At 42.4% G+C, this 143,021-nt stretch overlaps 4 protein-coding genes across 6 annotated transcripts; 2 read left to right on the top strand and 2 right to left on the bottom strand.

The window, feature by feature from the left end:
- The first annotated feature begins 6,290 nt into the window (after positions 1–6,290).
- Positions 6,291–16,033, top strand: zfyve21 (zinc finger, FYVE domain containing 21). Of its 2 annotated transcripts, XM_080413770.1 has the most exons (8): positions 6,291–6,459; positions 8,563–8,613; positions 9,636–9,804; positions 12,006–12,081; positions 12,248–12,339; positions 12,538–12,591; positions 13,715–13,845; positions 15,335–16,033. In XM_080413770.1, exons 1-8 carry the CDS (start codon positions 6,334–6,336, stop codon positions 15,368–15,370), a joined length of 735 nt encoding a protein of 244 aa, XP_080269896.1. In that variant the 5' UTR covers positions 6,291–6,333; the 3' UTR covers positions 15,371–16,033. The 2 variants fall into 2 exon arrangements, with proteins under 2 accessions (XP_080269896.1, XP_080269897.1); XM_080413771.1 differs by lacking the exon at positions 12,538–12,591.
- Positions 16,034–23,356: 7,323 nt separating this feature from the next.
- On the top strand, positions 23,357–133,374 carry brf1a (BRF1 general transcription factor IIIB subunit a). Of its 2 annotated transcripts, none has more exons than XM_080413767.1 (19): positions 23,357–23,486; positions 25,783–26,014; positions 35,032–35,112; positions 43,118–43,291; positions 46,769–46,800; positions 52,178–52,250; positions 64,247–64,396; positions 67,868–67,961; positions 68,805–68,931; positions 71,802–71,841; positions 72,692–72,784; positions 74,292–74,573; positions 102,650–102,711; positions 102,903–102,984; positions 103,240–103,295; positions 104,397–104,668; positions 125,740–125,791; positions 131,443–131,614; positions 132,082–133,374. In XM_080413767.1, exons 2-19 carry the CDS (start codon positions 25,828–25,830, stop codon positions 132,114–132,116), a joined length of 2,064 nt encoding a protein of 687 aa, XP_080269893.1. In that variant the 5' UTR covers positions 23,357–23,486; positions 25,783–25,827; the 3' UTR covers positions 132,117–133,374. The 2 variants fall into 2 exon arrangements, with proteins under 2 accessions (XP_080269893.1, XP_080269894.1); XM_080413768.1 differs by lacking the exon at positions 23,357–23,486 and adding an exon at positions 23,978–24,015.
- Positions 30,463–30,816, bottom strand: LOC308074354 (DNA-directed RNA polymerases I, II, and III subunit RPABC1-like; the record flags this gene model as incomplete). The annotated part of the gene is made up of 1 exon (XM_080413772.1): positions 30,463–30,816. One exon carries the CDS (start codon positions 30,814–30,816, stop codon positions 30,463–30,465), a length of 354 nt encoding a protein of 117 aa, XP_080269898.1.
- LOC308074352 (BTB/POZ domain-containing protein 6-B-like) lies at positions 53,196–58,385 on the bottom strand. Its single transcript, XM_080413769.1, has 4 exons — positions 57,433–58,385; positions 56,144–56,234; positions 55,745–55,863; positions 53,196–55,114 (listed from the first exon to the last, which is right to left on the bottom strand). Exons 1-4 carry the CDS (start codon positions 57,867–57,869, stop codon positions 54,082–54,084), a joined length of 1,680 nt encoding a protein of 559 aa, XP_080269895.1. The 5' UTR covers positions 57,870–58,385; the 3' UTR covers positions 53,196–54,081.
- Positions 133,375–143,021: the final 9,647 nt, after the last annotated feature.

Here is a 143,021-nt window from a genome sequence, read left to right as displayed (position 1 = left end):
TTTACAATATAATGATATTATATAAACATAAGATATATTAACGTATGTCTAGATATATAAATGTTAAAACATCGTTTTTGTTAATATAATGTATTTAGCCTACTCTTATAGACCTATCAGAAAAAAACGTATAGAAATATGTCATTTGGTATTTATTTATTATGATACTGACCGATTGTGTAACAACTTAAATGACTTACAGACCCACCAGGGTATAACAGGATAGGTGGGCACAAGGGACATCTGGGCACCTCGACGAAAATTGGCTCCGCGGGGAGGGGACAGGGAGGTACGACGCGGAGATCCAGGAGAAGGGGGCCCGCGCCGCCACCCGAGACGGAGCCTCGCGCTGGGCATCGCGACGGCCAAGCTCCATAGGTACGTTCTGGAGCGAGTCGGCGCCTCGCCCGGGAGACTTTTTCACAGGAGGGAGGCAGGGACGAGCCAGACGCCTCCTGGGCCGCGGGGAGGGGACAGGGAGGTACGACGCGGAGATCCAGGAGAAGGGGGCCCGCGCCGCCACCCGAGACGGAGCCTCGCGCTGGGCATCGCGACGGCCAAGCTCCATAGGTACGTTCTGGAGCGAGTCGGCGTCTCGCCCGGGAGACTTTTTCAAAGGAGGGAGGCAGGCACGAGCCAGACGCCTCCTGGGCTACGGGCAGGTGACAGGGAGGTACAACGCGGAGATCCAGGACAAGGGGGCCCCTCGCGGCGCCGACACTGCCCCGGGACCATGCCCCGGTCCCGGGCATGGTCCATAGCTATCCTCTGGCACAAGTGGCCACCTCTCCCCCCAGGCGACATTTCACGCAGGGGAGAGGACGGGAGCCCAGGGCCTCGTGGGAGCTCTGGACTTTGAAGAAATCCCGGCTTTTTCCGAAACCTCCAGGATTTGGGGCCTCTCGCCGCCCCGCCGCCACCCCAGGAAGCTGCCTCTTCCTGGGCATGGTCCCTAGCTATCCTATGGCACAAGTGGCCACTTTCCCCCCATGCGAAACTTCACGCAGGGGAGAGGCGAGTAGCCCAGGGCTTCTTGGGAGCTCTGGACTTTGAAGAAATCCCGGCTTTTTCCGAAACCTCCAGGGGCGACCCACGGACTGGGAGGTACCGCCCGTTTTAGCCCGAAAAAGAGCAGATCGACAAGCCGAAAAAAGTTGAGATTTTCGGCTGGGGGTCCTCCAGGGGGTCCACGCGGACCTCTGGAGCCCATGCAAACACATAGCGCGATTTTTGAAAATTTTCAAAGAACCATGATTTTGGGCCTCGCTGAACCCATCGCTACCCCAGGAAGAGGCCTCTGTCCTGGGCATTACTATCCGATGGCACAGGTCGGCCTTCCAGGCACCTGCAAGAAAATCCCCGGAGGCAGGAAGGCAGGGGCCCACCTCCTCGAGGGCCCTGGACACTTAGAAAATGTTTTATTTTTTTTGAGAACCAGGATTTTGGGCCTCGCTGAACCCATCGCTAACCCAGGAAGAGGCCTCTTCCTGGGCATGGTCCCTACCTATCCGATGGCACCAGTCGGCCTTTCTCCCTGGCTTCCCCCTTCACACAGGGGAAGGGCCAGGGAGCACAGTGCCGGGTTCACACTCGCCCGCTCTACACGCCCCGGGAGACACCGTCCCGGGCACTGAGGTGGACCATGGACCGTGGTATACCGGTCCATGTATTGCGCCCCACGACAACAGGCTTTTACAGGCTTTTACAGGCTTGTGGATCGGCTCTTTTTCCACCCTTTTTGAGCCCGGATTTCGGCTGTCGGAGCCGCGCCGCGTAACCCTTTATCACGGCATGTGTTGTGTCCCATGTTGGGCTTCAATGTAATGTTTGTATTAGTATATAGGTATGCTATTCACACTGGTAATGTGAATCAATCAGTTCAGATGCCAGGGGTGGGGACAAAATCAAACGCCTCAAATTAAGAGAGGCATACTGTCAACACACAGATTGTTACGGTGGAACGTGTACCCACTTGCCCACTGACACATACTTCCCACAGATTACAATCACCCAAGGAGAGTTTGAAAACTAATGCATACAAAAACGTTTCAGTTATCGGCTACTGTGTGTCTGTGTCTGTGTCTGTGTGTGTGTGTGTGTGTGTGTGTGTGTGTGTGTGTGTGTGTGTGTGTGTGTGTGTGTGTGTCTGTGTCTGTGTGTGTGTGTGTGTGTGTGTGTGTATTGTGAAGACTGAACCAGACCAACACTCGGAGACAGTATTTGCGAAGGCCGCACAGGGCGTTTTATTCAGTAATGGAAACCCCTGCTGCCGTGAAGACATTTCAAATAATAATTACAACTTCTAGCCTCTCGGGCTCTGTCATTATTGTCCATATGTTTCCATACATACACACGCACGCACAGCCATAATTACAAATTTGTTATTTCTAATTATTATTCAAATAAAAGTTACTCATAAAAATAATACAAAACACTAATCCTATATTAAAATTGGCTTAAGGGAGGACAGGCGGGCGGTTGGACCACGCCATGCATCACACTCATGTCACCATGACTCAGCCATAACCATATACTAAGGAATTCCCAAAGCAGCTATGTCCAACTATGGAGTGTGTTGTCTAACATCAATGTGTCATCATGGAATCAAGCACAAAAAAATCACTCAGCTCAATATATGTCCACAAAGGGGGCTATGTCCATTTATGGCCATATACAAATTACATCAGGGATCTCGATTTATGCCCATGAAAGGGACATGGACTGACAGATACAGAGATCTCCATATATGCCCATGAATAGGACAAGGAATTACAGATTAGAGATCTCCATATCTGGCCATATCAGTTGGATCCCTCTGGTGCAACGTAGCTGTGAGGTGGATGTGTGATGCCAGCCGGTGCGTCACGTTAGATGTGAGGGCCTCGAAGCGGCCCGAACTTCTAGTTATGATGATGACAGGACCACTGGACCAGGCAACACAACGACCAGGCAAGTGTTTCCAATTGGACTGCATCGAACCCTATCCATCAGATGCAAAGTAAACTGTAATTTTGTTTGCGACCAAAAGATTATTATGCAAGTACATAATGAATGTGACCAAAGTTATTGTTTCTGTACCATTTCTCTTAGTCTGAAAACTTATTGAGTAGTTCTCCTCTTTTGTTCATTTGAGATCTGACAGATTTGAAAAACAAATCCTTGTCCTCAAAATTATCTCCAACTTTTACATAGCCATCCTTTTCCAGGTATACTTTTTGTGTAAAAAGCCCATTGAGATTGGGCTGTTTTTAGCCCAAGGAGTGGTTTTGGTGCAAAACAAATGCTTGCAATGGATTCAGAATCATAAAAACACCCTAGTTTGCCCCCTCACATGCTACTTAAAACAGATTTTTTTTTCTTTTCCCCCCTGCATAAGGTTATGGTGGGTACCCCAACTTTTAGTAGCTGTCAAAAATTCCCCTAGGGAAACTGCATTTCAGTCTTTGTGAGATGTGTTACTAGACACCTTTACAAACACATTGGTGAAGATTTTTTTTGGTAAGGAATTTATTCCAAGATTGGAAAATGTTCTGCTAATATCCCCTGACTACTGGCGTCGAGAAGAGCTGGCCTTTTATCCTTCTCCCCACACCAGCCTGGGACCAATCACCTCCTGTTCACCGCCTAGTTTCACAATTGATCACTCACTCACTCACTCACTCCTCTGCCACTCCCTCAGCTCACACACCTGCCACATATCACTCTCAGCTGTTCACCTCACACACGTACTACCAACAGTAAATTGCAACTCACCACTAGATTACTCAACACCTTCTACATGGAAAACTTTAATTTAATTTAAAGTTGAGATGAAATGAAAAATGGGGTTTAAATTTGTTTTAGATTATATCCCGTTATACTATGCACTTATTTTACAAATGTAGTATACTTTAAAGACAAAATAAATCACTTTTTTCTTGTACATTAATGTATTATTATATTATCAATACATTTTTGGTGTTTTGCAAATAATTTGGGGGCCCCCTTGCAAGCTCACGGCCCAGCAGTGGGTCCCGGCCCACAGGTTAGGCCTCTATGCTGTCTCAAACAAATTAATTCTCTCTCTGTCTCTCTGAGAAATGGGTCCATGTGTTATGAAACATTGGCCTGAGGAGAAATGATGAAAAGAAAAAAGTCTATATATAGATATGGATATAGAAACAATCAGTTACCCAGTCATTTATACAATCAGTCACCCAGTCATTCAGTCATGGGGGCGGCAGTGGCTCAGGGGTAGAGTGCCGGTAGAGCGGCCTAATGGCAACCGCAAGGTTCCCCCAGAGTCGAAGTGTCCTTGAGCAAGGCGTTGAACCCTTAATTGCACCTGATGAGCAGGTTGGGGCCTCCGCCATCTGTGACTAGTGCCGATGTCATGCAACTATTGCAAGTTGCAACTATTATCCCCAATGGCTGTTGCAAGGAGTTGCATTGGTGTGGATCGGCCTTCAAACAGTTTTGTTACAAGGAGTTGCGACTAGTTGCATTGGTGCGGTCTGGCCCACTTCTGTTTGCAGAATCAGGGGGGTCAAATAGTGCTGACAATGGCATTATGTCTTTGGGGCTGTTTAGAGTTGCCATAGAATGTTGGTCATCAGGATCGCCAGAAAGGCCGGGAAAATTAGAGAAAATACAATCATGAAAAAATAAATGTCCCCCCCCCCCTTTTCTTCAATTACGATTAACTTCATATGATTATTGTGCCAGTTTAACCACTTTTAAATATTTTTGAATTGCGAAAATAGCAGATCTACAGCACAAAGGGGGCTGCAGCCAGAGGCCATGGCTGTGTCTGTGCAATGCCCACCACTACACCCCTGCATATACTATATTTGATATTTTGTGTGTGTGTATATACATAAATATGTATATAATTTTGTTATATTTAATTCATTTGTCAATAAATTAATACATTGATTAAAAAAAAAATGGTCTTTTATTTACCATGTTCACACCACTATAGAGCGTCGCAGTTCCCGCCCACTTCCTGTTTTTTTTGGTGCCGGAAGAAAAAACTCAATGCATTTTTCCATTGACATTTCCAAAAATATTTATATCTATTAATTTAAGCCTCGAATCAAGCCATCACGAGATGACATGAATCATGACCATAAAACGTTTTTTTCTGTGATTTTTTTTTATTTTATATTTAATTATATGATATACTATATTTAATAAATACCCTTTGTTTTGCCGTTTTCAACAAAAAAAAAATCACAGAATCAAACGTTTATGGTCATGATTCATGTCATGTCATGATGGCTTGATTCGAGGCTTAAATTAATAGATATAAATATTTTTGGAAATGTCAATGGAAAAATGCATTGAGTTTTTTCTTCCGGCACCAAAAAAAACAGGAAGTGGGCGGGAACTGCGACGCTCTATAGATGGGTTTCCCGTTGGTAAACATGAGAGGATGATGCGCGCGCAGTGGAGGGAAGAGCCTGTAGAGGGCGCTATTACCCGCAGCAGCTCTGGCCAATGTACATTGATAAAATAAATGGTCTTCACCGGGTTTAATGAAAGTAGATTAAATGATGCAGTTTGTAATATCTTCTTTACTCAATAAAAATGATTTGTCGGAAGTTGGATCTGTCTGTATATAATAGCAGCATTATGCCTATTATGCCTATAATAGCAGCATTATGCCTATCTAAATCCCGAAAATAACAATAGAGTGAATGGCACTTCCGGGTCGTTCTACCTCCCGCATGCGCAGATCGCGCACTCTGCTCTGTGATGACGTCGCGCGGAAACCCATCTATGGACCTCTGGCCCAATCCGGACGCCATCGCTTTGCCAGTGTGTCACGTGTTACCAATCAGTTCCCACCCAGCCATTTGACGAGAGTCCTGTCAATCAACTGTTTGTGGGTGTGTCTGGGAGTTTGTGTCGGAAACGACGTTGCCACGTCTGCTTATTATAAGCGACCTTGGGCTTCTTTTTCTGTAAAGTTGCTTGTAAACATTGGTAGTTACACGGGTTGCGTTTTTGTTGTTGCTTGTTTCTAAAGTGTACTTGCTTATTTAGGCTTGCTTCCAACATCTTTTTAATTATAATTTAATCCGTGGTTCTCAAATATTTTCATGAAAATGTTTTGTGACCAGGCAGGGGAGCATTTGTGTTGTTCGAATGTTCAAAAAATATTCCAAATATTCCACAGATCTACAAGCTCCTGTGAGCTTGTAGATGCAGTAGGTTTAAAAGTGCTCATGTGGCTTCTTTTGGGCTTCTTTTCCTAGACCGCGTTGCTTATTTCTCTCACCTAACCTGGCAACAATGGTCGGAAAGGAGCCCTAACTGACTGATTGTACAGAAATCTGTTGTTGCTCGAAAATGTCTGCGGTGCCTGATGGCAAAAAACTAGTCCGAAGCCCGAGTGGCCTTCGCATGGTGCCGGAGAACGGTGCTTTCAACAGTCCGTTCTCACTGGACGAGCCCCAGTGGGTTCCGGATAAAGAGGTACGTTAGTGGTAGCGGTTGGACGATGGAATCCTGCCACATTAGGTCCCCCGGACCTGGGCGTTGTAATGTAGGCACTGCTCGGTGTTACAGCAGAAGTGGTGACTTATTTGATTCTGTGACCATGCTCTTATGATGGAAATCATGGAATGTATTATCTGTGGTGGAAGAAGTACTCAGATATTTTACTTAAGTAGCATCACCGCAATAAATAAATAAAAACTGTTACAAGTATAAAGTCCCGTGTTGAAAATGTTACTGAGTAAAAGTACAAAAGTATTGGCATGTACTTAAAGTACCAAAAGTAATAGTGCTAAAATGTTTGAAAATAGCAGATCTACAAGCTCGTGAGCTGGTAGATCTGCTATTTTCAAACTATAACTATAACTATAGTTATGTGATTTGGAACATTTTGACATTTCGTTTCAAAATGTCACAAAAGAGAATGTGTCATGTCATAATAAGATGTAACATCGCAAACGCCTTTTATTGCAAGTGGTACCCTGGAAGTCACATACTACGATATGTCACAAAGCTGAGTGTAACAGCCTGTCAAGAGAACTCATTTCAAGCTAGCAAGCTACAGCTAACAGCTACTATGTCCTGCAACTGCTATATAAGCTGTCTGGCAAGTGGATTTAACATGTTCACTGACGCCTCAAACATCTCAATGTGTTTTCGTATAATTACTATGTTATGCCTGTGGCATGTATTGATAAGCAACAATGTATATGTAGAGACTGTTGACTGGCTGAGTGGAGGCAAGGAAAGCTTGTGGATTGCCAAACATGTTGGACTGATATCTACAATTCAGTAACAACAGTGGTGGAGAAAGTATTACTTTATTTTTTTGTAAAAGTATCAATAGTGCAATGTAGAAATACTCTGTTACAAGTAGAAGTCCGGAATTCAAAATTGACACAAGTAAAAATACAAAATATTTGTATCAAAATGTACTTAAAGTACCAAAAGTAGAAAGTAAAAGTACTCATTATGCAGAAGGTTCCATTTCACAAGTTTTCAAATGTATAAAAAAATCTTTTGAAAATAGCAGATCTGCAACGCATTGTGAGCTGGTAGATCGGCTATTTTCAAATGGCCGAAATGTATATAGGGATAGGGCTGAAGTGGTTAATGTATGTTTTGTAATAATAATTTATAAAGTAACTAGAAACTAAAGTTTTCAAATAATTGTAGTGGAGTAAAAGTAAATTGGAAATACTCCGGTAAAGTAAAAAAATACCTCAAAATTGTACAGCATTTGAGTAAATGTACTTAGTTACTTTACACCACTGATATCTACTATCCAGTAACAATAGCCCTCCTCTGTCCCTCTGGTTTGTCTTGGCTGACCGAGGTTATGGCATCATGCAAGCAGAAAGATACATTATGTGGTTTGTGGAGGAGAAATGCGAGCTGCCTACTGAACTGTCAGTATAGCTGGAGTGCTTGCACTGGCTGCTTAGAGAAGCATTTGGCACAGAAGTGAGCTCAGTCAAGTTAATGATTATTTACCTGCTTGTTTTCCATACACAGGATGTTTTTTTTTCCTGTAATGCTAGCTGCAAAACAGGGATTGGCTGGACATAATAGTTGAAATGTGTGCTGTTAACATTTTTCAGTTACACCAGCCACTTGCTGTGCTTCGGAAGTCTGTGCAGTTAATATTGTTTGAGTTTCTAACTCCAGCTGACTGACAGTGACAGTAACTAGCGAATGTCGTGGTTTTGACCTAAAAATTTATAAATATTCGCTTCCAATGTAATGATGCAGGCTTGTGTGTCACAAATGCAATTTTAGCATTCAATACAAATGCTTTAAGCACAAAGAAAGAAACAAGACAAAGTTTTATGTCTGGACTACATATTGGAACCGTAATAATATATCTGTAATTAAAGTATCTGTGCTGGCGGACAGACTTCTTGTATTTCAGTTTCATGGGTCTATGTCAGTATGTGAGGAAATATCTTCCGCTAAAACATTTTGTGTGATTCAGCACCTTTTTGCCCTGTTGATCTCCTGCCTGTTCTAGCTCCTGCTGAACTTGAATCCAGCCAGCAGCACCATGGCTTGCATAACATCCTGTTTTCAATTCTCTTCCAGTGTCCCAGATGTATGCAGTGTGATACCAAGTTTGACTTCATCACAAGAAAGGTCTGTTTTGTTTTGTAACACTACTGTGGGGTGCAAGTCACTGTTGTATGAGTTTATATGAAAAAGCAATGAAGTTAGACAATACTTACACTTGCATCACTAGAGCCTTTCTTTTTGTTGTGAAACTGGAAGGATGGGCTTCCATCCACATTGTCGGTGACAGACACCTAGGGCTGTGTGGTGACTTCTCTGAAACTATGAGCAGCATAAATTAAACAGGTTGGAGAACACTGACTGATAGATATTCGTGTTTCAATTTCCTGTGTGACTCACTTTCGACAGCACATTATGTTGCAAAGCCCAATTAGACAATTAATTGGGCAGTGAGATGTCTGTGTGTGTATAAGTATATCACTCTACAGAGGTGTCCACCAGAGGGTGCTGAAAACACCAAAACAAACATTGTATGCTTTGGCTTCATTCTAAGTGTCTTCCCAGATGTTTCCTCTATCCTCACTTGAACCAAGTTTAATTTGGTCTGCAATTTTGACAATCATGCCAATCCTGCTCCATGCAGGCATCTCTGAGCACCTATGAGCGAGGAAACATGAGTGTATCCTTCCAGGAATATTTTCCAAGATAAACGGCATGATATTAATGACTGCCCCTACAGCTGGCAATGTTACATTTTACATTTATATTTAGGAACACTCATGAATTAAATACGTACAATGTGAAATGTAAAAATGAATTCCAAAGGATACTATTTTCATAGAACATCCCACCCCCACTTACCTATGCATGTACTGTATGCCTCATGAAATGTCAGCAACAGTCAATACAAGTATGTGATTGGTTGATGATCTTAATGATGTGCAGACAAAGGTTCTTCGATTGGCCAGGTTTTCTGATGTTTGTTATGATATTGTTTTTTTGCTTGGCGGTGTCACGCACTGAAAATAGCCGATCTACAACCTCACAACAGATTGGCAATTTCTGGTGCATGACACCTGCGTGCAACTGAAGTATATCTCAGGCTTAATAGTACTAATTGTAGTGCCTGTCTCTTGCTTGTCTCCCAGCACCACTGTCGTCGGTGTGGCCGGTGTTTCTGTGACAAATGCTGCAGCAGGAAGGTGGCCCTGCCCAGGATGTGCTTTGTGGATCCTGTCAGGCAGTGTGCAGAGTGCAGCCTCGTCTCCCACAAAGAGATGGAGTTTTATGACAAACAGCTCAAAGTGCTCATGGGAGGTGAGCGCTTGCTGTAAATCACAATCGCAGAATTTTTAATTGATCAGAAATGTAAAATTTGATTTATACTTAGTTGCATGTTGGTGTCACACAGAAAATAGCACTCTAATAATTATTCCGAAATGCCTTAAAAATAATTACAACTCTTTTTACCTCATAGCCACCTCACAGTGTGAGAGAGACCATTTTGTAAAAGTAGGCCAAAGTCGCTTATAATTTGCGGGCATGGCAACACCGTGCTGAATGTCGCTCTGAAAAGTAGGTCAAAGTCACTTATAATTAGAGGACATGGCAACGCTGAGCGTGGCGGTGGCGTGCACGCTCGTTTCTCTCTCTCTCTCTCTCTCTCTCTCTCTCCCCCCCCCCCCCCTCCCTCCCCTGTCTCTCTCTCCCTACGAGCACACACACCAAATCCTCATGCGGCCAGAGCCGTCGCCCGTCGCGAACACACACACACGACCGTCGTACGAACACAAATACATACACAGGCACAACAGGTTGAAGTAATGTGTTAGGAACTAAAGAGAATTAAAGAATTACCTGTTGTAATTATGGGGGGGGGGGGTATTTGTTACGTGTGTGTGTCTGTCTCTCCGTCTGTGTCTTTCTCTCTCTCTCTCCCCCCCTCCCGGTTCAGTCTTTTTTTCCCCGTTACTGCCGTATCGGTGTCAGATGTCGATTTAGGCAGAGCCATGTTCTGTGGATGTAGGGAACAACACGACTCTCTCATCGCGGTGAGATGTGTGTGTGTGTCCATGACGGTCCAACGCCAGAGCTTGCTTGTTTCTCACACATGATTGGCTTGCGAAATCGTGACGATTTTGACGTTGCAGCACATCCCGGAAGTAAACTGTGAGCTGAAATATTGCAAACACTTTGTGATTATTAGAAGACACATGTGAAGGTGGAAAAGAAAGTAGATGATGTTGTCAGCTTAGCCATACGTGATTTTTGTAGCAAGTTGGGAGAGAATTGGACCACTGCTTTGGCCATGAGCTACCTAAGGTTTTGGTACGTACAGAGGCACAGACTTGAATTGTGTGGCAGGATGGGGCATTGGGGGATCTGTTTTGTGTGTATCCAATTATTATTAATAATTTCTAGGCTTGGGTACTTGCCATCTTCGGATAAAGTTCATTTGAGTATGTACACAGACAAAAAAGACGGAAGCCTAAAGTAAACAGTTTGAGTTAGATAGCAAGTGTTTATAGCGAGCACATTATTCTATGTGGTAATACCCATACAGTTGATGCTAGCCAGTAGTTGACATTAACTTCAGTTTCTAAGCCATATTGTGAAGGCAGTGTGCCGCATTTGTGGAAAAATAATATTCACCGCACAAGTTAATCTAATCTAAGATTGCATTAAAGGATTTTTAAATGGTAAGGTAAACCACTGCATACCTTTTTCATACCATTATAGCCCTATGTACACCCATCCTCATGCTTGCACGGGCTGGTCTGGTTTAGTTCAGTTTGTGGTTATAAATAAGGCCCTTCACCACCACGCTGTGTCACTCAGCCAGGCTCTTAATGATAAATCCATTAGCAGCCAACATGGTGCTCCATGGGGAAGACTGGGTTGGCCTCATATGCTTTATTCATAGTGACATTATCAATAGCTCAGTGGAACAAGGCCCTGGTAGATTTCATTGTGCTGGACTGCAGTGTACATTTTACATGGAACTCTCTATTTATTTCTATTAAATAAAAGATTGTAAAGGAGCACTTCACCCATTTTCAACCGTACTTTCATATTGTTGGTCCTTACTAATACTCATTATAAGATGGTACTATTTCTGTCTACTCGCTCTGCATCTCAGAGCGTAGCTTTTTATAGAAGCAAGAACAATGGCTTCTATTTCAGCATGCTAACTTTCTGGGAAAAGAAAGGCTGTAGTTTCCATTAGCTTAGAATCCCCACCTCTGAGCCACGGAGTGAGTAGACAGAAATGGTACCATCTTATAATGAGCATTAGTGACGACCAAGGGGGTATTGGGACCCCCTCTAAAACGAGATGGTACATCTCAAGGGGTTTATCCTAATAAAGAAACTTGAACACACACACACACACACACACACACACACACACACACCAATTATATGAAGATACTATTGAAACTGGGTGAAGTGCTTTTTTGTGTTCTGTTTTATTCTAGTTTTCAGCTTTTTTCAGTGAATGGTTTTGTTTTCGTTCTTAGGTGGGACATTTGTGGTCACTCTGGGCACATCAGACGCGTCTGAGACCATGATGTGTCGTCTCTCCAATAACCACAGGTACTGTACTGTCAGTGTTTCTTTAGACACCATCCAGAATTGACCCCTTGACCCGTGGAGGTCTGTAAATCTCAACTAACCAATGAAGCCTGATTTATACAAGCTTATACCTGATTTATACAAGCTCACAGTACCCCCCCCTCTCTCCCCCCCCCCCCCCCCAAAGGTATCTGTTCCTAGATGGAGAGAGTCATTTTGAGGTGGAGTTGTCTCGTATTTCCAGCATGCAGGTGTTGACAGACGGTACCAGTCCAGGAGGTAAGGCACAGGGTGTCTTCACTGCTCCAACAGTACAACCTGATGCTACTATAGTGACCAAGCAAAAATACTACAGCTAACATGAATTATGTTTCTAACAATAATGTGTTCTGTTTTATATTAACAACCTTCTTTCTTCTTCTTGTACTGCTTTGACTCACGGTGGCCTGGGGTCTTTTCTTCTCCTACTGGGCTTAGAGAATGACATTCACACTTACACCAGTCTACTGGACAGTCAGTATATCTCTGAAGGTTAGACCTGGCCGGCTTCATAAAGTGTCTCAATCTTCTCAGTGTCACTCCAAATCACTCTATTATTCCCATGCAGCTTGTGTGCGTCTCATTTCATAGCCGGTGTGTCCTGGGAGTGGTGGACATTAACATTAATTCCATAGTGGCATACTCTTTCCAAAAGAGTCTTTATTCTCAGTCAAGTCTTTCTTCTGAGCTAAAATATGGATTATTTTCCCTGGAAGAAATTGCCCTGGATGTCTGACCTCCCAGTCACCTTTTTACCAATTCTAAATAGAGTAACGTGAGTTGGGATCAAGTCCTTTTCCCTTGGTTCCTGGCTTTGAAGACTATGTGTGTTTGTGTTCTTTTCTGTTTGGTACTGGACAGAAATTCAGATGAATTAGATTATTTTATTTATTTATGTTGCACATCCATTTGTCTCTGCATCTTTTTGTTTGTGAGGAACCTGCATGTTCCATGTGTTGGTTTGGTTAATAATAATTATTGAACTGTCTGTCTTGTCTAGTACATTAGTGATTATTATACAGTAAAAATGCTGAATGCACATTCTCACAGGAATATAAGCTGATACAGGAAGCAGATATTGGTAAATGGATACCTTGGCATTTTGTGTGCTGTTTGTTGTCCTTTCCTGGACATTTGTCATTCTCATATTTGGAGTATAAGACACTTGATCCATTGTCCTCTGAGGTACCTTAAAGTGGCCTCTTTAAGTCATTAGCATTACTTAAGTGTCATTAAATATCTAGCTTGTGGAACCAGTTAGTTGCAGTGAGTGATTCTAATGCGTTGTTGATTTCTTTCAGTGAACTGAAGTTTCAGCTTATTTCTTATTCCAACTATTTTTGGATCGTGCCAGAAAAGATACCAGGCTAACATGGAAATTGTCACATATTCCGCAAAATGTCATGGTAGCCCTTGATGGTAGATATCTGAAGTGAAGCCAGTTTGCGGTCTTCTTTTATGGCTAAAGAGACAGACGAATGATTTATTGTATAGCCTCTTTGACAATTGAATCCTATTTAGTTGACAGGTAATTTAGTCATTCATTATTATCAGGCATTCTTAATCTCTGTCATACCAGTTCATCTCTCTCTTTATGTGTGTACTGTACGTCCAGGAGGAACCTCGCGGGCCAGTGGTATGTTGCTCCATTATAAGCCAATGGGCTCCCAGGATGCCCAGCAGCTTCGTATGGAAGCTGCTGAGGACAAAAAGGTGGCGTCAATGTGGCTGGCCGCCATGCACAAGGTACACAAATCAAGAAGATAATGGTGATAATACTGGATGTAATGAAAGTAATAATAGTAATAATTCTGGATTGCTAGGATCCCTTTGATGGTGTTTGAGTGGTTGATTGATTGTATACGTTATTGGACAGAAATGTAAACCGCATAAAGTACAGTCAGACATTTGGGCTAAAAGGATAACACAAAAAAGTCCTTGGGGCTTGTTTCCATTGTGGCCCTATATGTGTCAATACACATTGTCAAGACACATTAATAGATTCAATATTTTCACAGTACAGTTGGTGCAGGGACTGGATACACTTAATAATGGAAATGAATATGCCTAATGCAGGATATACAGTATAAGACGCATTATACTATATCTGTTTACATGTACATTCAGCAGTTTATGACTATTCAAATTGTGTATCTGCAGCTGTAGTGAGAGACCAACAGTTGATTCGACACTGTCTGACAACCAGTTATTATGAACTCTCATTTAGCCTCTTGTCTTTCACTCCTAGAGGAAGCAAGACAAGCTGTTATGTATAAAGGTTTATGCCTTTGTGTCATTCAGTCCAGGCCCCCAGGGATTATTATTTGTGGCAGTGGGAAGTGTGGTGATCAGAGAGAGGCTGTCCTTACGGTCACATGTTCAATCCCCACAACAGCCAGTGTACCAATTAACAGCCTGATGTTTATTTCTCTTCCTACACTATTATACAGTCTATAATGTACATTTTATATTTCTTTAGTGTATATTGTGTATATTTTATAGCTATTTATGCTTACCTTTATTATAACATATCATTGCTCATCTTAAAAACAAAAATACAAAGTAATTAGAAAAAAATCACACCCTGTGTGAAGTGGGCGGTGTCTTGCTAGCTAATCACAATACTGAATGGAGTCAACCAATCATGTACAAAAGATAAATACATTTATTGAAACACTCTTTATGATGGACGAAACCATAACTTGAAAAAAACAATTTTTGGTTTTTTTCAAGTTATGGTTTCTTATATAGGGCTATGCACATGTGTCATGTGACACTGGCCAATCACAGTCCTGAATAGACTGTGATTGGCCAATCACAGCACAGGATAATTGTACAAATTTCCTGGGCCCAGATCACAGCGCAGGAAAATGTACATTTTTCCAAATCTCACTTATAGGGGCGGTTTCACCGCCCAAAAATCAACGGTAAACAAAACTTTTTTGGCAACATAAATAATACAACAATGGATACACAGTATGAATGAAAAATAAATATTAGTAGAAAAGGGTGTATGTGCAAGTGAATGTTGGTGTAAGCGTGGAAGACTATGATCTCAGAATCAATATCTGCCTCTCTTCCTCTCCCCCATCTTTCTGTTGTTTGTCTGTCTGTCTGTCTGTTTGTCTCTCTCTCTCACGTCCCCACACTCTTTCCCCCCTCTTTCTTTTTCCCTTGCTCTCTTTCCAAACCCTGCCCCCCTGTCTCTCCAACTCTCTTTATTTCCCACACACAGGCAGCCAAGTTGTTGTATGAAGCCAGGGACCAGTGATCTGTCCAACCAGACAGATGAACTCGACACCCGACAGCACACATCCAAGTCTCTCGTACCCTCAGCCAGGCTGGGTATGGTTTCAATCCTAGCTGTTCCAGTTCTGCGTATTAATTCTTTGTCAGTTCTCAATGCCTATGATGATGATGATTATTATCACCCTCGTGGGAATATTTTGAAACTGGTTTATACTAGAACAAACATCTTAATTATGACCTTTTTAAAACTCTCTTTCAAAGAGTGTTCATTCTTCAGATTTGTTTAATACTTAAAATTCAGGGCTTGGAGCAAAATTGCAACTAATTGAAGAGTGAGACAGCTGGAATAGAGAGTTTTCTGATGCCTTTTGATGCCGAATTATGTTTATCAGTTCTAATCCCATTCTTCTCAATGCGGAACTGGAATTGGTTTGTGAGACTCAAACCCTGTGCCTCACACGATATCTCTTAATGCCTACAATCTGTTCTCTCACACTTAACTTGAACTCTTAATGGTGGTCCATGCAATGTCATCACTGATGTCATCAAGTACAAGTCCTAACTGTCCGTCTACATTCAAAAACATATCTTAGAATACACAAATCTCCTGGGTTACTCTGAGGATTGTTTGTGTGTCCACTAGAATGTTTTGGTTATTAAATTGCTGTCTGGGTGCTGGAGAGAACTGCTTTGTGTGTGTGTGTGTGTGTGTGTGTGTGTCAGTCACAGGTCAGTATTTAGTTTTGAGAGGGCAGCCCACTAACCATTGTATTTTTCTATAAGTAAACAACGTAGAAATCTGAGAGGAACACAGTTAAGAGGAGAAGTACACAGTAAAATGTGTGTACTACAAATGTAACCAAATTGTTACATTTGTATACTCGCAGAGTTACAAATGTATAAATGAACAGGATTTTACAGTGTAGGACTCAACCCTAGGCCTAGTCTCGGGTAGCCAGATGATTGGATATCTCCACCTGCCAATCAGTCGGTAGAGATCTCTGAAAGTCTGACTGATTTCAGACAGAGCTGAAGGTATTCATATTTTTTTCCCCCTAAACAACTGGTCCAGTAGTCTCAGCCATGTGAACCATCGATGGACCTGTAGGTGTCATTCTAAAAGAAAATATGCAGCATTTTCCTTGGAGAGTTTAAATTAGTCTGTCAAACAATAAATGACAACAAATGAATCTCATGAATTGCTGTGATTAATACAAAATGTTCAATCGCATACTACTACCATATTAAACTACTATAAAGCATATTAATGAGGAATCCACGCAAAAGTTATATCAAATGAAATACTATTGTTTAATAGAAAGTATTTAATTCATAAATTCGAGTCGAAGACCACAGACTTAGGTTTCTTCTCCAAACTATCTTGTTTTTCCTTTGGACTCTGATCCACCACCCCATTCGGATGCTATCAGTGCATTGAATGGGACATTATCACCTTTTATCAGACCATTGAATGGGCGAAGTAGGCGACATACTGACCTAACCGCGATTTATCAGACCATTCATTGGGTGTTATCAAGACATACTGACCTACCGACGGAGATGACTTAAAAAGTCCTTTTTCGGTTTTGGTTTTAGTTTCGGACCATGACGGAGGCGCAGTCTCCGTCATGACGTCTCCGTCATCTCCGTCATGACGCTCAGAACGGCAACTCGCTCGCTTTAGCTCGCTCGGTGGTCCTTCGAGTGGTTCTCGTTCGCCTGAGCCTACTCAGCGCCGTTGGAGTTATGTACCAATAGGCACAGAATCATAAATCATGTTGTGGGGACTGCTCCGCCTCCGAGTAGGTAGTAAATCGTGGCTAGGTCAGTATATCGCCTACTCGTCGCCTACTCGCCCATTCAATGGTCTGATAAAACGTGATAATATCCCATTCAACGCATTGATAACACGGATGTGTGGATCAATTCCATAAATGTTTTCATTAACTTGTTAAACATTTCAAATTAATGGCATTCGTTAACATGTTAATTGAGACAGCCCTAGTTTAATAGTTTCACGTTTGAAATGCTTGGGAGAGCCGGTTCTCTGAAAGGGAAGCTAGGTGCAGTGCTAAGTTCAGTGAAGTGGTTCTTTCTTACTATACTGGTTTCACACTGGGACCTTGAATTTAATTGGGAAAAAATTGCAGATCTACAAGCGGTTGTACAGTAGACTGGCTATTTTCGGCAAAGAGATTTGGTGTAGAGGGAAAGATTAAGGGGCCAAGGATAGAGCTCTCGGGGACCCCGGTCAATGAAGTATATAGGGTTTAGGTGGTTTGTTCTTCTTCCAAGACCTTGTCAGAATGTGTATGCTTTTGGGTCTCAGCCCACAGGTTGAGAAACACTGCTCTGGAGGCAGTTGCATATGCTTTCACCCTAAAAACCAATGAAAAAAGGTGCAAGAGCTTTGACAAAACTTCTAGTGGACACTATGATACAGGCTGTTAATTAAAATGGAACACCTATTGGGAGTTTTACGATAAAGGAGCCTATGACTAACATAGGTTCAAGTGAAGTGTGTTTTTTCTTTTATACATTCTGTTTATAACTTGGCTTTCTGCTTAAGTGTTTGCAGATTATTACAGTCCTTAGGCTTCTGTGCCAAAGGAAACGACAAACATTTCACTGATTCTAGTGAAGCTTACAAACATACACACACTTTGATAAATGCTTTAAATGTAGTCTCATGTATCGAATTTTTGTATAAACTATTTTGTTAAATATTCCTATTTTAACACAGAAATGCTCTGTATGTACTCGCATACTTTTTACGGCTGAAGTATTACTATAGTTTTTGTAGCACTTGTATACAGTTTACCCTTACTTTCCTATTCAGAAGGCCTACACGTTTTGTTTTAACTTTGTGTAATCACTTTCCTTTATTTTTTATATATATATAAGTGCTTTGCAGAGCCACAGCCATGTCCAACTGCCTTGAAGTTCAATATTACTTCATAAAGTTGAGTGTAACACTAACATTGGGTCTATTATCTCTGTAGCCGTTTCACAACTCTGTTAGGTTAACAATAGGGATGTAACGAATCAAAAATATATAGAGAAAATTGCATATCTACAAGCTCACGATGCGTTGTGAGCTTGTAGATCGCCAGTATTTGCTTGACACTATTGTAGGACAAAGTATAAAATAGGGCTTAAGTGTTTAATCTGAATATTGGTTTAGTCTATTAGATTTTTTTTGCATCGATTCGTTGATATATTTAAAATCTTAAAACAAAAACACGTTTATCGATTCAATGAATGGAAAAAAAATTGATAGAATAATTGCTAAGAAAAGAATCAATCGTTGCAACCCTTGTTAACTTTAATATTCTGATATGACAGTTGGTCCCCATCCTCAGGGTCCCCTGGTACTGCTGGTTTTCCATCCACCAGCGAGATCATTGCATTTATATGGTGTCCATGTCGTTCCAGCTGTTTAATCAGGGCTTACATTGATATGAGACACCAGGTGAGTGCAATTAAAGCTACAATCTTGAGTTTGATGTCCCTTGACTCCCTCTCTGGACAGAGAGGTAATTGCAACGATGTATGAGCTACAATACAAATGGCGGCGTATCTAGAGTCCAATCCTGTCAACTTTATTGACATTGTATGTGTCCTACCCAAGACCTGGGTTGAAATTCTTCAGTGGAAGAGTAGAGAGACTCCTCCAACCACCACAGATGTGGTAGTTATACTCCATACACTGTCCTGTGTGTTTGTAATTCTAGAAAACTGGAAGGGTGTCTTTTTTTCACTGTTAATCCTACTCTGTAAACTGTGTCAATCCTTCAATACAAGTATGTTAAAATAGAACATACTCCATACACATTGGTTACATAACATTTTATTAATTGATATAAGTCCTGGATTGTAGCTTTAATGTTAATAAGAGTACTAGGGGTCCAGGGGCTGGGAACCACTTTGACCTATAACATAAAGTGTTTCCCTTTTTTTGTCTTGTGTTGCTCACCCAGGAATCATTTTTTGATTGATGGTTTGATTGGGACACTGTACACAGAGTGTGACAGTGAGGATTTGTGTAACAAAAAAAGACGTCTGTGTGGTTAATGTTAGTGTCATCTCTGGTGTGTGTAGAATTATGAATTTATGCAATTTTTTGTGTTTTCTTGGTTATCTTTTTGAGCTGGTGGGTTTATACTGCCGTACGAAGCCAAAGAGCTTGGAACCGCTTGAGTAGCGACACAGGGGAACTTCCTGTCTCCTCCACAAGTGTTACTTGTATGACAATTGGGAGTGTCATTTAACCATTCATGATCCTAACTTGTGCTGAAACGTACAAAACCTGCACAGAATCTTGGACGTTTTAATGCACAAAAAACCCACAAACACGTGTTCATGTGACATTGAAAACACACAGCAGTAGTTTCTGCTGTTTGCCTCTGTAGGGCAGTATATACACACCAGTATTCAACGGTTATGTGGCTATCTGTGTGTGAGAACGGTACCCTCCGTTCTCAGTGATGTTAATTCATAAGTGAATTCATAGAGAACCTATGAATTCAAATGGGAAGTTTGCACTACGTTGAGCATTGCCAATTCCCCTCCTCAACCAGTGTTGGTACCTGCACTTTATGGTCACCCTGATTACTGTCCTCCATGTCCCTCTGCTTCCATTTACTATGATGCTGAAAATAATGTTCACCCTTTTGGTTGATTATCCTGTTGAGAATAAAGGATGTGTTTATAATGGTGTGGTCTTGTTTGTGTCATTCAAACCAGGATTGTTTTGGGCTGTAGCTGGAAGATTCTAGCCTGGTAAACCCTCCCTCCGGAAATCGTAATTTATTTCAGGAGTGGAAATTAGATTTTCCGGAGGGAGGGGCTTTACCAGGCTAGGAAGATTCACAGCAGGTTCATTCTTCAAAACGGCTGTTGAAGTTTTCATCAATAATTGAAGTGTCCTTGAGCAAGATTGAATCTTTAGTGTGTGCTACAGCTAAAAGTATTATATATTTTTTTCTGTCACTGGGATTCAAAATAAAATAACCTTGTCAAGTGGAGAACATCTATTCTACACAGACGGCTGACACTCGAGAAGCAGAATCATATTGCGTTCACAGGAGGAAATTTCCGTTGGCACATTATTGCAGTATTGGTGCAGCTCACAATAAAAACTGTTATAGATATAGTGTATATAGCCTACAGTACTTTGAAGCAGGAACACTGGCCTTCTGGCTCAAACAGTTTACTGCAGGTTCCAAACGGGGCTAGTCACATATTTGAGATATGTTGGGTTCTAATCTTGCTCAAGATATGTTATTTCCCATTTCTTCTTGTGTCTTTCCACTTTTCTATCAAATATATGCTATATAGATTGAAATTGGGGTCTACGCGCATAGGGTGGATTTTCCGCCACCTGTTTTTTGTTCATCCTTTGGAAGTGTGTATTTAAAGATTCTGGTGATAACAGGCTGAAATAATGTCCAATCGGGTTCATTTTTAACCCTTTACTACACATATCCTGAACCCAAACCTGAAAATGGAAGAAATAGAAAAGACCACAACTTTTGAAGGACACAACCAGAGACAAAAACTAAATAAATTCCCATACAGTTTGGACCCAAGGAATTAAAGTAGTTATTAAGATTCAAGCACATCTTGACTCTATTAGGCTACAGCAGTGTTAATTTTATCGACAAAGACTGGACTAACTGGACTAAAACTAAATGGTGTGTTTTCCAAAAGACTAAATCAGAATTAGCTGTAAAAATTTACACTGGGCTACAGGACAAAACGAAAATGTTCATATGTTCACATATATTTCAGTTTTTACTAATACTTTCCCTTAACTGCATTTTCTTAATGCTTGAAGTGTGTATTTTATGATTCTGCCATGCACCAGACAGAAATAATGTCCCGACCCACAGGGTTGATTTTTATCCCACATATCCTACCCAAATACAAAAATGGAAACATAGCAAATCTTTGGAAGTATACAAAATACAAATGAACACATTTTCCATACAATTTGGACTCAAGGAATTAATTAAAATTGGTATTAAGATTCAAGCATATCTTAACTATTTTAGGGCAAAATTGAAAAAACTGAGCCAAGAATGTTCAGATTACATCTATATTTGTCTTTTTACTAAATACTTGTGTGCGTCCCTGCATTCCCAGTAGGCTATGAAGGCTTACTTTGTGGGTCTCCTTAGCCTGGTAAACCCTCCCTCCGGAAATCTCATTTCCATTTGATTCCTGAAATAAAATACAAATGAGATTTCTGGAGGGAGGGTTTACCAGGCTATCCTCTCCTAGCCATCTTCGAGGTTTGGTCCAGGAGGCAGACACCCTAAGTAGAGCCTTTAAATACACACTCCAAGGATTATGAGAAAATAGTCGGCAAGAAAACGATCAACAATAGTAAACAGACAAATATAGATCTGACAAATATAGTAATCTGAACATTGTTCGCTGAGTTTTATTTATTACATTTTTGCCCTAAAATAGCTAGACTGAAGATATGCTTGAATATTAATAACAATTTTTATTCATTCCTTGAGTCCAAAAACATAAATTGTATGAAATAAACTGCCCACAAAAAGTTCGGAAACTTAACTTTGGTAGATTATTTCTCCCCTTTAATAATCCCAAATGGTATTGTGTTTTATAACATTTTTAGCATACGATGTGATATATGAACATTTATGCCTCCGTTTTTTTGGTGCTGTTTTTGTCCTGTAGCCTAATAGAGTCAATATGTGCTTAATAATGACCACTTTAATGAATTCCTTGGGTCCAAATTGTATGGGATTTATTTGTATTTTATTTGACATTGAAGATTTGAAATGTATGCTCTTTTCTATTTCTTCCATTTTCAGGTTTGGGTTCAGAATATGTGTATTAAATGGTTAAAAATTCCATCTCCATGGGACATTATTTCAGCCTGTTACCTGACAGAATCTTAAAATACACATTTCAATGTCCACTATGCGTGTGGACCGTTATATTATACCTCTATGGTGTAGTGTAGACCCCACTTTCCACTAGCCTTGGATCAAGCATATCATAGATGTATTTTTACAGAGTCTGACTAGTACTTAAATATGCAAATGTCAAAAATCGATCAAATAAATGTACGATAGTGTTGATCCAAGGCTATATATGCTACAAACTCCTGGAACACAGTAATGAAATGGATACCATATTACAAGTTTTTTGTCCCTTTAAAAATCTCAGCGTTTCCACGCACCAGCGTGTCATTTTGGGCAGTATCACTTGGTAGGCAAGTGGGGGTGACCATGACATGATATCCTTGACATAATGTGTTACATTGATGTTCTTTATAGGTACTTGGTTTCATATTACTATACCACAGGAATCTGAATACAACCTTGAATTTGTGAGAAAATAAAAAGTTAACAATAGTCAAGGACATCAAGATTATATGGTGGAGGGTGAAGGTGCCACGGCTGCCACCCAGCGTTGCCATGTCCGCTTATTATAAGCGACTTTGGGCTTCTTTTACAGTAAGCGGGTTGCTTCTAAAGTGTAGTCGATTATTTGGGCGTGCTTGGTTCCTAATGTTGTTTAAACCAGTGGTTCTAAAAATCTTTTAATGTCAAGGACCCCCAAATTAATATCCAAGAACCCCCCATCTCAACATTTTGTGCCAGGGAACCTCATACAAGATTTGTGTTCAAAAATATAAATGTTCCACTTTTTTCCAAGATAGTTTTGAAAATAGCAAATCTACTTGTAGACCAGCTATTTCCAAATAGCCTACCGGTATGTAGGTTATATCGCTTATTTTGGGCTTGTTTTCGTAGACCTGGTTGCTTATTTCTCCTCACACAATCTGGCAACACTGCTGCCACCCCCCCCGAGGTGACTTTGGTCTCGCCCGTCTCTGGAGCATTTCAAACCCACGTGTAGGGCGTGTGTTGTCTTGCACATGATAGTGTTGAACTACCCTCCTTTACTACTAGGTATGTGCTCTAAGCAGTAAATAAATAACTCATAGGCTCAATGAATAATACATTAAAAATTAGCATTGCTATAAAAAAGAGTTGGACAGTGTTTGTGAGAAGAAGCTGACACGCGGTCCAAGGTGCCGGCAAGCAAGCGTGGTCACCACCAGCAACAACAACAACAACAACTGTTTATCCTTGGTATGTACAGGCTACTGTAACAGCAATCAGACAATCTGTTGAATATTGGTTATTTCATTCAGACATAGCTAATTGCATCAGGCCAGTGTCAATCAGTGTGGATTTAAATACCTATCACCGGCTAGTAGGTTACAAAGAATTCGGTTACCCATACATTTGTGTGACGCTAGAGGTCGCAGTTGTGCCATTTCTATTAAATCGAATCAGATCATAGTGCTCTCTATTCGTTGAAACGGTAGAATTAATGTTTCTCTTAATTACTCGTCCTAGCAAGTTGAGGTGGTTCATATAAATAAAACAAGTAGTCGTTTTTACAAGCTTTAAAAACACAAACCCCTTTCAAATGACTTTGCAAGGCAATTCCACAACAGCGACCTCTCTGGAGAAACGGTCTGGTGTCAACAGCATTCGGTGGGTCACCAATTCCGATGTAACACTGCGTTGGCTATAGCTTTAGCTTAGTCTTGCCGGGTCAGCTATCATCAGCCATCTGGGTTTCCAACTCTCCATGTGTAAAAACCCCAAACAGGTTTGCTGCTTTACATTTTCTTTCTCCCCGTAACCCTTTAGTTCAGTTTACACCTCACCAGGAACTTGATGTTCACAAGACCTCTCAGTATTTGAGTCTTGTCTTGTTAGCTGGTAAAATAACGTATAGTGTAACCGTTTAGTCTAGTGGGCTTATTCTGTGTCGGTGGGCTGCAGAGCGTTGCCACGTAGCTAGCCAGCTAATGTAGAGGTGAAGTGATATTATAGTAGCCGGCTGGTGTGCGGTCACCAGTGGTGTAAAGTAACTAAGTACATTTACTCAAGTACTGTACTTAAGTATCATTTTGAGGTATTTTTTTTTAACTTTACTGGAGTATTTACGAGTTTCTGTACTTTTCTACTCCACTATACATCTGAGAGGCAGATATTGTACTTTTAATCTACTACTACTATTTGGAAACTGTAGTTTCTAGTTACTTTGTAGATTTAGATTATTAATACTAAACATCAATTAACCACTTAAGCATCATAATACTATATTTAGGCTGTTGAAAATCTACAAGCTCACAACGGACGTGACCTGTTGTGAGCTTAGATCTACTATTTTCAAAATATTTTTATACATTTTGAAGTACTTTTAGTACACTTTGATGCCAATACTTTTGTACTTTTACTCAAGTACATTTTGAATACTGAACTTTTACTTGGAACAGAGTATTTTTTACATTGTGGTATTGATACTTTTACTTAAGTAAACATCTTTAGTACTTCTTCCATCACTGTTTGTATCCGGCCGGTGTGCTGTCACACTGTCCCTGATTGATTGCATACAAGATGTCATGTGTCATCATTACATTCTTACATTCATTTACATATTTACATATGCATTCATGTACTGTATACCTACATATACTTAGTATCAGACTTCAGGGTCTGAATAATGAATGCCGCATGAAGTTACATTCACCTTTTGCAATTTATGTAGATTACAGATGATGCGTATTAATGATTCAGAATGTATTTGCATTAACCACCACCTAACACTTTATTGCAATCCCCTACAAAGCAAATAGGGAGAACTATAATCTCCCATCAGAAAATGCAACCATAAACTCCCGGATGAAAACATTGAAGAATCATATCGTTGCTGTTTGGCAGAAAAAACTCCATATTCTTTGTGTTTTTTCATAAATGAACACCCCACCTGCTTCACACAAGCATCAAAAGCAGCAGATCCACACGCTCAACGCATTTTGAGCTTGTAGATTTGCTATTTAATTTTTTTTTTTAAATTTGAATCCTGAAAAGTAACAGTTTTGGACATACGGTTTCCACCCGACAGAGATGATACGCCTTGTGTGCTTCCTCCCATGATGACATACTGTATATTACTTGAGCTTCAATATTTATTATGATTTTTTTTTAATGGGACTGGAGATGCATATTAAATTGCACCAAATCTTGGGGTGGGGAATTCTCAAGCCAGACTTCTGCATTTGAATGTGTACATCTATGAGGGCCGGTGTCAGACCTAAGGTGATGTGTAAAAATCAAATATCACAATATTCCTGACCGGCTATTTCAGCTGTTAAAAAAAAAGTATAAAATATGGCTTACGTGTTATTAAAAACCAGGAAAAGACCACTTATTCCATATCACGCATGATATTACAAAATCCAAAATCCCAGACAATATCTATTGCCCAGCCCTAGTCAGGCCCTTGACACCCTCCTAACAGAACACCCTTGTTTGGCACCACTGTACTGTGCAGACCTTTTGTCATTGATTCATTCATGTTTCCCCTCAGCCTCTGTGGTGTGACTGAGCGTCAGCAGCTGTCGAGGGCATCACCATGAGCTCCAGGCTGTGTAAGAACTGTGGGAGTTCAGACATCGATGTGGACCAAGCCAGGGGAGATGCCGTCTGTATGGGCTGCGGCTCCGTCCTGGAGGACAATATCATCGTCTCCGAGGTTCAGTTTATGGAGTCGGGTGGAGGCGGAGCATCTCAGGCTGTTGGACAGTTTGTCTCCAGAGATGGTGAGTGAGTGAGTGAGTGATGTTTATAGAGCACCGAAGTCCTGATGTCACTCGTTCATCCCCAGGTTTGCGGAAGTAATTTCTCTATGGAGAATAACATTGGGTCATCTTAGAATCGTCTCATATAAGAATTGTGGTCCAAAAATAAACACAGCGTGTCGGCGTTATTGTCAGGGAGGAGGTTCTGTATCGTTTATGATAGTCAGTCACTTATATTTGATACAGTCTGTTTCTGGCGAAAATGTAACTAATTCGGCGGAAGTAACATTAGCGTTTTCTCACCGTCAGTTGATGCTTCATATCCATAAGAGTCAACCCGCCGGGGTCATTTGTTTATTTTTGGAACACAGTTCTTATTTGACGCGATATTAAATACGTCTATGGGATTCAGAACGGGGGTGGAAAACTGCGAACCAGGTAGACAAACAAAGGATGTGTAAATGACGTCAGACTTCGGCGGTCTATAGATTATAGGCTACATGCTTTTATGGTATTTGTAATTAAGAGTAGACCATAATCAGTGGATGGAGACAAAAACTGAGATATACTGTACGTGCCAGCAGTCCAGTGTATGGGGTCCGGTGTAGCAAGGTCTTCCTGGCTGGTCCCTAACATTGTCCTTACCACAACATAAAAATAATCTGCTACAAGTCCTGTGTTCAAAATGTTACGTGAGAAGCACACATGCAGAATGGCCCATTTCACAATCATAATATTGATTCGATTGTAATTAGTAATGCATAGATGTTTTGTTTAATGTTGCAGCTGATGAAGGTGTGGGGCTGATTTGTATTACTTTATGTGCTTAACCTCTCAATTAATTCGTTTTGTATTAAACATTTAACTAAAGCTATGAAAAAATGGCTATAAAGTATAGCAATAAATGGAAATACTCAAGTACAGAAGTGCCTCAAAATGGCAAAGTACTTGAGTTGAATAAATGTACTAGTTGCGTTCTACCAATGGTGCTGACCACAAATATAACATCCTGGCTTGGAATCCGGGTCAAAACGTGTCTTTTCTGACTCTTGGGTCTAGTCTTGATGCTCTACTTTTGTCACAAAAAAAACAATTATTAGTGTTACCAGAAGCAGAATATAGCATAAGACTGTTCAAAATGAGGTCCAATGCCCATAATAAATTGTATTAAAATCCTCCAAGGATGACAAAAGTTTAACAGATTTATTTTGGTTGTGGTCCATTTGGTAACAAATTGCTTGGACAGAATGCTGGCAGACTGCCTTGACTCTGTTATTAAAACAGAGACCCGGAACTCAGAGAGAATTAACATGTAATAGCTCTCTGAAGGATCTACTAAATATTCCATGAAGCAGATAAGCTTTTCTTGCTGACGTTCTTGTTAATTGCACGACTCAGGTTTATGCTTTGAAGGCACTTTTTCCTCCATTCATAACATTTACCTTCAGATTTTTTTCTTAATGGTATTTCTTCTGTAATAGAGTATACAGTGGAAAGCAATATGAAGGAGACAGAGAACATAAAGACTAAAGCTTAATTCATACTCTGTCGTACGGAGCCGATCTACAAGATGCGATGCATTGTGAGCTTGTAGATCGTCTTTTGTTGGCAAGTGGCATGGTCATAGGGAGTATAAATTAGATTTAACCACTTCGACTAAAATAGCAGATCTACAAACATACTAACCGACACAACGCGTTGTAGCGTTGTGTCTGGACGTGACTGTACGTTGCATTGGGAAGCGGTGTGAGGTTTAAGATCTATTTTTTGCAAAGGGATTTGGTGTAAAGGAAATAATAGCGGAACTAGTATAGAGTCCTGGGGGCCCCCGGTGAACCAAGTATATAGGGTTTAAGTGGTTATGGGAGTGAGAAAGAAAATGACACAAGAAACAAAGGTCACCAACATGTGACATTTCAAGCTTATAGCGTTCAACAACTGCTTTTTGCTAATCTGCACGACATGCACAACACAGGCATCTGCCCCCAAAGCCACTTATCTGTATTCACAACATTGACTTCATGATTAGCCCCGACCTTCAGACTGACACGTTCATTTCGCTGAGCATGAACAAGACTCTGACCAGAGAGAGGGCTTGAGAGGGCCTTTGTGATTGAAGATTCTCTGTCCTGCCACTAGAGTGCAGTGTTCACTATGACGTACATACTGCATAGAGGTAAAAACAAAAAAGACAGGGTCTAATAACAGCATGGCTCCCATGTGAATCTCGGTCTGCATGTGGTCAGTCTTCTATGACGCATCTGTGACGTATTACTCCATATTTGGGCAAGATTTCAATCAATTTTGACTGCCATAATAATAACATTTAAATACCAAGCAATATAAAAAGAAAATCGGTACTTCCTTCACCTACTGGCAGTGTGCACAAGTTATGTGGCGCTGATTGGTCCAATGGTTGGTTTGTGAGATTAGCCCCGGACAAACAAACCCCCAGACTCACAGACTTCTTGACGGCTCATCTCCTACAGAGCCACAGAAAAGGTGATGGTGACATCACCCATTGGTTTGAGAGGAGACCTGTTGTGCTTTTCTTTTATGTCTGTGTCTCTTGGGTATATATTACACATTATCTGTTGCTATCAAGTACTCAAGCTTAGAAGTTATTATCGTCACACACACACACACACACACACACACACACACACGAAAAGAAATCCCCAATAGCCCCTTCCCTTGGTGAAGCTGATATGACTGAAGTTTCATTTCTCCCCAAAGGCCCTTGAACATAGAATAAACACTGATTATTGTGTTTATGGTAAGCTTGCATTTCACATCATACCATATTCACTCTTGAAATTTTCACCAGCAAAAAAAGAAATGAAATTGGCCCGGGCGGCTGGCGTAGCAGCGTGTCGCGGGTTCGAGTCCCGATCCCGACAACCTTTTCTGCGCATCACCCCCCATCTCTCTCCCCATTTCCTGTCAGCCAACTGTTCATCTATCAAAGGCAGAAAAAGCCCCAAAAATATCTTTAAAAAAAAGGGGAAAAAATGAAATTAAGAAACCACAATTTCTTAAATATTGTGGTAATGACCTCAACCCCATGATATGCATCCCATAATTGTGGTTATTGTCCCAGCCCTACTGAAAATGGTGAGGTTTTTATTGTTAACCATGTTTATGTTAACCCATTGTACAAGGTTTTAATGTTTTAATGTTTTTACCTCAAGTATGAGAAGCATGACAGCTTTCCCCACTTTAGGGCACGGTCCCACCGTACTTTTCCCTATGGGGCGGAATCTGCCAATGTTTTGTCAATGCAAATGCATGGATTCATGGAAAAAATGTGCAAGACCATGAATCCACGCATTTGCATTGACAATGGGACCGCGCCCTCATCAGGGAGTTTTAGCCTAAATGTTTATTGTCCAAAATGGGTTTGCAGCAATTCATGAAATTCAGTAAATGTTCCCTAACAATGAATGTATCTAAAAAAATTGTATAACACACCATTGGATTAACTTCATTTATGAAGATCAACTTGTAGAGACTTGCAACTATAAGATAAAGTAATCCAGCAAAATGCTTTTTTTCTTTCTTTTTTTAAAGATATTTTGGGGCTTTTATGCCTTTATTTGGACAGGACAGTAGCTGTCATGCTGGATTACCATCTTATGTGGTATGCGTCTGGACCGCTAGGCCAGAGGACGCCGGCAAAATGCATTTTTAACCCATTAACTGCCAGAGGTATTTTCATATTTTTTTAGCCAGTGCCAGAGTTTTTCATTGAAAAAAAAAAAGTACTCTGGAGCCGAGATACATAATTTTTAAGTTAACAAGGAAGTGGATAGGAGTCTAGATCTTCGAAAAATCATATCTCCTTGGTCTTTGGGTCAAATTGGGAAAAAAAAATATTATTATTTATTTATTTATTTTGTTCACGTAGATCTACGCGATTGGCACGTGGCGGCTTTAAATAGGTTCGCGTAGATCTACGTGATTGGCTGTGAATCAGTTAAGCATGGCTTGAAGTCTAGCCAAAAATTATAGATATTTTTAATTTTGTCATTTATTTTTGTCATTACATTTTTTATATATCCTATATTAAAATTGGCTTAAGGGAGGACCGGTGTGTGGACCTCTGACTTCATGCTCATGTCACCGTGCCATATCCATATAAGGAGTTCCCAATGCAGCTACGCCCAAATATGGAGTGTGTTGTCTAACCTCCATGTGTCATCATGGCATCGGCAAACAAATCAGTCAGCTCCATACTGTATATGGGCACAAAAGGAGGCATGCCCATATATGGTCATATACTGATGACATATCTCTATGTATGGGCATATCAGTCAGGTCGGCCGAACCGCTAGTCTTACAAAAGTATTCATTATAAGTGAACATTTTTAAATAGAACTAGAAGTAAATACTAGACCATAAAAGATAACAGTAATATAAAGGTGGTATGGTACCAAGTTTCCTTTATTATGAACACAAAGAACTTGCTGTCACTGTACCAGTCTGTATGTAATATACCGCCCAGCCGTCTCACTAGGTCTGATGATCTTTACTACCTGTCCCCTTTTCAGGCCATAGTAGCGAGCCACAGGGTCTACTCTCTGGATTCTAGGTAGCTGACTCTCCTTGACTTTGTATCTTGCCAGCAGTTCTGTCACTTCCTCTTTGGACATGACGCTGTGTTCTGGAACAAGCTCATGCTCTGTGATGTTGATGAGCAGCTCTTCCTGTAGGAAGTGTTCCAGGGTGTATTTGGGTGCCATGTCAACCAGAGCCTGTTTGGCCGACGGCGTCATGCCCTTCTCAGTAACGATGATAGCGCACATGATGTTTTCCGACTGCATCTTCTGACAATTCGTCTTGATGGTTTTGATGCCAATCTTTGGTTCCTCTTCAAAGAAAACAAACATCTGGTCAGTGGGGTCATCATTGTGTGCAACTAGCACAGTGAGTTCTTTCCGTTTGGGGTGACCCTCGCTAGGCTTGTCTCCGAACTGACTCTTAAATTCATCAAGAGTCTGGTCCAGTTCATCCTGGGTCACCAGATAGCCCCTGTCATAGCACAACTGCATGATTGTTCTACGGATTTTCCACAGTTTGTATGTTTCTTCTTCGTTATCTCCCATTTCCTTGAACCTCCTTGAAATTTCATCCATCAACACCTTGAACTCTACTACTTGATTGAGATTTAATATTGTGAAGCCTATGTAAACAGTGAAAACTTCATAAGAGATGGCACACTTAATATATAAACGATACTGCTTCTTCCACTCTGTGCGGCCAGGTCTTAAGTACGGTTCGACGCTCCTTGTGATGTCACTGTGATGCCATTTATGATGTCAGCCATGCCTGGAGTTCCATGTCAGTCTTGCCCAAATATGGTGATCTATGTCTATGACATCAGACTGGCCTCCAAGTTCTCTGATCGTCAATACCGGATAAAGATAGCATACTAATATCAAACAAATATGAATGTCATGAATGGCCTTTTTAACGGCAGCCCCAGATTTCTTAGGGAAATTGGCACCAAACGAGGGTGTCCTTGTCAAGCAGTCTAAAAAGCCAAATGATCCGGGTCACTGGACGAAGTGGACACACATAGGTCTGATGTCTCTAACTTCAACTTCCACAGTCCTGACTCTGTCGAGAGACCAGCCAAGTGGGCCAGAGTGCTCAGGGTAACTGTGGGTCTATGATCATGGTGCTGACCTGGAGATCTGATACTTCTGTCTGCCATTTATCATATTGTGCTCAGTGCCACTGCACGCACATTCCTTATGTGTGATGACGTGAAATGACACATGATCTAATGCCACCGCACTGACACCCGCACACCCTGCAGAGACGCAACACATGACACACAAGGCACACACGCACGCACACGCACGCACGCACGCGCGCGCACACACACGCACACTCTCAGAACAATATGGAACCCAGGCCCCAAATCATCAAAGCGTCTAAGATGAGATAAAACCTGTATTGATCCCGCTGGTAAAAAAAAACTATTGCAAGTATACCCTCACAGAAACAAATCTGTGTGAAAATATAATTTAAACCACCAAAATATACAATATGTGAGAGAATATACCTTAAAAGGTAAGACCACTTTGGTAGAGGTTTGGGTTGTGTAGTTACCTTGCCATGATGTAACTCCAAAGGTGGACAAGAAAAAAAAAATTGCTCCATTGATTAGAAATTGATAATTCAAAATATGCTCCTCGTTGACTTACACTGTACGGTAAAACAGCTCTCAAAGTCTTTTAGCATTCAAATGAACCCAAACATAGCTGATTCAGACAATATAGAGCATCACCAAACCCAGTACCGTTTGTTTTTTTAATAAAAATGTCAACTTCCTGTTGATTTTACTATTTGAAGATCTGGATCCGGATCCGTGGATCCAGTCCAGGTTTTTTACTTATTAAAAATGGCAAAATCAACAGGAAGTTGACATTTTTATTAAAAGAAAAACAGTACTGGGTTTGGTGATGTTCTATATTGTCTGAATCAACTTTGTTTGCGTTCGTTTATGTGCTAAAAGAGTGACTTTGAGAGCTGTTTTACCATACAATGTAAGTCAATGAGGAGCATATTTTGAATTATCAATTTCTAATCAATGGAGCAATTTTTTTTAATTTCTTGCCCACCTTTGGAGTTACATCATGGCAAGGTAACTACACAACCCAAACCTCTACCAAAGTGGTCTTGCCCTTTAACACACCATTTTCAATAGGCAATTATACTTATTATTTGCACACATGGATGATCACATGCATACGTACTCACACGAGTCGTGAACAACAGAAAGAAAACGGAAGCAAAAATAACGGATTGATATATGAACTAAGTTGAAAAGTCCATGAATTGTTTTTTTATTTATTTTAATTTTTCCATATGTTGCATAGAAATACAAGCACATTGTCTTATGTACGATATCTTATTTCCCCAATCCCCCACCCTCCCCCCAAGGTCATGACAAGACAGGCAACAAAAAATAATAAATAATAATAAAAATCACTGGACAGTAAAGAAAAGGACAAGTATATAAAAACAAAAAAACAAACGGACAAACAAAACAGTTTAACTTTTTGTCAGAATATGTTGTTTCTTTCAGGTCAAATTAAGGACAGTTCCACTATTGAGAGCGATGGAATAGAGATAAAAATGAGAAAATACATAGTTTTGCATCCAATCGTCTATACACTGTAGATCTCCAGCCAGAGGCCGTCAGAGCCAGATTTGTTGAGTGTTGTCAATTATTGCGAACGCGGAAGGAGGCGCGGCAAAGCCGCGCCTCCGACCAAGTGGAGCTTACTATATCATCGTGCTTGCGTTGTGTCTGTCCCATATTTATGGTCTTTCCGTCTGTGTTCACGCTCTCATTCTCTCATTGGCTCGCGCCCCCATGTGACTCGAAACTCTGTGCTGAAATTCCAGCAGCTGCACTGCCTGTATACAGCGTGTGTTCACGCTCTCATTGGCTCGCGCCCCCATGTGACTCGAAACTCCGTGCTGAAATGCCAGCAGATGCACTGCCTGTATACAGCCGGCAGAGTGCGGCAGAGTGCACTACTACAGTGTGGTTGAAATATGGCAGCCACAGTCGATCTGCGTTCGCTTCCAGCGTTCGCGCGTCTTACTTGTATAAGGAGTATGTATTCAAGTGATGTTTTTCAACAAATTCTATAAAAGGGGTCCAGGTTTTAATGTATCTATCCGGGGCTGTGCTGCTGCTGCTGCGACAACGTGTGTAACCTCGCATCACCAGTCTTTCCACCTCGGAGGAAAACAACGTGTGCGAGAGAGTCTCCACACAACGGTGTCTAACCGAGTTATACTTCTCCAGTACAAAGGTGTCTAACCGAGAGTTATACTTCTCCAAACAACGGTGTCTAACCGAGAGAGTCCATGCAGATCACAGCAACTAATTTTACCGCAAATTATTTTTTTATTTGTCTCTGTTGTTGGTGACAACTCTAGTGCGTCCCATGGACGCCACGACGGTGTCATGAATGCGTCATTTCGCAATATTGTGCGTCAGCGACGCAGGACGCAGGCCTATGAGCATCTCTGCCCACGCCAGTTTTGTGTTGTCAAAAGAGGGAGGATTTATGCCCTGTATTATATTGTAGATTTTTGATATATTATTTTTCCTCAAAGGATGAAGTTCAAGAATTGTATTTATAGCATTTTTGAGTGGCGAGGAAGGGAGTGGGAAGTGTTTCTGAGCAAAACTGCGCACCTGCAGGTATCTAAATAAGTGGGTTTTCGGGATGTCATTGTCCTGTTGTAACATTACAAATGAGGCAAATGAACCCTCAATTAAGTGGTCTTCGAAATACACCAAACCAGATCTATGCCAAATCTTAAAAGCTGCGTCGTTCTGTGATGGGGGGAACAGGTGATTGCCAACCAGTGGGAGGAGCGTGCCTGCCTTTTTGAGGCCAAAATGTTTCCTGAATTGGAACCAAATTTTGATAGTATGTTTAACCACCGGGTTTACACCCGAAGTCCATGAATTGTTAAACACACAATGGCCAAAGTTGGTAAATAGTCAACGATACCTATCAGGGGTTGACACTAAGGTCTCAGAGGCACTTGCCCAACGGGCAAGTACAGGTCATGTTCTACTTGCCCAAAGGTCATGGCCACTTGCCCGAAAAGTAATTGTCCATTATAAAAGGATACGTAACATTTGCACTTGTAGAACAAATGAATGTTAAATCCAATCGATAACTGCTGAGTGGCGACAGTCCCTTTGAAAAAACAGAATGAGTGCAACTACTAATTGTAAAAAAAGCATGTAGCATTGTTCTTCATAAATAGCCGATATTATTTAATGAAGACGGAATGCACTTGCCCATCGGGCAACCTGAAGGCAAACTCCATTTGCCCAAACGTTTTATTTACTTGCCATGGGCAGTCGGGCAACCGTTAGTGTCAACCCCTGCCTATTGGCGCAGGTATAGTCCTTTAAATTAATTTGGACAGATTGAATGTAACCTGTAAGCTTTTTTTTAAAATGATGTTAATACCCTTCCCTTTCTTGTCCCCAGATGGTGGCAAGAATCCTACGTTTGGTGAGGGATATTACACAGGTTCTGGAAGGGAGTCCAGAGCCCAGACACTGGCGAATGGTGAGTCAACAGCAGGGGGCACCAGTTCCCTTTGTGAAGTGTTGATATCCATGAATGGCTTTATGTATCACAGATAGCTAATATTATAACGTTTGTAGAATCCATATCCAAATTGCCTAAATTGTCTAAAGACCCATCTTTAAGCTATTACCCCTTTATCTGCAAAACATATTTTAGACAAAGAGTCAAAGACTATATACACTTCACAAGTCTGCTACTAAACAAAGCTAAAAATGCATATTTTACCATTTGATAAAAATAAAGTAACACTTCATAAAGATCACAGCTTTTAATCACATGGATTCACCTCAGTCTAAAAGGAGTTGGTGGTTTGTAAATCCTTTTTCTCAGACTGATCTGTTGTGTGAATGTGTAATGAAACCAATGTCTGCATGAAATTTCTAACCTGTTAAAAAGTGTTAACTTGAAGGCTGCCCCTTCTTTTTGTGTCATATCATGACGTTTCTTTGATTTGAAAGTTGATTAAAAAAGGTGATTGTGCTAGTAATTACCACACACGTCAAGTCAATTTAATCCCCACTATTGCTAAATGAATGTCAAATTATTGGGGCAGAACAACATAATTCGCTGCATAAATCCCCCCCAAATAAACCTAAATTAAGAGCAGCTCAGGTTCAGGATAAATGAGGATGATGAAAATGTTTGTCAATGTCATCTACAACATGCTTTTGTTAACTGTAAAGCATCAACAGAGGCCAAGTTTAGCCAGTGTTTCTTAATGAGTATTAAAGTAAAGTAATTAAATTATTTCCTATCAAAAGAATCTGCTTGAATTCAAGGCTTCATGGGGTGTGTAATTGATAGAAAATGTCATTTTTGGGTGAACTAGGCTGACGAGCGTGTCTCGTTGCCCGGCCGTCAGCGCTGCTTAATGCGTGTTGCTCGTTAATTTATTTGCTCCAGGTGTGTAAGCTCAAAAGCTCATTTAAATGGGCATTGGGCAAATGCAGAGCCTCCATGACAGTTTTGGTTGACAAAGATATCAGTAGTTGAGTGCTGTTTGGCAATACTTGATGCTACAGAACATAGTAATGATTCCTAAGTGCTAACAACACATGTACGTATGCTATAGAACGGATGTCACTGGTTACAATTGGAATAAAAACGAGGGACGCTTCCCCTTCAGCTATCATCAGGCAACAGAGTTTCAAGTGATAGGAAAATGTTTGACTGATCAGAAGTAAATCAACTTGGATGCTGTTGTGCTTACACACGCACACACAGAGAGTGTGTAAGACAGTGGTTCTCAAAGTGGGGTCTGGGGACCCACAGGGGTCCTTGAGGGAGTTCCAGGGGTTCCCCAGCTAAATGATAGATAGTTAGGAACCAAATTCAGCTCCAGCCCGTAGGAGTACGTGCAATGACCGATATCACCCTCCCTGCCCGGCTTCCCTCCCCGATCGAGACATCCCCATATATGGAGATAATTGACATACTCAAGTCTGACATCATAGACTCTCCTGGAACCCCATATATGGAGATAACTGAAACATCCCAGCCTCACATCCCTATCTTTAGACCCTATCTTTGGGCATGACTGACATCGGGGGCTCCATATATGGATATGACTGACATCACCATAATGACAGCCAACCACTTAAAGGCAAAGGCATCCCCAAGTTAAGGCAGTTCCATCTGCGATAAGAGCATCAACTACCTCTAAGACACGAAGCATCAATACAGATTCCAAGGAGCCCTATCAGCAGTATTAGACATTGAACCCCAGGTAGCTGGCCTTACAACCCAGGGACTTGTATCCCACAGGTAGCTGGCCTTACAACCCAGGGACTCATATCCCACAGGTACAGTAGCTGGCCTTACAACCCAGGTACTCATCCCCCACAGATGTGTTCCCACTTGTTCTCCTTCTCCCTCTACTGCCAAGGGGCATCTCGGTTTAATTCCTACTTGGACACCATCTCAGCGTGTCTTGACCCAGGGTTAGACAACCAGTTGATCCTTAAGTATTTTTTCAATACTAGAATTATCGAGACAAGAGGAAGAGAATCATCAACAAAGGCTCAACACAATAATAGTAATGTACTTTATAGCCAATAGCAATGTACTTTATAGCCATTATAGGATTGGCATACCTCTTCTACCGCCATCAGGAAGAGAATCATCAACAAAGGCTCGAAACAATGTATTTCGTAGCATTTATTCTAGCTAACAGTGTTGAATCGGGCCTTATCCTTGGAGACAGGATTGGTGGTCCACCTGGTGGCGTAACTGGTGCAGCATTAGGGGCTGTGGTTGCGGGAGGAGGATTGACCTACATCTTCTACCGTCACCATGAGGATGAGAATCGTCAACAAAGGCTCGACACGCTCAGGGGAATATGGAATCTACTTACTAATGTTCTTATAGGCACTGACTTGGGAAAAGCTTATGGAGGTCCACATGGCGGCGTAATTGGTGCAGCAGTAGGGGCTGTGTTTGCTTACTACGGTCTCTAAGAAAATAAAGATGATAAAAGCAGAGCTAGTGTAGTAATTGTACAGAGTTCTGTGAAAAGATTCGTAGGCCTTGTTTAATAGAAGTTTTACCACCCACTGGCCCGCACTCCCATTAGCCAATTTCAATATAGGAAGACATTGTTGCGACATGTATTTGGGTCTTAAATTACATTTGTTGAGGACTCATTGAGTGCCATAGTTTTTTTTAAACGGGGTACAGCCAGTGTCAGCGTTTTTGACCGTTTATTGGCAATCTTTTTAGAGCTGCAGAAGCCACAACGAGGACCCGGATGTAAACAAACGGTTTCATGGGTACATGGGTACACCCAATGATAGCTTTTAAATCAAAGTCTGTTTATTGTAGCTTGAGGGGAGTCAAAGCATCATTTAGTTGACTCACACAGTGTGTGTGTGTGTGGGCGGGCGGGCGTATATCCCTTCATACTGCACAGCAGACACTGACTAATGGGATAAAAGTCATATGTATGGAGGGCTGGTGTGTGTGAGAGTGCATATACAATACTATTCTTGAGTCGGTCTGACTGCATGATTGGGGAAATAGTTTCACCATGCTGTGTGTCTGATTGTGTCTGTTATTGTTGTCTACCATACTCTGTGTGTGTGTGTGTGTGTGTGTGTGTGTGTGTGTGTGTGTGTGTGTTAGGCTTGGGCGATATAGATTTTTGAATACCAGCATTTTGATTTTACCGCGATATTCTGTATTATCGTCTTTCTTCCTTGTTATTCGATTTGGGAAAATGGCCTGTTCTCTGTTTCTGATGCTTTTGGCGAAAACAACCTACATTCAACTGCTCACAACTATGAAACGGAGAATCCCCCCCCCCCCCCTGATACAGATTCTACGAGACTCTGATACGTCTTATAAAGGGATGGGGGATCGATCATACTGGAGATAAATATTCTATGATTTTTCAATGGTTAGTAAAACCGCTCGAAATCGCTGGCAAGGGCAGCTATAGACGATGTTTTAACTCTGGCAGTTAAAGAGTTAACATCCAAATAGACTCTTAGAATTTAATATTACTGTTGCCTGGCAAAGTAGCTGGTACAGTTAAATTAACAAATGAATCAACAAGATTTTCAGAATGGAATAATGGCTCTAAACGAGGGGTTGCTCCATGCCAAAGTGTTTGGTAGAGTAGACTAACTCATCAGCTACTGGCACAACATGTGGGATCAATTTACAATGTTCAGTAGGCATTTCCTGTGTATTGCATGAGGTTCTGCATCAGCCGGGTCAAGAATGGGGTTTATGCTGTGATTCAGAGCCAGCAGAGACCCAACCAGAGGGGGGCTGTATGACACTATCATGAGCAGGCAGCTGGGAAGTCTAGAAGTGAAAGACAGGCCGTCCTTTTACTTGGAAGCCTGTCTGTTTGATCCCTACCCCACCACCACCTCAGCAGCTCAACATGTCCTGTGCCTTGCAGAAGTAATCTCTCTGTGGAGGAGGGCAACTAGTCTCTGTGGGTCTGGGTTTGAATCCCACTGGTGCCTTCTGTCATGTTTTGTCTCCCTCTTAACTTTTTGCCTGCCACTGACGAGTTCCCTTGTCAGATTCTGCCAAGGCGCAGCCTGCCACTGACGAGTTCCCTTGTCAGATTCTGCCAAGGCGCAGCCTGCCACTGACGAGTTCTGACAAGTTTTGTGTTTCCAGTGGTTTTCCACCAGATGGTGCTGTTATCTACCCTATGAATTATGCTTTCACTGCCTGATGACGACAGACCCGAAATTGACGTAATTTTAGAAAATAAAAGCTTGTTTACTTCGATATACAGTTATCTCCGTTCCTCTTGCTTTAGGGCAAAAACAAGTCACTTTCAAAATGGCCACAGCTGTGCAATGGATTACCGCGAGTGGACAATTGTTTTTTCCTATACTACAAGACGTGCGTCTGTGCGTAGTAATGAGCCGATCTCTGTGAGGATGGCGGTCACGGAGAATATTCCATGATTTTTCAAAGGTACAGTATCACACTTTTTTGCTGGCAGTAGCGTCACACTATTACTCGGCAGGTCAATAAGAACAAAATTATGTAATAAGAACTTAGGCTGTGCCTTTTTGACATTCAGTTTGCACTTCTTGCACCTTCTTGCAGATTTAACTTGCTGAACACCCTCTAGCCAAACATCCTGTGTGATTGGTCAGACACGCAATGGGCTCGTGATTTATATTGTTTTATTTACACAATCTGTTGGCAACGTACCAATAAGGTCAATGGTCACTTTTGAAGAAAGTTTCTGTGACGATGTTAGGAGGTACAATACCTGTTGCAAGAAATGCAAAACCTCTGCCAAATTTGCCAAAGTGCGGACTACGGCCACGTCACTCGGACTCAGACATAACCATAAACAAACCTGATTCGCCCATATATAGGCAGGACCACGGCCACCTCACTCTGACTCAGACATAACCATTAACAAACCCGATATGGTTGTCCAGAACCGCCGATCCGACCGATATGTCCATATATAGTTATGCCAATATATCGGCATATACTGATGACATATGGGATTTCCATATATGGGCATGAAAGGGACAAGGACTGCCATACAGAGATCTCCATATTTGGGCATAAAAGGAACACAGGTAGACAGACAGATACAGAGATCTCCATGTATGGGCACAAAAGGGACAAGACGGACAGGTACAGTACAACGTCTTAAGTCCTCGACACTATGACTCAGACATCTCGGTCGGATCGGCGATGCAACGTAGGTGTGAGGGCTGCGTAGCGGCCTGAACTCAAGATGTGAGGGCTGTGTAGCGGCCTGAACCCCTAGCGTGGTAAAATCATAGGTACCAGTGCCGGGCGTACACAATGCTTCAGTCAGTGGAGAGGACCATGCATGGTCTTGCTAGGCATAGTACTGAGTGGGCAGGGTCAAACGTCAAGAACTCAGAACTGAGCATAGCAAGTTGGGTTTGGCAAGCCCTTCCCAAGCCAAAAAAAAGCTTGGCATTGTTTTAAGTATGCTGCAGCCTTTGGCTTCGTCACTGTCTGTCTCAATACTAAGGGGAGCCGTTAAATAAAGCCCTTTAAATAAAATTGAAGTTCACACAAATGAATAAGATGTTAAGGGCTAAGGATGCAGATTATGTGTCAGACAGAACTGAATAGGGGGAACTGGCCATTGGAGCTGCTAGTAAAATAATTTTGTCCAGTTGTATGAGATTGCTACTGTGACAACCCATTGTGAAACCATTAATGCAGAACGATTAACTAGATTATCACCCGGACATAATGAGGCCGTACACACACACACACACACACACACACACACACACACACACACACACACACACACACATACACACACACACAGTTAATACATAAAGATGATAGAAATGCATGTGTAGTCAAGTGTTACAGGTGCAGCTGTAAATGCTTGTGTAATCATTTTGTGCTGGCCACATCCTTGAATCCTTGATAATTAGATAATGAAAAAGTAAAAGAAACTAAACGTTATCTGGAGACAGACAGTCATAATCCTTTTTGAACAAGAGCTCTTTCATGGTTCAAGGTCTCTTTTTAGAACGGAGTGAAACAGTACTATTCCACTATTAGTATATTTTTGTATATCTTGGTTATTATTCACAGCTGCCCTGTGCAACTTCAAAGCCTAAACGCTTTTTCTGCATCAATACTTTTAAAATAAAATGTTTGTATGATTGTCTTGCCAAAGGAAAAAGGATTGAGGACATCGCAGAACATGGATTTACAAGAACAGAGTTAGAGTGAACATCACCTGTGCCACAAAAACATAGAGGCACAATTTAGGTTGAAGGAAAGCTTGAGAACCGCCTGGCTGACCTAATGCCTGATTTATTTGTTGTGTGCCGGTGACATGCACCAAAAATAGCAGATCTAGTCACATTGCAACATGTTGTCAGCCTAGAGCTGCTATGTATGTTGTGCATATGTGCGACACCCGCACATAACAAAGTATAACTCAGACTTCAGGACATCTGTTTGTGTGTATTAGAATGCTTATGAGCTGAGGTCGTCATACTAAGAGGAAGGTCATGAACTCTGTCACACCTGCACCTCTGCTGGTGTAATTATACACCCTGCTTTGTTTTTCTTTAGCTCTGCCTGCCCTCCGCCTACATCTGAAATGTGTGTGTGTGTAATGACATACTACTTCTGTACCCATTTGTATACGGATGACATACTTAACATGTGTGTGTTTGTGTCTGCAAGCTGTTTGCTTTAGTGTGCATGTGCATATACATATATGGTGCCTGTGTTTTTATGCAATTTCTATGAAACGTATCTCTCGGGAGAAGTTAGGTCTGTACTCTGTACACGTATGTATGTGTGTGGCATTGAGTGTGTAATAGCAGGCTTCTACAGTACTTGTGTTGTGTGTAGGCACGTGTGTAATAATATGCCTTTATGTGTGTGTCTATTTGCATGTGTGTAATGTGTGTGTATGTATATGTCACAGGGAAATTGGCAGTCCAGGGAAATTGACAGGGGAGCGCTAGTTTTATAGGCGCGGGGCGGTGCTGCGAGGCGGGGCTTTGATGCGAGGACGACGACCACAACAACAATATAACAACCAGGAAGCTACGCTATAGGGGAACGCTGAAAATAAAATGGATAATATGAGAGAAATACTCAAGTAAAGTACGAATACCTCAAAATTGTACTTGAGTAAATCTACTTTGTTACTTTACACCACTAGTATAAAGCTCAGTGGCGCACTTCGATAATCATTGGACTCCCCACCCACTACCACTGGGAGCCGGGGTTTGACTCCCGCTCGGGACATTACTTTTTCAAACAACCGCGGACTACTTTTTTTCGCTGATAAAGTATAGTTTATCAGTTTATCCAACCCGATCTCCAGAGATTACCGTAACATTGCACGGAACGAGTGCACTTCATTCCGTGGATAGCCGCCTCGGAACTCCCGAATTGCGTGCATATGGTACGGCGCTGCCTTGTGACAAAACCATTTCGGAGGCGCGCAGTCACAGGCGAATTGTCCCCCCGTGAAGGACCACCGAGGGAGCTAAGGCGACCGAGTTGCCGTCCTGAACGGTGGGACATTCGCCTGTGCCTACTCAGCGCCGTTTGAGTTATGTACCGATAGGCACAGAATCGTAAATGATGTTGTGGGGACTGCGTTTGCCCCAAGTGCCACTCACTGCACTAACATAGCCCGCCAGGCCCGCCCCCTTGTGCTTCAACTGCATGGAATGAGGGTGTGTGTGTGTGTGTGTGTGTGTGTGTGTGTGTGTGTGTGTGTGTGTGTGTGTGTGTGTGTGTGTGTGTGTGCGTGTGCGTGCGTGCGTGCTCGTTTGTGCATGCGTGCTCGTTTGTCCGTGCGTGTGTGGTGTGGGGCTCATGTCTGGCTTGCATTGCCCTCTAGCGTTGATTCTACAGAATTGCCTGAGGGGCGGTGAAAACAAGCGTACCCCTTTCAATTTCCCTGGAATGCCAATTTCTCTGTAACATATACACTGACCTGCCTGTCTCTCTCCGTCTCCCTGTCCAGCAAAGCGCAACATCAACACGTTGGGTCGTGGGCTGCAGATGAACCAACACTGTCTGGACACAGCCTACAACTTCTACAAGATGGCCTTGTCCAAACACCTGACCTGCGGACGCAAGTCATCCCACGTCCTCGCTGCGTGTCTCTACCTGGTCTGTCGCACAGAGGGGACCCCTCGTATCCTCACTGCATACTTTGTTTTACCTTTTTTCTATTCATCTTTGTCTCGGTCTCTTTGTCTATTCATCTTTCTGACCCTCTTACATTTGTATATGTTCTAAACTAATACAAATGGTTAGCTGTAAATTCTATTCCATTTGTTGCTCTGAGAGTGTACAAATCATAGTCAGATTTGTTAAATTAACTAATTTAACACTCAGGAGTTAACCCATTTAGACCTGAGGCCGATTCAAAAAACGCCTTCTAAATCCTGACCTGAGTTTTCTGAAAAACTTCAAATATTTTTCAAAAATGACAGCAAATGTATGTTGCTATATACTGTACATAGCAACAAGAACCCCAAAAGGGGTTCCCGTCCTGAAAGGTATAGTTACAAATAGGGGTTCCTGCCCAAAATGGGTTAAATGAACACTCAGGATTTAATAGTTTAGGAAAGTGAAGGGGAGAGGGAGACGGTGCAGGGGAGACACAGGGGAGAAGTTAAAGTGGCTCTTCTTTTATGTATGAATATAACAAGATAAGGATATAGAGAAAACATCGAAACGTATAGTTTAGACTGGCTACTAGAATACATAGCAATCTCTTGAAAGTGTCACATAACTAAGTATTTAAACATAACATTTTTTAAACCAGTCCACCATTTAGACAGAATCTGATTGTGAGTGCGGTTTAGTTGATCAAAAAGGGAAATAAATCCAGATTTGATCTATAATGTCAAGATATAGAAAATCCTTTATCATTAGATTCCCTATCCAATGACTCAATGAATTAGTTACAATAGGCTTGAGTGATGAAACGCCGGGCGACCTGTGTTTTCTGTTTCTCAGTGTTACAGTGCGTTTCATAATCTCCACTCAGCTCCTCTCAGACGTTAGAAAGTTGCATCATAGTGATTATAACCATGCCTCTAACCAGAGCCTGTGTGTTGTGGTTCTGCACAGCACTCAACGTGTCATTGTTTAGTTTATTACTGACTCTGGGTCTGTTATGTAAGAGAAGTGCAGCCCAGCCAGGTTTTAGCTAATGAAACGCAGCCTACACACAGCACTGTTTACTGGGCTTATGTATTCTGGTGGGTGGGTTTATGTTACGTTTATGTATCTAAACCTGTGAGTATGTGTCAAGAGTAGTAGATGTATCTAAGAGTTTACAAACTAATGATTTGTGTGTGTGTGTGTGGAATTGGTATTTGGTATTGGTATTTATTTTTCACATGGTTTGTTTTTGTGCATGTATGCACAGGAGTGGTTGATGTGAACACAGGTGCGTGTGCTGTGCAAAAATAGCACCTGCTCCACAGCTGACTAGGTGTCATTTTATTGCAGGGGTTGTCAGAACTGTGCTTAATGACGATCTGTATAGAGTACAGAAGTCCTGACGTCACTCGTTCATCCCCTGGTTTGTAAAGTAATTTCTCTATGGAGAATAACATTGTGTCATCATAGAATCGTCTCATATAAGAATTGGGGTCCAAAAATAAACAAACTGTCTCTGCGAAATTGTCAGGGAGTAGGCTCTGTATCGTTTATGATAGTCAGACACTCATATTTGATACAGTCAGTTATTGGCGAAAATTTAACTAATTCGGCGGAAGTAACATTAGCGTTTTCTCACCGTCAGTTGATGCTTCATATCCATAAGAGTAAAATCGCCGGGGTCATTTGTTTATTTTTGGAACACAGTTCTTATATGACGCGATATTAAACACGTCTATGGGAATTCAGAACGGGGGGGGGGGAACCGCGACCCGGGTAGGATGTGTAAATTACGTCAGACTTCGGTGCTCTATAGTTTAGAACCATAACGTTTGGATGGTAAATGCATAGAAACATCCTTGGCCTTTCCTCCATCTTCCGTGTGTCCACTTTACCTTTCATCCTTGTTTTCCTTTTAATCTGTCTTTTCTTTCTTTCTGTCAGCATTTACTGCATATTTCACATTTCAGTTGTAAACTAAAACTCCCTCCAGAAGTGGAATAGTAGAATTATTTCTTCTTTGTCAAACCAGATGTTCCATAGTCTAGATTTTTCTATGATACAACCTGATGGACATCAATTACAATAAGGACATACAGTATCACCTCTAGAGATGTGTGCAACTAATGTAACTGACGTTAAAACACTAGAACAACAGTGCAAACTGAGTACATTTTGATCTACAAAGGCCAAACTTCATTGGAAAATGCCATCTGATGCCGTTTTGTTGTACAAAATGTCAAATGAAGTGCTAAATATCAATTGAAAAAAAAACACTGGTTGCAGTGTGTTTGAACTGATGCCATAGTGTTTTTTTTGGAAAAAAACACATTTTCACCATTAATCACTTGGTGTGGGGAGGGGGATCGTAGAGGTGTGTTTAACCTGATGCCGCATTGTTTTGTTATAAAATAAAATGTCAAATTTAAATGCTAATTGATTGTGAAAAGTTGGACTTCTCTTCCCCCCTCATTTAAAAAAGATGAAAAGAGGACATTAACCGTAGAACAGTGTATCCCCCACCCTTAGGCAAACCAGATGTGCACGGTGGACTCTCCCTGTCCCCCTGTCATTTTGCTGATTACGGTGGAGCTTTGTGTGTGAGGGGGTTTATGTATGTGTGTGTGATCTCCAGACGCCGTGCGCTGAGATTATCCCATTTGATCTGCGCTGTTTGCTAATTCCATTCTGATGCCTTTTTAAACTGCGGGTCACTAATCCACTCTGACAGCCTGGGGACAGGTGCTGCTGTCGCCACGGAGACCAGCGTGTCCAGCCTGGTGGCTCAGACTGCATACATGGGTGTGTTGTTGGGAATGTGTGTGTGTGTGTGTGTGTGTGTGTGTGTGTGTGTGTGTGTGTGTGTGTCCAGAGGTCAGTCCTGGGTCAGTGTAGACGTGTATCAGTGAAGTAGATGTATTACCTGTTTCAGCATCACCCATTTATTGTTGTCTAAGTTGATTGATCTAACCAGGTCCAGTCTGGTTGTCGGTAGTAACAGCCTCACCCGCTGTAACATGTCTGATGTCTTAAAATATCCTCATCTTATTGTGTTTGAATGCTGATGACCCAGACATGAGGTTAAGTTTTATATCAGATGTGACTTAAAGTGCCAGTTACTATTTTATAATTGAATGTTTTAGAAACACATTTAGAAACGTGAGGGGAAGACCCCTCACGTCATCGTTTGTCTTCAACCCCATACGGTCCCCAAGCTCTTGTCATTGGTGAACCCTTTCTCTGATGAATTCTAGCGCCACCATTAGGCCAAGGCTATAAACGGAGTGCATCGTGTTGGATTTCTCACTTCCAGCTGAGAGTCGGTGACTGGCACTTTCAGGACACAATTTTGAGTATGTTTAGTGGTCTAGTTTATGGTTATATTCACAGGTTCTAAGCATTCAACCCCCACACAATGGCATTCATGTGCATATATAAAAGAAAAGTGTACTGTAAATGCTTCCATTCCATTGTTCAGTTGCCTTAACAACCTCTCCAGACATGCTGTTAGACCTCAGCGACCTTCTGCAGGTACGTTTCACAACCTCAGTAAATCTGTCTGTAATCCTACTGCTATTACTGCAACTACTGCAACTACTATTACTGGGCACCTACTATTAATGCTATTGTTAGCCACTTTCCCTGGCATCCCTATTATGGGCTTTAATTTTTATTATGAGATTGCAAAAATAGCAGATAATGCTATTTTTGCACAACACCGCCGTAAGACAAAGTATAAAATACAGCTTAAGTGGTTAATGATGGTCCAGCTACTGCAACTACTCCTCAGTCCCTACTGTAAAGTGCTAATTTAACTTTTCTGTCTGTTGCTCTTACTGCTGCTACATAACACGTGCGCACACGCACACAACCTCTAACCCATCACAACCTGGATGCCCTCATCGCATCAGAGTTGCATGTTGCCGCTGTAAGTCGTGGACTAGACTCTAAAATGTGTCATTAAAATCCTGTGTGAGATGTATAAATAGAGTCTGCTGCTGCTGATTCACAGTGAGTCAGGGTGGGGTTGGTGGAGGGGACATTTCTCATAGTCACAGCTGGTCTGGAGGCCTTATTTTTGTGCTCCCAGCTGTCCTTGAGAAGCTCTGTCCCAATCCCCCCTTGTGGTATTTGGAAGATGGGAGTGGAGTTGGGTGGGTGTGTAATAAGAGGGAGGTGTGTGTTGGCGGGAGAGTGGCCTAGGTCATGGGGTTTGGAGTGTACAGTATATGTGGGTTTGAGTGGGAGTGAGTGGGGTGTGGCTTGGAGGGGAGTGGGGTCGCTGTGTGTGTGTGTGTGTGTTTGAGGGGCAATGTGGTTGGATGGTTAATGTCCAGTCTGCTGCGGGGCGATGGTGCTCTGTCTGTGATTTGTGGGGTCCCACCCAGCCCACACCCTGTGTGTGTGTCGGGAGGGGTATACGGTATGCAGGGACCAGGTCTGAGCCCATTCATGTAAAAGTATAGTAAAAATAGGGGCTCAGAACATCTGGTACTGTTGGTCATCCCATCATTTCCTCTAATGCAGTATAAAGATAAGTTGGGTATTAAAACCTCAAAATACATTTTGTGAGTCCAGTCTGTGGATCAGCTCCACACTTTATACGTAATGAGATCACAAGATTCAGTCTCAGTCCCCTACTTTCTTAACCTGACACCGTCAAATGGAAGAAGCTTGCGACACACATTTGTTTCACAGCCTACTTCCCATCTGAGACTCCGGTCGCAGAATCGATGATAGACGGTTTTTCTTTTTTTCAAGCTACTAGGCAGTTGATTGGATGATCCCGCCCCTAGCAGCCGCTGATTGGTTCGAACACGCAGTGTTCGGGCAGCTTTACTCCCTGCGCAATCCCAGACCTCCTTCCTGAAATCAAATGCAAATGAGATTTCCGGAGGGAGGGGGGTTTACCAGGCTACTACTTTCTGGCCTCTGGGAATTGTTTGTTGAAGTTGACAGATGTTGGGTAGACTGCCTAATAGCAATAACAATATTAACCCTAGCTTACACATCGCAATCCCACACGTTGTTGTGAGCAGGCGGCAAGCATCCGCCGCTGCAAATGAAGCCAGTGCAGAAGTAATAAAAACTCTGCAGTTCTCATTAACGGCCCAGAAGATGTCGCTTTCCCCTCCTGCTGGTTGCAGAAGAATTCTCATTCCATTATAGTCTATGGGTTTTTAACCAGACTGTACACTTGGTTTTATTATCTTATATTTTCATAAATACTTGTTTTCAGTCAATCAATTTTAAAGAAGGGTATGCTTCTACTGGTTCTACTGAATGAAGACCCACCCTCGCTCCCTGTCTTCTGGTTCCGTTCGGGACCGGAAATACAAAATGGTAGATTTGACTTCGCTGAAATGATGGTTTCAACACGGGTTTGTAGAAACCAATGGACTCCCTTCGTCCATTATGTCTATGGTTTTGAGCTTGTAGATAAGCTATTTTCGGCAAAGATTTGTTGCTGAGGAGAAAAAAGGAGCGGACCTAAAGTAGTATAGAGCCCTGGGGGACCCCGGTCAACTAAGTATTTTCGGGTAAAGGTGCAGTAAATCAACAGGACAGACTCGATGACGCTAAAATGGTAAATGCTGCCTTTATATAGCGCCTTTATCCAAAGCGCTTTACAATGTGCCTTAATATTCACCCATTCACACACGGACAGTGGAGGAGCAGGTTGGTGCCTTGCATGGTAACTGTTAGGTGTTCAGTGTCTTGCTCAAGAACACTTCGACACTAACCCATGGGGAGCCAGGGATCGAATTAGGAACCTTTCGATTCCCAAGCGGCCGCTCTACCTCCTGAGCCACTGCCGCCCCTGTGTCTCAAAAAGAGAGCAGCTGCCTGATTAGCCGCCATCCTTCAAAGGCAAAGTGTTAGTGTGGAGGCTCCTGAAATTGAAAGTTATGATTGAAACAGGCTTCCAAGACAGGAAGCTCATCATGAACGGCTCATGCACAAACACAGCTGTGTTGAACTTGTTTACATACCGTAATCAAGCAACCCTTTTAGTGGCTAATGTTGGCTGTGGTAAAACAGTTAGACTTATTGGTCATTTAAATGTATCTCCTTCAACCGTACTGAAAAAATATATGTATATTATATATTTTTTGTTATTTAAATGAAGTAGCAGCTTGTAATTAATCATTGCAAGATAATAAAAAAATTGAAAGAAAAGTTAATTACCCCTAATTCCCACCCTATCGGTATGCAACTCGGACAGCACTGAGTAGACAACATGGTCATCACACTGCTCGGGGTGGACACTTGCTCAGGCTTGCATGTCATTGTCACTTGCTCTGGCTCACAGGGCTCAAGCCTGCTTCTGTTGGCTTAGCCAACAGAAGCGGGCTTGAGCCCTGTGAGCCAGAGCAACTTAGCCAACTTGGCTAATATAATAACATATCATAATGAAAATAACATCACATTTGACAAATGTGACAGTGTTTGAACAACAATTGTGGAATATCCTTCCCTGCGAAAGATACTTGAATGCTGCGTTATGTATTAGCCAAGGCACCAATAGCAGACAGAATTTTACATGACTTGACTTCTGAATGGAACAGACCTTGATGCCTTGCCTACCAGCAGCATTTCTTCCATTTGGGACACAGCCAAAGTGTAGAGAGGGCTGATGGCATGCCAGATTCAAACACATGGCATCATGATTAGGTCTGTGCCTATGTGGTATGGGTATTAAAAAGCTGATCCTCCAGACTAGTCCTGGCTAAATAAAAGTTAAATTCTCTGATGTTTGGCTTGGGGAGAAAATGGCAGTCTAGGATGGACCGTCAATATTTCCAGACAGGAAGATAAAGTTATTACATTTTTGTAGGTTATGTACCATCGTCATCTATATTAATTACATAAGAATTCTAGAATTGAGTGGCATTCCCCTTTCAAGCCCAGGATGCCTTTAGGTTGATTAGCACTATACATAAAGTACGTCCTCCCACTGGACAGTTTCTGGCTTAGAGAGTTATTTATGTCCTGATATTGATTGGACTCTTAGCTCTATTGTCTTTTAAATCTTCACTAGTGTAACTACTGCCTACATTATAAAACGGGCCATGACATATTAAGTCACATTGAGCTTTTCATCGCAAACTGTTATGAACCCTAGCGTCCCTATTCTGGAGTAAACATTCAGAATCAGTTTTATTGTCTCATCACAGGTTTAAAGGAGTCAATCAGTGTGAAATTATTTTTTTGCTATCCATTTTGTTGTTTTCAGTTTTCAGTCAAAGAAAAGGAGGCAGGACAGAGAAACGGAGAGTAAGGAGAAATACAGAAAAATAAAAACACGTCAAGAAAAAGAATCAAAGATTCTGCAAGCTCACAACGTGTCACTACATGACACATTGTGGGTTTATAGATACGCTATTTTCAGTGAAGATATTAGGTGTAGAGGGAAAAATGGAGGTGGCCTACTGTAAACCCCTGGGGCCTCCAGTCAACTAAATATACAGGGTTTAAGTGGTTGTTAAACAGGTGTATTTGCCTCACTGCCTACTGTAGGAAAATGTCTGGAGGTTCCTGTGGCATTAGTTTTTAAGCGCTCTTGTTGGTTTGGCTGAAGAAATACAGCTGAATTGATGAACTTGATTAGTTTGCTGCATGTCTTGCAATCATAATGAGAGAACAAAGTTATTTTGCTGCCCTTCTGCATCCTATTGTTGCCATTCCATCCATAGGTTACATTTCATAGTTTACATACAGTATCAACATTTTAACTTTTCAATTTGTAAATTTTTTTTATACTGTTAAAATGCCAGTATTCTAGGAATATCAACTATGGAAATACATGTTTTATATGTACAAATCAAATCTGCCAAAGCCTGGGTAACATCCGTTCCATTCTGTTCCATCGTACCACCTCTTTGTTTTTCTGTTTGAATTCCGGAATGGAATCTGACTCCCAGAATAGAACGGGGTGAGGCTGCAGGCCGGCCTGGCTCCACAGGAGGCTGAGAGTGAGAGTCTGTCGGTCCCTCCATCTGTCTGCCTGCCTGCCTGACTGATTGTCCATCTCACTGTCTGTCTACCCGGGTAGGGACCCCAAACCACCCCTGAGATGTGAAGGGTTGGTCTGGAGAGGAACGGGAGAAAGCTGACCTGGGGATCGTGACCTGGTCACCAAGCTTTCAACCCTGCTCTCGCCACCAAATGGCCACCATGTCTTTGAGATCGAAAACCACTAGAATAAGGTTTCCTGCTCTGATATTGATAACTGGGGAAGGAACATTACATAATATGTCAGATATACAGAAGATACCAATGCTTGTGGTGTCATTACTGACTCTATCCCTCATTTCTTATGGAAGGCGGGTTGGCTTCTGCCATAGCAGAGTTTACTGCAGAGCCTTCTGGAGGTGTCTTGGCCTGGGGACCAATACAATGAAACATCTGTGATGGGAGGTTCCCCGCTTGATAACCCCAATGACATCTTCTTTCATCCACCCACCCCCCTTTCTCTAACTGCTAAACTAGACTTCTGCATAGGCAATCGGGCTAAATAGCTCAAGTGGAAGTGACATAAATCACGTGCATGCAGTCAGCCTCCCGCCTCTACCCCATCATCTAAATCATGTTTCTATTTCGGCCCTCTCCCATACTTAGTAGCAGACGGTATAGGGGGATAATGAAGCTCGAAGGTTTTTTAGATGGGTGAAGGGTTCTGTAAATGTCAATGTTTGATTGAAGTGCCTATTGATGGTTGAAACCTCCACTTTCAGACCACATAGGTGGGTCCAGGTTTAAATCCCACCAGTACCTTCCTCGAGATCGTCTTCCTCTGCACTGTCTCACGCTCAATGTTGTATACTTAATAAGTAAAAGCTAAAAAGTTTAATTTTGGTTTGGTTTTTTTCTGTCTCATTACAACGACTCTGATTTCCTCCATCAGGTGAATGTTTACATTCTGGGAAGAACATTCCTCGTCCTGGCCAGAGAACTATGCATCAACGCTCCAGCTATAGGTACCAACCAACTACCTCTTTTCCATTATGGCTTCTTTTGAGGATACACGTTTCCCTAAAAACAAAATAAATCTAGCTAGTTGCTGACCAAATAAGCTTTTTAAAGTCAGAAAGCCTTGGAGAGTAAAACTACGGCATGGTATTTTCACCGTAATTTTCTAAATTTGTATGGGACAACTAACTTGGGGTTGAATGAGGATTGAAATCTTTGTGCGTGTGTCTACTCTTAGACTGTCAGAGAAGCTCTGATTGTAAGCCAGGCTGTTCTTATGTTTGTTCAGTGGAACAAATGAGCCCCTAAATTTAGCTCTGGAGTTTCTGTTCCTGCCAAGCTTTGTATGTGCCATTTGGGTAGATGCATTGCTTTTATCCAAAATGTCTTGCAATACCATGAGTGTATGCATTTTTAGCATGGTAGGCCCCAGTGGGAAACTGGGAATATACACTTTAAAACTCGTCCTGGTAGTTTTAGTTACATACTGTAGTCTTGGAGCTACACGGAAATAAAAGTCCTAACTGGCTGTGTTAGTGCCACTCTCACCATTACACAGGGAATGGAACATTTGCCCGTGGTAGTGTTAAAGCCAAGCTCTACCCATGGAGCTGCATAGTGAATAAAACTCTAATTGTGGTGAAATTAGTGCAGAGATCTACCTTTTGAACTATAGCACCTATGTAAGATGTGACTTGATTTTTCACTTGGCAAATTCATGGCCTAATTGGATTACTGGGGTTTAAGTTACTTCAGATTTATCATGAATCCTTTGTGTATGTGTAAATAATTAAAGCAGCTTTGGCTTGGGTTTATTATTTAATAATGACCAGCACGCACTTCTCCTAAGGATGACTAGAGGGTGCTGTTATGCCTCAAATAACCACTTCCCATAGGGGTTCACACAGGAACAAGGCACCACAATGACGAACAACTGACATCTCAAGCTTCAGTCACATTATAATTTGTATCTTTTTTTTTTGTTTTTTGTCATAAGCATTCTTGTACAGAACATTTCTTGGGTTTCAACAGCATCAAGCTGTACAGTTAAACTGTATTTTACAAAAAAAAAGACAACGCTGCGGAGGCCATCCTCTCAAGTGCAAAACGACTTTTTTTCTTTTTTTACAATTACTACTTTTTGCATTGTTAATCATAACATACATACATACAGTTTGCTCCTCGTGTAACATCGCTGCTTGCGCTATAGCAACAACATTGTATGGACTTGCAATCTCACAATTTTGAAGCAGGGCAGAAAACAAACTTTCTACTACAGGCCACAGTGGTTCTTAAATCACAATGTTCATCAGCCACTTGAAGCAATATGACCAGCCAACTTGATTTTAAGATCAGAATAGAGGCTCCAAATGGTGGTTGTCTGCCTGCCAAAGTGGCTGTTAGAGTAGACAGAACTCCCCAGCCACAGCAGAATATTTACCAGCATCGTGTCTCTGGCTCCCACCCTGATTTGAGGCAGCTCCTACTTGATTCCAGTTATGGAGCTCAGCTTGATTACATAACCACAAAGCACTATGCTAATGTTGTTCCTACAGCAGCCGCAGCCCTCCACACGGGATGTCAGAACAAAGGAAAATAACGTTAAATGTAACCAAATAATTAAATAAAAAAATAACATTAACTTAAATAAGATAAAACAAATGTTTCCTTTACTTTGTTTTAAAATAAGTCTCTCTTGACGAACTATCAGGCCATTTAGTGTGACATTATTTTCTCCTTTAGTCTTTAATGCTACATTACTTTGAAGGCTCGGGGAGCATCGGGTGGGGGGGGGGAGGGTGTACATTATATTCCACCAATAGTTCAGTCCAGTGCAGCTTACGCATAGAAAATCAGTTCTGGGATCTGCCCGCCCTGCACCCCTGTCCCGTTGGTACTGTCCGAGGAGCACTGGAACTGAAAAGTAACTTTCCCACACTGCACCTCTGTCATTCCTTCCTGTCCAAAGTAGCTGAGCTCGTTGCCGTCCAACACAGCACTGACCGTGTAGAATGCGTCCTGCTCCACCTGCACCGGGTGTTCGAACCACACAGAGAAGGTGCTGCTGGATCCATCCGACACAAAGTTGGTGATGTTCTGTGCCAGCGTCGTGCCCTGCCTCTTAAGTTCGATCTTGCAGCTGTACTCGGCCTTGCCGCCGCTTGACCCGTACAATCCCAGTCCTGCGATGAAGATCCGCTTGTCCACCGCAAACTGGATACTGTCGCAGCGGCCCCTGTAGCGCCACTGGTTGCTCCGGTAGGCCGAGGATTGGAAGCGGTGGCACCTTTGGGGCTTCAGGCCATTCCTGGGGGTCAGAGGGAAGCCCAGTTCAGGTTTGTTGGCCGCCGTGTACCACAGGAAGATGTCGTGTGTCTCCTCAAGTGTCAGAATGTCTGATTGCGCCGCCCCATCCGCAAACTCCTCCAGGCTCATGGAGGGGATGCGAACCAAGTACAGGGCCTTGCCCAGTACCTCCCTCTTGTTGCGCGTGTTGGGCCCCAGGCCCTGTCTCTTGCACTCGGCCACAGCCCAGTTCATGACGGCATCGAACACCACCACCTCCTTGGTGTTGAGCGTCTCCCGCCTCAGGATGATCTCCAGCGTCTGGAGGTCAATCTCACAGAAGCCCTCGGAGCACAGACTCAGCTCCGCCTGGGCGTCAATCACCTCCCAGCAGCGCTGCGTCAGCTCTGGTTCCTCGAATAGGCGGCTCTGAGACAACAGGACGCAAGCGTTCTTGGCCTCCAGGCTCGTCTCGAGGAAGTTAACACAAGCCTTGGCCAGAGCTGGAACTATGTATTTCTTGGCGGCATACAGGGTGGCCAGCACCGTGTCTGCTTCCAGGTCTATCTCATCACTGTACATGTACCTGTGGAGGGAGACGAGTGATCAGTAAAAAGCATTTCCCTATTTACTTTATTACTTACTTTGTGTTATTGTACTTAATGACATGCAGAGTAGAATGTGAGTAACAAAATGCTCCATACGTTTCTATTTGTCTCACTAGTAATTGTAGCTACATCAGACCAACAAAAGGAAACCATAACTTAGTAAATTATGATCGCTCTTCTCTCCCTAAAAGAGGGTTGGGTGATGACTTGACACATCCTAGCCTATTTCTCACACAGGATAACAAACACAACAATCCATGGTGCTGGCTTAGGCAATGCTATTGAATGAGCAACAAAGGCGGGCTATTTATATCCCTGCAGTATGCATATACCCCCCAAAGAAAATTGTCAGGCTTGAGGATGAGGCAAAGACGGGGGGGGGGGGGAATCTCTAGTTGAACAAAGAGCACAGAGAAACCAGCAATTACAGAGCACTGTGCTTTCTGTCACCATGCTCCTTCTGGCGCTCCTAGCGTCCTGGCATTCGACTCTGGTTTAAGCTTTTTGGATGAGTAATAACATCCTTTGAAGTGACAGACTGGGCTTGTCATCTCCTCTCTGCCTCCCTCGCTTGGTTTGCTAAGATGAGTGATGGCGGAGTGGCTTACTTCAGCAGAATTAGAAATGCAGCAGGTTCCACATCTGGGATATGGATCTCCGACTCTTCCTCGGCCAGATCGCTATAAAACATGGCACAGAAGACGGAGCTTCCCACGGCCAGCACATACTGGAGGGGAGGGAGAGAGGGACGGACAGATATGGAGAGAGGAGGGATAGACAAAAAAGGCAGATGCATAAGTGACACATGCAATCAGAATCACTTGATTCCGCCAAGTGCAATAAATGCAAAGGAATTTGCCCTGGTAGTGTTGGTGCAGAGACATGTTGGCAACTTGCATAGTAACAGTGTAGAACCACTGACCCCCAAAAAAATACAAGATTTAACATTATTTTATATACATTCAACAACCACACTGTGTTTTTTGTCTATAGTTGGTTAAATTTACCTTGTGTGCTGGAAGTCTTTCAGACTCCCCCAAGGGTCCGACAATAAAGTGGACATCAGCCATCAGCTCATTGTTAAACATCAACGCGTTCCTTAAAAAGCAAGAATATGTACGATTAAGCATCAGTATAAGCAATCTGGTGTTATGTAATATCTGTGAGCACAGAGCAGTCTCTTGCTATAGCTCTCAGAACGCCATAGGTCCCAAAAACAATCACTTAGCGGTGCGGTGGCACAATTTGTCTTATGTGCAGGAAATATCATGCATCGTTTATTTCATTATAGCCTGTCATTTACAATGGCAATGCTAATTAAATCGGCCTAAGTGAGTCTATTGCTATACAGATTATTGTACCTGCATCACCAAGATAGACTATATGTAGCATTTGATCGTAGGATCATGCACGTATTCCCAAGTCATTGCTAAAAGACTGTCAACGCGACAATGTAATGGCTCTGAAATAGTTTACCCATCAAATATTGTGTGTAGCACTGTACGAAAACATGATATAATAATGTATCTAAAGTCACTACCAGAATATAAAATAACTTTGTCGGCCGACGCTGTGTATAGTTTTTGTACTGGTTTATCATTTGGACCATTATTTGTTGTTTTTAAATTGTATAGACCTTGGGAAGAACAACCTAAAACGTGGGTCCCCAAAAATCGGAATCAAATCTTGAAAGGCGCATAATTCGACAGGCCACCAGTGCCACACCACACCGAAACCCGTGACCTGTCGAATTCTGTGACTGCACCAGATGAATCTGCCACCTACACACTGTAAAACAACCCTCACTGTTCATTTCACAACACAGAGGGTACAGTGTGTACATTTGTAAAACTCTTCGGAGTTATAGCTCCACGCCGTGGGCTGCAGTCACAGCACTGCACAGCTCGCTAATGACGGCGTAACTAGGGGTTGGGATCCTTTTTTAGGATTTTAACGATTCCGGTTCCTTACCGATTCCCGGTTCCCTTTAACGATTCCTATAGGGGGTTCGAAATGGACCCTAACAGGTCTGTAACTCTGAGAGTGTACAAATGGACCCGTAAGGGTACACTCTCAGAGTTATGGTGGTCCTTGAAATGTAAAAGTTTTGAGAACCACCGGTATTGAAATTGTATAGCAGACGTGAAATCCAGCTCTGACAGTGTAGATAAAATAGGTTCCTGAAGCGGTTCCAAATGTGATGGAACCGATTCCTGGTTCCTCAATGTTGGACCCGGTTCCGGATCCCAACCCTAGGCGTAACGCCGCTTGGTATAAATCGTAAATAAAGCCCTACCTCTCCCGTAAGGTCGGGTGGCTGCTCTGCCAGCTGAGCGGATCGGCGTTGTTGTTGTTGATGTTCTGCTGGGTGGTGGCGGAGGAGGAGGTGGTCGGGGTCGTCGCGGTGCTGCCGCTAGACCGACTGACCTCCACCTCGGTCGGCTTCTCGCTGGTCCCCGACGTCAATGTGGTGCCATTATTGCCGGCCATGGGGTCCGTGTTGTTGGCGGTGGTCGCAGCAGCAGCAGGGTACAGCTCTGCAGCCATCTTCTGCTTCTTCTTTTTGCTCAAGGACAAAGTTAGGATCTCATAGCATAGCGGGAGTCCGACGCCCGAGTGTTGTTTCCCCCCGACCTTCCTGGAGTTCTTCAGCGTTTCTGGCAGTAAGAGGAGATAAGTCAAGCACCTCATGATCCGGCCATGGTGAAGCAACCTGCAGTCTGCCGTTGGCATCGGCACTGTCCGCTGTCCCCCCCCCCTAATAAACGCTCAAATGACGGGTGCTCGGTGGATTGTGTGTTGTCAATCCCCGGTCCCTCAATGCGATGCACAGAACACAGCGATTTAATGCTGGTCAATTGTCAAGTTGACAAAACCCGGATCGCTTCACATCAATAACCCCCACTGTGTCGGAGAACCGTTTTCGACCTCCTCCTCCACCGCCACAACTCGCATCAAATAACACTTTCCCCCCGTTTTTCGTGATCATGTCATCGTGGGTTTGGACGGGAGACCGTGTCCACGGAGCGTCGCTTTATTTTCCCTTTTCCAGCGAATGTGTAAATTAATCCAGAGGTTTAGACCCGTAGTCCTCGTTTTTCTCCTCAGCGTTTAATCCCGGCAGATGTTTTTCTCTTTTTTTTCCCCCCTCGTCTTTTTCCAAAAAGCTTCTATCGACCTCAAACGAGGCGGAGATGTTGTTCCGTGTCGACCGTGTGAATATAATGTGAATAGTAATTTGTCGGAGAGTTTTTTTTATGTCCGGGTCTATTTTTTTCTTTTTTCTCTCTCTCGCTGTAATCTCCTCGACGCCCAGTTTGGTTTGTCGACAAATCAGATTGACGCATGGAGTGAACGTCAGAGGAGAGTCAGAAGCGCCTCCTCTCTGTGTGTGTGTGTGTGTGTGTGTGTGTGCGCGCGCGCGCGCGGCGTCAGTGTTGCCATGTCGGCTTATTATAAGCGGCTTTGGGCTTCTTTTTCTGTAAAGTTGCTTGTAAAAATATTCCACATTTTATTGTAAGAGTTTTTGAAAATAGCAAATCTACAAGCTCACATGCGACGCGTAGTGAGCTTGTTGATCGGCTATTTTCAAATAGCCGATGCATATACGCAGTGGTGGACAGTAACGGAGTAAATGTACTTTGAGTACTGTACTTGAGTACAGATTCTGAGGATCTGTACTTTACTTGAGTATTAGATTTGTTTTAATACTTATTACTCTTACTTAAGTACTTTTCCAAAACATATATTTCACTTTTACTCGAGTACATTTCTAGGAAGGCTGTACGGAGTACTTTTAAGCCCATTCCACATCCACACCAATGATTCCCATGCAACTCCTTACAACATGCAACTACTTGCAACCACTATCCCCAATGGCAGTTGCAAGGAGTTGCATTGGTGCGGTTGACCTTTAAACGGTTTTGTTGCAAGGAGTTGCGACTAGTTGCATTGGTGTGGTTGACCTTAAAACGGTTTTGTTGCAAGGAGTTGCAAATAGTTGCATTGGTGTGGTTTGGCCTTTAGGTTGGCTGTTTTTTTTTCTTCCCTAAAATGCAATTTGCCTAACTTCTGCTCTCACACTGGCCGTGTTTCTGGCTTCCCCCTCAGCTCGCCTCTTTGATACATCTTGTATGGGTGTATAGGAGTGAAGTATTTAGTTCTGGTTCCTCAGTCATTTATGTTTTATAGGTGTTTCTGCAAGCTTTGTATAATGTAGTGGTTCTACAAGCAAGCACATCAGTGCATGCAATGCGGGTGGTTTCAGAGAGTTACAGTACTTCTCTGATACAAGAGTTACAAGGTCCTATAAATTCATTGTGAAAACATTACAGCAATTCATTGATATAAAAATCAAGAAATGTACTTTTACTTGTACTTAAAGTATTTTTCAAAGCATGTACTTTGGAATACTTAAGTATATTTAAAAGCAATGACTGTTTTACTCTTACTTGAGTAACATTTTGACTGAGCTACTTTTACTTATAGTGGAGTAAATTTGACCAAGAAGTATCTGTACTCTTACTCAAGTACTGGGGTCGAGTACCTCGTCCACCTCTGAAAGGTCATGTGGCCTAGTTGCTTCTTTTGGGCTTGTTTTCCTAGACCTGGTTGCTTATTTCTCTCACAAAACCTGGCAACACTGGTGAGTGAGAGAGTGTGTGTGTGTGTGTGTGTGTGTGTGTGGATGACGCAGTGCATCAGCACACACACATGCACATCCACACTATGCAAATTGTTCTCATGTTCGCTGCTTCCAAAATGATTCTGAATTCAGGGCAACCCCTCATATCTCTGTCTCGTTTTCAGATGAGATGTTTGTGAATATTATTTATTCAGCCAAAAAAAAGAAAATGTGCAAATATTGACACATAAAACAATGTCACTGAAATTGAAATTGTGTGATCACAGTGAAAGTGACAGTTGCAGTTGCATTACCACATTATCTGTAATGACAGATAATGACAAAAATCAATGCAATATAAAAAACAATCTCACAAAATCTGTATTGAGGCTGAATGCCTCAAAACAGATTATAGGTCATTTATTCCTAAATTATAACTTATAATAATTATTTGATTAAATACCTGTCAACATATTCACAATGCTGAAAAATAAGTGTTGTGATTTAGAATCCCTGCTGTGATCTTAAAATATTCTATTACCGGTGGTCACAGGTGGTCATTCAGTTGAAACACTTATCTGTAAGCAAACAGCGCACTCGGAGAAGAAAATGACCAGATAGTCTAGTCTCTGAAGACTCAGACATTTATTAAGCACATAGAGAGAATATATACTCTTTATACAAAATATGAATTAAAGAAAATGAGGCAGCAACAGACCGATATAGTAAGAAGTTCAAACTGTATTCTTGGCAACAGGCATGCAAACTGCACCTTTATGCTACTCAAAGCCAAAGACTCAGGCAGCTGAGGAAATTAGAGGTGTCAGAGAAGGTCCTGAAGTCTTTCTACTCTGCTACAACCCAGAACATCCTGTTATGGGCCGTCTCCATATAGTGTGGAAAGAGCTCTTCCCAGGACCTACGAGTGTTGCAGAAGGTGGAGAGGTCAGCTGAGCCCACCACAGGGGGCTCTCTCCCGTCCTCCCAGGACATAATATGGCAGCAGGTGCTTGAGTAGGGCAAAAAGAATTATGAAGGACAAACATGCTTTGCCGGGTGGCACATTGCTGCAAAATAGACATGCACAGGAAGAAAGTCTAGTATGTCATAATGATACAATGTAGCCAGCAGCCTTCAACCCAGAGAGAATATACCCCTAGAACCCTCTTGGCATGTAACACTCTTTCACTTTCAGTACTGTAGGCAATAGGCATACATCACTTTTTCACTTTTGGTAGGCAGGCATCACTTTCACTTTGAGATGGCATGCATCAGTCAACAATCAATAAAATCAAGAGTTCTTTATTTGTCACTTGTATGGGTACAAGCAGCGAAATATTGGTGAGATATTGGTTCTGCAGAGACTATGCCAACACAACAATGCAACATAACATGCATCCTTTTCTCCTTATTCACCCCTAAAATGTTTTCATGCCTGACAGGTGACGAGGAGAAAAGTACATATGCAAAATCATTTTCTATATGATTATACACACAGCTTTAGAGTCATTAAGTATACGATGAGGTACAGATACTGGGATATGTCAACTGTTTAATTTGAATTCAGAAAGTTTGTTGCCACAAAAGGTAATTTCACAATGTATTTCCTTTGTACTTTGTGCCTCAGTAGATACAAACCAAGTTGAGGCTGTGGATTGAATTGATACTTGCTAGTGGCTCAGACAACTTAGAACACATACTGTACCTTATGCAGTAGGCACAGACCTATTGTCTTGTTTGAGGCATGGGTTTGAGTTCACCAGCTCCTCTGCCTTTCATCCATTTGCTCTACATTGTGCTTCTTGTCATTATCTTGCTCCAAATGTTTTAGGTAGTGTTAAAAAATGTTTTTCCCATTGGCAGGAAACAATGGGAGAGTCAGGGTCAAAAGTCTATTTATATTTTTCCTGGCAAACAGAAGTCCTTGTGCGGTGGATGCAGCAACAATGCTAAGCAGTGTCCTCAGGCATGTTGCCCCTCTGTTTTGCCCTGTGTCTCTCTGCCTCAGAATTGTTGGCATTGTTAGCATAGGAAGTCCTTGTAGCAAAATTAAATTGATATTTGCCTTAAGTATAGAATTACATGATATAGCCAGGCAGTTACAAATTTGATGTGTATTGATCAGACACTTGGTAGAACTTGTAGTTATTTTGTGAGACAAGACGCTATGCTGAATCCTAGAATAGTGAGTGGTGCAGAAGTTCCGTATCAGATTGTAGAACTGGTGAGTGTTAAGCCCAATTTCTTTGTCACATGACAGTGTCGCTTGCCAAAAACTGATTAAATCAGATATTTTAAGCAGGTGACATAAATTAGGTGTAAGTTCTACAAATACAAAACTGTGACTTCTACTTCCTTAGATACAGTACTACTGTACACTCATGAGAAATCTGAATAGTAGTTCCTCCTTGGGCACTACAGTAGATTCTAGAGAACATTGAGGACTAGTTATGTATTATGCTCGACTAACAGCCAAGCACAGTGACGTCTAAATAACGGATAATAAAGTTGAGGGAAGAACAGTGACTGCTTGTGTCAAAGATACTGTACCACAGTAGTAGACACAATGTTCTGTATAAATGAAACAGCGTCTCATAGTTCTTTAGATGTTATATAGCACATTTCGTACATGTTTGCATACATGTGCATAACCAACACAGGGAACAAATGGGTACAAGGAAGAAAATAGGCGTTTAAGTTGAAACACATGGAACATTTTAATCAAGGGTTTCATTTTTCATTCCATAAATGGTTGATAAACTCTTCTTTATCAGGAGTTTTGTACTTCAACAGTCATTTGTATAGGACACCATGCAACACCAGTCTCATTAAATGCAGCATTACAACTTGGTGGCTGCGAGTACACAGTCAGTACATGAGCATGTACAACATAGGGTTAGTACTTAAGTAGATATTACACTATTAGTTACATACTGTATTCCACAGCCATGTACAGTAACAAACAGTGGCTAGACATATGCATTACACTAATTGCTTTATTGTCCTCAACATCATTAAACACATTGAGCTACATTCTACACATGAAAGGCACTATAGAAATGAAGTTGATTATTATTATAATTACTGCATAGTGTGACCGCTGTAGCAGTTCCATAGATATTATTCTGTAGCCTAGAGCAGTGTCGGCCATCTTGTCCAATTTCTGGTTGTACACAGTAAAATCCTCAGTGTTAATTCATCCAAATGTAACCAAATGGACGTGTCCATTTGTACACTCTCCGAGTTAAATTAACTCAGGATTTTGCTGTGCAGAAGAAGACAGTGTGATAGATGGAGTAGCTAGTTGCTCCACAGCAGCCCTATAGATGGTCCACTGCAGCCTGGAGCAGTGACTGCTAGTTTCATAGATGTATCGTTACATGGTACGTAGGGGGAAGGGCCCTGCTGGATCTTATTACCAGCTGACTCCACCAGCTTTGCAACCGAGGGCTCTTTAAATACCGTCACTAAGATCAAAGTTATTTGACTCCGCTCTCATAACCAGCACACGAAACGTATCTCTTTGTTGTCAACTGGCCCCCGATGGCAAGCAGGGTTCACAGTTTCAGCAGACAATTTAGTTTCATAGCTACCAAAGTACTTTTTGTTTTATAATAGAAAAGACAAGCTGAGCTGGCTGCCTGCCAATCTGTCTAGGAGAAAATGACAGATTTACCAGCTACAGCTACAAACAAAAAAGTTTTCCAGGGTTCTGCTGGTGGCTAGCTTTTCGTTGGGATTCCGTGGGTCCATACTGGTTAAAGTGGCTGTCCTGTAATCTTGAAAGTCACAGGTCTGATCCCTGCAACAAGCAGTGTGTCCAATAATAGCTACTTGTCCTTTCGAAGACACTGAACTGCTACAAAGTAAAACCCTCAATGTAAAACAAATAGGCGAACATTCAGCAAAAATTATAGATCTACTAAACCACAAATGTCGCAAACTGTAGATGAGCTATTTTTGGTAAAGAGGTTTGGTGTTGAGGGAAAAGGAGTGAACGTAGTGTAGACCTCTGGGGACCACAGTCAACTAAGTATGTAGGTTTAAGTGGTCATCACTTCTACCATAAGGCAGTGGAAGTCTCAGCTGCAGTGGCTGAAGTACTTAATTTTGATTATCCTGTTGGCCAGACGCAGAGTTAAATGTACAGTCTGAGACATATTCTTGTTTTTTTCCCAGTGGAGCTGTCCCTTGAGTAGCATTTGTTGCAGGATGACAGTATTTTTCCACACCTTTGCTTTTGAATGTATTTTCTGTTCAGGGGTAGCAGAGCATACAGCAGCATAACAAATACCATATTTTCAATGCACCATCCTGCTCTTTCTGTGAATCCACAATTCCCACCCACCCAGTCCAAAAAGTCTGTCACTATATGTCCTCTCTCTGTCATGATATATATAAAGTGAAAACATCCATATCTTATAGTAGGGTGTATCAGCCTCTCTAACTCATGTACTCTTCCTGTCCCCCGCCACACACACCCCAGATCCATGTCTGTACATTCCCCGCTTCGCCCAGCTGCTGGAGTTTGGGGATAAAAACCGCGAGGTTACCATGACAGCACTGCGACTCGTCCAGAGGATGAAGAGAGACTGGATGCACACCGGACGCAGGCCTGCTGGGCTGTGTGGTGCAGGTAACCATGACGGACACACTCTGAGGGGTTTGTGTGGAGCCAACTACACTTGTGAGGAGCGTCCTTTAGTTTGCATTCACCACATTCACTCCCTTTCCTCTGCCTCAGGGCCTCGCTGCTGCATGCCTAATCTAACCCTTACCTGAACTCTAAATCTAAGTCCTAGCCCTGAAATAGCTCCCAGAGAAGTGTGGACTGGCAAAATGTCCTCACTTTACAGGTTATTCATCGTCCCATTTTATGCTTTAAAACGTTGTCGAACATATCAGATCTACAAGCTTGTAGATCTACAAGCTTGTAGATCTGTTTTTAAATTAAAAATAAAAATCACTATATTATGGTCAAAATATATTTTGTCACAATATAGATATTGAGGTATTTTGTCCAAAATATACTGATTTGATTTTGTCCATATCGGCCAAACCCTATAGCTTGAGGAACCAAATATAACATGGCACCACTTCTCCATCGAACGCGATGGACGCGGCCGCCACGTTAAATTCTGTCGCCCTATTACTTTGAATGGTGTCCACGTTCTCGATTGTGACATACAACAACACGCATACAGTCACAGATAAAAAAAATCACAGTGCTGTACTGCTGTGCAGGACTGGATGTTATGGGTAATTAACAGTTGTGGCTCATGCCTGGAGATTTGCTGGTTTAAAGTGTCCGTACTGGCTGGGGAAAAAGATTTGGGTGGTCATTAAGTAACTATGTCTCCCATCGCTTTGTACTCCCTAACAACTCCTGTCAAAGTGCCCTTGAGCAATTTACCCCCAGCTGCTCCACAGAACTCATCAGTGGCAAACGGAGGAAGACTGCGATTGTCCTGGGCAAATGGTGAAGCTGTAATCAGGGCATTGCATCGCTGTCCAATCAAACTTTCCCCGGATACAGGGAGATTAAAAAATATATAATAATCATGGCAGCAATACAATGCAACCAACATACCGCTGTCAGGCAGAAACCGTGTATCCCCATATTTCATGTTTTTAGTTTTTTCGTAAATTAATGCCAAGCGTGTCGCACAAAAGTACTGAATCTACAACCTCACAACGGGTCCAAGTGTTGTTAGCTTGTATTTTCACTATTTTTGAAAAAAGTTAAGTGAAAATGAAAGAGGTTAAGTCTGTGGGTTTTATAAATCATTGATAAAGCATTAACAAGCTTGTGACTAAATGATAATTTGACATTTTTGTCCAAAGTAACTCTTTTGGACATACATGTTTTCCGCCGACAGCGACCATACAATGCCAGCAACGATGTCCTGAAATCAAATAACTTTCTTCCTCTGCCACGTGTCCGTTGGTGTGCCAGTTTACTTTTCGTCTCGTCTCTGTTCCCTCGGCTGCATTGCCTGAATAATTAATTGATCATAAATTATTGAGGAGGATACACTTGCACACAGAGGAAGGCAAAGTTTGTTACCCTATATGATGGCAGTATCGCTGTCATTGGACCATTGTGTGCAAAGAAAAAAGTTTTCCGACAGTGAGGACAAAACCAGAGGAAGAGCTGAGAGGGAGATGGGGAGGCTGTGTCAGGAAACCTGCTCAGTGCATCCATAGATCCATCCATTTGAATCACTTTAACCCTATTTTGGGCAGGTGGAGAGCAAATTTCAAAAGTGTTCAAAGCGTTTCACAAATGTTTTAAAGATAGCTGATCTACAAGCTCGCGACACATAGTGAGCTTCTTGATTGGCTATTTTTGAACAAATTTGTCATGTCATGGGGGAACAACTTCAATTCAGTTTTGGAAAAAGGTCTAACAGTTAGTGGTTAAACTTTCAATTTCAAGAAGAATGAGAAAGTCATGAAAATTGTAGCTAAGTGTTTCCTCCATGAAAACTGCAGCTTTAGTGTATGTTTGACAAAGCCGTCTGGACTAAAAGCAGGCCTCTACCATCCTGAGGGCTGTTAGGACTGCATGCAGAAGCAGGAGCACGCATCCATCTTTTAAAAGGCTGTAGAGCGCAGCAAGGCTAATGACCATTATATAACTGTTCTGCTTTAAGCCTTGCAGTGCAACATATTCCATCATATTAGTCCTGTAGTTCTTCTTGTCAAACTGTCTCCTCTGTGTTTTTGTATTGTGTGCTTCAGTTCTGTTGTGTTAGTGCTCTTAACATGGCGTTTGCCATGTACTGTTGAGGCTGTGAGTTCAAATCCCATCCATTTCTCTAATGGCATCATACTGGCTAATTGAAGCAGACCCCCCCCCCTTGAAATAGCAAAATTATTCCTAACATGTATCCAAATCAGTCAAATTACTTAATGGCCCATTTGTACTCTGCATCTGCAGAGGCTCTGCTTTGTTTGTTATTTTTGAATGTTTGAGCTGTTCCTGGGCATCAACCCTTTGGCTACGTACGAGGGATCATAACAGCTGAGAGGGAATTGATCATAATTGCGAGCATAGCACTGGAAAAAAAAATGCAAAAAACTCCACCTCGGAAACGTGAGTAAATCTGGGGTGTGCTTTCCCCTGTTTGCAGGAACTGAAGGAGAATGGGGAGGAAGAGTGACGCGTAGTTGGGCTCTTTTCTGTTGGACTTTACAAGTTGTGTTTACAAGCAACAAGCGGCAGAATGCTATTCAGTATAACAGCCTGAACCCCTGTCTGCTCACTCAGTCTTGAAAACATCATCTATAAATAGTACTTCAGTGGTTCTCAAAGTGGAATCTGGGCACCCCCAGGGGTCCTTGAGGGGGTTACAAGGGGTCCCCAGCAAAATGTACCAATATAGCATCAAAAGCTATTTAACAACTTAAACTATGTATCCATCTACAAGCTCCCAATTTTTTTTTTTTTAAGTTTTACTTTTTATTTTATGAAACGGTTTGATAACCATTGCAGTGCATGACCACAAGTTTGTGTGTTCTAGAATCAGTGTTATGAAGACGGATCCTCATACATTTCCTAAATCAAACAGTTGAGCAGTTGAGCAGTTTTTCCTTTTCTGAGATTGAGATACAGATTATAGTGATACAGGAAGCTGAGGGCAGAGATGGGGAGCGATATGCAACACAAGTCTCCGGTCAGTGCCGAACTGTGGACGCCGCAACCACGTGGTCGAAGCACCATCCGGTCACCCATGCCCTTTAAATTTTGTTTCTTTTAAACACATTTCATGCACAGCTGCATGTGCTTTACTAGAAAACAACCAAGATAAAAAAAAAGAAACCAAAACAAAAAAGAAATGTGAGCAATAAGTAATACAGCTTTACAATGATAATAATCCATAGAAATAGATGACCTCCAGTTGCACTCCTGCATGCACAAGCACATGCACAAGCACATGCATGCACACGCACACACACGCTCGCACGCACAAGTACATCCACCCACACACATTGACACAGGCGCAAAGCTCACATTTGACCAAACACAAAAATGTAGTGAATGAAGGAAAGAAAGGTTTTTTTGTATGATCATTTTTTGAATGGGATGTTTTGATGTTCTCAGCTCTGCTAGTCGCTGCCCGCATGCATGATTTCCGACGGACCATGAAGGAAATAATCGGCGTGGTGAAGGTGTGTGAGGCCACACTGAGAAAGAGGTGAGTGATGTCACTGAAACAAAATCATTTCATTACACATTAATTCAAATGTCATCACTTTCCTTTTTAATTAACAACTTAAATCCTATATACCGGTACTTGGTTGACCCAGGGGTCTATACTTGGCCCCCTCCTTTTTCCCTCTACACTGGATGTTTTTGCTAGAAATATCCGATCTACAAGATTGCGTTGGCGACACGTTGATCTGCTATTTTTGGCGAATGTTCACCTATTTTGGTAGAATGTTTACCTATTATAACTTTCCCAGAATTCAGACATTAGGGTTCATGTGGTTAATAACTGTAGTAGCACAATAGTTGCTGTTGCTGTTTTAGCACAAGTGTCGGTACACAGTTGATGTTTGTTATTGTTTTTAATTATGTGTATTGTACTTTATAACTATAATTGTTTTACATGCTGTGATCAGGGCGTCTTTGAAAAAGAGAGCTTGCTCTCAATGGTCTTCCTTGAATAAATAAAGGTCAAAGAAAGAAATCCTCCGTGTTAATTTAACTTGGAGCGTACAAATGGATAAATACTGTGTAGTAACATTATTATAATATAATCTCTTAAAACTTTAAACCTCTAGAGTCTAGACTTACAGTAGTAAACTGGACCTAAGTTGGACCTGTACATGGACCGCCTTTTTCTCAAAAAGACAAATGCCTTGTGCCAAATATAGCTGATCTACAAGCTCACAACGGGCCACGTTGCAACACGTTGTGAACTTGTAGATCTGCTACTTTTTGGCTAACGTTCCCCTCCATAATATGGATGCTGGAGTTCAGGTGGTTAGACTTGATCTCACTACTTGGCTCTGTTATTTACGTTCCCCTGGATTAGACTGACAGAGTTTGAGGACACACCCACCAGCGCCATGACCTGTGAAGAGTTCATGAATACAGAACTGGACCAAGACTGTGACCCGCCCTCCTTCCAAAATGGACTGAAGAAGAAGAAGATAAAGCAGGTACAGTTGATCTTAACAGGTGATGTACAAAGATGGATAAACACACAGAGAGGCAGATCTACATACAGCAGCCTTGAATTGACGAGGCCTGTATTGGATTGAGTAAGAAAATACAAGCTATCCATGTACTGTATAAACTTCCCTCATAAAAAACAATATTATTACGTTTTATGGTGTCTGTTGAGCCGGATCTAAACAATTTTATTTTAATTAATCAGTAATTCACTATTTAATCATACAGTACACTTTTTAGACTGACATGATGGTGGCAAGTTTACCTTTAGATATTCGTCTTTTATTTATTCTTGTATTTAAAGCTTTTTTCCCCTAAGTTATCAGACTTAAACTCATTGAGTGCCAATGACGTCTTTTGACGGCCGTTTTCAGTGTGCCATTAGTGCCAATGACGTCTTTTGACGTCACCTAATTATTTTTATTTTTTTCAAAATATATTTTTACATTTTTGTTTTTTTTGTTTTGTTTTATTAATTCTTTTTATCTCAAAGGAACTAGGAGAAAACGATTTTCAAAAAGTTAATGCTCCATCCACTTCAATGATAAAATGTAAACGGAGAAAAAAAATTCTCCGTTTGATCCATAATGCCTGTGGCATATGGATCAACAAGCTTGAAATAAGCCTGGCAGTGAATGGAAAGACAGTTAATTTGTAATGTAACCATAAAAAGTGAGGCTGGTACAAGTGCTAGCAAGTTAACTCATCCCCACAAATGTCTATGAAGGTAAATATGATGTGAGAACTTGAATAACAAAAACGTGTGTTTAAATCTTTACCCATAGAAAATATTCAAACCCCTGTGTTCTGAATGTGAATTGCACTTGGATGTGAAAGTGAGAATGCTCTCTCACTTAAAGTATATACCGTAAGTGCAAGTTTTGCAACACATTTATTGCAAGAAGTGCTGCAGAATTCAAGGCACAGAGATTCGTCACTTTGTGATGTGGGAGAGCACATTTTTGCAGTGAGCGATGGAAGAGGTTGTAAACGATGAGTTGTGGTTGTACTGGAAAATGGACTAAATTGAAAATGTAGGCGCAAGCAGCAATGGATAAATCCAAGCACAGAAGAACATTATTTTGAGAGAGATGATTAAGAGGAAAAATATGATAAAAATGAAGACGTTCAGAAGAAGATGATGAAGAAATGGAAGAAATATATATATATATATATATATATATATATATATATATATATATATATATATATATATATATATATATATATATATATATATATATATATATATATATATATATATATATATATATATATATATGACTTTGCATTTCTTTTGCAATATATTTACCTTCATACACTTTCTGCATATACACCATGCAAACAAACTAGTGCAAGGTATTATCTGGTCTCCATGCAGTGCTTTATAGCATTAAAAGAACACCTTCGCCCACCAGCTTACAATGCAGGATAGTTGATATGACACAACTCTGTGTGTTTGTCAGTAATTACTGTAACATGAAGTAACACCAGCCCACAATAAGACGCATCTCTTAGAAGAGGACAGTTCAAATGACATTCAGATGGGGAAATGTAGTTCTGCAAAATGTTTGTCAGTAAGTATCGTAAGTGTGTCGCTCACATCAAGGTACATCTCTTAAACATGTAACATAAATGCTGTTAAGATGTCTTTTGGGAAATATAGTTCTATACACTTAATTTGTCACTAAGTACTGCAATTGTGTGTCGCTCTGCCACATTGAATAATTATATGATAGATGGATAGATAGATGGATTATTTAATGTCCTTCAAGAGGACTGGACACATACATACATATATACTGTGCATCTATACAAATCTTGACATACTTTTCATTTATTCAGACATGGGTACACACATCCTTTGCAGATGCTAAACTCCCTATGAGCCAGAACACGATCCAGTATTGGAACTTTGCCATCCAGGCTCCTAAACTTTAGAAGGTGTCCAAGTAGCTGAGGCTTGCAAAAGCACATCATTTTATTAAGCTTTTTATTTATTTTATATCTTCCTTACACTGCCTATTTCTCTGACTTGGTTGTGATGCATTTAGTGGCCTTCTTTTATTGTCTATTTAATTTGTTTTGTTAAAGTGTGTTGCACCAAAAGGGCCCAGCCCAGACACTGTAAGCCTACAATTTAGTATGTTCAACACATAGTCATTTCATCACACAAACAGAAAGATCCAAAGTAATCACATATACAGTAAAAAAAAAAAAAAAGCCTTCCTACACTGTTTTTGTGGTATAAAATACACACACCAGCCTACACTATTTTACCTAGTCTTTTCCTTCAAGCCTTCTGTGTGAATCTATCCAAAAACAAAAGCTTGCTCTTTGAAAAGACATTTCAACATACAGTATACCCTTCACCACACCAAAATACATCACGTTTTTTGTGTGCACCAAACATTCCTTTGTTCCATTACTTTATCTAGTGCAATGGAATATAAAATGTAATTAATCTATATCACAAACGGTACATAAACGTTGTTTTTCTGGTCTTTGCACTTTTTATCACACACTCTTTTTATTCACTTTTATTTATTCATTTATTCTGCTTTATTCTGTCTAGAAAACACATTATGTGTTAAATTGCTCTATACATAACGTTTTGGTGATGATTATTACATTTGATTCTATAAGAGTGATGAAAGGCTTACTGTAAATGCATCCACTGTCTTACATCACACCAGTCCATGATCTATGCTGGTCCTTCCTGTGAGATCATATTTAACCTTGTAACATCCCCTGCCCTGCGGTCACTATTTGATTATGAAACCAAGTTATCTTTTCATTCCTTTCATTCAATTCCTCTCCCTTATCTGTCTGTCTCTTTCTTTCTCCTTCTCTCTAGCTGGAGGTTGAGCTGGAGAAGAAGATGGATGATGTACAAGGTATGAATGTGATATCCTTGTTGTGTTGCTACCGCTGCTGTAAAGGCAGCTCCAATTCCAGACTCCTTTCTCTTCTCTCTCTCTCTGTGAAGGTGATCAGCTTTTCATCTCAGCCAAACCCACACGTATATTGTACATGAAGTGGAAGTGAGGTGAAAATCACTGTGTGGTTGACTGGCACTCGCTTTTCATTTGAGCCAGACTTGCATTCACTGTGTACAAAGAAAAGTTATGTAAAACTGCTTGTATGCTAAAAAAAAGTGTCAGGACCAGACCTCGAGCTTTTTTTTCGTGGGCTCATTTCCACATAATAATAAATAATGTTTTATCCTACGAGGGCAATTCAGTAGATGAAACTCATTAAAGGAAGGTTTTGGTCCCTGTTTGGAGCATGTCATTATAGGTAAATACATTTCTAAAATAGCAGATCTGCAACCTTACAACGTTTTGCATCACAACGCGTTGTGAGCTTGTAGATTGGCATTTTTTTTTATGTTTACAATTTGACCTGGCTGTACACAAACACAAAAACTAGATTATGCCACCTATTCAGCATGTGATAAAGCAGCTAATCCTTATGTACAGTATGTGCTTTGCAACTTTTCTGTTTACACTCAACCCCCGTGGCGTCTACAAAAAGCTTTTTGGAGCTATTTTGACATACTCTGTTTGGAATGCTTGTTAGCAGCAAAATACTATTGACAGCTGACTGGATTGAATTTACTGCAACTCCAAACGTACTTGAGCAATTCCTGCTTTTATAGATGAATAGATAAGCTGATCTGTCAGTTCTGCTGTATTTCATGTTAATGTTTTGTTTGTTTTTTTCTCATTTCCCTTGACTCAACAGACGAAATTGAGGACTATCAGGATGAAATTGACACAGAACTGGAGAGATCCAGACCCAAGCTGAGAGGAGTGTACGCTGCATACACCAAAGAAGGTAAAACGCATAAATATACACGGTCAACAGGAAGAAATAACCACTTGGAATTTTACAATGCTGATTGTAAACTGATATCAGGACTTCATAGACTGTAAACTCAAATGTAGCCAACAGGTCCATTTGGTTAAATTTGTACACTCACAGTTACAAATGGATAAATGAACGCTGAGCATTTCATTGCGTAATCAGTGCCTTGCACTGTAAGTGTGGCATGTGTGTGGCATGTGGCATTAATAATAAATATTGTCAAACGTGTGGAGTAGACCTGCAAAAGAAAAAAAAAAAATTAAACAAAAAACTTGCACAACTTATTGAATAGAAAGCAATTGCCTACATAGTACATACAGTTATGCTGTTTTATTTCAAACATGGACATCAAAACTGGATTTACTGAAATGCTATGCTATCTGCTCAGGAGTTACTAATTACACATTTGTAATGTTATATTCTTCAAAAGGTGGGTTATCCTTCATTCATAGCATCTGCATCATTTGCTAGCTATGGTTTTCTCTGATGCAGTTTTATATGAACAATGTTGTAGTCCGGTACGTATAGGGATTCAGAAATCTAGGAAAAGGGGTACTGAACCACTGGCTTAGCTGAACGTCTGAATATTAAATGTAATTATTAAATTAAATAGGCAATGGTATGGTACCCATTCTTCAATTTTCCTTTGTTTTGTCTTTCATTTTCCATTCCCCCCCTCTCTCCCTCTCACACACACACACTTGCTGTAGTTGTATGAAGGGTCAATGATATGATTTGTTTCACTACTGTGTGAAAGCTATTATATGCTTGTCTTGCCGTGTATATCATTCCTACAGAGTTATATCCAAATTGATTTGTTCCACAAACGTGAACACTGAATCCTTGATTCCTTTACATGGTGTGTTGTATTGTTTTATTGTGAGTAGATATGTGTGCAACGTTCTGATGCACAGTGTGACTGAAGTTATGCACAAGTCTCTATAGAAGCATTGCACATATTTCACATATTGATTAAACTAATATATTCACATCCATCATCCCCTGTCTTTCCTAGAAAACGAGCTTTCAGGGCGCGTTTTGAGCTTGCAGATCTGCTACTTTTGATGCTTTTGTGTGACGCTGTATTATGATCAAGTAGGGCATTAACACTTGGGGTGCCAGAGGTTTATTAAAATATTATATGTTGAGTGCCAGGATTTTTAACAATTTTTGAACCTTTTTCAAGTAGTCACAAAATATTTTCAGTGATCACCGTCCTCACGGTGATCCCCTCATTACACACATACAGGTCTCGTACAATCGGGGGGAAAAAAATTAAAAACATTCGGTAATCCGTTCCATAGTTGCAGCCAGTTGAAAATAGTTAAATTAACATTGGCACCCGACGTCAGTTTTTTAAAAACGTATATGTATGTGTTAATTTACGGAAAAACACAACAAAATTAAATATGGAGATAAGAGGTTTCTGCCCGACACCAATTATATTTTATCTATAATATTGCCCCTCTCTACCCAGACGCTTTCAACCCTGAAAACCAGCTCAATGATAACGACTCGTCCTCTGACGACATGGACCCGGAGGTGGATGAGGAGCTGCTTGCCGTGGCCAGACACTTTGGCAAGGAGCTGAGTGAGCTCACCATGGAGGCTCTAAAGAAACTGGAGGAGGCACCAGCCAAGGGAGTGGAGGACGACCAGGAATTCTGCCGCCCGTCGTTGGAGTCCATCCTGGGGCCCATGCCCACAGCGGCCAGCCTGGGGCTCACAGAGAACATGGACTGCTTGGGAGAGGACAACGGTAAGAGGAGCTGGTTTGTCACGCTGGTGTTGTCGCCATTTAACATAAATGTCATTTTTTAGGTACAATACTCGTATACAATTTCATCAAATGCAGAGTTCTTAAGGTACTTGCTCACTATTTTTAGTACTAAGGGGATCTTTTACTTTTTAGCAATACTGGCTTTTCGTTTCAAACCAGGCTTTCTAAAATAATGCACACACACAGCATCATACCTATTTCATTCTATTTCATTATATTATTTTTCATTATATTTATTTATTTATTTATTTTTATTTACTGTTTACTGCACTTATTTGAGGCGAACAATACATGCGATTTGGTGAGCAGTTAACCAGATATGCGGAGGACACACAAGACTTGTGGAATTTATAGATAAATTATTATTTTGATCAGATAAGACATAATATATAGGGCTGAAATTTCAGACATCTCAAGGACCCTCCTTGCATATCAAGCAGCTGCATTTACCCTCAACAAGCTGTCTCAATTAATTACACATAATTATGACCAAACAGCTGTGTCCATGAAGTGACTTGCAAGGTGATTCCAGGTGAAAGCCGCAACCACTTATCAATTCCACCTGTTAAGTTCACTTCAGTCTAGAAAGCAACCTAATAGCCTTACGAGAAGAGACAAGTTAAACAGGGCTTTTTATATCCCTGTTTAAAATGAGCTGTGGTTTGTCTAACAGGAGTTATGACAGCTTATTATGAAAGATGTTCTTATTCTGTGGATTCTGTGCTGACTGTGGCAGAATGTTGTTCTCTTGTAGCACATAAAATACAATGTAACACACCGCTGAGCAGGTAGTGCAAGATAATGCAAACACTAACAGTTTCTGGTTCACATATTTTGTTGGCAGGACGGCCAAGTCCCTGTCTTTACTGTCTGGATTAAAGAATCCCCAAGAGTAAAGTATATATGTGTACAGTATATGGAAATATGTAACTTTGGATGATGTAATGTAGTCAAATCAATTTGTAGTTTTTTCTTAAGGCAGTCTGTCAATGTTACGTATTTCTGTGACTCTTTATGTATTAGTCCTCATTTGCTTTAGGGTACCGTCACACATGCGCTTCGGAGGGGGAATAGCCAACGCAACGCAAGGTGTCAGACACACAAATTACCTATGTTGTCTTGCGGATTGTGAGCAGCGCCGGTTTCATGGTGTGTAGCTTGTTTGACTTATGTTGCAGTGGTTGGCTCACAAAATGAAATCTACGAGCAAAATGGCTGCCAAGTGGGATCCACGACATACTTCTTTACTATTGGTTGAAGGCCAGTCAAAGTTCACCAATGTTGAACTACATGCTTCAGACTTATTGAACGTGTTATGCGTCAACGCACCACAACGGGAAGCTCCAACTCCTTTGCTCCCATAGAATGGAAGTGAATGGAATGCTGACGCTTCTGACAGGGATGTGTGACCGTGCCCTTGTTGTTAAAACTGTGCCCTTGCCCTTGTTTTGGTTAGCTGAACATAACAATTAGACAATTAGCAAAATATCCAGCTTTTGGGGAGAGAAAAAATTTGCAGTATAATGCCCAGTCATTATACTGTACATCACCTGAGATGTTCTTTTTTAATCAGAACAAGTTTAAAATAAGAATTGAATATTTTAAATACCAGCTAGATCTGCAACTGAAAAGCATGTTTTTTTCAATGGTATTGGATGAAGAGAGAGATGATTTTTGTCCAGCCATGTGCAGAAGTCTTGATGGAGTGAACATAATGGAGGCATGCCGGCACTCAGAATGCTAGTTATTGGCATTTACCATGCTGGGAAAATGCAAATGCTGCTTTTAAAGAGTTACAGGAGCTGTGCTTTCAGTACACTTTGTATTTCCCATGTACCGTGGCATTGACTTTATTTTGGCAGCGACCTGTACTTTCCTCATAATTACATAGTCACGTGCAACTGTGTAATTATGTAGTGTAGTGGTTAAGACGTTTGCCTCTGGAACCACACACACTCCATGTGAAGGATTGAATCCTTCCACAGCATTTTCTCCTCAGCCTCTCCTACACTGTCTCCCTCACAGCTTTCCTTCTGTCTGTCTCTACTACACTGCATCCCTCTCAGCTTTCCTGCTGTCTGTCTCTCCTACACTGCCTTCCTCTCAGCTTCCCTACTGTCTGTCTCTCCTGCACTGTCTTATTCTCAGCTTTCCTACTGTCTCTCCTACATTGTCTCCCTCTCAAGCTTTCCTACTTACTGTCTGTCTCCCCTACACTGTCTCCCTCTCAGTTTCCCTACTGTCTGTCTCTCCTACTCTGTACTGTATCTCTGACCTTTCCTACTCTCTCTCAATACGGAAAACCTCTCCTACTTCTTGGAAAACTAAATGGCAGTGATTAACAGAGGCATTGACGGATGTGAAGTCTTCTCATGCACCTAGGTTTCGATGTATACTTTGTTTCCATGATTTACTAAGGTGTTTTCATTTAGTTTGGCAGATACATATAAACTCCCTTCATAATTACACCCTTATGTCGGTAAGCTGCTCTCCAGTCACCCTCCCTCTTCTCTCTTGCCGTCTCTGTTATTGGTATTGGAGGTATTGATGGCTGTGTGTGAGGTAGTGGTGTCATGTCAGTCAGTACATTTATCCTGAGGATGGCTGGTTTTTATAACTCTGAGTGGGTGACTGGGAGTCATGGGAGGACGGGGTTGGGAAGGTGAAGTATGTTTTGATGGATGGAATGTGGGTTGGGGTGCGTGTGTCGGTAATTGTTAAAAGGACCATACTATAACAGAAAGGTCATGGGTTTGAGCCCTGTATGTAACACAAATGTATTGCCATCAATGGTGGATGATGATGGGTGTTTTTATGTCTGAGTGGTTGACTGGGGAGTCACAAGAGGACAGGGTTGGGAGGTGATGTGAGTTTTGATGGATGGAGAGGATGAGGAGGGCTTGTCTAATGGTTGGACAGTCCTGTAACTGAAAGGTTACAGGTCCAAGCCCCACAACAAGCAATTTTGTGTCCATCAATGTCCATATGTCCCGCCGTGCTGACGTGTCCTTGAGCTAGATTAAATCCAGCTGTAGAATCTAATTCACTGCAATTCAATCCATTAAGATTTAAGCTTAAGGCCTCAAATGCAAATGAAAAGAGCTCCTCCTCTAATTTATAGCACTCCATCTCCTTATTAAACACAGTGGAAATGGGGATTTGTTTTTTCCCCCTTCCATATCCCTCTGACACAGACATACACACACACCCACTCATGTAGACAAATTATGAGGTCAGACTGCAGGGGCGCCCCTGGAGACCAGGTTGCGGTTAATCGCCTTGCTCAAGGGCAGTTCGACCGGGATGGACACGTTGGCTGTCTTACAACCTTTCACTCCACAGGATGGTCTCTCGAGCAACCAGGCCACAGCGTGGCACCTCCCCAGTGTGGTCACGCCGTCACCAAACCACCCATAAATGTGACAGAAATTTCCCAGAAGGCCTCTGACCTTAGGTTGTCCCAGACTCCCAGGGGGTGGGGAATGAGACGATGAGAGGGTGACAGAATGAAAAGAGATGCCATTAACAGATTGGACTGAATCATGGGCAGAGTGGTCTATTTTTCTCTCTTTTTCGGTCTGTCCTTTAACAGAGTGACGTGAGGTTGAGTCATCTCAATAACATCTCAATGGATGGATCACCACCACAGACCCTGTGGTCTCCAGCGAAGAAAAGCGTGTTAGAACCTGGAAAATGGCACGCTTGTCCCCCCTTTTCATTTTAGTGGTTGATGGAAGATCGAGGCTGATGTCATTGGTAGGGAGGATGATTAGCAAAACCACTCATCTTCACTGTATGCGTGCGTGTGCACACGTATGCGTGTTTGTATATACAGTAAGAACTGTATTGTCTCTCCGGTGTTTGTTTGTCTGCACTTTACTTTGTGTGTGTGTGTGAGTGTCTGTCTGTCTACACACAAATTCCCGTGACCAGTGCATGACGTGCCCGATTGTGTGTGCTGTGTATACAAGTCTGTGCACACTCATCATTTCCCTGCCTCTATGTGTTTGTCGTAGGGTCAGTTTGTCATGGAGCTGTATGCAGATGAGGCTTCTGTTGGCTTGTGTGGGTGCAGCCAGTCGGCCAACCAGTCAGTCAGTCAGCCTGGCACGCATGCCGGCAGGGAGGCTGGCTGCGGTCGGGTTTTAGCCCTGGCTAATTGTGGTGGATCTGGGAGGGGCAGAGGGACCCCCAGCTCAATCTTTGAAGTATTTAGTGAACAGGGTACCTTGTCATTAGGGCTGTGTCTTTCATCCATGTGCTGTGTGAGTGAGAGAGCAAGTGTGTGTGTGTGTGTGTGTGTGTGTGTGTGTGTATGTTTGTGTTAGCCATTTTGGACATTGTTAGTTTTGGGCAGGGAATGGGAGGAAGTGAAGGGGGTTGGGGGCTCTCGGTAATTTCGGAGTGTGACAGTGTTGCTTGCCAAAAATAACTGATTTCCTGCTTTAAAATGTATTTTTGGCGAGCGACACTGCCATACGGCAATGTACAAACTTATGCAAAGAGCAGATGTTAAATTAAAAGAGTGAGTGTGTTGGACAGGTCTGAAATCAGAAACACCTATGTACTGAAAGTATGTGGTTTATACATGCACCCAACATAACAAAGTATACGCGTGAACACGACTTATAAAGTGCAAAAGGGACAATGTTGACCATACATTAGCTCAAAGTAGACACAACTCAAGAGCGGGTGGATGGTGTGGTAGACAGCTGTGAGATATGAGTAGAGATCAGTCACTGTAATTCTATAGGTAAACTAATAGAGGGTATTTGCAGCTATATTACATGACACATATCCTAGCGCTTGTTTTGTTAAAATACTTTATTGGCAGTGGAAAAGCAAATAGCAATACATGGTATAACTTAGTCATACTTTTTCTTCTCCTTCCTTGTCCCCTTTCACCTCGTTTCAACCTGTAACCAAGTCGATAGGCTGTCGGGAGTGATGGCGTTTTCATTTACCCTGGCTGTCAAAAGCGCCTGCTCCACAGCACTCAGTCTACCAGCACCAGAAAAGGGTGGTGCATGTGAGTGTGATTCCCGGCACCTCCAGATGACTTTGTCACACCGCCTGGTCCACTGCCCAGGTCTTCTGGGAGCGCAGCCCTGTGCCATTAGAGGCGACATTGATTGAGGTTACAGTGTTTTTCAACGGAGCACTTAGCTCAATCAATGACAGTGGTTTTTGCTCTGACCTTAACTGGCTCACTATGCATCCACTGCAAAGCCACAGCTCTCACTTTTCTTGTCAGTTCTTGGCCGTTTTTCCTTTTTTCATTTACAAGAACGGACAGCATCTGGGGGAAACGATGTCTGTTTCAAAGTGGGGAATCAATGTTGTGGAGCAGTGTAGAAAAGAGCTATTCTTATTTTATGGCCGTTAGATTCACGGCTGAAAACCCTACCTACGCTGTTTCTCCCATCAAGGAGCCTTTGTCCTAAAAATAACAAAGAAAAACACCTCTTCCGTTCTTTTTCAAACTCTGAACATGAACTGCAATTACTGGAGTAAATCCTAGCTGTAAGCGTTGTGGGGCACGGGGAGCTCCGCTTGACGGATCTGTGCGCTGACAGCATCTCTGCTGATTCAGTCGTTGTATTTCAGTCATGGGCAATGTGATATCTGCCCACAGAGGAGTCGTTCAAGGTTGAAGAAGACTCAAACTTTTGTCTCCATCAGCTTCAGTGAAAATACACTTAACCACTTAAACTCTATATACATACTTTGTGGACCCGAGTCCTCCAGGGGTCTATACTATCCCCCTCGTTTTTTCCATCTACACCAAATCTCTTTGCCTAAAATAGGCGATCTATAAGCTCACAAACATGACATGTTGAGCTTGTACAGTAGTTCAGCAATTTTTGTCGATTCTTTGCCCCATAATAGAAACGCTAGGGTTCAAGTGTTTAAACACTTTGTAGTCCCTGTGCAGGAATGTCTCTCATAGACCTGGGGTTCTCAAACTTTATTTACCAGTATACGGTATATCCACGTTACAATGTTTTTTCAGCTGAGTACCCCCTTCACCATTACAAACTGTTTTTTGTTTGTCTTTTTTTGTTTGTCTTTTTCTTTGGTCCACTTATAGATTTTTTTATTTCTTTGCTTTAATATTCAAAACTCACTCAGGTCAGGTAAATTATGCAACGTGGGATAAATTTTTCATAACCAATAGAAAAAACAAAGAAAAATGTGAAACTTCCTTAGTACCCCTCAGAGTACCCAAAGTACCCTGATTTGAGATAGACTGTCATAGAAATCCGTGCAGAATATGATTGTACTGCCACATGAGTAAAAACTGACAGCAAGACAATGCTCCTGTACATGAAAAACATGTTTTTTAAAGCCCTCATGTCTTCAGAAAGGTTTAGGCTTAAAGGGATACTTCACTTTCGGGACGGGGAAACATTTAAAAAATATATTAAAAATAAATGAAAAAAGTAATGGAAAATTCATGGCCCCCTCACGCATTAGAGTGTCCTACTAATGTGTGAGGGGGCCTTTATTTTGCCATAACTTCTTTCATTTTTTTTAATATATATTTTTAATGTTTATTTTATGTGAAAGTGAAGTATCCCTTTAACAATAAAAATGACACCCATAAAGGCGAGCAGATGATATAATTGTCACCTTCATTTTATTTCCTGAACTGTCAAAGAACGTTTCAGTGACTTCATCACTCATGCCTCGCACAGATGCTGCCATAACATTGTCTGTCAAGACGCACTTGAGCAAGGCACTCACTGTCACAACAATGAAAGAATAATCTGAATGTATATAACTTCTACATGTGATGCAGGACGTTGCTGAAAATGCATACTAAGAAAGAAAGAAAACACACCCCTCATTAAATACAGTGTTTCATTCATAATTGATTGTATTTTTATTCACACTGTCACACATTGGTTCATTCTGCTCATTTACACTCTTAACTCAGGACAGCTGGAGAGGCCCGGGTCGGTGGCTCCAATGGGAGAGCGGAGAAGAAGGGATGGTGGGGAATAAGATGGGAGAGCAGGAGGAAATGTGTGGGGCATGTTTACAGCTCCCCAGGGGGGTGGGGTGGGGGGTACAGTGGTGCTTGATGGACAGATGGCAGGATAGGACCTAACCCCTCCCAGGAGACAGGAGAGTGAATGAGTGATTAGAGAGGACAGGGGAGGAGGGAGACAGACAGGCGGATAGACAGGCGATGGCGGCGCCGTGAGACAGGTGACACTGACAGGAGCTACAACAATCCAATGTTTATTTTAAAGGCGTCCCTCTCTCCGTGGACAGACAGTTGTATGTTTCCTGCCAGTCCTGTGCTCGTCTCCAATGTGTTCTGTCACACTGTGTTAGAATATGAGATAAAGTCTGTGTGTGTGTGTGTGTGTGTGCACATACTATACGTACATGAGCATGCACACTTTTGTTGGTGCGTGTGCTTTGTGCTTCGATGTGTATCGCTGTAGTAGAAGCAGCAACAGTAGCAGTGTCTGGCTTTTTCCCTGGGGTGTTTGTGTGTGTGTGTGTGAATTGAATTGTGTGTTTTTGCATCATAATGCTGAACCTGCAGTAGCTGCAGTGTCAGTGTCTCCCGGACAATATAGTTGCTGCCGGATCCCTCCAGTCGGAGCAGACAGCCATGTGTGTTTGTGTGTGTGTGTGTGTGTGCGCGTGTGTGTCTCAGACATCCAGACATCGCTGCTGTGTTCCCAGTCTGCAGGCAGCTGTCAGCGCAGTGGGCTTTGATTGGAGCTGATGTGAGTCTTCTGGCCTGAGGAAAGGGAAGACGTTTTTCTCCCCAGTCTCCAGAACCTCCAGCCTGACTGGAGATGACGGCTACCGTTTACTGGCCGGGCCTTCTAGCTGTTATGTCACTCACACAACCACTTTATCCCCCTCATATGCTTTTTACATTAGCATTTTATCCCTCAGCCCTCCTTATCCAGATTGACTTACAGTGAGCAGGTAATTGTTAGCAGTTCACTCGCCTTGTTAAGATAACTCAGAGACTTATCCATTTGTTTACTTTTATATTCTCTGAGTTACCAATGGATGAATTAACACAATAATTAGTAGGCGGCGAGAAGGGGAATGAAATGTGGCATTGGTCACGACTCGGGTTCAAACCCATGATGTCACCAGTATGTCAGTGCTTCATTCCCTGAGATAAACCTTTCCTTTTCTTGGGTAATGCTTCCTATTATCTCGTAATTGTTGCACCGCATTACATCCGACCATTAGTGTCTCATAGATCAGAGATGTACCAAATTTTTCCTACGATGATTTAATTTAGAAGCAGGCAGTGGAGGCGCTGTGCCTGGACTCCGAGTCGCGGTAGGCAGTCTGAATTTCATGAGACATGTTTTCTTACCGGACATCGGACTTTCCCAGCGCCCTTGGATCAATTCAAATCTCATTTCCCTCAAAGCTTTCGGTCAAGTTGACCTTCCTACACAGCAGCAGGCCACAGGAGCCATGCACGGCCTGGGTGTCTGGCACAGGACGAAATCACTTGTAACTCGATCACCGTCTCGGTCATGGCATTGCCAGGAGGAGGATAATAATTCTCAAACCCACATAGAAAGACGGAAAACACCTGACAAAGACCCCCAGATTAAACCATTTAGTCTAAGTATGAAATAAATGTATATTTGGAACATTAAGCACTGTACAGTTTACTTTGTCATACAGCTAATAGCAACAATAGCCTATCTACAAGCTTGTAGATCTGCTACTTTCACCAACCTTCGCCTATAATTACATGTCCAAAATAGGGAGACCAGGTTGAAAGTGGTTAAATGTGCTGGATTTTTACCCCTGCGTGCATTGTTGCCCATCTAGCTCACTGTCTTTATGTTGACGTGCGTCTAATTATCCCTTGAACAAAATTCTCTAAACCACAAAGGCTTGAATGAATGCTTCGGAAAGCCGATCCTACTCAGGTCAGCATTCCTGAATGGTAATTTGGCTGGTGCTGTTTAGAAGCGCTCCCATAGAATGTTTGATACTGTTTTCATGTAAATGGACAGTGGTTTGGTGCGTGAGATGCGCAGTCCCAGTTCATTACCATGGTAAAAGGCAACATTTGGCCCGGCATTCCTGTGGCACTTGTGTCTAACATTCCCAGTGTTTGAGTCTCATGCGCCGTCCACACATTAAACAAAGCTCATTTCCACGGCAACATTGTCCGAATTCTTTGGTAGCCATATTGGGCGTACCACAAGGGGATTGCCATGATGAACCAGGAAGGGTTGTTCTCTGTTCTTTGAAGTTGTGCATGGTATGCGCCTCTATCTTCTGAATACGTGGTAATATGAGCCTCTTATTGTAGAAATTCAGACCATCAAGAGAAGATTTATTTATTAGGCTCCTGTGATGTGATGTACATTTTCAAAATGGATACATTTTGTAACGTTCAGCTTTGTAAAATAATTATTAGCAGTCATTCGTGACTGCAATATGTGCCCAGATTATGGACTGCCTATCAGTTAGTGGCCAGTATTTAAAATCGTGATTAAACCGACTTTATTCAATATTTTCCAACTTTTAACATTTATTCTGCCTAATGATTGTGTTATGTTTTTTCCATCATCCATTATTTAGTTGTTTCTAATATTTCAAGTTCCATAGTAATGGCTCATTGATGCATACCAAACAACGTTATTATTACTTGGCTTATCGTGTTGTAATTCCATTTCTAATTCTAATTTAATGTAAAAGCAATTATTGCAGATCTATTCACTTACCAAGCTCCAACCACGTATGAAAAGTGCTTCACAGACTTCACAGACTTCCTTCAAAGCTTTTCTACTTTTTTTTTTTATTGTGTACTGTACCTCAACGGTGTATTGCTTAATTCATACTCCATTGTACCAACAGTGTCGCTCGCCGAAAACAGCCAATCTACAAGCTCACAACACGTCTCACCACAACGCATTGTTGAGCTTGCAGATTGGCAGTTTTTGGCAAGCGACACCATCGTATGCCGAGGTATAAAATCAGGCTTATAAATGAAACTCCACTGTCTGTGCCTCCAAGCACTCCCTCCCACTAGGCCCCATGGACCCCCCCCCCCCCCTCTCCTCTCCAAACTCTCGCTCTGTGGAGGAGGAGGCCCGTGAAAGGAGCAGGTGGTTATGTGGGAGTGCACGGGTGTCTGGGCTCCTCCAAGGTCATGGAGGTCAGGTTTTTAATGGTGTGGCCCAGGCCGCCCGTGTCAGCGAGAATCTCACACTCTATTTATTGCCTCGCCTGGTCTGCTGAGCCCTACAGGGCAGAGCTGGCACACTCACTGTAATACTGGACTTGGGTGTATTTTTAACAGGTTGGTCTAATGGGGTTGGGTGATGCGTTTAATGGTTAAGCAGACGTATACGTATTTTGAGATGAACCCTATAACCAATGATCTGTCAGGGCAATATGGCTCAAATGTAATCTGACATCACGATCATAATAAATCAGTGTGGCCTTTGATCAGACCGTAACACCAGCAATCATCGGACGTCTTGCGTCTTTATTTTTATGGCACGGTTCTGCAGGAGGCTGGCTGTCTATAAGAGGGTTGTGGGTGTCGGTCTGGAGCTAATCTCGCAAATTGCTGGACCTAACTCTGCTCATATGCACACTTCCAGTAAGCCAAAAAAAGTATACTTTCACTTATGGAAATTCGTATTATTAGTTGGGTTGTATTGGTGAACAATCATTTCAAATGTAAATATATACGTTATATTATATTTCAAATTAATTCAAAATATTCTTCATGCACTTCGTCTATAATACAGCTGCAACACTCTTTTTTTGGGCAGGGGGTGTAAACATTCACATGAACATTTGGGGGTGGGGGGGCATTAGAAACAAAACACATTGAAACTTAATACTCTATTATGTTAAAACTTTGTGTGTTCATACCAGGACACTTTAAACCCCAGAACAGCTCCCAGTGTGTGATATGTAGGACTGATCCTGGATCAGGCTAATGGAGAAACCTTTTGATGTGAGGATGATGGCTGATCCTTCACAGACACTTTGAAGATCACACACATGCAGGTGTGTGTGTGTGTGTGTGCGTGTGTGTCTGTGAAAGAGGAGGGGGTTGTCAGGGTAAGAAGGCCGACAACGTTTGTCTTTCATTTATCCATCTTGATCTTTCCTCCTTGCCATCGGTGCCATCTCTCTCTCTCTCTCTCTCTCTCTCTCTCTCTCTCTCTCTCTCTCTCTCTCTCTCTCTCTCTCCCTCTCCTCCCCTCTCTCCCCCAGTGCAGTGAAATTAAATACCGCTCACAGGATTAAAGAGATCACTGAACTTCTGAGACCCCCCCCCCCTCTCTCTCTCTCTCTCATCTCCCTGTTTTCACTCCATTATTTTTACTACTTAATTTCTCTGCGTCTATTTTTCTCTCTTTCACCGTTTGTCTTACTTCTGTCGCTCTCTTCATCTCTCTCTCCTTCCATTCCTCCTTCTCTTTGTTCTCTCCTTCAAAAAAATATTTTCTTCTTCTCTACCTGGTATGGTCTTGTTCCTGGGGGAAGGTTCTTTTTTTCATCTCTCGCTCTCCTTCTTCTCGTCTATGAAGAATCAAGAGGGATTTCATTTGTCACTAACTCATTCAGGTACAAGCAGCAAAATGCTGCTGGGAGCCATCAGAGAGCCTCCACGGTACAGACACATCTTCATCTCCTTCTCCCACTCTGACCACAACACACACACACACACACACACACACACACACACACACACACACACACACACACACACACACACACACACACACACACACACACACAGGCAGCCCACACAGCCTCATGGGACTGTGTGTGTGTGTGTGTGGGAGGGAGAGGAGAGAGGTTAGAGGGAGAGGTGGAGAGAGGAGGAGGTGTAAATCTAGAAGGTTAAGCCCCCCCCCCCCTCTCTGCTTCTCTCTCTGGGGACAGAGGTAGAATAGTGTTAGCTAGTGGGCACCAAAAGCAGTTACTACACTTACTCTCCTTCCTGTAACTACCTTACCTAATTTCTCCACCTTTTTGCCCCCTCTCTCCCTCCCTACCTTCCTCCCTCCCTCCTTTCCCCTCCCTTCCCCCATCTCCCCTCTCTTCCCCTGTTCTGTACCAAAGGTAGAGCCAGGTTGAGAGGAGAGAGTGCATTTTCTCTTGGCTTATGTACTTTGCTCTCACACTAGCGGGTTCCCTGTTAGGTGAGCCTCAGTGATCACTGTGCACACGTGACCTGGCATTCTGCGGCTGATGTGTTGAACCTGAAGTTGTACTGTAGCTCGCTACACATGGCTCTGGATAAAAGCATCAGATAAATGACTCGCATCCTGAACATGTACCATTTACAACTTCTGCCTGCCTCTCTCCTTTGCCCTGTAACTCTCTCCTTCATCCTTTTACTCCTTGTCTCCTCGCCTTACCCGCACCCTTCACCTCACCAGGTAGAAGTGGGTGTCTCGAGCTACCGTGTAGTTTCAGGGCATGTCAGATGCAAACTATTTGTAGATGTGTCGGAACGCTACTTCTACTGGGGCTGCACACTGCACAGTATATCTTAAATATGTGTTAAAAAATGAATATTTTACAATGTTGTATCCGTATTCCAAAAGGCTACTATCTTTTTGGAAAACGGCATTCTCAGGTCTACAAATCGAGGAAATGTTTTATTCTGTTTGTTTTTATTCCAATGATTTATTCTGTGGAAATGTTTTATACTGAGACAGGAGGTATCATCAAGAAGACAAAATGTGCCGTAGCTCACAGGCAGTTAAGGCTTTTTTATTGCAGGTGCAGATTAATGTTTGGATTATTACATCTTCGTCAGAGGGACTCCGATGAAGATGTAATAATCGAAGCTTTAGTCTGCACGGCTGCACCTGCAATAAAATGCTTTTAACTGCCTGTGTGCTTCAGTGAATTTTGTTTCCTTTTTGCTACGTCATGCTCCTGAGATGCATGCACCTCAGCCTGTCTATTATAGCTGAGGTGCGGAGATAACCCTACCGAGGTAGCATCCATAGCACTTTCCCCTCCCTGTAATTTTAAACCTTTTTGGAAAAGTTGTGTTAAAGACTGTGTTATCTACCTTTTTTGGTGACTTTCATCCCACCTTTCATCTTCTCCTCCTCCTTCACAGCTCTGCTCTTGCCCCTTTCACCTCCTTCCTCTCTGTAATGAGGTTCTGATTGGTTGGTAGATGTTCAGATTGTGGGCGTACATATAAGACTGCTGCTGTACTGTCATCATGCTTAAAGTCTTAAAGGTGTCTCCCTGTCTCACGTACGGATGTCTTACTGTGTCTCTTAAATATGTATCACCGCTTCTTAAGCTGTCTCACAGCGTCTCTCAAAGATGTGCCACTGCATCTCTTAAAGTTGTCTCACTGTGTCGTGAAGATGTCTCACTATGTCTTAAAGATGTCTCACTGTGTCTTAAAGATGTCTCACTGTGTCTTGAAGATGTCTCACTGTCTCACTTAAGGATGTCTCACGTAAGGATGTCTCACTTAAGGATGTCTCACTGCGTCACTTAAAGATGTCTCACTGCACAGCATCTATTAGATGTCTCACTGTCTGTCTTTAGGATGGACAGATATTGTCCAGACAGTGCTTTGTGAATAGAAGAGACTTTCCTAAATCCCTCTCTCTCTCTTTTATCTCTCCTTCTATACTTCCCTCCCCACCTCTACCCACTCTTCTCTCCCATTCTGTCCTTTTCTTAAGTCCGTTCTTCCTTCACCTCTTTTGTCTTTCTTATCCTCTCTTTTTCATCTTCTTATGTTGCCCCCCCTGCATCTCTTCCTCGCCCCTTCTTACACACCCTTCTCTGCCTTCCAAACCAAGGAAGAAATCGTGTTTCATGTTGGAGGAAATGTTTCATTTTATTCAGACTGAGACGGGAGGTATTATCCATTGCACGTCCTCCATCCTGTAGATTTAAACCTTTTTTGGGGAAAAATAGATTAAAATCTTTATCTATTTTTTTCATCCGCCTTTCATCTTCCAACCCTCCTTCACAGCCCTGCTCTGCCCCTTTCACTTCCTTCCTCTCTGTAATAAGGTTCTGATGGGTTGGTAGATGTTCAGATTGTGGGTGTATTGTGTATATATCAGACTGCTGCTGTACTGTCATGCTGTCCTAAGGATGTATTTGAAAGAATGTCTCACTTCATCTTTTAAAGATGTCTCGCTGTGTTTCTTAAGGTAGTAGGGTAAGCGATATTTTTGGGTAAAAAAAGCAAATCTTCAGCCAATCAGGACAGAGTACCCATTTATCAGCTTCAATGTTATAGTGTTGCAGTTCCAATTTTGTCTGCTCATTTCTTGTGTCATCACTTCCAATTTCACTTGTTTACCTTTTATCCTGTGTGAGTTCTCACTCCTGATTGGATACAATTGGTATCCCGACCTTAAACTATTTGACTTGTTTATCCTTTATTCTGTGTGAGTTCTCTCTCCTGATTGGATAAAATTGGTATCCCGACCTGAACATGTATTTTCTGTTTAATCTAGAGCTGGAGGGACGGGAAGACCCCTGTTACTGAACAAACACTCTATACCAATGAGCACTGTATCTTAATACAAAGCAATTTAACACAAATCTCACTTACACTACCTTTAAAGATGTCTCACTGTGTCTTAATGATGTCACAGTTCATCTCTTAAAACTGTCTCACAACATCTCTTACAGATGTGTCACTGTGTCTCTTAAAGATCTCTCAGCGGGGCGCCCGCTGGCCTAGCGGTCCAGGCGCAAACCACATAGATTGGTAAACCAGTCTTACAGCGTGTCGCGGGTGCGAGTCCCGATCCCGGCAGCCTTTGCTGTGTGTCAACCCCATATCTCTCTCCCCATTTCCTGTCAGCCTACTCCTCTCAAATAAAGGCAGAAAAAGCCCAAATAATAATAATTTAAAAAAAAAAGATCTCTCAGTGTCTTAACTCATTGAGTGCCATTAACGTGTTTCACGTGTTTTAGCGCTATGGTGCAACGTGCCATTAACGTGTTTCACGTGTTTTTGAAAAAAACTAAAAAAAACTAAAAGAAAAAAAAAAAATAATAATCTTCCTGAACCCAAGATATCATTATCTGAAGATTTGCAGCTCCACCCACTCCTTGTTTAACTTATAACTGAAAAAGGCTGTATCTCGCTTCCTAAGCACTTTTGTTTTACTACATTTTAAATTTTAATAAAAATTGTAATGGCCAGAAATAGATATGAATAATTATGGCACTCAATGAGTTAACACATTCCACGCCAGAGTTTAATATCATAATGTACTCACCAGGGCCAGCGATTTATTGTTTTTTTGTTTTTTTGTTTTTTTCACCTCGCCACAGACCTCGCTAAATACCTTAAGATCGCGCGTTCAACTGTTTGTAGACACACAGGGTAGCTGTGTGAGTGGCCCAGAGAAGAAATTTTCAATCAGCGATTGTCCATTTTGCAGTAGTCGCAGTTTCTATTAAACAGCGTTCAGCGCGGAGAAAAACAACAACCGAGATAATGGCGGATTAGCGGAAGCTTTAGAGCGGCGGCGGATGGGAAGGAAAATCTTCGATTGACATTCATTTCCGTTTCCGGTGTGCTACAATGAAATGTGTCACTGCGAGGGAGGCCTACAATGAAATGTGTCACTGAGAAAAAAATAAGAAAAAAAGACCACTTCGCGTAGAACTACGCGACTGGCACGCTGCGTAATTATTTAGGTTCGCGTAGAACTACGCGATTGGCACTGTTAAAGATGTCTCGCTGTGTCTTAAGGATGTCGCACTGCATTTCTTAAAGATGTCTCATTGTTGTATCTTAAGGATGTCTTACAGCGTCTCTCAAAGATGTCTCACACCTATTGGATGTCTTCAGGATGTCTCACTGTCTGTCTACAGGATGGACAGGCCCTGTCCAGTGCTTTGTGAAAGGAAGAGGGTCTCCTAAATCTTTTATCCTTCCCTCCCCACCTCCACTCGCCTTTCTCTCCTTCTGTACCTTTCCATCCCTTTTCTCTAGCGTCTAACACATTTTACAGTTTTTCCTTGACCTTTTTTCTTCTTTCATATCCTGTTTTTCATCTTCTGTTGCCTGTTGCCAACCTCCATCCCTTCCTCCTAGCAAGCATCATACGCAGCCTTCTCTCCCGCCACTATTTTTCCCTTCATACCCACCCCCAACCTTCGTCCTCTCAATCTGTGACTCCAACCATTTCTCCCTTCCTCCTTCCCTCTCTCCCTTCCTCCTTCCCTGTTAGGTGAGCCTCAGTGATCACTGTGCACACGTGACCTGGCATTCTGCGGCTGATGTGTTGAACCTGAAGTTGTACTGTAGCTCGCTACACATGGCTCTGGATAAAAGCATCAGATAAATGACTCGCATCCTGAACATGTACCATTTACAACTTCTGCCTGCCTCTCTCCTTTGCCCTGTAACTCTCTCCTTCATCCTTTTACTCCTTGTCTCCTCGCCTTACCCGCACCCTTCACCTCACCAGGTAGAAGTGGGTGTCTCGAGCTACCGTGTAGTTTCAGGGCATGTCAGATGCAAACTATTTGTAGATGTGTCGGAACGCTACTTCTACTGGGGCTGCACACTGCACAGTATATCTTAAATATGTGTTAAAAAATGAATATTTTACAATGTTGTATCCGTATTCCAAAAGGCTACTATCTTTTTGGAAAACGGCATTCTCAGGTCTACAAATCGAGGAAATGTTTTATTCTGTTTGTTTTTATTCCAATGATTTATTCTGTGGAAATGTTTTATACTGAGACAGGAGGTATCATCAAGAAGACAAAATGTGCCGTAGCTCACAGGCAGTTAAGGCTTTTTTATTGCAGGTGCAGATTAATGTTTGGATTATTACATCTTCGTCAGAGGGACTCCGATGAAGATGTAATAATCGAAGCTTTAGTCTGCACGGCTGCACCTGCAATAAAATGCTTTTAACTGCCTGTGTGCTTCAGTGAATTTTGTTTCCTTTTTGCTACGTCATGCTCCTGAGATGCATGCACCTCAGCCTGTCTATTATAGCTGAGGTGCGGAGATAACCCTACCGAGGTAGCATCCATAGCACTTTCCCCTCCCTGTAATTTTAAACCTTTTTGGAAAAGTTGTGTTAAAGACTGTGTTATCTACCTTTTTTGGTGACTTTCATCCCACCTTTCATCTTCTCCTCCTCCTTCACAGCTCTGCTCTTGCCCCTTTCACCTCCTTCCTCTCTGTAATGAGGTTCTGATTGGTTGGTAGATGTTCAGATTGTGGGCGTACATATAAGACTGCTGCTGTACTGTCATCATGCTTAAAGTCTTAAAGGTGTCTCCCTGTCTCACGTACGGATGTCTTACTGTGTCTCTTAAATATGTATCACCGCTTCTTAAGCTGTCTCACAGCGTCTCTCAAAGATGTGCCACTGCATCTCTTAAAGTTGTCTCACTGTGTCGTGAAGATGTCTCACTATGTCTTAAAGATGTCTCACTGTGTCTTAAAGATGTCTCACTGTGTCTTGAAGATGTCTCACTGTCTCACTTAAGGATGTCTCACGTAAGGATGTCTCACTTAAGGATGTCTCACTGCGTCACTTAAAGATGTCTCACTGCACAGCATCTATTAGATGTCTCACTGTCTGTCTTTAGGATGGACAGATATTGTCCAGACAGTGCTTTGTGAATAGAAGAGACTTTCCTAAATCCCTCTCTCTCTCTTTTATCTCTCCTTCTATACTTCCCTCCCCACCTCTACCCACTCTTCTCTCCCATTCTGTCCTTTTCTTAAGTCCGTTCTTCCTTCACCTCTTTTGTCTTTCTTATCCTCTCTTTTTCATCTTCTTATGTTGCCCCCCCTGCATCTCTTCCTCGCCCCTTCTTACACACCCTTCTCTGCCTTCCAAACCAAGGAAGAAATCGTGTTTCATGTTGGAGGAAATGTTTCATTTTATTCAGACTGAGACGGGAGGTATTATCCATTGCACGTCCTCCATCCTGTAGATTTAAACCTTTTTTGGGGAAAAATAGATTAAAATCTTTATCTATTTTTTTCATCCGCCTTTCATCTTCCAACCCTCCTTCACAGCCCTGCTCTGCCCCTTTCACTTCCTTCCTCTCTGTAATAAGGTTCTGATGGGTTGGTAGATGTTCAGATTGTGGGTGTATAGTGTATATATCAGACTGCTGCTGTACTGTCATGCTGTCCTAAGGATGTATTTGAAAGAATGTCTCACTTCATCTTTTAAAGATGTCTCGCTGTGTTTCTTAAGGTAGTAGGGTAAGCGATATTTTTGGGTAAAAAAAGCAAATCTTCAGCCAATCAGGACAGAGTACCCATTTATCAGCTTCAATGTTATAGTGTTGCAGTTCCAATTTTGTCTGCTCATTTCTTGTGTCATCACTTCCAATTTCACTTGTTTACCTTTTATCCTGTGTGAGTTCTCACTCCTGATTGGATACAATTGGTATCCCGACCTTAAACTATTTGACTTGTTTATCCTTTATTCTGTGTGAGTTCTCTCTCCTGATTGGATAAAATTGGTATCCCGACCTGAACATGTATTTTCTGTTTAATCTAGAGCTGGAGGGACGGGAAGACCCCTGTTACTGAACAAACACTCTATACCAATGAGCACTGTATCTTAATACAAAGCAATTTAACACAAATCTCACTTACACTACCTTTAAAGATGTCTCACTGTGTCTTAATGATGTCACAGTTCATCTCTTAAAACTGTCTCACAACATCTCTTACAGATGTGTCACTGTGTCTCTTAAAGATCTCTCAGCGGGGCGCCCGCTGGCCTAGCGGTCCAGGCGCAAACCACATAGATTGGTAAACCAGTCTTACAGCGTGTCGCGGGTGCGAGTCCCGATCCCGGCAGCCTTTGCTGTGTGTCAACCCCATATCTCTCTCCCCATTTCCTGTCAGCCTACTCCTCTCAAATAAAGGCAGAAAAAGCCCAAATAATAATAATTTAAAAAAAAAAGATCTCTCAGTGTCTTAACTCATTGAGTGCCATTAACGTGTTTCACGTGTTTTAGCGCTATGGTGCAACGTGCCATTAACGTGTTTCACGTGTTTTTGAAAAAAACTAAAAAAAACTAAAAGAAAAAAAAAAAATAATAATCTTCCTGAACCCAAGATATCATTATCTGAAGATTTGCAGCTCCACCCACTCCTTGTTTAACTTATAACTGAAAAAGGCTGTATCTCGCTTCCTAAGCACTTTTGTTTTACTACATTTTAAATTTTAATAAAAATTGTAATGGCCAGAAATAGATATGAATAATTATGGCACTCAATGAGTTAACACATTCCACGCCAGAGTTTAATATCATAATGTACTCACCAGGGCCAGCGATTTATTGTTTTTTTGTTTTTTTGTTTTTTTCACCTCGCCACAGACCTCGCTAAATACCTTAAGATCGCGCGTTCAACTGTTTGTAGACACACAGGGTAGCTGTGTGAGTGGCCCAGAGAAGAAATTTTCAATCAGCGATTGTCCATTTTGCAGTAGTCGCAGTTTCTATTAAACAGCGTTCAGCGCGGAGAAAAACAACAACCGAGATAATGGCGGATTAGCGGAAGCTTTAGAGCGGCGGCGGATGGGAAGGAAAATCTTCGATTGACATTCATTTCCGTTTCCGGTGTGCTACAATGAAATGTGTCACTGCGAGGGAGGCCTACAATGAAATGTGTCACTGAGAAAAAAATAAGAAAAAAAGACCACTTCGCGTAGAACTACGCGACTGGCACGCTGCGTAATTATTTAGGTTCGCGTAGAACTACGCGATTGGCACTGTTAAAGATGTCTCGCTGTGTCTTAAGGATGTCGCACTGCATTTCTTAAAGATGTCTCATTGTTGTATCTTAAGGATGTCTTACAGCGTCTCTCAAAGATGTCTCACACCTATTGGATGTCTTCAGGATGTCTCACTGTCTGTCTACAGGATGGACAGGCCCTGTCCAGTGCTTTGTGAAAGGAAGAGGGTCTCCTAAATCTTTTATCCTTCCCTCCCCACCTCCACTCGCCTTTCTCTCCTTCTGTACCTTTCCATCCCTTTTCTCTAGCGTCTAACACATTTTACAGTTTTTCCTTGACCTTTTTTCTTCTTTCATATCCTGTTTTTCATCTTCTGTTGCCTGTTGCCAACCTCCATCCCTTCCTCCTAGCAAGCATCATACGCAGCCTTCTCTCCCGCCACTATTTTTCCCTTCATACCCACCCCCAACCTTCGTCCTCTCAATCTGTGACTCCAACCATTTCTCCCTTCCTCCTTCCCTCTCTCCCTTCCTCCTTCCCTCTCTCCCTTCTTTATCAGTTCAGGAATCTAGTTCCAGGGGGTTTCCATAAAAAGAAGAGGAGTTTCCTTTGTCCTGGGGAATCCTGGGGGAGGTTGTATTGATATGCAAGGCATGCTGGGATATATGTTGTAAAAAGTGAGAATGTGCCAAAAGACCTGAGGCTACAGTAAAAGCCAGGTCACCACTCCTGGCCTGGAGTTGTGATTGTTACCAGAAAACACAGAAGTTATATTTATTTTATTTTTAGCGATTATCGATTTTTCTTATGAATCTCTTAATGAATGCAGTATATTGAGCGGCCAGTACTCTTTTTTTTCCTTGAGACGAGAGGAAATCTGAAAGTGGTCCAAAGTAAGAGACAGGAGAGAAGGTCCCGGTGGGATTTTATCCCAGGCCAGCAGGGGTGCATGTTTTTCCAGAGGCTACAGGGCCTAAACACACAGCACCACTTTAATTTCTCCTTTTGACATTACAGTGGAGAGAGATGTTTGATACAGGCAACAACCCAAATTCAAACCCAGGTCTCTGTTTTTCGCCGTTCCATTTATGAACCGGGGGAGCAAAAGACCACGTCTGAGCTGAAAGCCCCTCTAAAGATCTTCTCCTTGAAATTCTGAGCATATAGGGGGGTAGATTCCCCCCCCAACTCCCTACATTTCCACGGTTTCCAATCAAATTAGTTAATGTCGACATGTACAGTATATCAGAGAAGCTACTGATTTTGCCTCTCTCTCTGCAGGGTGGGGGGGGGTGGGGGTAGAGTAGAGCTCTATTATCAGTGCACTTGTCTCCCAACCTCTCTCTCTCCCAGGCTGTCTGTTCTCCTGAGCTCTCCCAGGGCTTGTCTCTCTCTTATCTTCTGCCACACACTTCACACAGGGGGAAGTTCTTAGAGGGGCTGGCCCTGCAGATAGCTGCCCTGACCTGTCTTTTCACTCTGAAGTTCTTATTTCTTTTGTTGGGGGGGGGGGGGGGGGTATACAATCTCCTAAAAGGAGCGGGAATGGCTGGCTAGATTACTGTGTTTTCATGGGTCATAGAGGGGGATCCTTCAGTGAGAAAGTAGTAAGGTGCGTGTGTGCGTGCGTGCGTGTGTGTGTGTGGTTGTTTGTGTTTGTACATGTGAGTGAGTGAACAAGAGTGCAAGTGTCTGTCTGTGTGTGCGGGTTAGGTATGCAGAATCAGAGTAAACTTTATTGTCGCATCAAATGAAAGAGGGTGAAATTATGTTTTTAATGTTTTTTTCACAACTTTGCACTTACAGGAAGAGTTAGAATAGGGAATAGAGAATGGAAAACAATCAAATAACAGGAAGGCACAGTCAAATCAAATAGCACTAGGTATTGATTGAATATTTATATTGACAACTTTAAAAAGTACAGCAGTACAAAAGCTAAAACATTGATTATTCACAAGAAAGCCAAAGGCTTGTTTCCATTTTGGATTAGGTGAGTCCTGGGGTGCAAGATGAGTAGCAATCTCACCGCTTATTTTGGGAGGTCTGCAATGTTGTCTTCAGTGTTTTGGCGATGTACGATAAAGTGCAAGAATAGTCCAAATGGCACTGAACGATGGCTCCGCCTATAGTCTACAGTGCACTCAACTCCTGTTAACAAACGAGGAGAATCCTGCCCACTTATCTTGTTCTTTTCAAATCACGGTTTCATGTGCATGGTTAAAGTAGCATGGGTAAAGAAAAACCCAGCAATACATCTCTTATCCCATTCAATCCGGGAAAGCATCTGTGTCACTTTAGATTTCTTTGGCTATTAAAAAATAGCAGATATACGAGCTCATAGCGCGGCACCGAGTGCCGCACTATGAGCTTGTAGATCTGCTTCTGGGGGTCCCTGGAACAAAATATTTTACAGATGTTTGCTTTAAAAAATGTATATTCAATAACATTTTTGAATAGCCAAAGAAATAAAAAATGACTGACGCGTTCCCGGATTGAATGGGTTAAAGTAGCATGGTTAAAGAAACACCTGATAGCAATAGCAGCGGGGATTGAGTCAACATCTCTTGTGCATGACATCAACTATAAGTATATACATACTAGGCCTGACCTCGACTAAGTCGACTAGTCGACTGGTTAGTCGCGGGGGGTCCGAGTCTCTTAGTCAACTCTAGTCAAAAAAAAAAAAAAAGGGTTTTTTTTTAAGGGCCAAAAATTGTTTTAATTGTTTTTTGGCCAAGTCTACGCCTGCAACCACACGTAACTTCCACTTTATTCTTCTTATTCCTCGTCTTTGTGTTGGAGCGCCTCAGTGCGGCTGCAGAGTTCATGTGCAACCTCTTCCAGAGAGAGATAGAGACACTAGAAACTCTGCTGGAGACAAAACAAACTGTGTAGACTTGGCCCTTTGAAATAAAATGTATTTTGGCCCCCAAAAAAAAAAAAGAAAAGTTTTTTATTTTTTTATTTTTAATTTTTTTATTAGTCGACTGCCAGTCGACTATTGGCAATTAGTCGCCAATTAGAGTCGACTAAACAAATCCTTAGTCGGGGACAGGCCTAATACATACTAACTTATGGTGTTAATGCCACAGCAGAGAGTGCAGACATAGTCATGTGTAGTGTGATATGCCTGAGTGGTGGACTGTGGCAGCAATACAACTTGGCGACAAAGCTCTGTGCTTGTTCAGCAGTCTGATGGCCAGGTGAAAACTGTTCAGAAGTCTGGAACAGCTTCTGATACACCAGTATCACTTGCCTGCAGCCGCATGCACACCTGCATGTGTGCGTGTGTGTGTGTGTGTGCACGCGTGCGTGCGTGTTTGTTTCTGTATGTGCATTTCTCGCACCGGTTCCTCAATTAAGCAGTAAACCTGCATGTGGATTTTTTTTAAAGTGGTGCTCCTTTTGGGAGTGTGTGTGTGTGTGTGTGTGTGTGTGTGTGTGTGTGTGTGTGTGTGTGTGTGTGAGAGAGAACTCCGGAAAGAGAAGGAGAGCTCCTCTGAATGCCTCGAAGCCAGAAATGCCTGACGGAAGGGAAATGCCTCAGTTCAATCTTGCCGCGTTGCACCTCCTTTAAGACTCTTCGCGCCGCTTTCTCTGCTTGTTTGATTGTCTGCCTGATGTCAGCATTCATGCTTTGTCTCCCTGAGAATGACTAATCAACACACAGGGAATGTTTTTGAGTGAAAGCTGTTGAGGTTTGATTTAATTTTCACTTCTCCCCCCCCCCCCCCCTCTAGGACGCACGCACGCACACTTCACTTTTATCAAATGTAATCAGCTTCCTTGCTGCTGCTATTTATCCTTTGTGCTTCCAAAATGGAATACTGTATATGCACACACTCCTGTACTTCTCCTTTGTGAGGCCAGATGTCCTCTCAGGGGCAGAAGAAATGATGAGGATATTAGGTGACATGTGGTATTATAGCCACACAGCTACCAGCACACAGCTGCAGAAACATGAGCACCTACTACAGGGTTCAAAATATGGGGAGCTCAGCTCCTCTGCAACAGACAGAAAACCTCATTTGAGACATTTAGGGGGAGCTCTAGAATATTGTAATTGTTGGTGCCACTGAGCTTTTCTCTCTGTAGAAATGTATCTCTTCCTGTATATTTAACTTCCTGAAATGAATAATAGGCTAATAATAGAGCACTTGTCAACATGCATGCCTGTGTATTCGTGCATAGACATTTTTAATAAACACAATGTTGTCTATTGCTGCTAAGGCCATCCATGCGTGTACACACGTTTTGCACCGTACATTCGTTATCTTTCGAGTGAGCGTCTTCTGGTGCTCGAGGCTGTGAGCTTCATCATTTTCATGGGAGCAACTTGCATTCCATTTTTATTGTTTTTCGGCAGAGATTGATTTAAAAACAAAACAAATCATTGCAACAGTGTCAAACTTTTGTCTCTTTGTTGTCCCAGGTTAAACATTATCTGTTTGAATTGAAATGTATTGATAGTATATTTTTCCACATAAGACGGGTGCATTCATGTATGCAGGTGCATATACACAGCACCCTCCCACTCGTAAAAAAACACCTATTTTCAATAGCGTATTAACAAATGTAATGGATTCCTTTTCAGGTCACCCAATTGTGTCACATTACGTAATTATAAAGACTTGTTACAGTCCTATTTTTATTATATTGCAAATAACCCGAAACGTATTATGCCTATTTGCTAGCCATTCACTGCCAATAGAAATTAGGGTTCCCTCAAATCATCAGTCAGAGTACTAGTCGACTAAAGTTCTCTCATTTGAATTTGAACAGGTGGAAGCATGCCTGGGATGACTACTAGGCCTGTGGTGTATTTCCCAGACGCGTTGTTGTCTAATGTTAAGCCTAGTTCAGACCGAAGAAGATTTGCAACAAGTTGAAACCGTTTTCCGATTTGGTGTCGAATGACAAAAACGACTAACTGCAAGCTCACAATGCAGTGCATCCACGATGCACTATGCAATATCCAGGTAAGGGTCCTGGGTATTGGAAGATTGAGAGCCACTTGTGTTTAGGGTTAGAATTAGTGTTCGATTAACATAAGGGTTAAAGTTAGGATTACGCAAAATCACAGTAAAGGGTCCGCATAAGTGTACAGACCTGTGTGAGTGTCTTTTATCAACTGTCGATTCACACTAACAGTCGGTCCATTCAAAACACTGAGACTAAAGGGCGATAAAGAAAAGGGAAACTGAAGTGATTCTCAGGCCGTGACGTTTGCAGTCTCGCAGAAAAACATGCAAATTGCCACTTCAGTGTCACGTCTGAAAATGCAGCATGCCGCAATCTGGGAAGCGTATCGTAATTGGAAAAAGAGGGGTGTGTTTTAAGGTAGATCGTCTTAAATGCCAGTTAAGCCTATTAGCATCTTATCAGGAGACCCTGTGTGTTTACTGATGAACCACACTGTGAAGTGAAATGTTCCACAACACTTATAACTTCCAGGCAAATAATTGCTTCTCCAGAGGACAGTGAAAAGGGGTTTGTGACCAGGAGGTAAGTGGTTTGAATCCCTGGACTAGTCTGGCTAAGCAAATCAAGGTGGGGAAAATGTATGAAGAATAAAAATACAGCAGAGACCACACTGTGAATAAAAATAGAACTGAATAGGAGGAGGAGCAATAATGAACTAGACGCGTCGCAATTATGGGAAATTGCTAAGTGTGGTTGCGCCGACGCCGGTCGCAGGTTGCCGCCACCCGGACTTGAGGAATATGCTTGGAGGAATACCGTCGGAGGTCGCGTGACGTACCATTCGAATTTGGTGCTGATTGGATCCTGTGTTCGTGATACATGGCGTTTTGATTTGAAGAAATAGGCCCCTCCCACTAAAATAAATAAGCCCCTCCCACAAATGTAGCGGGCCAATGACATCGTCATGTCACTCCTGAGATCACCTGCTTTTCAATTTGAGAGGAGTGATCCCCCCAAAAATCATGTTTTTGCATCAAACGGTTACGTTTTGCAGAGTTGTGGTGCCCCCTATGGGTCAAAGTGGAAATGCTTTTGGGGATTCGTTGAGTAAACCTCCCTCGACATGTGATTCAAATTTGGGATCGATTGGACGTTTCGTTCGTGATTTTTGGCCTTTTTGGTAAAACGGGCTCCTCCCACTAACTTTGGAAGCCAATTACGGACGAACGGTAGGGACTATCAAAATGCCGTTTGGATAGGTTTATCGCATGAGTCCATAGATCACGTGTACCGATTTTTGTGAGATTTGGAAAAAAAAAATTGGAAAAGGTGCAAAAAGTGTGTTTTGAAGAAAATTAAAAATGGCGGAAAATCGATCCAGACGCAAATGGGCGTGGCCTATATGGGGAGATGCGTCATGACCCAAGGAATCCAGGGGAAAATATTTTTTTATTTTACGACCTACGGTTCAAGAGTTATAGGCCAAAACGTGAAGGGAGCTGTTATAGCGCCACCATGAGGCCGACTGGTGTATAATTTTGTTTAATAATTTCGCACTAAATCATGAACCTCCCCTGCAAGTCTTGTAACTCTAGCCCTTACAGTTTCTGAGAAAAAAATACTTGAATGGGCATTTTTTCATTTTCCCATTAAAGTGGATGGGAAAATTTAATGCACTAATAAATCAATATCAATTAAACTATGTAACCAATCTCTTAGCAAAGTACAAGCGCACGATTCCCGGTGAAGCCGGTCATTTTGACATATGGCACAAAATTGGGCAAAAAAAACTGTGGGAGAAGTAGCAGCCCGAAATACAGTTTATCTAGAAACATCAACATATGGTTTTTGCATCAAAAGGTTACATTTTGAGCATTTGTGGTGCCCCCTATGGATCAAAGTGGAAATGCTTTTGGAGATTTGTTGAGTAAACCACCCTCGCCATGTGATTTAAATTTGGGATTGACTGGACGTTTTGTTCGTGATTTGTGGGCTTTTTTGTAAAACGGGCCCCTCCCTCTAATTTTGGAAGCCATTTACGGACGAACGGCAAGAACTATCAAAATTCTGTTTCACTCCAGATTATCGCATGGGTCCAGAGATTATGTGTACTGATTTTTGTGAAATTTGGAGCAAATATGTGGGAGGAGGAGCTAAAAGTGTGTTTTGAAGAAAATTCAAAATGGCGGAAAATCTATCCTGACGCAAATGGGCGTGGCCTATATGGGGAGTTGCGTCATGACCCAAGGAATCTAGGGGGAAAATGATTTTTATTCTAGGACCTACGGTTCAAAAGTTATAGGCCAAAAACGTAAAGTGGGCTGTTATAGCGCCACCATGAGGCCGACTGGTGTAATGTGTTTTTTAAATAATTTCGGACTAAATCATGAACCTCCCCACCAAATCTGGTAACTCTAGCTCTTACAGTTTCAGAGAAAAAAATACTTGAATTTGAGTTTTTTCACTTTTTCATTAAAGTGGATGGGGAAATTTAATGCACTAATAAATCAATATCAATAAAACTATGCAACCAATCTCCTAGCAAAATACAAGCACACGATTCCCGGTGAAGCCGGTCATTTTGACATATGACACTAAATTGGGAAAAATAAACTGTGGGCTGTGATACGGTTAGAAATATTGTTTATCTATAAATAAAGAAAGAATAAAGTTTCTGTAAAACAATAGTCTGGTTGCCCATTCGGGCAACCACACTAATGAGAAATGTAATCAGCAGCCAAACAGAGAAACTGTAGTTGTACTGGGCAGCTTCCAGTGGCAACAGTAAAACACTGTAGTTGTACTGGGCAGCTTCCAGTGGAAAAAGTAAAACACTGTAGTTGTACTGGGCAGCTTCCAGTGGAAAAAGTAAAACACTGTGGTTGTACTGGGCAGCTTCCAGTGGCAGAAGTAAAACACTGTGGTTGTACTGGGCATCTTCTAGTGGCAAAAGTAAAACACTGTGGTTGTACTGGGCAGCTTCCAGTGGAAAAAGTAAAACACTGTGGCTGTACTGGGCAGCTTCCAGTGGCAAAAGTAAAACACTGTGGCTGTACTGGGCAGCTTCCAGTGGCAACAGTAAAACACTGTGGTTGTACTGGGCAGCTCTCGGGAGCCAACAGTAAAATGTTATGGTTGTACTTGGCAGTTCCCAGTGGCCAACAGAAGGAGACAGTAGTTGTACTGGGCAGCTCCCATGTGTAGGGGAAGCGGTAAAGTGTGAAGCAGGGTGTTGCTGTAAAAATGCATCCATGCTCAGTTAATATTCCCTGACTTGCCAGGGTACCAAGAAAAGGGATTTAAGGCGAGCTGCTTCCTCCGTTCCCCTCCCTCTCTGGGGACATAGCTGCTGGCGGGAGCAAATGCATTAGCCAGCAGTTTGTGACTATGTCCATGTCTCTGTTACAGATGGTGCTGCTGACAACGGCGAACTGGACCTGAATGGAATCGACGATGATGAGATTGAGTGTGTATGTATCAGGTGGATGTCCGCCGCTTTTAGTTTGACACGGGTACCTGGTTTGCATGACTACAGTTGATGTTCCCTTAATAATTAAAATGAAATACACGTCTTTTGGAATTCAGAAAATAAATACAGAAATAGTTATTCTTGGTTGTGTCCAATTACATCTCATGTCTCTCTCTCCTTCTCTCTATGCAGTATCTTCTCGATGATAGTGAGGTTAAAATTAAGACTGCACTCTGGATGGCTCAGAACTCAGATTACCTGAAGGAGCAGAAAGGTACAGGGGACAGTAATGAGCCTGAGTATACCATGTGGCCTCCACACTGTGCATGCATGTGCATCAGATTCAACACACAATCAATTTGAATGGCCAATTAAGGTTGCATACACTGAGAATTCTGACTTCTAAACAAATATGTCTTCTATACAACATGCTCATGTTCTGCATATAGTTTATCTATATCACCATACGTTGGTTGTACAATGACTGTTTCCTGTCTTATCGCTGACCATTTCCTGTTTGCACCTTTAGAAAAGGAAGCAAAGATAGCAAAGGAGAAGGAGCTGGGCATCTACAAAGAAAAGAAGGTAAACATCATTTTTTTTCATTTGTCATGGTGCACTGTACTTGTAATAATAATCAACTTTATTCACAGTCATGGTTTACTGGTAATAATGATGAACTTTATTTCCAGTCATGGTGTACTGGTAATTATAAGCTCTATTTCCAGTTATGGTGTACTGGTAATTATCAGCTTTATTCCCAATGAATGTGTACTAATAACAAACTTTACTTACGAGGTGCACAGGGTAAAGTTCCAGCCCACCAGCTAGAGTCTTCTCTCCTCCACTCTCCTACTCTAGCTACCGTTAAGATTTCTCCCTGTCTGTCTCAATAAAGAACAAATACTAAAGCCAGTTCCTTTCTCAACAGTAACAGCTGTCTGCCTGAGAGCAGGCCAGATTCTTAAAGCTAGACTCAGCAGACAAACAGAAAAATCACAGACAAAAACGCACAGACAGACTCAATGTCTGTCTAAGCAGTCACAGGAATGGGTAGATAGACACAAAGACAAAATCAGACAGACAGGCAAATCTATCCCCCTCACGGATAGACAGACACACAGTCAGGCAAGCCTGTCAGATTGTCACACAGACAGACCACTAAGCCCTTGTGTCAACAACGCGTGTTCCAACGCCCGTTTTCTCATTTTTCAGTCCAGGTTTTGGCACGGTGAGGGTCCTTTGTTAGCTCCAACATCTGTTCAGACGTTTGGACTCAACAGATTCACAACGAGGCAGCGTCTGTCTGACACGCGACCCAACCAGCCGTACTGCAGCTAAATCCTCAGTGTTAGTTAACGCTGAGTGTAAAAATTGACCCCTCTATCTTCCTACTTGGGCGGGCTTTGTTGAGTTTTGGAATTCCGGAAGTGGCTGGTGGTTGTTATAATGGAGTGATTGAGATTGAAGGCTCTTTCTGTTACATAATATGTAACTGTCACAATTTCTTAATTGATAGAGACATGACAGTGAGACAGAAAAGTAAGAACAGATGAAGAATGACATGAGTCTCAGCCAAAATCAAACCTACGATGTTTCCAATTTCTGGTCAATCTCCGCCCCATGTATGGGACCTTTGACCCTGAATGACTGATTTCCTGTGCGGTGTAAACTCTCCCCTGGCAGCAAAGGAAGAAGGGCACGCGCAGGGCTCCGATCCGCGCCAGCACAGGCCAGGAGGCCATCGAGAAGTTGTTGGAGCAGAAGAGGTTCTCCTCCAAAATCAATTACGACGTCCTGAAGGACCTCACCATCAAGCCGGTCTCCAGCCCTGCACGCCAGCCCTCAGACCCACAGGGGGGAGCAACCGAGACCCCAAGGAAACCAGCCATCCGCAACCCCAGGTCCACCCACATGCCCCTCAGCCTGGCCACACCTCTCACCTCCCTGGGTAAAAGGTAGGTTTATCACAGTTAGGACATGCTGTTTTGCAGAGTAGAGTAAACTGATCGGTTTGGCTGATATATTGGCCATTATTTTACTTGTTTGATTACATCGGTATTGGCCCGATCCCGAGCTGTCCCGATTGTTTTTACCACTTTAAACCTGGCATTGCTATTTGGGCATGTTGATATAGGTGACATTATCACTAAATGAAAAAGAGCCATCTACAAGCTGACAACGCAGCACCGCTCAGTAGGAAACTATGGGAGAGACAGACAGAAGTTCGTGCTTCCAGAGGCGAGTGTCTTAACCAGTACATCAGCAACTGGCATCTTTGCATCCCTCTCTTTTCCATCACATAAATAAAACGTTGACAGATCTCAGTTTTAAGGTCAATCTGAGTAGCAGCGTGCTCCTGTTGGTGATGCTAGCCTTGTGTTTGTGTGGTTTCGGGGTGTGCTGATAAAAAACTGAATTATCTTTTGTGACAACTCCACAGATGCTTAAGCTGGTTTCCTCTCCATTCCTCTGCTCTTTTGTTTAGCTTTTCTTGTTCTCCCTGCATTTCTGCTCTTCATTTTCTGCCTCTCTCCTTGTCTCTGCTCTTCATCTCTTTTCCTCTTTTCTCTCCCTCTCTATTCCTGCCAGACCTCTCATCTTTCGCCAACTGGGTTTTCAATCACTTTGGTGACCTGCAGACTTCTCTCTGTCTGTCCCCATCTAACTTACCCGGTCTCTCTTTTGCTTTCTCCTTTCTTTTCCAGTTTCTTCTTTTCTCCTTCCCTTTCTCTTATTCTTATCCCATCTTTTCTCTTTCATTCTCTCTCTGTCTATATACGTGTGTATACACACACACACACACACACACACACACACACACACACACACACACACACACACACACACACACAGTATATATATATATATCCCTCCTTCCCTTACAGGATCTTGTCCTGGTTAATATTCCCTGCCAGTCCTTCACAGCATCTTTTCAGCTGTTTAATGGAGTTTCTCTCTGGAAGGAGGGATTGGTTTTCCTCTGGACGTTAAAGCTCTTTGGACTTAACGTTGGCTTTTAGGAGACATCTTGAAGCTTTACAGGGAGTCGCATAGGAGCAGCTGCAGGGTGATTAAGGGAATGCAAGTGAACACACACACACACACACACACACACACACACACACACACACACACACACACACACACACACACACACACACACACACACACACAGATGTATACTACCACCCCATACTCGCAAATAACACTGCCAGTATCGCTACCCCTACGACACACACACACATACACACCTCTAGGACTGCCAACACAAATTATGCACGCAATCACGCATGAATACACATCATCACCACACACATACTGTACACCACCCGCACAAAATGTAATGTACAGTATACCTCACCTTTACTAACACACACACACACACACACACACACACACACACACACACACACACACACACACACACACACACACACACACAATACATCCACCCCAATATGAGTAGTTCCAGTCATTTTACAAACCACCAAGGGACAGAGGCTGTCACTTTGACTCCAACACCATTATCTGTTTGAGTCCAGTTACATTTATCAACAAAGATCCTTTCATGGAAATGTTTCCACACTAATAAAATGCTTCTACAGAGGCCAGTGGCAAATGACAAAAATGCAGATGAAATGAGAGAGAAACTAAACTTGTTTTGGAGATGAGGTCCTCAAATGAAAGGAACAAAGCGAGGATGCAATATGTTATTGATCCCAGAAGTGAAATGGATTAAAGAAGATGGCCGAGGTCATTCTTAGAAAAAAGGCGATTGATTTGCCATGGTTAAATGTGTAATCTCAATTATTTTCACACTGTTAACATTATAACAGCATTCTACACACAGCATCTTGAAACCCAGCCTTATTGAGAAGGGACATACTGTTGGCCACTTTACCACTTTTATACTTATTGATTAGGGTCCCTCAGTGGTCTATACTTGGTTCCCTCCTTTTTACCCTCTACCAAATCTTTTCACCGAATGTTTGCCAGATGTTTGTCTATTTTCATGGAATTTTTGCCTATTATGACATGGCCAGAATAGGGACGCTAGGGTTCAAGTGGTTAATTGTGTGTGTGCGGGAGAGAGAGAGAGCGAGTGAGAGGGGCCAGTTGTGTATGCATACATACATGCATGCATTCATGTTAATGTTTGTTAGATATATGTGTGTGTGTGTGTGTGTGTGTGTGTTAATCATGTTTACGTGGCTCCAGTTGGCTCATGGCTGCAGCCAGATTGACAGATCTCTGACTTGGAAAACTGAATACATGAATGAGCATCTGTTTGATGTCTGTCTGAAGAGGCCTCTTCCTGACTTTCTTAAGAATGGACGTCTGCCTTGTTTGAATCTTTTAAGATGCATTCATGTCTTTGGTCAATGAATCATTGATGGCACGTTGCTGTTTTTGAATCATTCATTGTACACTGAGCAATTTTGTTTCTTTCCTGAATGGAGAGGGAGAACCGCATTAGCAGAAAGCGAGAGAGCGAGAAGGAGGGAGTGAGGGAGAAGCAGCTTTTAAAACCTTCCATCCATTTATCTAGCACAAAAAAGCTGAACCGTGCACTCTGTGCTTATCGCTTGCTCAACAAAAACTTTCTCGGCTGTTGTGATGGTCTTTTATTTTTAATAGTTCTACTCATCCATTAAGAACAACAGAAACCTCTGCCCTCCAGCCTCCTGTGTTAGCAACACAGTGATAATCTCTCACTCTCTCATACCAGCTCACTCAGTTGTGGCATTGCAGTGATTTTCATTTTTTTTACAAAAAGTCCCAACGGTAGATGCCGAGGGTTAGAATGGCCCCTTTCAGTCCTGGGGCAGAGGAACGGGCCGTTGCTCAGGGCCCCTGAAAAGGTTGTTGTGTTGGTTATTGAAAAGCGGGGGTGGGGGTTGGAGGGACACAGTGACAGGGAGACCTATGAAAGTTGTAGGAGAGAGAGAAGCCATTGACAGTAAGCCCATTGTGCCTTGTCTTGAGGCCCTCGCTCAGGGGCTACACTGGGGCATTGTGCTGCTAGTGCTACTGCTGGTCCCACTGCAGCTACTGATGCTAATCCTACTGCTAGCACTGCTACTGGCACTGCCACCACTGCTACCTCTGCTCCTACTTTTACTATTTCTACTGCTAGCACCGCTACTTGTACAGCTTGTGCCACTACTTGTGCTTCTACTGTTAGTACCACTACTTGTACTGTTACTTGTACAGCTTGTGCCACTACTTGTACGTTTACTGTTAGTACCACTACTTGTACTTCTACTGATACAGTAGTAGTACTGCTGCTAGTACCACTACTTCTACTGCTACTACTTGTACTTGCTCTGCTTGTGCCATTACTTGTACTGTCAATGCTACTATTTCCGTACTTGTGCTTCTTATGCAACAAAACTGTTGCAATACGTTGCAGAGAGAAAATGCAGTGGTCTGAATTGCCAGTTGCAGTTCAGCGCAGTTAGGGGATTCTGTTGCAAGTGGTTGCAAGTTGCAACTCGTTGCATCTCGTTTGATTGGTCATTGCCAAAGATTCGAAACATGACGTAACCATTGCAAAACGTTACAGAGAACACTTGCACCGGTCTAAATTACCCCAGTCCACACTAATTATTTGCAACGCAACAAGGTTGCAACTTAGAACCAGTTGCATGGTCTGGATTGACCTGTTGCAGGTCGGTACAGTTCTGGGATTATGTTGCAAGTGGTTGCAGTTGCAACTTGTTGCGATTCATTGGTCTAGTACCTCTACTTGTGCAGTTTGTGGCTCCCATTTGTAGTTCTACAACTTGTACTTCTACCAGTACTTGTACTCCTACTGCTGAATAGTGGTACTAGTAGAATTACTGCTGCCCCTATCTAACATAAATGAATGAACTATAATCTGCTTATAAAACTGTATATAACACTGCATAATTATGGTTAGTAATGGTTTATAACAGTAATCATAACGCATTATAAAGCACCTTATGTTTTATAATTAAAGTACCATAATTGTTTCATAGAAACACACAATTGTGTGTGTTGTTGAAACGTTGCATGAATGTCATCTGATCATCTTTTCTTTGTCTTAAATTAAATGAACTCCTTGACAATGACCAGACTATGGTACAATACTGTCTCTCCTTCAGATATTATATTGTTCTCTGGCTTCTGTCTCTCTTAGCTCTTTCCTCCCACCCTCCTCTTTTGGTTCTATCTGGTGTCAGCTAAAGTATAGCAGTATACTGTATGTACTGTATAGCCTCCATTAAGATGGATTCATACTTTGTTGCACGCTGAGAATATCAGACCTGCAAGCTCACAACGCGTTGTGAGCTTATAGGTCTGATATTCGCGTCCGTTCTCGGCACGCTACACCATCGCACAACGTAGCATAAATTAGGCTTTACCCTCTCTCTACTTCTCTCTCTCTCTCTCTCTCTCTCTCTCTCTCTCTCTCTCTCTCTCTCTCTCTCTCTCTCTCTCTCTCTCTCTCTCTCTCTCTCTCTCTCTCTCTCTCTCTCTCTCTCTCTCTCTCTCTCTCTCTCTCTTAGCTTTCTTGTCCTTTTGTCCTCTCTCTCTGTCTCTCTGGACCTTTTATTTTTTTCCCTCTTCCTTTTCTCCTACTTTCTCACATCTTCTCATCTGTCCTATAGGGACAGGCTTTTAGCTGTCTCTTCACAGCTTGCATACAGTCACCAAGGCCCTGATGTACTTAGTGCACTGTTGGTCAACTGTCCTTGGTGGACTTTTGGACAGTCTACTTGGTGTACTATTTGGATAACTAACTGTACATAGTGTACTATTACAGTGTGTCATAACAGGGTTGGGACCCATTTTTTGGGCCACTGACACATATTTATGGGTCGTAAATAGTGAAAATGGATCCCGGGGAGACACCAAAAGTATCTTTTGGGTCTCAAGCTAAAATGTTTGAGAACCTCTGTACTATTGGACAGTGGTATAATTACCGAGCGTTGTTAAATTTAGTGCTTTGTTGTGATGTTGAAATATAGAGCACTGCTCTCTGGGAGCATTCAGTTTGACCCAGCTTCATGGCTGAAAACTAGAAGAAGTTATGGCAGAATGTGATGGTTATGGCTTGTTTGGTGAACAAATGTGAGCTGTGTCATTGCACCGTCTTGTTAGCTGGCTAATAAGCTCATGTATAGGTCATACTGTAATACAGAACACATTACACATTATCTTACAAAATATGTTATCACAAAATAACATTGTGAACACATCCTTAGTGTACTATTAGACCGTGTACTTACAGTAGTGTACTATTGAAGAGTGTACTTGGTGTTCTATGAAACAGTGTACTATTGGACAGACAGATATATTCAGTGTGCTATTGGTCAGATACACTTCGTGTACATAATTATGCTGTATACTCTGCCAACTCTGTGTCCCCTCCTATCTCTATTTGTCTATCATTACCGCTCTTAATCCCTCCTCCCGCCGTCTCTCCGTCTCTCCCCTCATCTCCCCCTCTATCCAGATGCTAAATTCTCTCTCCTTGCCGTTCCTTTTCGCCTTCCAAAAACACTCATCCAGAAATAGCTGAGATAATATGTCCAGTTTTTATTTTCCTCTTCTACTCTTCTTGCTTTTCGTCTTTCCTCTCCAGTCTCTCTTGGTCTCCGTCTTTCTCCCCTTTCTTTCTCTCTCCTTTTATTCTCATTCTATCCTTTTTTTCTTCCTGTCTTCCTGTCTTCTCTCTTTTAAGAACTTTCTCTCATTCCAGGCTCTTTTTTTCAGTAAGAGAGAATTCCTGACTACATTTTTCTCAAAGCACGGGTGGGAGGGAGGAGTGTGTGTGTGTGTGCGCGCGTGTGTGGATAGTTTTGGTCTGTGTTGGTTTTCCTGAAATGTAATTCTGACCCTGTACAGTTTGCAGTTGCCAGCTCTGGGAAAGACGGAGCACTCAGCACTTTTCCAGCCCAGTGTTCCCACTGCCACCGCTGTGGTGGTGACCGAGCTGGCCTGGGAGCAGGTGTCCTGGGGTGTGCTGAAAATTCACCTGCCTGTTGGCTTTCTGTTGTTAGGCATTTGGGTCGACGCTCTTATCCAGAGAGTTACGATGCGCATTTGAGTGTTGAGTCTCTTGCTCAAGGGCAGCTGCAAAAAGGTCGCAGGTCTGTTGACAGAGAAACATCTGCTGTTGCACTTGTGAGTGACCTCCCAGTGATGGACGGTTACCCCCAAGTTAATCCCACATTCACTATGTATAACCGCAACAATAATTATTATTATAATTATGCACTTTATTTCTATTGAAAGTAAACTCACTTCTAAAACAACTATGGGGACACTAATCTTAGACTTTTTGCAAATTAATAACAGACTGTTTGCAGTTAGTAATGATTTTAATGACTTGTTTCCTCCTGCTGAAATGTTTTATTGGCCAATTAGAATTAAGTTGGACTTGGTTGTCTGTTCAACAACCATATCATGTGATAATGGCTTGTTGTGTGCTTTTAAGGACTGTACATATACACTAATAGACAGGCGTTGTTGCCATAGGGTATGACACATCAAATTCACATTATCAGCACAATATCCATATTGCAAGAGGCTGCTATTTTTGTTCTCTTTTTCATTTCTTTTTTCAAAGAAAATATTTCAGACGGCATGCCAGTAACTGAAAGAGTCTGTCACAAATCCTGCTCTTGTCCCTTTCTCCCCTTGCCAGGCACATTAGATCTAAGAGGATGTTTTTGCTGCTGATAGAGCCAGCTGTGTTAGGGGTGGGTGTATAATTTGTCTGTGGTTTAGAGCCCCTCCCTGCAGTCTGTGATGTCCCCCCTGCCCCCCCTGTGCCTCTCTCCCACACCCCTTGCCCCTCCTCCCCTCACTGTGACCAATCAGCCCTTTGTACGGCTGGTTGGCTGGTTAGGGTGCGTTCTCAGAGGAGCTAGCTAGCGCAGAGAGAAACGTGTCCCAAGTGCCACCGCTAATCCCCCCCACTAAACAAACACACATACACACACACCACATACATGCGCGCGTGCGCACACACACACACACACACACACACATTCATCTTCCTATACGTGTGCACTCTCACATACACACACACTCATACACACTCAACTTCATATATGCACACGCATACACCAGACATGCACACATTTCATCTTTCTATACATGCACACACATGAACGTACAGTACACGCGCGCGCGCGCGCACACACACACACACACACACACACACACACACACACACACACACACACACACATACACACACACTTTATACAGTGCACTGCCACCAGCCGTCTCAGCTGTCCCATGTGATGTGACACATATTGCTGACAGACTGAAAGACACAGATTTTCAGGAATTAACTAACTGTAGAGATTGTGCTCTGAAATTTCAACAGACAATATTGCAAAATCCAAGAGTACAGGATGTATTATGAATGTCTGACTACAGCTGTGTGTCCTGTTGAAGTGCCCTTGAGCAATACACTGATCCTTCAATGGCTGATATAGTTGAAGTTGCTCCAGTTAAGATTCAGCTACATGTCTGCATTCACGTTTAGTTTTTAGTGTTCTTGACAATGACTGCAATGACTGTATTCAGATACTGTAGATTCTAAACCTTTAAGTCAGCTGTGATAATGGCACTAGATGTAAATATAGACCAGTGGTTCTCAGCTCTTTTCCTGTAGTACTCTGATTTTCATTCTAATCATTAATTAATTATAGGGCAGCAGTGACTCAGGAGGTAGAGCGGACATCTGGAACACAGAAGGTTCCCAGTTCGATACCCGGCTCCCCTTGGCTTAGTGTCAAAGGGTACTTGAGCGAGACACTGAACCCGAAGTGTCCTTGAGCAAGGCACTGAACCTCAAATCCCGATTGGTTGTTGCCTTGTATGGTTTCTTCTGCCGTTGGTGTAGGAATGTGTGTGAATGGGTGAATGTAGCACACATTGCCAAGGGCTTTGGATGAAAGGTGCCATAGAAATGCAGACCATTTAACATTTAAATTCACCTTGGGACATGAGGTGAATGCAGTTAACCATCAAGTAGAATATAAATCTGGCAGTGGTCTGGTACTCCAGGACCCGGCTTGAGAATGTCTTATTACAGACAGAGGAAACATTGTGGACATCAGTAGCAGCTTTCCCTATGCTAGCTTTCCCAAACAGCCTTCAGTGGCCAAAGCTTTGCCCTCCTCACCTCCCCTCCACTTTAACTTATGGAACAGTAGAGAGACTTGCCCTGAACTGGGCCATTCCGAATGCATTTCATTTTTTATCTCAGACTTAGGCCACAAAAAAACCTGCAGACATACATAAACACACACGCACATTCACTGCACTGGAAATGCCTTTGATTGCATGTTTGTGTACACCCGTGCACAAGCACAGACACACATATCCACATATTCTGTTAAAGCACACATGCTGAAACTGTTGACACTAAAAAAGGGGTGAGATCACGGCTTTGCGGCGTTGCAGCACCTAGCTTAGCAGGATGAATAGTCTCCCTGGAGCAGTGAGAATGGATTGTCTGCTGCTAGACCATGTAAATACACCCGACTTTAAACCAAGCAGACCAACTACTTCCCTGTGCGCCCGACACTGAGACAAATGACGTTGTCGTCCCTCTTTGTCCCCTCTGCGTTTCTTTAGACTCTCCGGTCTTTTCTCCACTCTTTTAAGCCCTAGACGAGATATAGGTTTTATTTTTGGGTTGCTTTATTCGCGCCCCTCCCCCTGCCAAGCCACTGGCAGTTGTCAGACAGAGGCTAAACGGTCTCCTCAATCGTCTTTTTCAGCCCGGCTCACTCTCATTCACTCTCATCTGCAGTAAGCTGATTAGCAGCGAGCCGTTAAGCCCGGCAGAGACTGATAGGCCAGCAGAGCGAGTGAGCGAGAGAGGGGCCAGTGGAGGAGGGAGGATGAGAGAGACGTATAGAGATACAGATGGAGAGAGGGGACATACAGTCAAATCTTCAGTGTTAATTGAACTCTGAGTGTAAAATTTGATTCAAATAATTGTCCATTTTGGGCCCATTTTTTGTCTCTCAGTTCAATTAGCACAGGATGTAGAGACCAAGGTTATTAGAGTTGACTAAAACTAAGCTAAAAGCTAGAACTGGAGTGCCTCACACCCTATATAATTACAAAAGACAAACTAATACAAATAAAAACATTTAAAACTCAACTGAAAGTAGCGTACCCACTTGTTAATCAAACTGAAACTAAACTAAAAATACCAAACTTGAATAACCTTGGTAGAGACAGACGGAGAGAAAGAGGAGAGAGGAGACAGACTACGCATTGAAACGAGGATAGAAGTGAGGAGAGAGATGGAAAGATTTAACAGAATGAGAAGGGAGTGGTGATGCAATAAATAGAGAGAGGAAGAGATGGACAGAGTGCAAGGGATGTGGGAGTTGCGGAGAAAACAGTGAGAGAGTAAAGGAAAGCGAAAAATAACCGTAGGTGGCTGAAGTAGTGAAAGTGTGACTCATAGATACCTGCCATGGACTTTCACTGAGGTGAAGTCAGCAGAAAGACAGACAGACAAGAAAAGAGAGAGGGATGGTCTTACAGCAGGTGATTGAGGTGAAAGAGTGGCAAAAATTGACGTTCTTAAATTTGACCTCTTCCTGAGGTGAACGCAGATTAACAGAGAAAGCCCTGAGGCAGGCGGTTGAGGTGCGTCTGACATGGTGAGACTTGTGGTTATACTTTCCATTTTCTATGACCTTGCTTTCGTTAAGGTAACCATCAGGAAAGCAGACCAGCAGACTCACAAGCACTTTAAATGGCACTTCCATTTCCAGGTGTCAGGAGTTTGCCTGTGTACACAATCAACCCATGCATTAACAGATAGTAGCAGTGTTAAGAGATGAAGTCTAACAGAGAGAGAGACAGAGAGAAGGAGATGAGTGGATGAGGGGAGGAGAGAGAGAGGCAAGAGGGAGACGGAAAAAGAGATGAGGAGAGGAGAAAAAAAGAGACAGACTGGGAGAGCGATGTGGAGAGAGACGAGTAGAGAAGGGGATAAGAGAGATGAGATGAGAAGATGAGACAAGGAGAGAGCTGCACACAGAGAGGGAGACTAAGAGAGAGATTTGAAGAGAGACCAGTAGAGATAAATTGAAAGAAGGGTGTGGGTTGTGTATTCGTCACTGTGATTCTCAGTAATAAGATTGAAGCTAGAGGACAGAGTGATGAGATTCATGTTTTGAATGAATTGAACAGGTTAAGGTCCAAAAATGCAGTTAGGGTTCAGCTCTACGGGTGCAGCAGCTCTTCACGGGTCCAAAAAAACGGACCCGAACCGAAATGGACCTGTGAAATTTTGTCCGATTCAGAGCCGTGATTTTTTTCCAAATAAAGTTACCGAACCCGGGTGGACCCGTGACAATTTGGTCCAATTCCGAACCATTCCGACTTTCTTTCTTTTTTTTTACAGACCCTAATTGGACCTGTGAAATTTGTTCCCGAGATTAGTGGGAACAAATGAGGGATTAGTTCCGAGGCCCATACAGACCCCACCCAGAATGTTTGATATTATATAGGCTATGGATCCGTTCCAGACTCGAACGCTGCTATTTAGTAGGCTATTAGACTATGATGGCAGCACATTGTTGCACTGTCTGCACAGCAAAATCCTCAGCGTACATTTAACTCTGGGAGAGTAGGTAGACTACAAAACCATTTTTTACACAATCCAAGTTGGCCTACAATGAGCACTGAGGCACACTCTATGTACGCATTTTGATTCCATCGGGTATAGTTTGATGCGCTCTGAGTCTGTGCCATACTTGTCTGTGCGCTCGCCGCTCTCACTGAATTGACTTCGGCATGCATGGCTCAACTTTGTACTGCGGTGCGGTAATCTGATCCCAGGTCATTGTAATCGTCGTAGCACTTTTGTCTTTTCTCTACCATTCAGCGATGAGCACAGGTCTTTTCGGATCCACTCAGGTATTATACATAATGATAAAAAGATCTGAGGTCCGAGATAATAGATCCAGAACCGACCCGGGTCCAAGTGATTATGGTAAAACACGGAATCCCACCCGTACGGGTCTCGGGTCCTGTTGGGTATTTTCTGAATCGGGGAGCACGTGAAGAGCTCTAGTGTAACAACTAATTGAACTAATCAATTTAACTGATTATTAAAAAATATTTTAAAACAAATCACAGATTTACAAGCTTTACAAGATGGCAATGCAATGAAAAGTAAACAATATAATAAGCGCTAAGAAAATAATCGATTATTGTAGCCCTATTCAACTCCCACCGCAGCCACATGCCCTGTAGGAAGTGTCCTTGAGCAAGACACCCGAGCCCCATACCCACAGGGTAAGTCCATCTGGATGAAAAAGTCAGCTGAATGATGGAAATTTTACATAGCAGAGAGAGAATGAGGGATCAATAGGAAGAGAGAGAGAGAAAGGAAGGACATAATTCTAGTGTGACCTCTCTTGTGTAAGTGTAAGAACTGCCAAGTGCTAATTGCCCAGTTAATTTACCTGTATGTAGCGACCAGTCAGTGTGGAATACTGCAAAAGATAAAATGACATCATTATACAATCATTTCTTATTGTCGCTATGCAAATGTCAAGCCAAAACCAAGGAATTTTACTCTTGTGTACCAGTACTGTATATATGAGATGTAACGGATACAAATCTTAAATCTGGAAGTAGGGTAACGAATACAAATCTTAAATCTGGAAGTAGGTTGAAAGAGACGGTATATAAAAAGGTGAGATCGAATACAGAGGGAGGGGGAGTGCCTTTATCATCTTCTCTTATGGACATATAAGGATGCAGGAAGACCAACAGAGAGAGAACCTTAACAAAGAAAGAAAGAGAGAGAGACCTTTTGCAGCTAGGAAAGAAGAGCGTGAGATAAGGAAAGGAAGTGACAACATTTTCCTCAGTGTGACCTCTCACTGGGGTGAGGACAGAGGAAAACAGGCAATGAGAGAGAGAGAGAGAGACTCCTTCGGCCAGATGGTCAACGAGAGAGACAGGAAGATATTCTCTCTACGCTGACCTCTCCAACGGTGGAGGAAGGCAGGTAAACAGAGTGAGACAAACAGAGGGGCAGAGAGATGGTACAGTAGCAGTGTCCTCCTTGCTGTGACCTCTTAGAAGTGAACAAGGAAAGAATGTAGGTAAACACGGCAAAAGACAGCAGCTGGTAGAGGTACTTTTAGGTATGAGACACAAATAAAAGTGTCCTCGTCACACTTTACTCATACACGTTAAAATCCTTACAAATCCATTTGGTTACATTTGTGCACTGAGATTTAAATGAACACCCAGGGTTTTACTGTGTAGAGGTGAAAGGAGTAGGTTGAACACGACACAGCATACAGTACAGAGGCGTGTATACCAACTGTGGATGTTTGTTTGCGCTCCTTGTTACCACCTTGTGTCCATCGACTGTGAGGAAGGCAAACACGGAAACACAGGAAGTGACTCGAGGAGACGCTTCACCTGCCAATAGGCAACGGGTTGGAACGCAGCCAATCATGACGCTTGGTGTGTTCAGGGCCTTGTGTGGATTTGTCCTAAAATATGGACTTGTGTCACCCATGTGGTGCTTTGCTTTGTCCACAGATGCAATTATCAGTAATCAATGTACACACAAGGTGAAAAGTCTTCCCCGACAGAGTATAAAGCTGCCTGAGAGATAGATAGATGTGTAGAAAGATAGCAGTGTCAGCCCACTGCTACGTATGGAGCAAGCCAGTGGCGGTGCCCGCCAGGAGACAGCCAAGTTAGGAGGAATACAGGCAGTCCATCTGACCGCTTGTCTATAAAAGATCAATACATTTGAGCTGATAAATATGACATACAGCTGCTCAATCTTTATTCATCTCACATCTACACATACTTTATCAATAATATTATGTACTTTCCAAAGAGTTATACTGAAGTGCGTTTGTCGACCGCACGACGCCCACCCCCTTTGCCCTCGCCCCACAGTTTTTTACTTCTTTTTCAGAAAAAAAAAAGCGCATAGACTAAGCTTTTTCTTCATAAAAGCCTAGTTTGAACCGTTACACCGTAAAATCCTCAGTGTCTATTTGGTAAGCATTTGAGGATTTTACTTTGTACTGGAAATGACAGCAAGTCGTGTAGGAAGAGACTCAAGAGAGTGAGACGGAGAGAAGGAGGCGGTATTGTCTTAAAACCGAAATGACCCAGGCAGGCCACATGTGGTCCTGCTACATATGGTCCTATTGTCCTCAGACTAGAGTGATTTATACATTGCCATCGTGCCACATGGTGGGGGTGCTGTGGCGGACGAGGGGCCAGGAGCCACTCCCTGCTGCTGTAAACAATTGTCATGGAAACAGGGGGTCTGCCGAAAAGTCTGTCGCCGCGAGCCGCGGGGTACACTATTGACGACCATTTGACCCCTGACTCCTAGAAGCCCATTCCAGCGTTCCCCTGGTGGGACGACATTATTCGCTGCCGTCAGATCAAAACCTAGCGTGTCCAAAAAAGAGGCAGCTATTTGAGGGTTAATCACTTTCAACCTGCCATCTCTATTTTGGGTTTGTCATTATAGACAAATTCTTTCGAAAAAAAATAAATAGCAGATCTACAACCTCACAACGTGTCGCATCACGACGTGTTGTGAGCTTGTAGATCTGCTATTTTACCCACGCATCACCATTGTATGACAAAGTATGAAATGGCGCTTAAGAAGAGAAATTGCCCTACTTTCAGATATAAGCCCTGTGCTTGACTTAGAATAATACAATATTTGGAGAAGTATGAGAGTCCATGGGTCATTCAAACCCTGCTCAATCCATAAAGTACCACGTGAGTCTTCATTTTTTTTTTTTACTTTAAATTTTTATCCCGCGATTTTTGTAACCCATTTTTTTCACCCGGTGCCAATTTCCTAAGTGATCCTGGGCACTACACCAGCCCTACACCAGTATTACACCTGTCACCCCACAGTAGGGAGGCCAGGGCCGAGCTCATGCTTCCTTCAGGCATGAGAGCCAACTGACCTTCTTGTCACCTGACAGGGGGGAGTTTCCCTGGTTGGACGTAGCGCGTGGAAGGAACACGTTATTCCAACCAGTTCCCTTCTCCTCCATCAGGCGCCCCGGCTGTCATGGGGGAGGCGGTATAGTGACCAGGATTACTACATGTTTTTGTGAGGGTATTAACTACCCTAGGAGACACGGGGAGAACATGCAAACTCCACACAGAGTAGGCCCTTTCGCCAACCCCACCTAGGGTATGGGCGCTGATGACGCGGAGGAGAAGACACGCCCCCAGTGCCCACAGCGTCCCCGGCGGGAATCGAACCCAGGACCTTCTAGCTGTGAGGCGACAGCGCTACCGACTGCGCCACCGTGCCCCTACGTGAGTCTTCATTTATAATGAAAAAGGAATGAACCGACGGTGTGGTTTAGAGGATGGATGAAGACAGTTTTATGAAGACGGTCTGGTTGGAGAATCATTAACACATCTTTAGATAGCCTGGTTAATGTTTGCCCCGTGTAGTCACAGACCAACACACAACATCAATGGGTTTAACCACATGAACCCTAGCATCCGCAGCATGTCAATAGGTGAAAATAGACAAACATCTGGCAAAAATGAATGAACCTTTGGTGAAAAAAAGTGTCCGTTTCGGCAAATATGGCCAATCTACAAGCTCACAACACGTTGCGTTGTATGTCAATAGCAAAAATGGAAGAGATACAAGATCACAACAAAGTATATACTAAGGGTTTAAGTGGCTAACAACTACTACCCCCATCCTCTCTCTTCACTGCACTAATAAGACATCAGGGATTCACTAACTTATTGATCATTGATCATATACTTATACTGTATATTACGTTTTTGTAACCAGAAAAACCTTTGGTTTAAACGTTAATGCTCTATATTTTCCAATAGTGATCGTTGATATAGAGTGTTTATTCAGTAATAGCAGGCTCTCCATCTCTACAGCTCCTTAGTAAATAGAAAATACATTTTCAGGTTGGATTTGATCCAATCAGGAGAGAGAACCCCACCAAGATAATTGATCAGCTTCAATTGTATAGTGTTCCAGTCCCTTTTTTGCCTGCTAATGTTTTGTGTCATCACTTCCAATTTCACTTGTTTATCCTGTATGAGTTCTCTCTCCTGATTAGATCAAATTGATGTCCTGACCTGAAAAATTCATTTTCTGTTTACCAGAGAGCTTGAGAGACGGGGAGACCCCTGTTACTGAACCAACACTACAGCAATTGATTTCGGAATATAATTTACCACTTATTAAAATATCCCTTACAGCCCAATAACCAGAATCCATCATAAATGTGGATATTAGGATTTATTCAAAAGCAACAGTGTGTAAGTATGCAGGGTAGTGCACCACATACCATCCATGTATGTGCAAACACACACACACACACACACACACACACACACACACACACACACACACACACACACACACACACACACACACACACACACACACACACACACACACCCCCATGCTATGTATGCGTAAATGCATGCAGCTGTGTGTACACACAATTTAACAGGGCAGTGAAGCACATACACATGGGTATACACACACGTGCATCAACATAAACACACTTGCAGGCACACACATGCAACCGCACGCACAGACCACACACATCAATAAACACATCAGTGGATATCAGGGTAGTGCATATGTTCACTGTGGAGCACGTGCGTGTGCGTGGATGCATGCATGGGGACACACACACACACACACACACATTTACAAAACGGTAGAAGAGCCTTATTCTCTATGCTGTCCTACTGATGGGAGTGGGGGGGGGGGGTAGTGAGGAGATGATCGCCATGGCAATGTGAAATTTTGAATATTTATTGAGGATTAGAAGTGATCAATGCCTAATCTGGATGAGGCAGTTAGGATTTATTCTCCCTGGGTGGATGTTTCAGGAGAGATTTGGTGTTGGGGAGGGGGGGGGGCAGGAGAGTGAGAGAGAGTGGAGAGAGAATGTGTATGTGTGTGTGTGTGTGTGTGTGCGTGCGTGCGCGTGTGCGAGAGAGCGTGTGCGAGAGAGAGAGAAAGTGTGCGTGCGTTGCGCAAGTGCAGAGCCCAGGCGGTAGGTAGCAATATTCTCTATAGTGTGCTAAAACAATGTTTTGTTACCATGGCACCTGACAGAATCGAGATGTTGGATTTCTTTTATACTTTTGTTTTTTACATCGCCTATGTGTGTAGCAGTGTCTCCCACTGTATATTATATATGCAAGGGATAATGAAAGGATAGCAGGTCATTGTTGAGAAATAAACCCTGACAGGGTGATCAAGGTCTTATCACTCTGAAGGGGTTTATTTCTAAACAATGACCTGGTAACATTCATTATCTGCTTATTACATGGCTATAAAGCAATTAATACATTGACACAAAATTTTACAACAAAACTATTTCATTCTTTTAAATAGATTTAATTGCTTACGGAAAAGAAAGATTATGCCAGGCGCATCCAGTGCCACAGGTCGGCTCCCAAAACTCCGGTAGGAAGTGTTGATTATGTATTAATCAATATTCTGGTACTGCATTGCCTATTTCTCGCCTTGGATGTTTTCAAAAACATTCTTTAGTGTGCTAGCTGTTTTTGATTGAATACTTTATTAGTCAGAAATGTAAACAGCACGTGGTACAGTGAGACATTAAGGCTAAAAGGATAACACAAAAAAGTCCTGGGGACTTGTTTCTATTGTGGTCCAATGTAAAATGTCATTGCTTGTTTACATGGTTGCCTTGTTGAATACAAAAACCAAGCACCATGAATTACTTAATTAATTGTTTGATTCAGGTGCATTGTCTGCAGTGTTTTTTTTATTGATAGCAATGGCCATTATTGAACAGAATTGATTGACCATTCATAAGTATTCAACCAAGCTGTGTAGTAAGAAGCTGTTATTAACCACATGAACTGTACCATCTGGGCATGTCATCATAATAGGCGAACATTCGGTGAAAATAAGTTAACATCTGCCAAAAGTAGTACATCTACAAGCTCACAGCACTTGCTGACCTGCCATTTCCGGCAAAGTGATTTGCTATAAAGCGAAGAGAGGAGGGGACCAAATATTGACCCCTGGGGGACCCCAGTCAACTGAAGTATATAGGGTTTAAGTGGTTAAAGTTCCACGGGACTGCATTCATCCTGCATTAGTACTGTGTGCTTTTGGAGTCCATTACAAAGCAAACACCTTCCCGTCCATGTAGAAAGAACAACATGTTCTTTCTGATCTACAGTGATCTCTGGCTAGAACCTGATAAGGTTGTCTTTAGTTCTCATGTATGGGTGTGATGTGTACTGGTTTGGGTGTGATGTGTACTGGTTTGGGTGTGATGTGTACTGGTTTGGGTGTGATGTGTACTGGTTTGGGCTGGTCTCTGAGTCTGTACCATTCCAGAGATGGTAGATGGCTCGTGCAGAGAGGTGGTCATGGACTGATGTTTGAAGTTGTTGCTGTGATGTAGGTTTGTGGTGTGTGAGGGAGTGACACTCTGCATGTTAACTCTCTCATCTCCTGCACTGCTGTACTCTCTGATCTGTCAGGGGTAAGGTGTGTGTGTGTGTGTGTGTGTTAATACATCTGATCCTCCTACTTTGTGATTAGTGGTGTGTAAGACTGATCATCCCACGATGTCACGCTATGAACCTCTTTATCGCACGCACGCACGCACTCTCACTCTCTCTCTCTCTCTAACTCTCTGTATCTCTCTCTCTCTCTACTCTCCCACCCTGTCTCTCTCTGTATTTCTCTCCCTCTCTCTGTCTCACACACACACTCCCTTTAATGTTTAATGTGTTTGTGTGTATGTGGGGGGGGGGGGGCAGTTTTAGGGCAGTACTCCCATGGGAACAGACCACTAATCTGCGTCCACAGCTCCCATCACTTCACCCAAAATATCTTCCTGAGACAGGTTCCAACAGTGTGTGTGTGTGTGTGTGTGTGTGTGTGTGTAAGCAGCTAACTGACCCAGAAAATCCCTAGCATGCGGTGAAATGTCACATCTCTCATCAGACCAAATGGATGAGTTATCTGGGTTGTTAAACTTGGTGTGTGCGAGGGTGGGTGGTTGGTTGGTTACTGGTTGTGTGTGTGAGAGAGAGAAAGTGGTTGGATTGTCTGGTTGGGTAAGTGGTTAAGAGTGTGTGCGCACACATTTGTAATGTCATCATATTCTATCTAGTTAGGTTATTCAGTTCATCCGTGTGTGTGTGTGTTCATCCCAGCATGTCTTCTTGTCCTTGAGTCCAAATGGCCCAAAGTAAGGACATTTTGTCCATCCCGTTTTAAAAGAGGCCATTTCCTTGTCAAATTTAGCATTAGGCCTAAATTTAAAGCAGTGAATGCAGCCGTTATGGGTTATATATAGGTCAGTCGAATACCCTTGAAAGTTGTGTGTGTGTGTGTGTGTGTGTGTGTGTGTGTGTGTCCGTGTGTGTGTGTGTATGTGTGAAGCCGCATATGTCGTGTTTTATGTGTGCAACATCTCTTTTCCTCTTCCAAATAGCTGCCATAACTTGAGTGGAATCTGTGCATACATTTCCATTGTGGTGGGTTTGTATGTAAGGTCTCTAGATAGTACAGGCTAAACGCCCCATTATACTTGGTTGCACACTGACAATAGCCGATCTATAAGCTCAAAACACATTGCACTGTAACGTGTTGTGAGCTTGTAGATCGGCTATTGTCAGTGCACGACACCAGCACGCAACTAAGTATAAATCCCCCTCAACAGGTATTGTCCATGTTGACATTGTACTGTGTGTGTGTGTGTGTGTGTGGTGTCAGTAGGGTCTGGGTGAAAGAGGAAACACAATCAGCTCTTATGGCTACATCAGTTTTTATTGCTTAGCTCCACGCACGACCCACAATGCACTGCTGCTGAATAGACAGAACTCAGCCCAAGTGTGTGTGTTTATGTGTGTGTATTTGTGCATGTTTGTATTTGTGTGTATGCTCACATGCCATGTGCATTCCAGCCTGAATTATATAAACACGTGAGAGAGGGAGATAGTCGGTGTGTGTGTGTGTGCGTGTGTGTGAATTTGTGTATTTCTTTTTCTTTGTATGTATAACTGGACACACACTGGCCTCTGTTGTGCCCGTCTGGGAAAATGTGTGGGCAGCAGGGGCCACCAGAGTTACATTGTATGTGTGTAGCTGTGTGTGTGTGTGTATATTTGTGATTATGCATGATTCGATTGTGAGAACACCGGGGGTTTTAGGTGGATGGTGTTGGGAGTTGCTTTACCTCAGAGACCGTCGTCTCCAGCTGGAAAATCAAGTTTGAAGCTCCAGATTATTATCATCATTTATTCATATCATTGGTCCTCGTGGAACTAATTTTATCCACATCCAATTTGCATATTGCGCCTCTATCTGTCTGCATCTCTCTCTCGATCTACCTACCCGTCTACCCTCCCCATTTCTCGCCCTCTTTCTCTCTCCCTCATCTTCATATAGTATTCCTCTCTTTCCCTTTTCTCTGTCTTTGGCCTTCAACATTTCTCTCTCCCGGCCCCACCTCTGTCTCATTGACTTCATCCTTGAATGGATTATTGTGGATAATCATTCTCATAATGTGGTTTTAAAAAAAGATCTAGCGATTTATGATTAATAGTTTTCAGTTGTATAACACTAACATTTACCAAGTGCTTCACAAGCGTGTAAAACACTTACCCAGAGGACATATTGTCTCTGTCTAATCCACTCCCTCTCTTCCCGTTTCCTCGATTTCTTCCTTCCTACTGCATGTGCCTCACTCGTTCTCTCTACCACTCTCTCTGTCCCCTCTCTCCCTGTGCCCTCCCTTTATCTGCCTGGTCACCCTTACCGTTCTTCCATCCCACCATCTCTCCATAGTCCCTCTCTCCATCATCATGCTCTGACTCCATGTCCTCCACCCTTGGGTCAGAGAGGTTCCTCTCTCTCTCTCTTTCTGTCATCCCCGCTCCCTTTCCTCCCTCTCTCTCTCCCTCTCTCTTTCGCTCTCCCTCTCTCTCCCTGTACCTGCTGTTGGTCCAGTCTTGTTCAGGTACCAGCCTGTGCTCCACCCCTCTGTCTCTCTATCTCTCTTCTTCCCCCTCTGTACCCAGGGGTCAGGTCCAGTCTAGTTTGTCATACAGATTCTCGGTCTGTTAATAACGTCTCTCAGCCGTTCTCCTGGCAGTTTGGCTAGCTGGTGACTTTTATTTTGCAATGACCTTCCAACAACAATATTGTGTGTGTGTGTGTGTGTGTGTGTGTGTGTGTGTGATCTGATGTCTTTGTTAATGTGGCACAATCGTCCCCCTCCTCTCTCTCTCTCTCTTCCTCTCCAAACTCCTCCACCCCTCTTTTTCTCTGCTTAAAGGCGATTAATTAAAAGCTCACTGGCTCTTCTCCTCTCCCTTATCAGTGAGAGTTGAGTACTTACAGTAAACCCCCAGGGAGGAGGAGGAGGGTGGTAGAAGGAGAAGAGAGGAGAGGAGAAGGGAACGATGCTAATTTCAACCATTGGGATGTTGAAAGAGAGATCCTGTTTAGGAATCAGTGCTGGAGGAGATGTGGTACAGCGTTTTATCTCTGTGTCTGTGAAGAGATCCCCTCCACACACGCGCACAGACAGTCTGATTTGTCAGTTGTCTTCATTTCAGTTCTTGGAGTTTTGCCTCAGGTCGAAGAAAGCAGCAAAATGTAAAGATGTCTTTGTAATCTTAATAATCAGTCTCGTGTGACTTCAATAGTAAAAAAACAAAACGACAACAGCCTGATAAAAATTACTGTACTTTCCAGGAAAACAACAAATTGATTCACTGGAAGGTTCACAGTAAATAACTCTACCTTTATTCAATAACACCTGTGTGTGTGTGTGTGTGTGTGTGTGTGTGTGTGTGTGTGTGTGTGTGTGTGTGTGTGTGTGTGTGTGTGTGTGTGTGTGTGTGTGTGTGTGTGTGTGTGTGTGTGTGTGTGTGTGTGTGTGTGTGTGTGTGTGTGGCGCAGACCTGTAATAAGGATTTTCTCTCTGTCTTTCAGGTTGAAGCCATTCATCACAGGAATACCTGCTAAGAGACTGGCACTGGATCAGGTACGATCCATTACTCATGTCTGTCCGTCTCAGTCTGTCCGTCTCTCTGTCTATCTCTGTCCATCCATCCACCCAGAAGAGTCAGGTAGAGAGAGAAATGAATCATGCAGTCTCTTTCTTCCATCTTCAGCATGCACTATCTCATTCTTCTATCTCTCTATCATGCTCTGTTCTTTTCCTTCTATTTACCATTTAGGCATTTAGCAGACAGCCTTATCCAGAGCGACTTACAAAGTATGAGATCAGAGTAAATTACATGAACCCTAGTCGGCCAACAACAGTGTAAATGGTGAGGTAAATGGAGTGCTAAGAAATAAATTAAGTGCTGCAAAAGTAACTAGGATTAATAAAAAGACAAGAGAGGTCATTCCACAGCTTGGGAGCCAGAAGGGAGATAAGAAGAGTCTAGGACGCTTGAAGTGACGGCCAGGGTGTCATAGGGACGGGGGAGGGACAGATGTCCTGTGTTTGCTGATTGAGTTCTGTAGGAAGGGGGGTAGTTGTGGAACATGTCCTGGAGGGTGGGGGGTGGGGGGGGGGGGGGGGGGGGGGGGGGCGGTGCCGTGCCCTTGGTCGCCTTGTAGGTCATCACCTGTATTTTGATTTTTATGTAAGCAGCCAGAAACCAGTGAAGAAGCAGACATTTTTGTGAGTTTGAAGACCAGGCGTGCAGTGGTGTTCTGGAGCGGTTGTAGAGGTTATAGAGGGCATGCAGGCAGACCGGCAAGGAGGAATACAAGAAGGGAGTTTAGGTCAAATATGCTTGAAACACTTGCATTGCAGACATTGTGCATTGATGTCAGACTGCTTTATCTTTCAGTCACTGAATTACCCATGTTATTTTCAAATTTGTCGTGCTTGGTCTGAATAGTACAAGCACACTGTTTCAAGACATCGGGTCTTTTTATTTCATGTGCAAGCTTTACAAATGAAATGCAATGGTATATTTGATTACATTCTTCATTTTACAGTGCCGACATGTCAGTACTGTATAATGAAGAATTTAATTAAATTATGTTCAAAGACGATTGCTATGGTTAGAAATGATTGAAAAATGAGGGCCAAATATGGACTGGAGTATCTACACTTGCAAACACATATATTATACAATACTGTAATTGCGCTTATTTCTCACCATTCAACTCGATGATCAGACAGACAGACAGACAGACATACTATTCATCCCCTGACCTAAATGATTGATTAGAAAAGGGCCTTAAAAGGCATGTATTTGCCCCAGGAGTCCTATCTGAAGTAATAGGGGCCTTTAATCTAGAGAAAGCTGTTCAAGGATTCAATATGTAAGAGGCTTTAATTTATTTGTCACTCTCTTATACAGGTACACTATAAGCAGTTGGTGTGGCATGCTCCACAGACTGTGCTAACAATAACAGTAACACTATATAACTACAAGATAATAATAGTGGATGTAAAAACAAATAGTACAGGTTTAAGAAAGTAAAAGTAAACTTGTACTAATTATTTATATAAAATGTGAGATTGACCATTTTACTGTGCAAGACATTACCTCTACCCCTGACTATCCCTCTAACAAATTGCCTACAATTTGGCACAATGCCCATGGGCATGCATACATGGTCCAGCCATACGCTAGGTTTCACCTAGCCTTGTTTCCACATTCCTTCTCTTATCTCTTAATTCCACTCTATCCTCCTCCCTGTCTTTCTCCTCCCTACATCTACGTCTCTCTTTCTCTACCTTTCAGTTATCTTTCTCTCTTCCACTGCCCCCTCTCTCCCTCTCTCTCTCTCCCTCTCTCTGTTTTGTTGAGAACAGTTCAGGCTCATGATGGGGGCCGGGTCAACAAGCCTTGTTACCTAGCAACCCCCTCGCCTCCCCCTGGGAACGGGGACCGAGCGAACATTGCGATTGGCTGAGAGCTCACTGGCATGCTCGCTCTCTCACTCTGAATCCTTGTTATGTAATGTTGTCAGAGTCGAAGTTGACAGACACACACACACACACACACACACACACACACACACACACACACACACACACACACACACACACACACACACAGGATGTGTGTGTGTGTTGGCCGTCATTCACTGAGTCTCGTGTTTGCTTCTTTCAGCAGAACCTCATTTCCGTACGGCCGTCTGTCACCCCTACACACACACTCACACGGCCCCCTCCGTTGACCTCGGCATCAATTTGAACATTTTCAACGCAGCCTTCAGAGTGAATGACAGACAGACAGACAGACAGTCTCACATGTACAAAATGGAGCCCGACCGATGACAGATTTTTGGGTCCAATCCTGATTTTGGAGAGTCCCAGTCTACCGACTTCCAATGTTTTGACTGATTTGATTTCATCAAAAAGTTTCAAATCAATTCTAATCCATTTAAAAAAAAAAATCGATAGTTTATCAAAAATAGAAAATGAAAAAATAGCCGATCTACAAGCTCACAATGTGTCGCTACACAAGATGTTGTGAGCTGTAGATCTGCTATTTTTGCAGTGGCTTTGTTGCGCCGACGAGCGCTCCCTCTGCGCATCTTAGTCAGTCACTGCAATTGGGGGCAGGGTATTGAGGACAACTGGTTTGGGAATAACTTACAGATGAAATATATTTAAAGAAGAGGTCACAGTATACATACATTCTGAGCCTTCTTCCTATGCACTGGGAGGCAAACTGCAACCAAAAGTTTGATGGAATCCACTTTTACACATGAGTGATTACTTCTTTTTTTGGGGGTCTCATGAGCGGTCAGGTTCTTTTACAACCTGCCTATACGTGCGTGCTTGAGTGATGTCAGTGTGACGTGGTCTGATGAGGGGTCTATACTCACTTTGGCTGGTCTAGGATCTGCTGCAGCATTCTCTCCCGCGTCTCACCTACACTGTCTCACTCTCATCTTTCCTACCGTTTGTCTCTCCTCCACTGTCAGAAGAAAAGGAACAGAGAGAGAGAGAGAGAGTGGAGGACTGGACCACCTACTCTCTCCATCCTATAAAAGGAGTGAACAGCAGAGAGAGTTTGTGAGTCTGTCGATGCAGCCAGTCAGCTGTGTGAGTCCCAGCGTTGGCAGATAATGACCTGGTCTGTTTGAAGTGGAGTTCCCACAGAAAGCAGTACTGAACCACACACAGTAGAGCTTTACACACAGGCCATGGCTGTACTCTGATCCGAGATCTGTGCTCTTGTTGGATTAGATATTGAGGACTTTAGTGCTCACGAGAAGGAGAACAAATAAATTGTACAAAGACAGACATATCTCTCTGTCTGTCTGCCTGTCTGTCTGTCTGTGTCTCTGACTGTCTGTGTGTGTCTGTTTGTCTGCTACATACACACTCAAGCGCTCGCGCACACGCGCGCAATACTTGCCCCCTCTCCCCTGTCTCTCCATCCTGACCTAGTTACCAGCCTCTCCCCCTCCATGTTTATACACTGGGTTTTACATTTAGTTGTTACTGGTAATTAACCAGACAGTAGACATGTTCAGACACAAAGGCAGAAGGAGGGAGGGAGGATGGATGGAGCTGGTGGAGAGATGGAAGGATGGAGAAATAATGAAGGAAGCAAGTGGAAGGAAGAGGATAGAGGGAGGGACTGGTGGATGGACAGGGGGAGATGGGATAGGTGAGAGGGTGGGGTGGTAGAGAAGGAGATGGGAAGAAAAATGGAGAGATGGATGGATGAAAAGAAAAAATAATGTAGTTTTGATTTGCAGGTAGAGCTGTTTGAGATTTTTTTCTGGTTTCTGTTTTGACGTTGGTTTGTTTTGTGTTATTCCATTAGTTTCACCAGTGAAGCTTGTGTTAATTCAATGTAGAACACCCGTTGGTGATGCTGTTGCAAACTGAAATAATAAATCGTAACAATGATAAAATCTTATGGCAGATCAGAACTATAAAAAAAAATCATATTCCTGTTAGCGATAGTCCATTAAGTAACAAGAAATGCCTTGTTACTAGAAGTGTTTTTTTAATCCAAAAACTTCGCACAAAAAAAATACACTAAGGATACTATACATTTTCACTATCCTCTCCCTATGTGTACAAGCTTTACTTGCCTTTGACTTGACTGCATCTTTTCACAGACACAAGCAAGCAATAGGATTATTTGAATGAAATTTGATAATTGTCAACATCGCTGTGCATAAATACTTCATACAATACAGTTCAAACTAAGGACACACAGTAGCCTTTCTCAAGTTCACATTTTATTGCAAGATGATCAGATCCATTCAAAGCAGAACATGTTCTCTCCTGTTTCATATAGAAAGAAAATGGAAGCGGTTGATGCTTTTGGTTTGCATGTACAGTACAGTAGCTTTAGAGCTCCGTGCTCTCACTAGTAGGGCTATTATATAAGTATTAATAATGCATGTAAAATTATTATGTAAGTAATGTTTCTATTTAATTGTTGGAGGACACATTGAGAGCTGAAACCTGTTTAGACTAAATCTAAATATATAGGCGAATCCAAGCTGAGTGCTAATTGCAGGTTATCCCATGTGTGGCAGTTTTTCCTAAGTCTGTGCCATCTGCGTCTGTCCTCCTGTGTTGTTCTTGTCTTTTTTCTTTTTATTTAAGGGGAGGGGGGGTAGGTCAGTGTAGAGAGAAAGAAAACCAAGAGAGGAGAGACATACGAGACCAGACGGGGGTCGGATTTGAACCCTGGTCCTCGCACTCACTAGGAGCATATGGTCTGTGCACTAAATGGCTGAGCCACCAGGCTCCCCCTCCTGTCTTAGTAACAGCTTATTTTTGGATTACCGGTGGCCGTGTGTTAACGAAAGTGCTCTCTCTCCCCCCGCTGCGTTTTATTGGCCTCGTAGGACAGAATCCTCAAGAAACAAAGAGGGAGATGAAGGCTTAACGAGTGTCAGCTTAGAGTCCACACTGTGCCTGAATAAGGCTCTCCCACCGGCCCTGTTGTAGGGCTGGAGGCAATATGGAAAAAAGCTAATATCACTATTTAGGACTAAATACCTCTATCGATTTTGTGGCAATAGTATTGTATTGTGACGATAATATATTTGTATTTCTTTTTAACACATTCACTGCCATTGACCGACATCTCCGTCATTTACAATCCATCCATACTACATACATTATGATATTTGTATTCCAAAATATAACTAAAGATAAAATTACACACCGACTCTGGAGGAGAAATCATCTCAATGTGTGACATCAAATGAGTAGTTACATCAAGTTGGGTTATTGGTTAGGACAGGTCACATCTGTGCATGTTCTTTGGGAATGTACCAGATAAACAAAGCTCTGGTTCAGCACAATGACATTATGTTCTTTATTGACTTGAGGAAGTCAATAAAGAACACAGGACATAAGACATTGGAGAATCTGTCTGTTTCAAAGAAAAGTAAAGCTGTCATTGGTTCGGATATATATTTGAGAGTGGGGTATGAGTTCAAATATCTCCACCTGTCCCTCCATAATAATAATAATTGTATTACTATCATATCCCAAAGGAAATAATAATATTAATAAAAATTATACCAGGTATAGTTCCACAGGGAAATTTGTATTATACAGCTACACAATGATATTAAAACACACACTCACATTGTACACGGCCATACAGTCAAACACACACACACGCACGCTTGACCGACCGATGAATGGCATTTTCCCATCGTTCCTCCTATCTCCAGATCTCCAGTAGCAACCCCCTGCCGCAGGCCAATGAAGCCCCGCCCAGTTCGGTTGTCGTGGAGAGTGGGCCCGTCGTGGAGAGCGGACCCGTGGTCTATGACGAGGCTGACGAGGAGGAGGAGGATGAAGATGAGCCTTGCGTCAGCGCCATGGATCTGATGGGAAGCAACGGTCTGTTCTAGTTTATTGTAGTCTGATCTATTCTGGTCATAGATGCACACATGTAGATACCGCATTGGCCACTGCTGTTCATTGGAGCGATGCGTCAACTCGGCTGTCATATTTGCAGCCGTGTCTCCTGTGCATGTATGTCTATTGAAGCAGGATGTCTCTCCCCAATTGAAATGATCATAACTATCATAACGGTGGCCAGTGCGGCGTCTACGTACGCACAGTATATTATTCTGTATTCTGGTAGACTTCAGTCAGTCAGTGTCTGTCATTCACCTCAGGTGATAAGGGTGACAGTAAAAAAAATAGTGACAGTAACAAAACGACAAAGAACACCTTTGTTTCAGTCTAGAATGTATCTCTATCACTCTATAATCCGTCTACATAACACAGAAAATAACTCTTTTAATTTATCCATTTGTAACGTCTATTGTCTATAATAATTCAGTCTGTCTCTCTTCCTCCAGATTATGGTAATGATGATTATGATGACGGATTCTAGACAGATTTCCCTGAATTGTCCCTGAAAGTCTTTTTGCATCCAAATTGGAACTGAACACCTACACGGAGGCAAAATGGCTCCCAACTGGGAGTTGGGGCATCATCAAGGAAAAGCAAGCGGATTGGTTGTCGTATGAGCCAATCAGGGATGTGATCAGCAATAACAGGGTCATCTATCAGAAGTCAATGGGAGTTATGCCTCATTTACAAAAAAAAGACAATACTGAATGAAAAACCTACGTGAAATCACATTGCTGTGTTCCAGTTGACCATCCCATGTGTTAAGATGGACTTTGAGTGGAAAACACATTGCTTGGATGTTAACCACCAGACAGAGTGAAATTAACAAGGTATGAATAGTTTCTCTGACTGTGGCCATGAAGGTGCATAATTCAAGCAGGGCGAGCTTTTAGCCACCTGCCAGATGCTTGTTATATTTGGCCGTATGTTTAAGTTTACACCGTTGTGGCCCCAGTGGATGGAACAAGAAAATGTGCCTGCCTTGTTGATGTGAATGTTTTAACGTATGGTTTAATGCTTCAGAGACCCCCCTTGGTTTTCTGTCCTATCCTGTTAATTGCATCACCTGTCCTCATTCCAGATGTCATTATCCAATGATTAGACACTAGAATAACAAGGTGACCAGGTGAATGCTATTAACCCTCTGCTGGGATTGAAAACCAGCAGTACTGGGGTACCTCAAGGACCAGGGTTGCAAGCCACTGGTGTAAACTAAAGTTGGAAAAAACAGAACAAATAGAGGTATGGAAGACAAGCTTTATCCTAACTTATTGTACCTAAACCTGCACTTGACAGCAATGACACTCGAGTAGTGTGTCTGCCTGCCTGATAATCTGCTGCCTGTAATGTCAAATATAACAATTATACCACAGTCACATAACGTAGTATTTAAGGACAAGCTTTTAATGATCAAATAACATATCAGCTATGTCGGTGTTACTTGGTTCACCACACACAATTCATCTACAGGAATTATACATGGTGGTGGTACATAATAGATGTCATTCTGACTGAGTTGGTCTCCCAAAGCCACTCTTAAATGCCTTGACTTAAAAAAAAAAGTGAGACCTTTTATTTGCCAAAAGTAGAGAATGAAACCCTAGGTTGATTTTGTACAGTAGTTTGTTTTCCGGTTCAGGTTAAAAAAGAAAGAAGCACAGACATGGCAGGCTGCAGAAGGCTTAGCCCCTTTCGGGACCCTGTTTACCTTTTTTTATATCCAGGGTCCCTTGTCGCTCAAACCACTCTCTCTCGTAGTCGCGGGTACCACTGTCTGGTCTCGGGCTAATAGCTCGTCGCTTAGAAGTTGCAGAGATTTCTCAAAGGTACCCACAAGAGCAATAGTAGCGCGCCCGAAAGCTGCATTAATCCGCTCGGATCGGCGATGCCGTTTAACATTTTTAATAATTTAGTCAAACTTAAGCTCCTCGCTCACACTCTGCTCCACTGCCCATGTCCCGCCTCCCCGTGCTGTGATTGTCATGCAAGCATGTAGGAGCTCGCCAATCAGAGGCAGTAACGTAGGACCATAGAGTTATGCGTAGGACGCGCAGCTTGTCAGTCACCGCGGGGAGGCGGGACATGGGCAGTGGAGCAGAGTGAGAGAGGAGCTTAAGTTTTACTAAATTATTAAAAATGTTAAACGGCATCGCCGATCCGTGCGGATTAATGCAGCTTTCGGGCGCGCTACTATTGCTCTTGTGGGTACCTTTGAGAAATCTCTGCAACTTCTAAGCGACGAGCTATTAGCCCGAGACCAGACAGTGGTAGCCGCGACTACGAGAGAGAGTGGTTTGAGCGACAAGGGACCCTGGATACCGCCTTCCCAAATATAAAAAAGGTAAACAGGGTCCCGAAAGGGGCTACAGAAGGCTGACCTGATGCAGCTACCGCTAATACAATGAATAATGGGTGTGTTAGATTAGGTGTGCCAATGTGCAAGCGTTGACAATACTGTTGACTACTGTCTATGCCTACTGTCTATTACTAATTTATTAGCGGCAGTTGCTGTACTAGCCTGCCATGTTTTTACCCTTAGGGTCACACTGAGCTTTGCGTCTATGCGGTGGATTCTGGCAATGCTTTTCAATAGGAATTAGGAACGGAGCGTTTTTTTTGCGGAAATACGCAAATGGCAACAAACCGCTCCATTCCCATTGAAAAGCATTGGCAGAATCTGCCGCATAGGCAGAATCAAAGTTCGGTGTGCAGTTTTTATCCTGTACAGTAAAACAAACTTCACAATCAGCCCAGGTTTTCATGCCGCTTTTAAACTGACCTGGGATAAGTCTTCTCTCAAATCATTTCATTTAGAAACAATTTATGAATGAATGAGGAGGACTTTGTCTTGATGGCGGCTGGCGAGTAATAATGATTCTCACTCTCATGTGTGTTCCTCTACACTACAGCCTTATTCATCACATTAAAGTATTTATTAATGCCTTAGCTATTTAGCAGACATGTGTAGAACTGCTGCTCCTGTGTTTGTGCTGAAAGCCAAAGTAGCCTATCTGCTGAAATGTTGCCTTTTACACAGCCATCATGAAAACAGTCCCAGGTTACATGCATAGCAAAACCCAGAGTGTTGGTTTTACTCTGAAAGTTTACAATTGTTTTATTTTTTTACTCTCAGAGTAACACTCAGGGTTTTTGTATTTGCTGGTGTCAGAGAGGAAGTTCATTTCATTGGTAAGAGAATTGAATCGAAAGTTTTATTTCATGGCTGTATCAGAATAGGAATATGACTTGGTAGTATTATTTAAAATATAATGGTGTGGAGGGTTTTCTTGAGGGAATTAATTTTACATTGTTGAATTGATATAGTGTTATATTTTATCCTTATGATTTCAAAGTATTGAACTGTTGACTTTTCAATGGCCTTACTCATGTTTGTTTGTCATGCGTACTAACTGATGCAAAACAAAACTGAACAGTAGTACAGAACACTAACATGCACTTGAACCCTCTTCTTAGTAAAACGGACCTGAGTTGCACTATACATGGTGCGTCTTTTTTTTTAATATTACACCAAATGTCTTCGCCGAAAATAGCCGATCTACAAGCTCAGAACGCGATGCATTGTGAGCTTGTAGATTTGCTATTTTTGGTGAACGTTCCCCCAGAATAGGGATGCTGGGTTTCAAGTAGTTAAGTAACTTGCACATTATCTCTTTCAGAATCAGATCAGTGCAATGACAGTTTCCGTATTATAGTACTAGTATAGTATTATTCTTTATTTTTTACGTCTAGTTTTAGGTAGGGTAATAGAATAGTTAATGCAATCAAATAAGGCCATTGAAATGTCAATTATTACAGAATAGTCTTCAGAATATGTTCTGAAAATGTCACAGACCTGAAGCTGTAAAAGAATATTTGGATTGAATGCAATTTTTATCCATTCCAAATGAATGCTCTAATTGCAGTCTGGATTTATTTTGTTATTATTTTTTTTATGTGTGAAACATGATTTTATGTTAGATTTTTTTGGGGGGGAGGTGAGATTGTGAACAACACTCTTTGTTCACTTTATTTCCAATGCCTTTATTTCAGTGTATTAACCACTTAAACCTTAATATCGTTTCTGTCGGGTGGAAACCTCATACAGTATGTCCCAAAATTACCTTTTCAGGATTCAAATGAAAAAATAGCAAAAGTAGCAGATCTACAAGCTCAAAAAAACGCGTCGCTCTGCGCCAATTTTGGAGCTTGCAGATCTGCTATTTTTGATACTTTCGTGTCACGCTGTAGTTTGATCAAGTAGGGCGTTCATTTACGAAAAAAACACAAAAAGTTAAAATATGGAGATAAGAGGTTTCAGCCCGACTGCAAAGATATACTTACTTGACCGGAGTCCACCAGGGCTCCTTCAGTGTATCAAACCATGGTACAGTAAGTACATTATGTGCTACATTCGTCTTATGCACAGCAAACTCCTCAGTGTAACTCTGAGAGAGTATACAAATGGAACCAAGTAGAGTAAGTAGTGTAAGAGTCCATTTGGTTCCATTTGTACTCTCAGAGTTAATCGAACACTGAGGATTTGACTGTATAGTAGCATACACAGGTTATAATACACTTACATACTGTAAGAGCATATCATTGCGGGCAGAAACCTTGTATGTCCAAAACTGTAAATAAAAAAAAGCTAAAATAGCAGATCTACAAACTCATAATGCGGTTTGAGCTTGTAGATCTGCTATTTTTGCACAACACTGGCATACTACAAAGTATGCAATGGGCCATTGATTTATGAAAATGCATAAAAAGATGAAACGTGGAGATACAAGATTTCTGCCCCGACAGTGACGATTATGTAAAGTGAAGTGTTGGCTTATTTAACAAGGTAGCGTGTGTGACCGTGACTACCTCTACTTTGCTGCTATCGTACACGTTACATCCACAGAATGTTGTGTGCATTCGCTGCTACAGTAAAGACTCCTCTAAACATTATCTGTGGGTTTAGTCCTTTGTTGTTGTTATTAATTATTGTTCATATATTAATTTCAAGGTGAGTCAAACTTTCCTTTTATACACAATTCCTACACACAGAATTCAAATAAACATAGAATATAGGGTCACTCAGGTATGGAAATTGAGTGTGAGCTACAAACACAGCAACACATCTGATAATTGCGGCAACAGTCTCAGCGTTAATTTAACTCGAGTATACAAACATTTGGGATTTGTACCCGGCCTGTCCGTGTGTATTTGTAGCCGTTTCCATTAAATAATACTCAAGCAAACGAATTATATTAAAACCCCTTATATTTTTTTTATCTGTTAATTTACTCACACTTTAATCTATTTCAATGATATTTATGACGGAAATGCCCGGTCACATTAATCAAAGTTTGTTTTCTCTCTCACATTTACATGAAAAGACTGCATTGAAGGAACTCACATTTATGTCTCTTTGGAATCGCCAACAAAAGATTTGTATTGTCCCCCTCCTACGTAATTACTATCATTCAGGGTTTGGACTTTTTCTTCTTCAGAACTGACCACCACATAGTGTGGAAACCCCCCTCTTCATCTTTTGTCTCAGATTCTCACAGGATAAAGGACAACACACTTGACAGAGGTGACACCTTAGCGAAGCTAACAAGGCTTTTGATCAGTGAAGAGGTTCAGCTGTCCTAGTTGGTGCCTGTACAATGTTACAGTTTGATGAATGCTTGTTTGGGGGGGGGGGGGGGGTTGTGTAAAGTGGTGTTGGTTAACTATCTCTGGGTGGGGGGGGGGGTGTGGGAGCGAGTGAGGGTCTATAGAACGGTCTGAGTCATTCTCATCAAAGCAGGAGGTAATATGACAGGAGAGGTGTGTGTGTGTGTGTGTGTGTGTGTGTGTGTGTGTGTGTGTGGGAGGAAGAATGCAATGGAGGTTATAGTGTGTGTGTGTGTGTGTGTGTGTATTTCAGCTTTGCGCCACGTTTCAAGCTTGTGGATCTGCTACTTTTGATACTTTTGTGTTACGCTGTTTCGCTGTAGTATGATCAAGTAGGGCATTAATTTACAAAAACACACAAAAAGTTTCAGCCTGACTGCATCTGTGTACATATTGTCCTGTGTCTTCAGCACACATACTGTAAATTAATACCACATTTTAAACACTTTGGACCATGATGATGTTGACAGGCCAGGGAGCAGTGTCTCTCAAACGATTGAGAGCTAGTATGATCTTTGTCTCTGCCAATAGACAGAAGGAAATCTCACTGATAAGATGGTGATAAACATGGTTATCAGGCTCTGATCATCGTTATCTCTATCTATTTAATCAGGCAGTACAGTAACTCCAACAGGCTGTTGGAGCAATGATAACATAGATACACTGCTGTTTCATATTGTTTCTCAACAGGCTGTTTAGACCTCTAAATAAACACATTGAAAATCTTCAGTATATAGCTACAGTACATAATGTGTACTGTATTTGTAGTAGATGGTGTGCTATACGGTATACTGTGTATACCTCAATCTCTCCACATAATGGCCTACATGCTCTGTTGGATTTGGATTATACAGCCTGGAAAGGTTAAGGAAAAAAGTTGTGGTAAAGTTATGGTAATTTGTTCATATTTTCCACCGCTCAAATTGTCAAACTGTCATGCTGAGAGCCAGAAATCCTTATTCTTGGCCAGTCCACACATGTCTCCCAGGTGTGAGCTGTTGATAGCCAAACAATGGTTTGTGAGAGGTCAATCTAGGTTTTCTGGAGGTTTATTAAAAAAAAAGGTATAGATACGATTAGTATGTATGTACTGTATGTTTTGGTCACGGAAAAGTCGTAGAATATAATAATTAAAAGATGGGAAATCAAACTTAACAAAAGAATAGTAGTTTGCAGTCGGCTTACACAGTTCGTTTGAAGTGAGACTAAATTAGCTATATTAATGGCTTATTAGAAGGCACAAAAATGTCACCAGTAATCCTCGAGTAATTTTAGAGAATTATTATTGGTCCCCTCACTCGCCCTATCTCCTCTCTCCCTTCTCTCCCTCTGACCCCAACTTGGAACAGAATAGAGCCGCAGGCATTTTGAGACTCAGTGATTTCAAAGCTATTAGATTACCCTCCGTAAGACCCTTCGCTAGTATTCCTCTTTCGAGTTGACTTTTTCTTTTTGGTGTAATTCAGGCCGGGAATATAATTTCATGCTTTATGATGCTCTGTAATTGTGCTGTCAGGTCAACTTTGTAAGCCCCCTCTTCTTGGATTTCCACCCACCCTCTCTCTCTCTCTCTCTCTCTGTTGTCACTCTCCCCTGGGGCTCTCTACTTCTGTACCTACGCAGCTTTCAGTATTTGCCTGCCGAAAAACCTTCGGCAAAGAGTCATGCCGTGGTCTGAAACTTAATCTCCCTCTGACAGATGTAAACTTCTGTAACCCTTACACAGTAGAAACGATAAACGAATAAAGTTGTTTGTTTGCCTTAGCAGTGCCTCTATGACCTGACTGGCCTTTTGCAGTAGTTACCAGTGGCAACACAAACCTCACTGGATTTTGCCTTTGCATTTCTTTTTTTTTAAAGTGGTTGGCTTTTTCTTTCTTTGTTGAAGTCGGCTTTTTCTTAAAGGCTTCAAGCAGCGCTGTGAGGGAAAATTCACAGTTAAAAAGAGAACCCTTCTTCTCCTCATCCTGTTCCTACTCCCCCTTTTTACAGTATTTCTCTTCTTCCTCCCCCCGCTCTCTTGTTTCCTGTGTTCAGCTCTTCTTCCCGGGGCACTTACTGTACAGGCAAGGGGGTACCAGTGCAGTTCTCTTTTTCTCTACGTCTTCATTTTCCTCCTTCCATCCGTTTATCTTCTCCCTTCAGTTCTCCCCTCTATCCTTCTCCTTCTCCCTTTTTGCCCTCTCTACTGTTTTTTCTCCTACTCCCCTCTTGTTCTCTACTCCTTTCCCTCGCTCTCTCGCTCCCATCTCCCACATCTCTCTCTTGCCTGCCCTTCCTCTCCTCCATTGCTCTCCCTCTCTCTGACAGCTGTAGTTTAGCCAGGGTGCTAATGTCACCCCAGGGCCTGCCTGGCTCAAAGGCACCTTGTTGGCCTCCCCTTAGTTCTCAGACCTGCTCCACACTGCCCCCCTCTCTCTCTCTCTCTCTCTCTCTCTCTCTCTCTCTCTCTCTGTGTCTCACTCTCACTCACTCACTCACACACACACTGCCAGGCCATTTCCCTAATAATCCCACCCTGCTTGCCCCCGAACTCCCCTCCCCTTCTCCGCACTATATTTAGCTTACATCAGCATATTGAGCCCACCCCCCGTCTCTCACTCCCTCTCTACCCCCTGCTTGCCCACCCTCCCTGCCAGCCCCCCTCACCCCAATTATTTCCTGGGACCTTGGCTTAGAGGGATTCTGTCACCCCGTTCCTCTTTGTAGTCTCTCTGCACCATGTAAACCCCCCCACCCCCCACCGCTGTGGGCTACAGGGCTTCATTGTGTAACGATATGGAGGTATTCTGTTCACTGCACTGTCATCAGAATGAATGTCAGTGACAGGATTGCTGGGGCGTTGTTCCTGGACAGGATGTACAGAAGTGAAGGTAGTGGAGGGTGAAGTCACTTTGCCCAACTTTTGATTTGTGTGTGTGTGTTCACCCATCCCATTTCAGGCTGATACAGTATCACACCTCAGTGCATTATCATCTGCATAGTTATAGCCTATGGTACAGTGAGTGGAAGCGGCACATTAACACAGTTTGATCATATTTTCAAACCCCCAAACCGGGACCCGTAGAAGAACTGCAGGTTCATGCAAGTGTACATGTGCAGTGTGCGCACAATGCATACACACACCTTTTCATTTTCATCTGGATCGGGGACAATTAATTTAGTGCTTAGTAGTGATGGTTGTTAGGTAATGTGTGGGACAATATGATATTCTGAATAAGCTCTGAAAACAAATTATGATATTCTTTTAACTGTGGTGAAAATCGGGGCAGTTTGGTAGTAAATGTTGAAAACCTGGACATTAGTGTTACACCCAGCTTGAAACCGGGATAATACTGGACAACTGGGACCGAACACAGAATACCGAAATTGATATGGCTACCGAAAATGAATCGCCGACAATGTACCGAGCATTAGCAGTTCCATTCCCTTTGCAAGTCAATGGGTTGAACATTCCAAATGTGGCCAAACTTGCTAAAACATTTCACCTCATGGAAGTGAATGGCTAAATTGTGTTCCCTTCTAAGATAAAGTAAACATTTTTGTCAGTTGTCACACCTTATCTAACTTTAAATTTGTGTCTGAGAACTGCATGACTTTTCAACTATTATTTTGGTGACTTGCCACAAAAAAACGGGGGGAAAAGCCTTCACTTTGAAGATTCCCTGACAGTACCTATTCTCAGGAGTGTACCTCTTGTCAAGAGTTGTAGGTAAAGCCCAACGAGAGCACCCGATCAATCCAGTTCTTCATGAAGGCGGGGACAGTGAACCAGTACATGGGGAAACAGAAAAATGACAAGGACAGCTTCAGTGAGTTTGTGATGTTCCACAGTGATGTCGGCAGTAAGGTCTATCCGGTGACACTCGCTGCTGAACCAAGTCTGGTGTGTAATGTATAGTCTACTCCTGTCTGACTGCATGTTCTGCAGTATGTCATTAGCACCTCGTGTCAGTCTTGTATGTCCATTTATCATGTTGGTAGTCCTGCAATAATACGCAGTATAAAAATAAGGACACTTGTATATTAAATGAAAACAGGATTTTGTTGTGCAGTTTTATCATAGACTGTCACTGCACAGTAAGATGAACCTAATCCCTTGTATGAACCTCCCTACTTGGCATTAAAGTGTTTCTGAGTCTTGACTGTAAAAAACAAGACGCTCACTGAACCCATTCACAGTGAAGAAGCTGAGAAAATGCAGAAATGACTATTGGCTCTAGTATATCTACACAGTGAAATCCTTAGTGTTAATTTATCCATGTGTAACTCTGACAGTGTGATTTGTACACTCTCAGTGTGAAATGAACACTGAGGATTTTACTGTGTTTTGTTTTCTGCACTAGAGTTGGTTCCACCCCAGAGTTTTGTGGCTGTTCCCAGACATAAATCCTTTAAGTTTTCTGGCGGGGTGCGTGGTTCAGTAAACACGACACCAGAGACGGGCTGAGAGACTCCAAATTGTTTCTCCGCGGCCACCGATGAGCTTTTTTCCCCCGTTTGGCTCTGAGCTCCAGTTTGATCTACTGTCCCATTGCTGTAATTGAATTCATTAAGGAATTACTGCGCTAGAAACCCCCCACCCCCATCTGTGGAGAACAAGTCCCACTGCCGCCTGAACTCATAACAGCCATTATCATACTGTACGGACACTGATATACAAATCTCATACTGTACAGTATACAAATGCAATACACAGACACAAAAGCACATACAATGATACAAGTACACACAGTGGCAGCCATGTAGGGATTCATAAATGCACAGCACACACACGCAGCAGAAGAGTGTGTGTGTGTGTGTGTGTACAGAGGAATGCAAGCACCCACACACAGTCACAAGGAGCCATATGCGCACACTAGTCATCCAGGCATGCACAAGCATTACAGTACATACTGTACCGTACACACAAAGTAATTTGTATAATTAATTAGTATAATTAATGTATTTGTATTGCCATTTTCTAAACAAAGTTACAAAGTGCTTTGTTAAAAATGGCAAACAAAGCTAAATCAGAATATATCTGAGTATAGTAAAGTAAAGTTAGAGCTGTCATAGTCAGATAAATGTAAGCAAAACACAACACAGAAGTGTGTTTTCAGAAGCGAAAAAAGAAGGCACTGATTTAGCAAGCCATAGATCCTCAGGCAGGGCGTTCCAGAGACTAGGTGCCTGGGCTGCAAAAGCCAGATCACCCCGGGTAACAAGGCAAGTCTTAGGAGCAACCAGGAGGGCCCTACCTGAGGATCTAACGCTGCGTACAGCTTAAAGGGGAAGTTTAAAGTAAAAAAGTGAGTGAAATTCATAAAGAAAACAAAGAAAAATATCTACATATTTTCACATACAGTAGTACCTGAGATAAGATAAAGGTGCGTGAGCATAGCAGCAGATGTATACTGTGCATGATATACTATGGACGTTAGTTAAGGTGAAAAAAAAGAGTCAGTGCGTTGTACATGGGATTAAGGTGCAGAATGTCAGTGCATGTCGACCGCATAATCCACATAAGCTAGACTGACACTGGTATACTCCGCAAGTAGGTCCATGAAGAAGAGTTGTGTTGTAACAAGGCTCATGCCTTGTTCAGCATTCTGACGGCAGCGGGGTGGAAGCTGTACGTGAACCTGGTGGTGCTGCTCATGATACTGTGGTAGGCCTCCTTGCCCGGCCGCGGTCGTCGTAAGGGTTTGAACAGTTTGTGACTGGGGTGGTGCTTGTCCTT

Source organism: Gymnoscopelus braueri (genome assembly GCF_963280865.1).
Source record: "Gymnoscopelus braueri genome assembly, chromosome: 19".
Lineage (NCBI taxonomy): Eukaryota > Metazoa > Chordata > Actinopteri > Myctophiformes > Myctophidae > Gymnoscopelus > Gymnoscopelus braueri.
This window is presented reverse-complemented; position numbering and strand designations above follow the sequence as displayed.

Coding starts and splice junctions, on each gene's coding strand:
- LOC308074352 (XM_080413769.1), bottom strand. CDS start 57,869: ATGCCAACGGCAGACTGCAGGTTGCTTCACCATGGCCGGATCATGAGG. Junction 55,864..56,143: donor AAAGACTTCCAGCACACAAG/GTAAATTTAACC, acceptor CCTCCCCTCCAG/TATGTGCTGGCCGTGGGAAG. Junction 55,115..55,744: donor GCATTTCTAATTCTGCTGAA/GTAAGCCACTCC, acceptor CTCCCTCCACAG/GTACATGTACAGTGATGAGA.
- brf1a (XM_080413767.1), top strand. CDS start 25,828: ATGAGCTCCAGGCTGTGTAAGAACTGTGGGAGTTCAGACATCGATGTG. Junction 43,292..46,768: donor TCGCACAGAGGGGACCCCTC/GTATCCTCACTG, acceptor CAACCTCTCCAG/ACATGCTGTTAGACCTCAGC. Junction 102,985..103,239: donor TTACCTGAAGGAGCAGAAAG/GTACAGGGGACA, acceptor TTGCACCTTTAG/AAAAGGAAGCAAAGATAGCA.
- zfyve21 (XM_080413770.1), top strand. CDS start 6,334: ATGTCTGCGGTGCCTGATGGCAAAAAACTAGTCCGAAGCCCGAGTGGC. Junction 8,614..9,635: donor TTGACTTCATCACAAGAAAG/GTCTGTTTTGTT, acceptor CTTGTCTCCCAG/CACCACTGTCGTCGGTGTGG. Junction 9,805..12,005: donor GCTCAAAGTGCTCATGGGAG/GTGAGCGCTTGC, acceptor TTTCGTTCTTAG/GTGGGACATTTGTGGTCACT.